Source organism: Pseudochaenichthys georgianus, chromosome 6, assembly GCF_902827115.2.
Source record: "Pseudochaenichthys georgianus chromosome 6, fPseGeo1.2, whole genome shotgun sequence".
Lineage (NCBI taxonomy): Eukaryota > Metazoa > Chordata > Actinopteri > Perciformes > Channichthyidae > Pseudochaenichthys > Pseudochaenichthys georgianus.
The window spans coordinates 8,856,334-9,000,512 of record NC_047508.1 but is presented as its reverse complement, the minus strand read 5'-3'; the positions used below and the strand labels follow the sequence as shown (position 1 = coordinate 9,000,512).

Below are 144,179 nucleotides of genomic sequence, written 5' to 3'. Positions count from 1 at the left end.
TCACTACTTTATTCGAGTGAAAGCTATTTTGTCCACATGAAGATAATAAATAAGCCTTCCCAGATTAACATAAGAAATATTTACAGCTAAAAGATGCTAAGCTACAGGGGCGTATATGTAGCTGACCTTTGACCTCACTGTACACATGGTGGTAGAAGTTGCCAAGAAATAACAACGGATGAATGAAATAAAATTATTGATTAGATTGAAACATTTCTGCTTGAGATTAGATAGTCTTGAAGTGCAAAGATACCAACACTTGGATATGGAATCCTCCGTAAAATAAATGCATGTTTTGCCTCACTTTATGATGCTATAATTCAGAATGAGGACATATTTCTTTATAGGATAAGTGAGGGGATATTCTGGATGTTATTCATTATTAAATCCCATGAAAAGACCAAAACCAAAAATGGATGAATTCTATTAGGACATATAATGCTAATTTCCAGGTTCATATTGTACTGTGACATGTCTCCATGCTTTAATGTTCAAAAAGCTCTTTATTTTTCTCATGCTGCCTGTGCTGCAGCACCTCTTTTCACCCTCTGTCTGAAACCAGAGCCCAGTCTGCTCTGATTGGTTAGCTGGTGGGATCTATTGTGATTGGTCAGTCGATTAGAGAGGTGTCGGAAGTGTCCCAGTCCTCGGGCGGAGTGAGTGGGAGAGAAACGTTCTGACCATTCACGTGCACAGAAACCTAAATAACACACTACAGTGAAGGGAACAACACAACAATCATAATAGGGATCTTTAATAAAAATGATGTCAAAGACTTGAACTGTTGTTCTGAAATATTAAGGACAACAACAAATATTCCACAATGAACATGGCCATAGACATGTCATTTATTTTAAGCCAAATGTACGTTATGCAGTTTACCTGCAGCTGAAAGTAGTTCCAATGCCATATTTACATCTGTTTGAGTAAGATTCAAGATTAGCCTTATTAAATATAAAAATATATTACATATAGTTATTTTTTACCCCTTTTGTAAGATTTACATCTTCAGTAGGAACAAATTCAGCAAAAACAGCGCTGTTAAAAAAACAAAAAGCAGCTGAGCTTGTTACGTTTGAAGGTATATCAGACACCCATACAATGCCGCTTGAATACCATAATAAATAATCTTACAACTGATTTGACCTCTTCTTTGGCAACCCACTCCATCAACAAAGTGGTGCCATTTCATGTATTAATGTCGTCTAAACACGATCTAAAGTATTACTGGTCTTGGTCTTTTAATGGGATTTGTCGGCTATAATAAAAATATGGAATATATTCAGCTTTATTTTTTTAATTCTAAGCGCTGCATGTATTTAGATTTCATATCCAGATATTGTTTACATGTTAAGACTTTCCACTCAGAGTGTACACTGTGGTATCTAGTTCCACAAGTCCTGATGGTGTAAAACTATTCACTTCTTCAAGAGACCCATGAGGACTCCTCTGGTTCCAGCTCGCAGCGGGCTAGCTTCTCGGTGGGGTCACCAGGTTTGGGGTCACCAGGTTTGGGGTCACCAGGTTTGGATGAACCAGAGACAGAAAATATAAGCAGATGTAACCAACATGTTTACATTTCAAATGTGATACGGGCTGCCGGAGGCTTCAGATGGCCAGCTGCAGCTTGGTGAGGTTCCTCTGGTGCATGTTGTGGTGTCGCACCAACTCATCACTCCGGGCGAACTTCTTCTGACAGTTGGGCCACCGACAGTTAAACGGCTTCTCGCCTGATGATGCACAGTATGGAGGAGACAGAGGACGAAGTGGAGAGGAGGGTACACCAAGAGAAAAGGAGGAAGTAGCATTTGGAGAAAGGATGGAAAAACCATGAAAAAAAGGGACAAAGGGAAAAAGCAGAGAAATATTAGAATAATATGGTGATTATAACCTAAAGGAAAGATAAAATGGACTAAATACGTTTAACACTATCTATCTAATAGTATGTTTTAAAATGAATTTACTTGTAATGTTTTGCAATGTATACACATCAAATATTGAGTAAGAAATGGAAAAATAAAAGTTTACGCACTTGTTTTACCTGTATGAGTCCGGGTGTGTGTCTTAAGGTGGTCAGACCGAGAGAACTTTCTCTGACACGTCTCGCATTGGAACGGTTTAACTCCTAAACACGTGTACAGTATGCATGCACACACACACACACACACACACACACACACACACAGACACAGACACAGACACACACGCAGACGCACACGCACACACACACAGACACACGCACGCGCACACACACACACACACACACACACACACACACACACACACACACACACACACACACACACACACACACACACACACAGGGAGATAGAAGAATACAGTAGAGCAGAGGTTTGCAAGAAGCCATTCCACAGTTTGTCCAGCCTTTATAGCAACTGTATCTGAAGGAGTTCAGTGTGGAGTGCAACACTGTAGTGTACACACAATGAAATGTGCATTTCAAGGAACTGCATGGTCCAAAAAATGGCCGTCATGCAAACAGAGAGGAGAGCAAGTGGAGAGAATAAATAGTAAGAAGTGAAAGGGAAACAATGAACTGATCGAACCTGTGTGTCTCCTCTGGTGTCTCTTCAGCTGATCGGAGCGAGAAAACCTCCGCCCACAGTCTGTGAAGTCACACGGGTAGGGCTTCTCCCCTGGACAAAGACCAGAGATACAGACAGTTCTATACATGTCATTTGAAAAGGGCAAGACACTTAAACCTGAGTTGCTCCCGATAGCATGGCCACAATGTCTGCATGTGTGTGAGTGTTAGCTTCCCAGAGCAAGTCCTGCTCTGCATGAATGAGGTGTGAATGGCTGAATGACTTGTAGTATGTAAAGCGCTTTAAGGGTCCAAGACCTAATCAAGCGCTCTCTAAGTGCAGTCCATTTGCCATTAGTCTCATTGAGTGAGTTCTTAGCAATCACACGTTTTTTGACACAAGCTTTGAACATTCACCAGTGGAAGTAGTAAAATGCTAACACATGTCCAGGGTTTAGGACTCATTCCTGCACCACTGCATACTTGTGTAATATGAAATCATTTGTTTATAGAGTATTATTTTGGATCATAAATGATAAGGGACAATAACAATTACATGATGGTAACATATAACATAAATAAACTATGTAATAACCAGTGGCGGACTGGCCATCGGGACGTTCGAGACGAATCCCGATGGCCGGTACCGAAGTGGGCCGGTCGGGTCACTCGGCCCACACCGATCGGGCCACTAGGTCCACCGTTTCCCCGAAGCGAGGCTCGTCCACCGTTGACGGTTTACGTGGGCTGGGCTGGGTGAGATTCCCGGGCTGATCTTTAGTCCCAGTCCGCCCTTGGTAATAACAGTGTATTGATTCATGCATTTAAGACTTATTTAATTACTAATAAGTATTTGTTATTATAACCAAATTATTCTCACACAATGCTTTTTTATGCAATTCTTTTAACAAAGTATTTTGTTCACCATGTGAAACTTTAAAATAGTCATCACAAAAAGGTTAAGAAGTTTAAAAACCAGTTACAACATGTGCAATAAATATCTGGTCCCACTATCTTTATAATGTATATAGATGTTTATCATTAGGTATTTATTAACATATAATTATTATAGTATATAGTATAACAACAAAACACTTTGAAAATAACATAAATTATAGCATTAGTCATAACTAATAAACGATTAACTTAAATATATAATAATACACTTAAATATAAATCCACAGTTGATTATTGATGGTTTTATAAAGTGTTACGCTGGTTCTCTTTGTATTTGATGTAAATTGAATATCTTTAAGACGGGACTCTTTCTGACCAGGTGCTAGCTACAGAGTTGTGTTTTACACCTTTAGAATATCAAAGCAACGCTAAAGGATCTTCATTTTGATAGTTAAATAAACCAATCCCACATCCTAGCGAGTCTTTTCTGGCGAAAGCAGATCAGGAAATTGGGGCCATTGGAGACATCACTTAAACAGTTTTACACAACAGTAAAACCTGAAAGTAGTTATATATGTGTTACATTTCTGTTGCTTGCACCTGTGTGTTTGCGACTGTGCATCTGCAGGTGAGACAGCTTGAAGTATCGTTTGTTGCATCCTGGGTAGGCGCACATGAAGGGACGCTTCTCGCTGCTCTCTGACCGCACGATGGCTGGAGCAATGCTGGGCACCCGCCGCACATCCTGCACACACACACACACACACACACACACACACACACCACACACACACACACACACACACACACCACCACACACACACACACACACACACACACACACACACACACACACACACACACACACACACACACACACACACACACACACACACACACACACACACACCACACCCACACACACACACACACACCACACACACACACGTCATTTAAAGCCAAAGCACTCAAAGTGAAATGAACAAAAGCTTTCCTTGAACGTCGATAATTGACCCAGTAGAATGTCAGAAAACAGGCAATTAAATCTGTCCTGTGTGTAAATAAGAGCGTGTGTCTGGCTCATGGGGATCATTATAATACAATGATCATGTATTCATTATATGGGAATTAGCAGTAAAAATGACCCCAGTCTGACTGCAGCCCAGAGGGAGCTGTTAGTCACTGCCTTTTAAAACCGAGCGAACCCCATCACAGGCTGCTGCAAGAACAATAACAAGAAATAACAAATGTTCTTCTTTTGTCCTCCTTTGGAGGATAGCATCGGCTTTCTTCTTACTTTATTACACTATTCTCCAAATGAGTTGTCATTGTGGTCAAATAATATATTATTAATTAACTACAAATGTGTTTATATTTTCCTTTAATTTTTGTATTGTCCACAAAATTAGTAGTAAAATAAAAATGATTATTATCATATAATTATATAATATAATATCATTATGAAAAAACCTTGATTGCATTTAAAAAAACTAACGGAAAAAAAAATTCTGTCAGAAATAGAATAAATATGTATGAAATATAGACCTGTTTTTGTTTGTAAAGCTTTGGATCTGCACCATAAATATACGTATAAAATACGTTTTTTTCAAACAAACCCTTTCACTTATTATCAATCCAACACGCGAACATTCATCTTTTTCTATTTGTTTGCTAAAGCACCACAGAAAATGACTCTCTCTATTAACACACAGCCAAGCTAACCTAGAAACACAGAACAAGCTAACACTGTTAGTAGGCTACTGGCTTTTCGCGATGATTCCGGTTGATTCAGAGGAATAATTAACATTCACAGCCCTGCGCCGCTGGTAAAGTGGTGAAGAAGTTAGCATGTGAAGTCAGGTAAATCACAATAAAGCAGAGGTTTTCTGTGACAGAGCCTCTAGTCGCTCAAGCTAACAGGTGCTAACAGGCTAAAATTCCTAGCAGTTGAGCTTGCTTAAAATTGCTATTATCAAATAAAAAAGCTTTGAAGGGGTTAGTATGCAACTATCAAACATCTAAAAGGAATTGAAACTCTCATTGTTATGACTAAAATAATTTGAAACATATTCTAAGATTGAACAAACTATTATATATACATATATATATATATATATATATATATACATTTTACTAAATGTATCGATCATATTTTCTATTTCATATGTATTTATTTGTTTATTATTCAACACTTGAGTTTTATATTAAAGTAACTCCCAACATCAAAATGGTAGAATTAGCTCTTATTCAGTCATAAATCAATATTAATGAAAAATTAAATTCCATTGCTGTTATCTGTTTTCCCTTTGACAGTTATTGAGAAATATTTGAATCCCTTTAGGTTTTAATTTGTAGAAAAGCATCACTTTCTAACTTAATATTTTATCTCGCTTATTACCAACTCTTAAACTACTTTAAAGGCATAATAATCAGAATTGTTTATTCTTTTGCACTGAGCCAGATCCCATATGTTGTGTGATTTTGTATTACCATGAGGAAAGAAAGAAAAGGGGCAGGGTGAACGATGAAACAGGGACCCAAAGGAAAGAAAGACAGATCTCAGGAAGCCCTGCTGTGGACAGAGAGCAGGTCTGGAGAGTCTCTGCTCCCTGCAGCTGCTGACAGACAATAATTAAGATCTAATGATTTATTAACATGCTGATCCTCCAATGGAAACGGAATCTGTACCCAGTGTACCTCCATGTGTGTCTGTTTCTCCACTGCTAATGGATTTGTGGAAAAAGATTGCTCTTGGCCTCTGGAGCTGACTTACAAAAGAAAACCTGCATGTGTGTATGCAACGTGTGTGTGTGTGTGTGTGTGTGTGTGTGTGTGTGTGTGTGTGTGTGTGTGTGTGTGTGTTGTGTGTGTGTGTGTGTGTGTGTGTGTGTGTGTGTGTGTGTGTGTTGTGTGTGTGTGTGTGTGTGTGTGTGTGTGTGTGTGTGTGTGTGTGTGTGTGTGTGGGTGTGTGTGTGTGTGTGTGTGTGTGTGTGTGTGTGTGTGTGTGTGTGTGTGTGTGTGTGTGTGGTGTTGGTGTGTGTGTGTGTGTGTGTGTGTGTGTGTGGTGTGTGTGTGTGTGTGTGTGTGTGTGTGTGTGTGTGTGTGTGTGTGTGTGTGTGTGTGCAGGTATTTGTACATCTCTGCTACATAGAGTATTTCCTTCTTCACATGGCCTGGTCATTGCATAAGGCCTCCACCACTCATCTACGTCTTCCAAAAAGATGTTCTTTTTTTCTGTCATCGATGCATTTTTCCTCAAGTCTTTGTTCGGTATCTCTACCAGGGAACCTTTGTGGAATTAAGAGAACAATCTGAAGATAAAAGTCCTTGTGGCCTTACAGTATAATGACCATTCCATATTATAGAGCAGAGGTGGAAGAAGTATCTAGATGCTTTACTTGAATACAAGTACCAATACATTATTGTCAAGACCTCTATTTCAAATCTTACTTAAGTCAAAGTAAAGCATTATCAGCTAAATGTACTTAAAGTATAAAAGGTAAAAGTAATGAAAGTGCAGAAAAATATACTTTATGTGTGTATATCATTATATTTACATGTAATCTTGTGACTTAAAGAGTTAGTTCACTAGGGTTAAAGCTGTTTAACAAATGTAGTGGAGTACAATTACATGTTTTCCCTTTTAAATGTAGTGGAATAGAAGTTTAAAGTAGCATTGAATTGAAATACTCAAGTAAAGTACAAGTAGCTCCGAATTGTAAAAGTACTTGAGTAAATGTACTTGGTTACATCTGGTAAAGAAGAACAAAGCAACACGTAGACGTGATGTATGAGTCCTACCTGTAAGCCCCTGAACACTCCGTGTGTGTGTATGCGGTACTGTGTGCTGCAGCTGTACAACATGGGGGTGTTGGGTTCACTGTCATAGCCTGCTGCATGGCTGCAAGGAAGGGAAATTAGAAAGAAATAAAGTTAAACAACAGTTCCTTTACTTAAACATTAGAACATTGACACAACTCTTACATTGCTTTGCAGCCAAACTAGCAGGTTATGAGACGTAACATATAACAAAATGCAACACCATGATTCAATGCCGTTAATCCATACAATGCAACCCACTGACAGACATATAGAGAATGAATTGCTGTTTTACTGCATCGTGAAGGTATCATTATTCAAACATGTTCACCTTGTCACACAGCCAATAATGCAAACCTCAGAGCAAACATTAGTAGTTAGGGAGAACCAGCTGAAGCCTGTGTGTGTGTGTGTGTGTGTGTGTGTGTGTGTGTGTGTGTGTGTGTGTGTGTGCGTGCGTGCATGCGTGCGTGTGTGTGTGTGTGTGTGTGTGTGAGTGGGCCACTGTTCATGCATGCGTGTGTTAAACAATTGGTGCAAATCAGTTGGCAAATCAGCTGGCACAGGAGGATGTGTTTACATTTAAACTGATATCGAAGAAATGTGTACATTTACTTCATAAAACAATGTAACTATCTGGATGAACGTAGATGCCTGGTCATCTTGGTGCTTTCAAGAGTTGAGAAATCCTGTCTTCAATATTTGGCATGAAAATGATTCCACAAGAGGATTTCCCCCTTGGCATGAATTAAAATGCTTTAACCGTTTATCATGTTATATTTTTAATTTGTTTAACTGTCCATTCCATTACAAATAACACACAACAAAACATTCCTATTAAACTAAACTGTACTTTTGTAGTAATATTATGCAAATGTTAACATGCTAACACCCTTAACTAAGTTGGTGAACATAGTAAACCCGATAGCAGCTAAACAAGTTAGGATTGTCAATATACTGCACTTCAAGGTTGTTAGCATGCTAGCATAGCCTGAAGCTGCATTTACATGATGCGCTGTCGTTGCGTTTCTATCAAGAGAGCGGTGCTACCCGACTCCAAATTGCCCAATGTTCCTATTATTTCAAATTTGAACTAGTAACTGCTGACCTTTCGACGTGCAACCAATCAGATAACAGCTGTATTTAGCAGCGCAAGCTAGCAGAGGAGGTTACCCTAGAAGTGAACTCTTTCCTATTGAGCAACATCAGCCATGTGTAATGTTACCTTTACCATACATAAATGTACTCTAATCTAATAGGCCTACATTTCCTACATTTGAAGTCTTTTTCATAACTGTTGATAATATTTGTTCATAATCAATGAATCATCAAAACAATATAAAGTCTTAGAATTACTTAATTTTGTCCAAAGACATTTAAGTTACAATGATATCAAACTGAAAATCTAAAACAATTAGCAATCCAACTTAAAAAATAGATGTGTTTCTTCATGATCATCCTTACATATGTAGGTACTACAGTAACATGTATGTTGTCAAGTGCTGGCCTCATTTACTTTCCTTCTTTGGTTTGTTTTTCACTGTGGAGGCTAGTGAGAAAAAACAACTTTGACATACTGTATCGGGCAGAACAAAGCCTGCTCTGTGTGACGCAGCTGCCAGTGTTGCCTCTCGTATCTTCTTATGATAACACACAGAGAAACAGAAAGCTCTTGTCTAAATATGAAATGTGTTATATTTCAGTCTGTCTAACCAAACGAGGAGGATGGGAGTTTGCATCCTGTGCTGCTGCAGAGGGAATGTGCGGTACACGGCCGGGCGTCATAAGGTGCTCTTTGTTTCCACACAGGAGGAGAGACGGGACGACTACGCCAGTGATATACACGGTGATAATCAAACTGACCCTTTACTCATGTTATCCATACATATCTTGTGGGACACCTAAGTCAGGGATCATGGTTCTTCTACCAATACATCCTTAGCTCCATCACTATGATTAAAGGAATACTTTGCCCTAAAAATGACCATTTATATAAAAGAACTCGCCCAGGTTTACCTTGAATTCATGAAGAAAAACTTGTTTCTATCGCATGCGTCGGTGAACGAACAATGGGAGTAAAGTATTGATCCATTGAAGTAAATGGGGCCGTCATCAATAGCAAAACTATATCAAAAGATTATTTCACAAAATGTCAAACTCCTGCAGAATATTCCAAGTCCCATTTATCAAATATTCTTACTACCTTTAGTTTTCACTAAAACCTTACTATTTAAAACAATCAAACAAGAAGTAGCCTGTGCAACTCGTGATACAGTTTATGTGGAAGTAAATAGATAGCTTTTCTTAAACGATTAACCATTTATTTAAATTCCTCAAAACTTTTCTAATTGTTGGATTCCCTGTTTACAGTGGAGGCATGCGAGAATATCACGCTTTTATCTCGCATCGAAAATAAAACAGGCTGATTAAAAGATAAACAAACGATCATTTTATGGGTGAAGTATTCGCTAAAGGCCTTATTGATTAAATAAATGTTTCGTAAATGAATGTGAATGTGGCAACACCATTACAACAATGCTTCCAAGAATGTAAACAGGGCATCTAGTATCTATTGGGCAGGTGCTGTTTGGTTCTGTGCAGAGCGTGAACATTGGGAACGGGCCTATCTGCTCTTCCTCTTCGAGCTGTACTCCCCTACACTTCCTTTTCCTCCTCTCCTGCACCTCACCTCGTCGCTCTTTATCTCCCTGTGTTACTGACTCCCTCCTCTTTCTCTTCCTCCCCATCCTTACTCCCTCACACCTCCCCTCCCTCCTCCCCGTAGTGAGTACAAAGGGCCACAGAGAACCAAACAGCATCATAGTCTAAGATGACCAAGGCCACTGAAACATTTCTTATCAGCTGTTAGTCAGAACACTTGAAAACTCAAATTCTTCTCTCCTGTCACTCAGAATTACCTTACATGTCATTTAGAGATACCTTTGGGAGCAACTTCTGGCAAAGGGCACTTTGACATGTCAACTGCAGGGGCTGGGGATTGAACCCCTGACCCACCATTTGCTAGAGGCCCATAAAACCTCTGAGGCAATGTCGCCGAAATAATAGTAAGGCCCAAAAACGCTCTGATACCCCATTTACTGAGCCTCACTAACCACAACACTTGGAACACACACACACACACACACACACACACACACACACACACACACACACACACACACACACACACACACACACACACACACACACACACACACACACACACACACACACACACACACACACACACCACACACACACACACACACACACACACACACACACACACACACACACACCACTTCAGGGGACATTACATGGACTTACATGCATTTCCTGGAGACTTATCCTAACCTTAACCATAACCAACCAACACATGCCTAACCCTAACCCTAACCCTAACCCTAACCCTAAACCTTACCAAGTCTTCACCCTAAAATTAATGATCCCCCCTCATGGGGACCTCCAATTTGTCCCCATAAGGGAGGCGAGTCCCCACACGTGACTGTGTAAACAGATTTAGGTCCCCACAAGTATAGTAATGCTAGGCCACACACGCACACACACGTGCGCACGCACGCACGCGCGCACACACACATTCATGTGTTAAGTGATGATGAATGCATGTTGGCTCGGAGTAGAAGGTATTTGTGAGCCGACACAGCTCTACAGGTCACTATGACATGAAGTACGTGCACTATACGGAATGTTATTAACCCTGTGTGAACAGGAGAGGCCGATACTGCAGTGATAACTGGTCATCAATTATTTTATACTTACAACATGTAGTTGTATAACAGTAACAATTCAATTTAGGCCAAATGGTGTTGCCGGGCTGCAGGTCTGTCCGTCAATACATCCAATACTTTGGTCCACGCTAAGGTATATATATACAAACGTTTGTCTTTCGACCTAAGTAGGGATTCTATTTTTTTTTTAAAGAAATGATGTACTTTCTGTCCCAAGGGAATGGGACATTTACTTTTTAATAGTCCATAGTCTGATGGATGTCGCTTGAATTGACACTAAAAAAAATGCTTTTTCTCATTGTTTTATTTATTTCTTTACAAAAAAAAAACTAGTTCTGCTGAACAAGCCAGGGCTGTTTAGAATGATATTGTCCACCAACCAGGTTATCTACATGCACCAACAACTATGTTTTCATATATGTAAAATTACTAACTACTGCTATTGATGCTCTGTCAAAAACAATCAGCCAATAGATTTACTTTCATTTCATTCTAACCCAGTCTTTATGTTTCCCACCGTCTTATTTAATATAAACTTTGCTGAATATTTAAAAGCTCATAAAGAATGTGTATCCCTTTGTGGCTGTTGCTTTTTAGTTTTCTTCAAAGGAAGAATTATAATGAAAAATGTCAAACAAGCACACACACAGCCCCCCCACCCACACAAACAAACAAACTGTGCCTAAGATACAGTAGACACAAAGAAAGCTACATTCTCCCATAACTGCCACGTTTCATTAAACACAGCAGACTCCACAATCATTTTTCAGACCTGCCATGATTAAACACACACACACACACACACACACACACACACACACACACACACACACACACACACACACACACACACACACACACACACACACACACACACACACACACACACCACACACACACACACACACACACACACACACACACACACACACACACACACACACACACACACACACACACACACACACACACACACACAGCGGTCTGGCTGGGTAGATGTGGTGCCTGGTACCCTGCTCATTACACTGCTATTATTCCACAGTACAGCAGGGGCAAGCAGCCAGCAGAGCACAGAGGAGATTCCTGCTGAAGTATTGTTGGAATGGAGGCTGAGTTAAAAGTAATGATTCATGACATTTTCAAATACATATGTGTCAGATGTTCTTGTCTGTTGCTGATGTGAGGGAACCCATTACTGATTGAGCATACATATATTCAATGAATGCTCTCTGTCCTCAACAGCCAATGGGTGTTACAGGAGGTTCCCCTGGGACCCCCTGATTCACAGGAAGCTTGCAGCAGGAATCATACATTTGGTTAAAAAAAGCCTGACCATTTACCATAAGTAGTGATAGGTGCAAAGGATGAACCAAAAGAGAAGCAACTATGGAAACATAAACACTGAATATCCAAGGGAAAACATATCAGCATGTTAGAAATGCAGTAAATAGACACCACCAATTAAAACAACTAAAATAGATCTAAACATTTTAAATCGATGTCTTACACCAATGGTGGTCAATGTAATAGAATTTGCTAAAATCATCATAAAGATAATGTTAACATGCGGATGTTAAGCAGATAAGATGTTTACGATTTCCCCCTTAGCTTCATCTAGAAACGCGAGCAGCAGGTACGTGATGACCATGACGTAGTTTATTTATAGATTTTTACTTCTGGCAGTTGCATTCACACTTCAAAGTCATAAAAGTGGTGTTAATATGTGGAGATTATCCTGCTGAACAAAATGTGTAAGTATCATGAAAGCGTGTTTGCCAGAGATCTTGTTTTCTGCAATTTTTCAAAATCCAATGGTAAAATCCCCGTTGCCTTTAGTAAAGGGAGCCTTTGCAAAGCTTTCCATAACGTTTTATTGGACAAATGGACATTTTGAGAATTCTGTGGGCTACATGAATGCCTCAACCATTTTTCATTGTGATTAATCTAACAGTTGTCAAGTCATTTGACTAAAACCAACATTTGTCAATTTCTTAATGGCAATAAATAAAACCCCTCAAAGTCAATAGGATTACTTCTCAGGGAACCATGAATATATACAGAAGGTTTTACAGTTCAAATATTTCACTCTGGACCAAAATGACCATACGGAGATCTTGGCATCCTGACAGCAATGCCTAAACTAAAGCATAGGTAAAAACATCATTTAAAACCTCAAAAGCTATATATCTCTATCCCAAACAAAGTCCCCACTATTCTGGATTATACTCTCATTATTTCTTATATGAAACTGTTTCTATCGTACTAACTGGCTTCAATGGAAACTTTTTCAGTTTAGGATAATATGTTAACACAGTATTAAATGTATCGAAATATGTATGTGTGTGTGTGTGTGTGTGTGTGTGTGTGTGTGTGTGTGTGTGTGTGTGTGTGTGTGTGTGTGTGTGTGTGTGTGTGTGTGTGTGTGTGTGTGTGTGTGTGTGTGTGTGTGTGTGTGTGTGTGTGTGTGTGTGTGTGTGTGTGTGTGTGTGTATTAATAAGGCCTCAGCATGTTTTCATTTCATGTTGTTACAGCGGCCAAGCTGACGTCCTGCAGAGTAAATACAGTCCTGGTGGTACCAGGCGGCAAGATTAGACAACTGCCTCTACTCATGTGAGTCTTCCCAGCCATGTGTGTGTGTGTGTGTGTGTGTGTGTGTGTGTGTGTGTGTGTGTGTGTGTGTGTGTGTGTGTGTGTGTGTGTGTGTGTGTGTGTGTGTGTGTGTGTGTGTGTGTGTGTGTGTGTGTGTGTGTGTGTGTGTGTGTGTGTGTGTGTGTGTGTGTGTGTGTGTGTGTGTGTGTGTGTGTGTGTGTGTGTGTGTGTGTGTGTGTGTGTGTGTGTGTGTGTGTGTGTGTATGCTGACGAGAAATCAGTTATGTTTATGACAAAGAATACCCTCTGACTTTCGGGACCGTCTGAAGTATGTCCACCTCATCTCTATCACTTTCTCTCTCTCTCTCTCTCTCTCTCTCTCTCTCTCTCTCTCTCTCTCTCTCTCTCTCACACACATTTTCCATGGGATTCCTTCTGTTCTGCCTTCGTTGGAGAACAGAATGTTAGTAGCTTGTGAAGAATGTTTCATTTGTAAAGCATAATAAAAAGCAAACGGTGTGGAAACATACCTCCTTCAAATGTTTAGTTTGGTGGAAACATACGTATTAAAACCTGTTTATGATTAATAAATATTCTGAAGGGCATGATGTAGCAGTTATGGAGATGTATTTTCATATTCTCCAGGTAAAGTTGTAGTCAAAACCGTTTGCATGGTGAGCATTTCATGTACATGAACAAGCTGGTTGACCATAAGAAAGTTATTATAGCAAAGATATTTGTGCATGCCTCCTTGTCCTTGTTCTCCTATTAATATATATACGGCAGTTAATGCCAAATGGACAATATGTTATTTTTGTTTTTAAATGTGCTTTTGGTTCTGGTGTGTGGGAGAAGCAAGGGATTGAAGGCTTAGGTAGGGTGTGGAGGTGAGTTGGCTGAAAGCAACAGTTTTGATGGGGCAGGAGTAGGAGGACATATTTTGGGGTTATATGTGAATACATATTTAGTATGTGGATTAATATTTAGTATGTGAGGCAAATGAGTTGCTACAGTCTGTTGATGTGAAACCGCACAAAATGAGTAGAAATCCAGAGAAAAAGACATTCCATTCGAAAAACCTCAGGGCATTTTTGACAGGATGATTCTCTGATACATTAAATCAAAAAATATATGTTTCTGTCAGAAGACAGCAATTTGTTGAGAGGATATATTTCTGAAAGGTAGCGCTTAATTTTTTCATTTTCTGCAGTGAATCACAGACTGTTTTTGGACAACTGCTTGATGGGACTCAACTGAAGAATTGTATTAGCCCTAAGCCTTTTTTCTTTCATTTTGAAAAGTAGAGACCTGATTAGAAAATGATTGCATAGCTTATGAGCTATGCAGGATTGTTCTGTATAGTTCAGTCAATGGCGAGCAGAAAATGTCCTAATAAATCAACCCACTTTTCTACAGAGCTTCCTGATATTGATAGTTTACTTCCTTCAGTGGCACCTTGACTTTTGTAGGTATCTGCGTAATAGAAAACGACTTGTCTGTACATAAACAACAACCCAAGTTAGGATTTTTCGATCTCCTCTTCTCATGGCGGAGTTGGCAGAAAAAGAAAGGAAGTGGATATATGGCAGAGAGACCTGGTGAAGGTGGACTCCCTGTTCAACACTGCATCCTGCTACCTTTCACTTACTTACTCCTTGGGAAAAACAACAATGGTTTCTGAAACCCCTTATTGTTACGCTTTGTCTATTACAAAAATAGATATTGGCTGTGCAGGTACAAGGAGTTTGTTCCTAATCCAATCAGTGAGCTCTACTGTGTCTGAATGATAATTAAAGGTGGAGTTTCTGTATAAGTTCACTCAAGGATACTAGCCAATTTGTGTCAGTGTTGTACAACCTTTAGAAATGGAGGTCCCCAAAATGGATGTTCGAGCCAGGTACCCCCACAACACCCTAAAAACAAGAACATGCATGTGTTTTACCTGTTGTATGGGTTCCTCAACAGCAGAGCCTGGCTGCCTGTACAGCTGTCTGAAGGTGCGTGGCATCCATACACAGGAGGAGGAACAGGATACTGCTGCTCAGCTGTGGACACACACACACACACACACACACACACACACACACACACACACACACACACACACACACACACACACACACACACACACACACACACACACACACACACACACACACACACACACACACACACACACACACACACACACACACACACACACACACACACACACACACACACTGTATTATGTGGAAATGAATTTGTACTCCAGTATGCACCCATACAAAACAAAGATGAAAAAAATACCTCCTCAGTCACTCAGAGGAGAAACTTCCTTTTAAACTCTGCCCCTTCTTGCCCTCTCCTGTGTTTCTCCACTTTTCAGGAGTTTTTTTTGTTTACAATTAAAGCCACTGCACTTTACGTTTCTCTCTCTGAGATTCCCCTGCGTCAGAGTAAATGGCTCCCTCGACAATTCTCTACATTCTAAAATCCTCTCAGCTTAGATTCTCCCACTTATCTTTGCCCAAACAAAACATCAGAATTTACCGCGACGGCTTCGTTAAACCAACACATTTCAATATTTACTAAATAACGTTTTGAAGAAGGGATTAAAGGGAAATATGGGTGGATGAAAGAGGGGATGGGAAGAGGAGAAGAGGGAGTTTGTGAGTCAGGATGTGGCTGATTTATACCTCCGACAGACGAGGTCACTGCCGAGACGTCAGGATAAGGGACAAGACACTCCCTAGGTGAGGGCCATGGAGCTGCCATACAAACGCAGCTGTGCTTTAATATACACATAGACGTACACACATAGTCTACTATTTCTCTTATTGAAAGAAACTCTGATGCATTGTATTTATATTTAGGAAATTGACTACTGAAAGATAAGAATGAATAGTCAGGTTATTCTAAAATGTGATCCAGAATGAGAGGGATAATCAGTAGTGAAATGTAACTAGGTACATTTACTTAGGTGTTGTACTTAAATACATATGTACCATGTTATGATACTTTATACTTCTACTCCCCTCTATTTCGGAGGTAAATAACATTACTCCATTACATTTAGTTGACACTCATACTTACTAGTTAGTTTTTACATACAAAACACATGATATAATATGATGCATAATTGAACTACTAATCTACCTAGCATGTTACAAATTATAATATAATTGTTATAGTTATAATACTGCGAAAAAGAGCAATTCTGCATAACAAGTACATTTATACATTTAGCTGATAATACTTGTGTACTTCAACTAAGGTAACATTTTGAATGCTGGAGTTTGACTCGTAATGAAGTCATTTTAGATGGTAGTATTTTTAGCTTTACTTAAGAAAAAGATATAGAAGAAGAAGAAGACATACTTTATTAATCCCTCACAGGCACTTCTTACACAATTTAGAACAAGTTAGAACAGGGTACAGTCAGCATATTTGTAAGACAGTTGCTAAATGTAATGTAATTTGCTTTAGCCTACGTTAATGTCAGTTGGGTTGAGGAGGTAATGCAATTTATAATTGGACATAGTATGTATAGGGCCTTACAAAATGTAGCTACATTGTGTTTGAAATGTACCTGGACATGATTTTTCACATTTGTTTTCAAAAAGGATGATGCTATAGAAATGTGTAGATACATTTTGTTAAAATTGCAACAAAAAAATACACACGCTATCGCTATCATGCTATTACACTTAACTGCAGAGGCTGCTGAAGAAAGAAAGCTACATCAAGTGAAGGCTAGCTGGTGAGAAAGATCCTAACCTCAAACTATTACTCTTTTTTTATTTTCCTTAGCAATGATTTGTAATTGTAAAAATAAAGTTAACTGACATCTTGGTAATGCAGTTTGTTTTTCTATATTACTAAATGGGGCAGGTGCCTGTAAAAAGGCAAACAGCTTAGCAGTGTAGCATTAGCCATTATACAATTACACAATTCAAGTGGGACTCACGCGAACCCCCGTAGTGGTTAAACTACATTTAAACCACACATTAAAATGTATTCGACTGCGATGCATTTATTATATTGATGTTGTATACAGTATTAACAGGCTCCTAGCAACATAATGTTACATTTAATTCCTATTCATTGAAAACCACCATAGAGCCAAAGCTAAAAAATGGTTTTGGTTTCTATACGGTTTCAACTTTCCAAGTGTGTTGGACAGCATCATATGTTTAACTCTCCTAAATGAATCCCACAACAAGTTCAGCTCCCATGCATTGACACTTACCCATAGTGCTTTGCTGTGCTAGAGCATCTTCATGTTTGAAGGAGTGGTTGGAGAACTGCGAGCTGTGGTGTGTCGGAGTGTGGCCGTAATTACCGGCTCCATCGAATGCAACCGCGCTGTAACCTGCGACACAGAAACAAAGAGTCACTGCGTATTCATGTGACTGTTGAATACATTCCATCAGAGATCACACGTTGCTTGGAGCCGATACAAACATTTCTACTTTTCTTACTAGATTATCAGCCACAAGGACAATATGCTGCTGGTCTATATCTAATCTTGCAATGACATTTTGTATTGTATGATTGTGTTTGCTTTAAAAGTGTAAACACCAACTGATGAATACTCTAAGTAGATTTGTTTAGTTGAAAAAATGTGTGTTATTTAATGTTTTTATTAAACAACACACACACACACACACACACACACACACACACACACACACACACACACACACACACACACACACACACACACACACACACACACACACACACACACACACACACACACACACACACACACACACACACACACACACACACACACACACACACACACACACACACACACACACACACACACACACACACACACACACACACACACACACACACACAGAGACTAGAGCTGTGGCTGATATCCCGACCAGCCTGACTCATGACTTAGACTGACCTAAAGGGCACATCACACCCACATCACCCACATACACACACACACACACACACACACACACACACACACACACACACACACACTCACACAGGAACACACACACTCAAACACTATCTCTCACTCTCTCATACATGCTTCATTAATTAAAAAGATGCACTTTCACTCACTTTCCTCAGTTGAGAGGAGAGGGAAAAAACCTCATTAAACATGTCCATTTATCTTCCACTCACCCCTGTCTGACTCCTCTCTCAGTGTGTGTGTGTGTGTGTGTGTGTGTGTGTGTGTGTGTGTGTGTGTGTGTGTGTGTGTGTGTGTGTGTGTGTGTGTGTGTGTGTGTGTGTGTGTGTGTGTGTGTGTGTGTGTGTGTGTGTGTGTGTGTGTGGTGTGTGTGTGTGTGTGTGTGTGTGTGTGTGTGTGCGTGTGTGTGTGTGTGTGTGTGTGTGGCCATGTGTGTGTGGCCGTGTATGTGTTTTTATGTGTGTAGTAGGATACTTTTGTTGCCTTGAAGTCCAGCACTGAATATACTAGACACGTACACATAGACTTAATAGACACGTACACATAGACTTAATAGACACGTACACATAGACTTAATAGACACGTACACATAGACTTAATAGACACGTACACATAGACTTAATAGACACGTACACATAGACTTAATAGACACGTACACATAGACTTAATAGACACGTACACATAGACTTAATAGACACGTACACATAGACTTAATAGACACGTACACATAGACTTAATAGACACGTACACATAGACTTAATAGACACGTACACATAGACTTAATAGACACGTACACATAGACTTAATTGATGAGGTCAATTTGTATTAAAATGGAAAACCCAAGAATTCTTGGGGATTTTTTAAAATCTGAATATACATTTAGTTCAAATATTTGCAAATTAAAAATGTTGGGAAACCACAACTATAAAATACGCATTCCATCCTATTTTCTCGCTGACATTGTGATATTGGTAAATGCTTGTTTTGAACACTTTACCTGTCGTTAATAATTCGAAGACTACATAATTTATATATTATCTTTAAAAACTAGCAGCACTCATGTTAGCAGGTTATCTTTGCTACTATTACTATGAACTTGTAAAAAGTGCTGACCTGTAAAAGCTAGTTTAGTTGTAAAACAAATGTCCAAAAAATAAAAGTATATCAGAAATGTGTTTCGTGATTTTCTTTTGATCCATAAATGGTTTTTTTATTCGTATCGGCAGGCCTCACTTAACAAGAAACGTTTTCTAAATATCTGCATGATAGATGCCCTGATCCCTGTGGGGGGAGGGGGGGTCACAGTGATAGTCTCTGTGACCCTGCACTGCTATCAGACCCCCGTCCTGCTGTTAGTGTTTGTGTGTGCCCGTCCAGCCACAGCGGGGGGCGGGGTGCAGATAAAACAGGTGAGAGGTCGGCTCAGCTCTTTGATTATAATGTTATTCCTAAATGATCTGCTTGATAAGCACGTTATTACTAATTAATCTGGAGGGGAACCACTAACAGATTCATTATCGGACATGGAGAAGAGCCGGGCTGAGCTGAGATCGGCAGGATACTCAGCAGTTAGGATTTTATTATAAAGTATGTATCGTTGATCATATGATCCCCCATTAAGTTGGTTTTTACTCTGTAGCTAAAAATACAAATACTTTTCAAACAGAAAAGGAAAAGCCTATGATGAAAGTGATCCAGGCTTACATTATGGGGACATTTATGAATGAAACTTTATAGCCTCTTTCCCGTTCTATTGAAAACTATTTAAATACATAAAAGCATTTTTTTCTACAAAAATAATGTATGTCTTAATGTCTAAAACAATTGTATCTCTTCAGTAGTGAATAACATATACAACCAATATTTAAAGGAATTGGTATTTTTCAAAAAATGTATTTAAACTTAAATGATTAGTGTATACAAATGTGCAAAACTGTTAAATGTAAGGAAAACATGACTCAAATAGATGAAATGACAAATGATATTAACTCAGCGATGCCTCAACAATCATGTATGTATTCCTTTAACACTGGACAGAAACATTTGAGAAAAAAATCTCGTTTGTCAAACATCACCCGGGCACACATTTTATTAAGATGTTTGAGGTTTATATTAAAAATGAACAGTTAAAATGAAAAGAGATATTTATCCAACATTTGTAATTCCATGAAGTATTTTATTACCTGAGTGTTAGTTAGTATGTACAGCAGCTTCAACAGAGGCACAACGTGCTTGCTGTAGACAAAATGATAAAGTCCCGAGCCTATAATAGTTAGAGTTGTTGTCGGGGTGATAGTGAACATCAATATGTGGATGGAGAACATCAAATATTTGTTATTTACTTTGAAGAATTTTTAAAAAAAAATGTATTTCCAAAATATGAATTTAAATAGCAGATAACCTCTCCAAATGATTTTTCACGACTATGTCAAGTACTAAGTATTCATTCATTAGAAAATACCAAGATAATTGTTATTATCTCATGAAACATGGTGAGTCTAAATCTAAGTTTGTTTAAGGTCAAAATACATTTTTGAATATGATTTAGTTATTGCCAGTTTTTTCTTAACTGTTGTTTTAAATTACCCATTTACTCACACGGCTTTGAGCTGCACAGATGTCTTTGGATTAATTCTGAATACTAAACTAACAATAATTCTTTTTTATTGATGCTTAAATGTACACCACATTCTAAGAAACAAAAATGAAGCATCCATGTCTGTACAACAAGCATGCAATACTCTCCAGTTCTTCAATGAGATTTTCAATTATCTCTTCAAGGGTTTAATAAGGATCTTTTCTTTAATAACATGTATATGTTATTATAGTTTACTTCAAATAGCTTTTATCCTTGTTTTATTTTATAGGCTGATTCTTACACTGTGTCTGACTGTGTTTATGTATGCACCAAATACAGAAGGGCAAATTACTTGTATGTGTTAACCTACTTGGCAATAAACCTGATTCTGATTGTGATTCTGATTGTGATAGTGACAGTACTGGGAACTTAGGGTAAAGGTGAGGCCTCCAGGAAGTGAAGGCCTCACATCTGCCAGTTTAAACCATGTGAAATAATGTTTCATATCTTGTGCAGGTGTAATACGGACACTTCTAGGTTATATGTGACTGAGGGGTTTTGAAATGTCATGTTAGATTCATATCAGCTGATGGTTGATGAGAGTAAGTTAAACCGTGGCATGTCCTGCATTTACATTTGATTTCTAGGAAAAATGAACTTTGTTATCAAAAAAAGTAAAGCTTCAATAAAAGGAGGCAAACTAAAGGATGCAAAAACATGTAGTCCAGGTGATACTTGGAAACTTTTGACATATTTCATTAGCGTCCTTCAAAGTGTCTCGGAAAAAAAGAATGGATGATGATTCTGACACCCAGACAGAAAACACACACACACACACACACACACACACACACACACACACACACACCTGCTGCCTACCTGTCTGGCTGCGGGCCGCCTGCTGTGTGTCCATGCAGTTGGTCAAGTAGGGGGAGTTGCTGAACATCCTGCTGGGGGGCTGGTGGTGATGGGGGGCCGTCACAGATGGAGGTTGGCTGGGGGGGGCTGGTGCCGTTGGAGGGGCCCCGAACGCCCCGTACCTGCAGGCCCCGGTGCCCGTGAATTGCCCGGAGAAGTGCACGGTGAAGGCGCTGAGGCCGCAGTGAGGGTCCGTCTCGTGCAGGTGGGGGTCGGTGGTGGCCCCCCAGCTTGGCTCCTGCTTGATGAAGGAGTGCGGCCCCAGGGAGGAGTGGGGGGCGGCCAGGGAGGAGTACGGGGAGGCTGCTGGGTGGAAGTCCAGGACGGGAGCCCACTGAGGGGCCGTGCTGACAGGCAGGGCCGGGCAGCCGGGGCTGGGGCCCCCCGAGAGGGGGGGCAGCATGGAGGTGAGGTCACGCACGTCTGAACCCATTGTGGTCCAGGGGGCAAAACTAGGACTAAGGTAGGCTATTTTTAAATTTGATCTGCCTCCCTATTTCTACCTGTCTGCCTCCCCCAAATCAGCCTCACCCTCTAAATCCACGAGAGTCTAGGAAATCTTCTTCACACTGCAGGATTCTATTTTAAGTCTGGTTCGGTTTTCACCCATCAGTTGTTTACGACGCCACTCTGGAAGCTCCTTAAGTCCGGCAGAAGTTCATGGCGATGCAGCAAACTCAAAGGAACTTTTTTCGAGGAGGAGGAGGAGGAGGAGGAGAGATGAGGAGGAATACAACTCGATGATCAGTGGTGGTCTTCACTGTTTCCCTCGGCAGAAAAAGAATGTTGGGCTCAGAGAGATGGAGTCCATTGAAGGAGGAGAGAGGCTTCTGCTCAGCGCTTTCTCAGTGAATGGAGAGAGAGGAGTGGAGGAGTGAGGAGGAGTAGCCCTCTTTTCCCTCCACAATCTCAGCCTCTGTGTGTGTGTGTGTGTGTGTGTGTGTGTGTGTGTGTGTGTGTGTGTGTGTGTGTGTGTGTGTGTGTGTGTGTGTGTGTGTGTGTGTGTGTGTGTGTGTGTGTGTGTGTGTGTGTGTGTGTGTGTGTGTGTGTGTGTGTGTGTGTGTGTGTGTGTGTGTGTGTGTGTGTGTGTGTGTGTGTGTGTGTGTGTGTGTGTGTGTGGAGGGTAGGAGGTGGAGTCAGGAGGTGATGAAGGACAGGAGCCCTCTGACTTCATTCACTTACTGTATGCTGAACACACACACCCCACACACACACTCAAACATTTTGCAGGAAATATATTCAAAATCTGAAAAATTATATTTGTCATTGTTTTAGGGTGTTTTGGGTTATGTCGAAAAACTCATCATTGTGATTTTGTTTTATCTCAGCTAATTGAGACAAAAACATCCCATGAACTATGTTGTTTGATTATATGATTAGTTATACATATAGGTTATTGCTGAGAGGCTGATATTTCCCCCAGCCATTTTAGGGGTCATAGGGCTACATATGTTTAATAACATACGATCACATGTGCAATTTTAACACATTTTTAATCGAAAAAATTCGAAGGTTTCGATTCGATAGTATTTTTCAAACCCTACATTTCAGACAGAATTTGGAAAGAAATACAGAAATGAGTCCTGGCCCCGCGCAGGAATATTGTAAGGTAAAATGACGTGAAATACGTAATGTAAAAAAATGGTTGCGGTTTGTACGATATAATGAAACCTGCCAATAAAATTACTTTGTATAATTATTATTGGTTGTATTCTTTTTTATTGTTAGAACCGAAGCGGTCCAATTTAAGTTGTGAGTAGATTCATTGTCGGTCGCTGATCAACGGCCCGCGGGAGGATACATCTTCTGGGGTTAGGCTTCAAGGCCTACGGGTCTACTCGTTGTTTATATTTACATGTTTAATGTTTTGTACTAAACAAAAGCATATAAAAATGCCTTTACAAAAGCCCAGTGACACTGGTGCGTCATTCGTTTAAAACATGATTTAGTGTGGTCTGAAAACTACTTTACAGTCCTCGGCTCGGACCTATTTTGAAGTAAAAGGTAATTTGGTGAAAATTCAATAAATATTTGTTTACTACCCCGCAGTAAAAATAATCTAGATTTATTCAAACGTTTAAATATAAAGTAAACGATAACAAAGTATTAATAATAAAGCTCCGAGTCTTCCTGACACGGTCGGCCGGTTTCCCTCTTAATTCTCTCTCTGTGCTCTGTTCATTTTTCATTATCAATTGCGATGATGAATGTCCATAAAACCCCGTTGAAAAGTCCGTTTCTTCTTCGTGGGGGAGTGTGTGTGTGCCCGTGTGTGTGTGTGTGTGCGTGCGTGCGTGTGTCGGGGTGGATGCCGGGTTAAAAGGAGGATAACGGCTCATTTGATGCAAATATCATATTTTACCCCCAGTGTTGAAGTGGTCGAACCCTAAAAATAACCGATAATAACAACACTAATAAAACTACTAAATTGATTAATACATAAATTAAACTATGCAGCAGTATACATTGCTGAATATGTTACTAATTAAATCCTCTTTTAATTACAAACCAAACGAAACTTTCGCCAATAATTTTGAATGTTTTCTTTCCTAAATAAACACTATAACTATATGAATTTATTATTTATTTTTATAATTAATTATTTGTTGATTTATAACATGTATTTTATGCTCGTTTTATTTGTAACCTTTCTCTTTCAGTCAGTAACTCTTTCTTTCTACCGTCTTGTCTGAGGCTCTGAACCCTGCGCGTGACCCTGCAGCCATAATTTAAGTTGGCCTAAAGACAAAGAGGGGGGGGGAGGATATGAGAGGAGGACATGTGATGAAGCATCTCACACACACTGCAACAGAGAAGCCCACTGACAATATATTGCACTTCACTCTTCAAACGGATTTTCTTAGCAAAATGAAACAGAATGCCTTCATTTGTTTTCCATGAATGTAAAAGTAAGTTTAAAGAGACACCACATTCCTAATCAAATAACAATTATGAAAGACGTCATCAGATGACAATTACCCTGTATAATCAACATCATGTTGTTATACATTTAAAGTTAGAACTTAATAATGTCCCGTCTGATGGACTGCTGCAGTGTGTGTACATTTTAAAATGTTTTGAGAGTAATTGACACAGGCATGATTCAGATTTGTTTTTAAGTTAAGGTTACTGTGACACAGAAGTGTATACTTAACTTGACAAGAGTCAGCTGCTGGACAGAAAAACAATGAGGTAATGTTTGTGATGTCAGAACTCGTCTTTGTCACTTCATACATTCAGGACATCCAAGTGTGGGCAAAGGAGGAGTGGCTGGAGTTTAAGCGAGTGACTTCGCCACCTGTCAATCAAGGCCATTAACTCCCCAAACATACTTGCTTTACATCTTACGAATAAATATTCTTGCACAAAAGAGTTGACCCATAGCTGGGGCGGAAATGTATATATATATATATATATATAAAAAAAAGACTGTAATCATGATCTACATAAAGTGTGTGAGCTAAACTTCCACTGAACCTTCCTTCTATTTAGGGAGACTATAAGCTTTCTCAAATAAATAAACTAACAAACAAAATGTCATACTTCCATCATGTTTCCACATTATTAACATCTGATTAAGGCTGCAGCCCCACGAGGACGAATTCGGCCGTTTGCGTTACTGTTTAGTGTCATATAGACCGTTCGGCCACACGAGGACGACCGAATACAGCACTAAACGACTGAGGAAACAACAACGGGTCCCAAGGTGGATAGAAATTCATACGCCACTCTCTGGGGGTTCAAACGGCTCCGTGTGTGCGCCCTATACGGACATTTTCAGATCACTGATAGTGATTGCGCAATAGCCCCGCCTCTCCGCACCTCTTCTGCTCACCTCCGCTTACCCCGCGCCAGTGCTGAAGTGTTTCGCCACCAACAACAACAACAATGGCGGATCGCAGAGTTGCTATCGTGCTCCGGACGCTATTGACCATGCTACAGTTGTTTGTTCAACATCTACAGCAATAATGATGAGGCAATAGCCCCGCCTCTCCCCACCTCTGCTGCTCACCCCCACGTCAAAGTAAACTGCACCCTGAATTCAGATTATTTATCTTTCTCTCGCGAGTGAAGTCTAATCTGACAGGACGGAGAAACGCAGCTCTGCTCACCTGCAGCTCCTCCCGCTGCAGCAAAACACACACTTCAAGTCAGATCATCACCCTTAGCTATTTTAATTACCTCTCAAACTCCCTAAACTAGTTATAAATATGTTTATTTTTACAGTCGGCCGGGTCACTGATTACTGGATGAGCTGCTGCATGAGACAGACACTGACGCTGTCTGAAGAGAGGGAGGAAAAAGAGAGGCTCCGTGTATTTTATCATTATATTATATAGAGTCGTTATTCATTTGTTTTAAAGCTCAATAAATAACAAAGAAGACCTTTGAACGGCACTTTTATAATTTTGTCCGGAAGATTTCAACTTTAATACACGCTGACTGGCGAAAAACTCTGCCCGGTTCCCTCGGCCCCCACCGCGGAGAATAAACAGAAGGGCAACCATGACAACCATGCTTCTTCGCTGCTTTTGTGGAGGAAGTTACAGCGCCACGTAGAGGCTCCTGCATATGTACTGCAGCTTCTCCAGCGGTTGGAGCTAAACGGAGCGGTCTCGTGTGGGCAGACACTATCCGGATAATTATTGCATGTGGACGGAAGCCGTTTGCGATTGCGTTTGCGTTAATCCTATGCGTTTAGCCGTTTTCGTCCTCGTGGGGCCTAAGATTGAATGTTCTTATTTGATTATCTAATTGTGTCCTCTTCTCCTGCAATGGTTTAATGGCAGAAATATCACCACCATCTTTTCTTATAGCATCCACCTTCTATTTTTTGCATAACAAAAGTGGATTAAAACACAATTTATTTAGCATTCCCCTCAGCCAATAGAGAACCGCAGTGACACGTCCTAAAACCCGGAAGTAAGTTAGCATTTTTAGCACTTCCGGTTCCTTTGTCAAAAAGCAATGCATTTTCTCCATAGGGTTTTGGACAATAGCTCGAAATAAGGTCTGTGGTTGACACAAATTTAAGAGATAAATCACGTTTTGTTCTACGACATTAAATACATCAGCAGTGACCCCACTGGTGATTTTTGAAGAGTTCACGTGTCTGAAAAACGATGGTTGTTACCGAGTGGCTGAATAGGATTACAGAAATTGTCGAGGCCGTTGTACGTCATTACGCCGAACACGTAAACACTCCCATAGATATATATAAACACTAGATGACTCACCCGCGCTGCTGGCCAATGGAGACCGACGTTGCCACTTGGCCGCCATCTTGCTACAGGCAGTGCTCTCATTCATAACATTATGGTTTACTATTTAAATAACCATAGCTTGCTCAATTTTCAACCAATTTTCAAACGGTTTGGTTTTTTATAAACATCAAATATGTAGTTATGATACTGCATACTTATAATCATGGACTTTCATATGAAAATAACATTAATCAGATAAAGCAATAGCTATACACACACACAAGGTATTTATATTAAATATTTGCCGGTGTATATATTTCCATTTATTTTATTGTTAATATTTAAAATAAATTATAAAATTAATTTACATTTATATTTTATATACAACATAAAATGTGCTCACAGACAGGTCAGTTCTGTCTAATTTATCACAATTATTTTTGACATGAGATCTTCATATCATCCTAGTTTTGTATTTAGTTTCTAGATTTGTAAACAAATCCAGAACCTTTGAAATATGTTATTGAAAAAAGACCAAGAATAATATAAACTGTACCATGTGTCCTTTTGTGTCCTTCTGTAGTCCATTTGTGGTTTGTCTTGTCTCACCCCGGCTGATATATCACAAAATCCACTGTTTAAATTGTTCCCTATATTGCCCCTATGCCCCTGTAAGGTGTCCTTGGGTGTTATGAAAGGCGGCCCCCCAACATAAATGTATTATTATTATTAAGAAGAACAACTTGGTGTGTTGTGGAGGGGATGTTGGAAGCAGGAGCAGGTGGGGAGAGATGGGGCTTCAAGGTTTAAGGTTATTTGTTTTAAATGTGTCTTGGAGATAAGGACCAGCTGCACACAATACAATACAGTATAACACAAAACCAATAAGACACACGGTGACACATGGTGACACATGGCACACCAACAATCAATCATCGTCCAGCCTCAGCTTTGGTATTCTTTCACAACCATGTTATGGGTTTATTAGACTGAGCAAACATAAACATATGTGGTGATCCCACGGGTTCTTGTATGCAGACAGCGGCGATTGGAGCATCCGTAGGCTGCACAAAAGTCCGGCATAGTCAGGTACTTCTGTAAACACAAAGCCAGCAAATTCCTGTATCATAATGCAAGATGTTTTTAACAAGCCAAACCACTTGGAAGAAATCATGTGTAACTTAAGTTATGTTGAAAAGAAAGAGCAGTTCTGCCTCTCCCACTGGTGTAAAGTTGCTGGGTCAACTTTGTAATACTAGGTCTCACTCACAGCCTCTTGTTATTAGCCAGCTAATAAATACAACCACATACACAAAGAAAAGCTGCAATTTCAACATGTCCAATCATCCTGTATCATAGCCATGCTAATAATGTTTATAATAAACCAAACCGTTTGTAAATCAGTCAAGATTTCAGCGAGTTAAGATTATTTTTGTGCAGATCACTCACCTTACAACAGCTACCATAACGCGAATCAGAGTAACTGTTGACTGTAGCAAGATGGCGGCCGGCAGCTACGCTGGAAAATCTCCCATGAGCCATCTAGTGTTTATATATATCTATGAACACTCCCGCTAAGTTTGTTTTCCCCTGTGTTCTGCTTGAAAGCAAGTACCTGCCTATCTTTAGTATCTGTATATCTATATCTGACCATTAGAATCTGTATTTTTGAAATTGTCATTTTTAACACCGTAGTTTTACAAATTATAGAACAATTAATTACCAGTGTTTTCCAATTTTACTCAGCAGTTTGTTTCGTTAGCTAAAGCTAGCTAAAGCTAGCGTTACTAGTTAGCTACGCAATGGTTTGTTGCTTTGCTACGGGTTGCAGCCACAGGTCTTTGCATGAAACGTGCTCGTTCTATCGTTTCCCGGTCAATGTTTGTTTTCCAAAGGAGAGTGGATTCGTGCCATGAGGTAAACTGACGTTACATTTTTGTCCATGTCACGGTGAAATTTAAATGCTGGGTAGTGACTGTATCGCCGTTTTAGAGATGGCGCTGCTGAAAATACCGCAACATAAGTAAAGATAATGAATACATCCTATTAAAACCTGTGTGGCTTATATGATAAGTCTAATTAGTACAAGCAGCATAACGTTTCACCATGTAACTAAAGATTGTAGTCAGGGAAATCAGTTTCACATACTGAACTAATAACAAATCACCTCTGGCTGGCAGAGAACTCTCTGCTCCATAGCTTCTCTTGGACGTAAAATCACATGTACATTTTACATTTATATTCAATTTAATATTCCATCCCTCACATACTTTTGTATATATAATAACTTATATTTAGTTTTTCTTGTTATGCTGCTGCAACACAAACATTTCCCAAATTGGGATCAATACAGTAATATCTTAATTAATTAAGAAATATAACTATTATAATTAGTGTAGCAGCTGACACCTATTTTCAATATGGATTAATCTACCTTTATTTCTTTAGTTCAATTTTAATCTATAAAAATGTCAAAATAGTGAAAATGTTCACAAGACAAAGTGCAAGGTTATATCTTTAGATGTTTTTGTTTTAGCCTATGTACTGTATGTCTTAATGCTCTTATTTGTGACGGTGTGACTTCCATGAAACTAATATTTTATATCTTCCCAACAGACGAGCTGACAGGAAGCCTAACACTCTAACAACCACAACATTGCAAAGGCGAGTAAATGTAAATTAAAAACACACAATTTCTTAATTTCTTCTTCTTTCTTGCAGTGAGGTGAAGCTGACCTTGCACTTGGTGCCAGTAAGGATGCTCCTCACGCAGGCTGAATGTTACTCCTTCCTTACTGACACAGAAGCCCTTGATTTGCAATGCTTCACTAATTGTCATTTCCCTGGCTCCGTAGGGACACTTTACCTCCAGACCATCTGGAGATGCCCCCAACAATCCTGATTGGGAGAGCCACAAACCTGACTCATGGACCTGCATCTGGGTTGCAGTTGTGAATGCCCTGACACCCTCCCATTCATTCATAGTCCCGCACTGTACAGACAAAACACCATCAAGGGCCTGTTGTCGCCCTAGCACCCTGGCAATAAGGGAAGCAGTCACACGCTTTGACCTCAGGACAGCTCCAAAGTTGCTGGCAGTCAACCTTCCTTTGCCAGTTTGGGTTGGTTCGCTGACCAGTGTAGCCACCTGAATTCCTCAGACAATGCCATGCTTGCCACAATTGCCTCAGGTCCCTGATGCCCAACAGATTTGATAATTTCAGGAACAGTAACGGCCCGTCCACACTACAGCTTAAAAAAAAGCTTGGAGCTGGGCGTGTCTGAAGCTCGACCAACAACCAATCACATGAATCTCCCGCCCCTGACACACAAGCAGCGGTTTGATTGGCTAGAGCTTGTACTGGCATATGATTTGATTAGCTGACGCTTCTACCGAAAGCTTCAGAAGCTTCAAAAGTTGAACATTGCTCAACTTTTGCAGCCTGAAACGCCAGGAAAGCTCCGCTCTGCTTCCCACAATGCAGTTCGGCGAAAAGTGACGTCACCCCATTCAAAGTGAATGGGCAGACGCGTTGGAAACCGTTTTTGAAGCTGTCGAAGCTGTAGTGTGGACGGGCCGTAAGTGTTTCTCTTCTGGCTCGGGGGAGAGAAGCCAAGAAATTCCTGAGAACCTCCCCCGTCTGTCCCTCAGTCACGATCTTCGGAGGTGGGCTCTCTTGTCAGCAGGTTAAATTAGTTATTGGTTGGAGGAAATAGCTCGTCCACTGAATGCGTACGTTTAGCTGCCTTTGGCTTCTTCCACTGACAGGGGGTGTCAGTGCAGCTGAAATTGTGGATGGTAAAGATGGCTAATGCAGCTGCATGACTGCATTTCCATTCTCCACGTGGGCATTCACATTTTGTGGAGAGAATTCCCTCTTCTCCTGTAGATACCTGTGGTGGTGGGATTGTTTTATTATTTAAAAATATATTTACATTTGTAATGCCTTCCCATTATCCCTTTAATTGTTTATAGCCTATACTGTATGTTTATTTCATGGATATTTCTGTGTTTTCTGGTGTGTAATATTTGTAATAAAGATTTCATGTGACACATCAAATGGATTTGTTGATGGAATTAATGTCACTAATGTGAATAAATTAACTCTAGGTTAACGGTACTCTTGCTATCACTACTCACCGACACTCTATAAACCTTGTCCCTCATGCTAGCCCTGACAACACCGGTAAGCACACCTTCATCTAGGCTGCACTGTTGTACGTCTCCTGACTTGTAGTGGTTCTCTCCTCTATCTACACTCTTCTTGTCATCTTTGTAAAACGATATCAGACTGGTCATTGGCACAGCCATGACTTCTAGTTAAATTCAGTGTGGCTAAAATGAAAAGCTTTCTTAAAATATGCAAGCACGCGGAAGTCAAAGTCAGCTTTATTGTCAAAAATTCTACATGTGTTATACATCCAGAAATATCGTTTCCCACAGTGTGACATGTATACATAAAACAAAAAAAAAAGGGCCTAGATAACCGGGGTATACAGTTTAAAATGTTAATATATTTAAAGTGTTCAAAGTGCAGTTTCAGTGCAAGTCAGTTGAAACGATCTTAAGTTGGCGTGACGTTGAAGTCGTGCGACCCTGCTGCTGTACTAGCTTGTAGTTCGTTTATAGCATAACGTTAGCATTTTGCTTCTGGCGACTAGATTTATGATTCAAAAATGATAAAAGTAGGGTAGACATGTGGAGATTATCCGGCTGAACAAAACGTGATCCCTCTCTTAAATGTGTGTCAACCACAGACCTTATTTCGAGCTATTTTCCAAAATCCTATGGAGTAATTGCATTGGTTTTTTACGAAGGAACCGGAAGAAGTTTACTTCCGGGTTTTAAGACGCGTCACTGCAGTTCTCTATTTGATATATATATACAGTTGTGGTGCTACATTTCAATGGAAACTTGACTGAGACTGAGTTTGAGTTACCTGAGTATCGGCTAGTGGCCGTAGATGAACTACAGCTTACTGCACATTTTACTTAGACAACCTTTTTCCTTTGATGCTAGAAAACAGGGCATGTAAGATTATTTTTATTGTAAATGTTTTTTTAAATAATTGCTTTTTTACATTGGCATGGCAACTGGCCCGGGAAAGGCAAGAGAAAAGTTCTGCTAAAGCGACTGATTTTGTTGGTACATGAACTCTGATTTGCGGTGCGAACGCTGGCAAAGTTCGGCCTTGTTCTGGAAGGTAAAGGACATCGCCTTTCCATTGCATATTTGCTTTCTGTGTAAAAGTATTCATGACAAAACAATGGCTTGTAAAAAATATATTTATGTGCCACATAATTGCACCATCAAAACCAAACCTGGTGTTTTAGGTCCTTTAAGTTTAGGTGTTTGACTCGTGAGAACTGAGCATATTGTTGCTTTAGAGAAAGTTTGTTACCAAACTGAAAATAATTCCATCACTGTTTTCTGGCCTTTGCCCATACTCAGGTCTTGTGCCAATATCATGTTCTCATACTTTGTGTGTGAGTGTGTGTGTGTCTTGTCCTTCTGATCTAAGAGGCCTATTTAAGCCTATCTCTCTGTGACGGATGCTCCTGGTTTTCATAGCTGTTTTGTGGCCGTGGCAACGAACAAACATGCACACACAGAATCACACACCCATAGTACCTGGACAATTCTCAATAACTACTGTACGATAACTGAATAATGTTCTAGTCATGTTTTTCAACAGATGAAATTGGAAAAAACAAACAATGCAAAATAAATCTTGATGAGATGGAAACGCCAGTGGGACAAATGTTTAAATGTCTTCTACTCTGTTTGAGTTTGGGGCACAATCATATTTTTCTGAGCTTATGTGCTTCCCATTTAAGAAAAATGGACATTCAGCAGGCCAAAGATGCTGGCAAGCTGCCACAGTACACACACACACACACACACACACACACACACACACACACACACACACACACACACACACACACACACACACACACACACACACACACACACACACACACACACACACACACACACACACACACACACACACACACACACACACACACACACACACACACACACACACACACCCACACACACACACACACACACACACACACACACACACACACACACACACACACACACACACACACACACACACACACACAGCCTGCAGTTTCAAAGTATCCCAGTTACTGTAAAGTGGGTTTTCCCCCTCTTAACGGAAGTGTCCACTCAGCGCTTTTCTTCCCATCATGCTCTTCCCCTGGAACCAATTACAGGGCTAACACGTCTCAATTTGTTTTACTCACCGTCAGAGGAAGCAGGGCAGGTACAGGTAGATGGCAGCATGCAGTGTGTGTGCGTGTTGTTGTGTACAGTTTGTGCAACCATTCAGGGGGTATTTACTATGTGTGCAAACTGTGTGTGAGTGTGAGTCAAGCAGAGATAGATGGTGACTTCACCATCTGGAAATCTAGTCTGTCTCTCTCTGAGCAAAGAGCTGCTGACCTATAATTCAACTCTTCAACTCCGCAAGGGAACACAGAGAGAAGGGATGAGGAGGAGCACTGTGAAAAGTGCTTGTCATGAAGAGAACAATCAGTGTGTCTACTTTGCTCAGTCATTCACAAGTGTTCTGGAAATAAGAGTTCATGTGCACATATGTATGTATGAACACTTACACAGATGTGCATGTACACACACACAGATGTACTCCCGTACGTGACTGATGATGTTTCCCTCAGAGCCAGAGTGGGTGAATGTATGGAATAAAATAGATGTTGTTTTAATGAAGTGTGAGCCTGTATGAATGACATACTTTTCTCTCTGTACACTATATAGTATAAAACATTCAAATTGATGTGAAATGTGCACATGTATTGGTAAATACAGCATATATCTGCAATGGTAGAAATGAACTAAGTACATTTACTTAAGTTCCAGACTCTGCATCAGGAACAGCAAATGTGTTGTCTCTGTGTCCACTTAACATCAATTCAAACACCATGACACAATTCCATCAGATTAATGATAAAAACCTAGAGGACATTATACAACTTCTTAAATCCTCCTCCTGCTGCCTTGATATTATTCCAACAGGATTTTTCAAAGATGTTTTGCCTTGCATGGCCTCAGATCTACTTCATATAGTAAACACATCTCTTCACTCAGGTATTTTTCCACAGGCCCTATAAACTGCAGTCATTAAACCGCTCTTAAAAAAGAATAATCTAGATGCTTCAGTAATGAACAATTACAGGCCCATATCAAACCTCCCATTTCTAGGTTAAAATCATTGAAAAAGTTGTTTTTCAACAGTTAAGTAATTTCTCGCATTTAAATAACTGTTTCGATGTGTTCCAGTCAGGCTTTCGTCCAAACCACAGCACTGAGACTGCTCTTGTAAAGGTCTTAAATGACATCCACTTAAACACAGACAGTGGCAGAACTTCAGTGTTAGTATTATTAGATCTCAGTGCTGCATTTGACACTGTTGACCACAGCATATTACTAGACCGACTGGAAAACTGGGTGGGACTTTCGGAAACAGTTCTAAATTGGTTTGAATCCTACTTAAAGGACAGAAACAACTTTGTTTCTATAGGTAAATACACATCTGAGTTGACAAATATGACATGTGGGGTTCCTCAAGGCTCCATCTTGGGGCCTCTTTTCTTTAACATCTACACACTACCACTGGCTCAGATAATGAAAAACAACAAAATAAGTTACCATAGCTATGCAGATGACACACAAATTTACGTAACAATTTCACCAGGAGACTATGCTCCAATTCAAACACTGAGTAAGTGCATTGAACAAATCAATGACTGGATGTGTCAGAACTTTCTCCAATTAAACAAAGATACAACTGAGGTAATGGTTTTTGGAGCCAAGGCAGAACGTATAAAAGTTAGCGCTGAGCTTCAGCCTGCAATGTTCAAAACAACAGATAAAGCCAGAAATCTAGGTGTAGTCATGGACTCTGACCTGAGTTTCAACAGTCACATTAAAACAGTTACTCAATCAGCCTACTATCACCTAAAGAACATATCTAGGATTAAAAGACTAATGTCACAGCAAGATTTGGAAAAACTTGTCCATGCTTTTATCTTCAGTAGACTCGACTACTGCAATGGTGTCTTCACAGGTCTCACTAAAAAATCTATTAGAAAGCTGCAGCTGATTCAGAACGCCGCTGCTCGAGTCCTCACTAACACTAAGAAAGTGGATCACATCACTCCTGTTCTGAAGTCTTTACACTGGCTTCCTGTGTGTCAAAGAATACATTTCTAAATACTGCTGCTGGTTTATAAAGCTTTGAATGGTTTAGGCCCAAAATACATTTCTGATCTACTGCTAAATGATGAACCATCCAGATCTCTCAGGTCTTCAGGGACTGGTCAGCTTTCTGTCCCCAGAGTCAGAACTAAACATGGAGAAGCAGCGTTCAGTTATTATGCTCCAAACATCTGGAACAAACTCCCAGAAACCTGCAGGTCCGCTACAACTCTGACTACTTTTAAATCCAGGCTGAAGACTTTTCTTTTTGTCGCTGCTTTTAATTGAACTATTCATATCTTAGACTGCACTGTAACTTTTATCCATGTACTTTTTCTTTTAATGTTTATCCATGTATTTTTTCTTTTAATGTTTATTTTATTAGCTTTTCTTTTTAATCACTGATTTTAAATGCCATTTTCTTAATGTCTTTCATTTTTTGTAAAGCACTTTGAATTGCCTTGTGTTGAAAAGTGCTATATAAATAAACTTGCCTTGCCTTGCGGACAGTTTTGAGGGTCTTGTACTTTACTTGATTATTTATCATTTGTGCCACTTAATACTTCTATTCCACTACATTTTCGGGATAATATTGTACTTTTTAAACCACAACATCTTTTTGACAGCCTTAGTTACTAGTTACTATGCAGGATCATATAATAATCAAACAATATAAATCAGCCAATAAATGATGATGTATTATTTTGGATTAAGATACCTGACAGTATAGAAATGTATTAAAAATTAGCTCCACCTTTTTTATACAATATTTGCAAAATGGTAGAACGTAAGTAGTTTTGAATGCCAATACGTTTGTACTTTTTGTAAGATTTTGAATGCAGGACTTACTGTCTACTTGTAACAAAGTATTTGTACAAATTAGTAACCCTTTTTAACCTTTTTTTGTTTACTTTTACGTAATTAAAAAATGCAGGTATGTTTTCCACAACTGATGATCCGTGACTCTGAAATGCCTTAGTCGATTAATTCCTCCAGTCTGAATGACAATGGCGATGACTTATCTTACTTTGTAAAGGCCCTGACACACCAACCCGATTTTGGGAGTCAGAGGCCGTCAGAGGCTGTCGGGCATTCGCGGCGCCGTAGTCAGGTTGGTGTGTCCCGCACCGTCGACCGTGACACGCCTTATTTGGACTGCCAGACCCGATGCATGGCCGATTCAACATGTTGAATCGGCCATGCATCGGGTCTGGCAGTCGGACCAAATAATCACTCTGATTGGCTGTTCAGCTAGCAAATCAGTGCATGAGAAGCGAAGCGGAAGTGAGGTCGTAAACAAACGATTTAAGAAGGCACACACAGACTGCTATTCATTTTCATCTCATCATGGCGATCTGGAATGATGCAAACGAAGACCTGCTCATCACCTTGATCCAGGAGAGGCCAGCTCTGTATGATATTACGGAGAAAAGATACTCTTCTTCTTCTCTGTCTTCCGGTTGTTGCCTCTTTTGAATGACGAATACACACTACCGCCGCCTGCTGGTAAGGAGAGTTATTGCCACTCACGCACTGAAGTCGGTGCGGTGTGTTCCCGTGCGACACATGGCCAAAACGCAGGAGAACACGGCCAGGCAACAGCCGACTTCAGCGTCGGCTAGTCCTCTGGTGACTGCTTGGTGTGTCAGGGCCTTTAGACCGCTGACTGATTCTACTGACAGCATCACTCTGCATTACAAACACAAAACACTCAGAAAAGCCACCATACAAAATGTTCTTTACATTAAAACTTATATATCATTTACTTTTTTCTTCTCTATCCATATTTACTTCGAATTGACTGACATCATAACTTCCAATATCTGCTCCACCCAAAGCTTTTGAATCCGCAGTTACACAAGAAGTGAAATGTTTGAACTTCCATAGATTTAGAGTGGTGCAGGAATGGTGCTGAAAACTGGAAACGAGTTAGAAATTGAGCGTTTCTGGTTCCCTTGTCCAAAAATTAACGTTCTTTAGAAGATGTCTTTGGTAAGATGCCTGAAATACAGTCTAGGGTTAAGATGGGCTGAATAGATGTTCACATTTAGTTCTACTAAATAAAATATAACAGTAAATACCCAAGATTCATAAAAGCAGCGGTTGCTAAAACGTGACTAAATGAGTTTACTTCAACACTAACCAAACTAATATTAGCCGCCTTTAGCTTAGTAGTGGTGACTTGAAGACATGTGACTGTGATGTAGTTTGTTTATAGCCAAATGTTAGCTTTTTGCTAGATTTTCTGCTTAAAAAATTATAAAATTGGTGTTATTATTTGGAGATTATCCTCGTTAACAAAAGTGTAAAAGTTGGTTGTTCGCCAATTGTTTTTATGCAATGTTCCCAAATCCAATGGAAACAATCCCATTGTTCGTTGTCGAGGGAACCCTTGCCATGATAACTTCAGAGTCGGCCAAAAGAATGACTTAATCACAGCACCACTCTTTTTAGGTTCAGCAATAGTGGACTTTTTTCACGACAGGATTTGATGAAATAGCAGGAAAACTAAAATGTGGCATGCTGATTGGGCTCTTAAATAAAAAAAGCCATGGTTAATGTTACTGTTATATACTAGCCTGAATACAATGAGAATTCTTCAGTAACTTAAAACTAAAATGTGTGTTAGTTCACCCAAATACAAAACCTGAGATGCTACTGTATGTATTTGAAGTGCTCTTTACAATCCAAGGGCAAAGGCTCTCCCATATTCAACACAGCATGTACTGTTGGTGTAGCAGATAGCGTGCTAACAATCTCCCTGCCGCTCCAGCGGGGTTGACAGTTGAACACAAAGACGAGTTTGTGTCTTTTGTCCTGATAAATGCACTCTGATCCATCATGATAAGCCGTGTGATCTCTGATAGGACTCAGGCTGAGAAATAAGCCAGCAGTGCGGAGACACACAGACACACAGACGTAAAGAAACACAATCTCACACACTTCTACTCTCCATATTAACATGGCTGCCTTTGTCCCAGAGGAGCACTAAGGCATCTGACTAGTCGACCAATCTGGTTTGAAGATTGATGGCCCCCTCGGCCAATGGAACACATTCCGGCTGAATGAACAACAAATTATCTTCAAATGAAAACTGCACTACCTTACCCCCAGTGCTTTGTCTAGAAACAGTGACCCGGGAAATACTTTGTTTTTCCAAACGCAGCGGAGTCATGTAGGGGTGGAACCTTTTTAAACTATGGACTGACACTAGGCCTCTGCTCTTTCCACCTCTCTGTCTACTTCCACACATGCAGACAGAAATAATCCTATATTAAAAACAGTTTTATAATTGTTCTATTGTAGAAGTAGCATTAGGTTTTGTAAATGCCATATGCAAAATATGCTTCTTTCTTTAATAGTGAAAAGTAAATATTTACCCAAATATACTCTTGAGTAAAACATGTTAGCTATGTATACTTCAACTCTTTTACATTATGGAGGAAATATTTTACTTTTTACTGCACAAAAACTATTAGATGTACTAGTTACAATGCAGGTATGATATGTATCATACTGTTGTGTCTTTATATGTGTGAAGCCTGTGTGAAGGAGAACAACTTTTCTTTTAACATTCTTGAACCTAGTTCTATTTTTGACAATATATTTGATTACACAAACAAAGAATAGATAATAGTTATTTTTGGTCCAGCGTTCATCTTAAGGTCTAGCACAAGTAAGAGTGAAACTTAAAGACATGTTTTAACAGACTACAAGTCTCACAAAGACACCAAATGTAACTTCCACAAAGTACCGTTAGCATTTGGATATCAGAAGAAAGAGCAGCCCCACAGATGAGAAAACGCTCACGTTGTTTTATGTCTTCATTCTCAGAGGAGAGAGGGAAATTGGAAATTGTCCAAAAGCAGGGTGTCAACAGGGGGGGGGGGGTATGAAAGAAAGATGAGCTACCGGTGTTACGAAACTCAATCAGCAACGATTTTTGGAGTGGGTTGAACATTTTGCGTATTAAAGTTGGCTCAAAATGTGAAACACTCCCTGGGTTTGATGTCTCAGGGATAAGAGGTGCAGAGTGAGGATACGGGGAGGTTATGGACTGGGCAAACAAAGAAAACGCAGGTCAACGACAAGAAAGCAATTCTGAAAACTGTTGAGTCCGAATCCAAAGTTGGTATCAACCTTTTTTGACGCTTTCAGACATTTCTTCTCACCGACAATGATTAATGATGGTTGTGAGTGAACTAAGTGCAGCTGCTCTGACCTTCAACCTCTGAACAATGTTTCCTTTGGTCAATATTGGTCTCAAATTCACAACCCTCAGAGGAGAGAGACACTCCCTGCATACACAGGTGGTGATCTGGATTCCACCAGACTCTATCTCTGAACATGTTTGAGTAAACACCAGCCACATTGCAATTAATATAAAGGGAGCACCAAAGGCTCATTCTTAGTCAGCGGATATTGGACTACATCCAGGAGAGAGAGAGATTCAGAGAGTGGTACTACCAGCTGCAGCCTCAGCTATTCATACTGTACACACTGGTGTTCAGACAACCTTGAATCCACACACACACACACACACACACACACACACACACACACACACACACACACACACACACACACACACACACACACACACACACACACACACACACACACACACACACACACACACACACACACACACACACACACACACACACACACACACACACACACACACACACACACACACACTTCCTTGATTAAGATTAAAACAATTGTCTCTTTTTTTGCTGAATAATATTTTTTTCAGATCAGATACCTGTCATACGAAGAAAAGCACAGGTATTCCTGATAACGTTAAAAATGTAACATTTCTATTTAATTATTTCGGTAAGCCAGTTTTTCCTGTTGAGACAAATCAAGTAGTTAGCCAAGAATGCTGCTGCTGAAAACTATTTTGTGGAAAGCTCCAAAGCAAAAAGCTGAAAGACACAAAAAGCTGCAGAAAACTAAAGAGAAATGCATTTTCTTGTCTCAATGCCCAAAAAGAGAAAAACTATTTCCGATTGCAAGCTTTCATAGAATGAGTAATTAGTAAAACAAAGTCTTTAACTTCTTTATTCCACTAGAAATCAACATTTTAAATCATCTTGCCTTTTTGCCAAGGCAGATGGGAAAGAGAGGACAGAGGGAGAGGTAGAAATATACAGAGACACAGATGTTGGCTTGCTATCAGCTTAAACTGGCTGTGTAAAGTAAGTTATGTTCTGGCTGTTGCACACAAGTCTTCAAAGATACTATCTCTGTCTCTGAGTGGACGGCTGAAGGAGGAACTTCTAAATCAGAATGTATATTTAATTTTTACTCCAATGCTTGAGCAACAAATCAAAGCGCTCTCCTTAATATCCGGCCAAATCCTCTGACACAATCTGAAGATGCAGACGAGTTCATATACATCTGAAAATAGATCCAAACATTTGACTCTGATGACTTTGATTTAACTCACAGTATTAACAGCATGAGAAGATCTGGCAATTAATCAGTCTTTTGTAAAATGCTTTGTTAACTACAGCCTTATGTTGGTCTTCAACATACCTTCCATCAATTAAAAGAAGAATTTAGCCTTTAGAAACCTTATCCTCATTTAACTCCTAGTGTTTGTACCATCAATGTACATGTATTCAAACTGTGGGAACACTCGGTTGTTTGTTATCTGTCGTAGTTCTTTATTTATCTACAGAGATCGGGCCTCAGAATAGACCGGAAACTATTCTTTTACCGTTCTGTTTTAATTTCACAATAAAGTTAGTAGTAATAATTTGTTTTGATATTATTGTTTTTTATTAACTACTAGACGACTGGGTCATGTTAAGACCATCTTTTCTGTGTTGCTGTGGGGTTTTTCCATCGCTTTTGGGTTACAAATATCAAAACAATAACAGAATATATCCGCTTTCATTTTGGTAAAGCACTTTTGAATGTGTTATATTTGATGAAAACATTTAAATATTAAGAGTATATGCAAAATAGTGGGAAAGTAGGTCAATTATATCAATATAGAATAGAAAATATCAAGAAGATACTAAACTAATAAGGCTTTATTTAAACTTTAAAGAATACTTTAGGTTAAGGTCTTCTTTTAAATAAGGAAAAAACTTAGGGGGTATCTATCTACAGATAAATATTAAGCCTGGCAAAGTACTTAACGTCTAATATGGTTTGTTTTGGAACTTGACAATCAACTTTCCTGCAATGTTAACTATGTTGAAGCACTTATTTTAACTGATATTATACATATGGATTATACTCTTATGTAGATAGTATAAGAAATGTGCAGGATTTGACAGTTTAATGGTGGAGGTACACACATATTAATAGATGTCTTGTAATGCGCTGTTGAGGAACCTGTGACCCAAGTTTTTAATTCATTGCATAACTACACCGTAGTTGTGTATGATATGTCAATAAACCTTAGAAAATCTTGAAAGGAAATAGCCATTATATACAGTTTTTAATGAACGATTAGAGAATAACGAGTAATGAATATGCTTTATAGGGATTTGCAGATACATGTTTAGTCTTCTCAAGCACCAACTATCAAATATCTCTCCTGATTGTTGGCACTTGATAATCACCTTCCCTGAATTTTACTCAGGTGTAACTAAAGTCTGCTTTAAGGGTTGTTTATATTTCACATAATTAATCAGAATCTGTAAAGTAACTAAAATAAATGTAGTGGAGTAAAAATACCAGGTTAACCTTAAAGGCCCTGTCACACTGTCCCGAAATTGACACCCGATGGACACACGATAAAGGAAATGTTCAAATTCGGCTCTGATCGCAGCAACATCGGGCCATTCGTGAGGGCATCTAAGCCATCGTATGACCGCCGGTGGAGTTTCTCAGGCTCCGGCAGCAACTTCGTGAGTGGCAACTTCGTAAGGCACTCGTGAGGGCATCTTGTCAAATCGTGTCATCTTCGTGTTATCATCGGTGCATTCGCCCTCACTCTGATCGGGGCGAATGCCCGATGGCACCGATGATAACAAGATGCCCTCACGATGGCCTTACGAAGGGCAAAATTGACACACGAATTCAACACGAAAATGAACCTTCGCAAGGTCCTTCGGCAATTTTTTGACATGCCAAAGATTTTGCCACCGCTCACGAAGTTGCTGCCGGAGCCTGAGAAACTCACCAGCGATCATACGATGGCTTAAGATGCTCTCACGAATGGCCCGATGTTGCTACGATCAGAGCCGAATTTGAACATTTCCTTTATCGTGTGTCCATCAGGTTGTTTTATTGCACAACAAAATCATGTAAATATATTATGTAAATAAGCCAATTTGTGTTACTGTGAAACTAAAAAGGATATAATATATTATTTTGAAGGACAGTTGACAGGAAATGGTTGTTGTTATGGAAACAACATTACGGAGAAAACGTAATATTTTCTACATATAAAGACGGAGAAAGTAAAGAACAAAGTCTGAAGATATCAGTACAGTATCATAGTACTGTAACATAATTGTTTTTGGTACTTTCGTTGCAGTTGTATGTCTTAAATGTAATGTAAATGTTGCCTTCGTGTGGTTCGGGGCATCTTCGTGCGAAATTCACAATTCCATATTCGTGTGTCCATCGGGTGTCAACTTCGGGACAGTGTGACAGGGCCTTAAAGAAAGCCCTCAGGATTATAAAAGACCCCCATCACCCCAGCCACAAACTGTTCTGTCTGCTGCCGTCTGGCACAACAGCCGCATTCTAGGAGAGGATGTGGCTGTTGTGGAGGACTACAAGTACCTGGGAGTGCACTTATGGGCTGAACTGGAGGATCAACACTGACGCTGTGTACAAGAAGGGGATGAGCAGACTCTATGTTCTGAGGAAGCTGAGATCCTTCCACGTGTGCAGCAAGATGCTGGAGATCTTCTAGTCTGTTGTGGCCAGTGCACTCTTCTTTGCTGCGGTCTGCTGGGGGGGCAGCATCAGAGCCGGTGACACCAGCAGGATCAATAAACCGATCAGGAAAGCTGGGTCTCTCATCGGCATCAAGCTGGACCCCTTTGAAGCTGTGGTGGAGAGGAGGACACTGAACAGGCTGTTGTCCATGATGGATAACCCCACCCATCCTCTCCACCTGCAGCTGGACAGTCAACAGAGCTCCTTCTCCAACAGACTGCTGCAGCTCCGCTGTCACAAGGACCGATACAGGAACACATTCCTGCCCACTGCAATAACTCTGTACAATAAATCACCTCTGGCAGGAAGAGAACTCTCTGCTCCATAGTTTCTCTAATACAACCTCGCTGTACATTGTACACATATAATCTGTTCAATATTTAATATTCCATATGTCATATATTTTTGAATATATATATTTGCATATATAATATCGACATGTATATTTTCTGTTTTCTTTTTTTTCTATTCTTGTTTATTTGTAGTTTTGTTTTATTGTAAAATGCCTTGTCTTTTATGCTGCTGCAACAAAAATCTTATCTTATCTTACATCCGGACTAAAACCACCAGACTCAGGGACAGTTTCATCCCACAGGCCATAAGACTATTAAACACCTGAACTTTGAAATAACATCCATAGCATTCATCTGGCTGCTACTTAGAAATGATTTGTCTAATATATCATATATTCCAATCCCTTGTATAGACTCTTATTGCACTATTGCACTTTTTACTATTTTTCTTTTTGTATTGACTTGCACTATTGTTTCTGTTTATCTGTTTTATTGTGTTGCACTGTTGGAGGAGCCTGTGGCCTAAGGGGGGAGGGGGGGGGGCGGTAGGACATGTTCGATTCCTGTTTTGAATTGTGTGCCGTCGATGGGTTTCATTCCATTTCAAAATGCTGTTTGTCGCTCAGCGTAAACTTCGCGCACTGCCACTCCAACATCCAATCACAGAGCTTGAGGACAAATCATGGGGTTTGTCAAGCAAAGCACATGGTGTAGTCCCAAACGATAGCTGAGGATTCTGGGTAGTGTAGTGTCTTCTGCCATCCTAAACTCTGAACAAATATTTGTTTCTCCGATGTACACAATTTAAAAACCAATCAATGTTGTGTAATCAACAAGGATAATCTGGTGTTTTTGAGTTGGAGTAGTGCAGATAGCACTGTAAAATCAATCGACAGTAAAGAGTATACTTACTTCCGGGTGTAAAATCCTCCGTTATCCAATGGGAATGGACGCTCACATTGCTCTTTGCGTCTGTAATACAATAAAGGGGACAGGATCGAATAGGAATATAATGTTCTTTTAAAAAACGTTAACTAAAGGGAACAATCTATTGGACACAGCTGAAGCTCTGGCCTTCCTTAAAAACTAACTAATCTAATAAAAATCACAGTTGTATTACACACAATGCACTGTTTTTTGAGAACAAAAAATCGTAACTAATGCAACATAATACATTCTGACGAAAAATTAAAATTATTATGAATACAAATAAAATAAAAGAAGCCTCCCGTGAGTTACTACAAGCTATAAAGTAGATTTAAAAACGTTTTATAGAATAAAAGCTCGCTGCAGGACGTTGTAGAAATGCGTGTGTGCACCACGACAAAGGAGCCTCATTCACTTTACATTGGGGTTGTTTGCGTGGTGCCGACACGTACATGTAGCAGAGTTTGTGAGTCCACCACGCATTGTGGTGTTAAGGAGTCGTGGTGGAGTCACGCATTTTGGTGAGACCAGGTTGGTTCAGAGGAAGTGCAGAAGTTTAGAGGAAAACATTTCAAAACTGTTTTCATATAAACACACACAACCAGGATTGACTCCTGTCTGATAAGGACAGTGGTAAAACAATGGTTATAAAAAGGAAGAATAAACAGCGAGATTCGGCCTTCAGCCAACACTTGACCCATCCTTCCAGGCACTCATAACTCATGTCTGTGTCCTAAACCTAAACAAAAAAGGAATACATCCAATCTAACCAGATCAAAGTGATTTCAAGTTCTCTGGATCTGACATGTTAAAGATAAAAGAATCTAGACAAAGACAACATCTAACAAAGTGTGGACAGTAAAAGTACAAGACACAGCCAAAGCAGGGCTGAAGGCAGGGTGGTGGTGGAGAAGGTTGAGGCTGTTGCAGTCTGTAGAGGTTGCCATAATAACCTCTGACTTACACACAATTAAACTGGAGATGAATTAGCTACAAGTTCCATTTACTGGTTACTATGATGTCAAACATCACCAGTCTGGCACTTCTGTACTTACATGTGCAATGTTGAGTGCATAAGTGTATCTCAATGCAAAGCATGGCAGAATGCGAGCACTATGAATACCTGGGTGTTGCACTCATAACGTTAACAAAATCAGTCTGGAACGCTGTATACTTCTCGCACTCAAGGATGGATGGTCATTTTGGCTACATAACGGAAGTTTCCGGACTAGCCACGATTGCCGTTTCTCCGGTCAAAACAGCACTATACAAATAAAATGCATACACATGTTTTTTTTTTTCTTTTTAATAAACAATCCACCATACTGGTGTCAAACGAAGCCATTGCTAATGTTAAAGGGTTAACTAAGCAGTTTGTACTTACGTTAATGTTGCTGGCTAACTAGCTAGCAATCTAGTGCGATCGTTACTTCCTGTGGTGAGGGCACGGCGGACGTGTGTTCGCTCGCCACAAGGTCAAAATGCACCCACTGTGTAGTGTTCATAGCGTACAACATGCCAGTGCACTAAGAAGAGGCTCTGAGTTGAGAGAAATCAGCATGACTAGGCACGGAAACATAAAAGCACATTTCACAAAATATTTATTTAATATTTGTTGGTCTCAGGACACCTCACAACACTGAGGCAAGTAGTGCTAATCTTGACATACAATAATGCAACAAATCATGTATATTTCCTGCCAACATATACAGAAACGTACACGTACACACGTATACTGTATGCAGTACACATGATAATGATGCAAGGCCATTCAAAGGGCACTTCATGTAGGAAGCCAAATAAGTCTGTTTCCTCCTGACCTTCCACAGCGGACTAACTACTTGGCTCTCAGGCTCCAATGATCTAACATCACCTCCATCTTCATCTTGTCCTTGTCACCTGCTCATAATGAGCCGGAGTCAGTCAGCCAACCGGCACAATAAAGAAGCTAACAGGGAGTCAGAGCGCTCAGAGGACCCTGCTGGCAGCAAAACTGAGAAAAACACTGAAACAGATATCAGACAGAGGAAGGACTGCACATGTGCGTGTGTTGGGTTCACCGGCTGGTCAATTGAAAGTGTTTCAGAAAAAAAAGCTACATTCTTGGCTTGTCCTCACATAAAAGAGGGGAATCTCTAAGTATTCTCCTAAAGCAGTGAACCCGTGTCCTTTCCTCTGCTGCCTTAGTATTTATTTAAAAAATGAATGCTGTTTCAGTTATTCTGATTAATTTAAACAACTGCCGTTTTTTAAACCTTTAACTTACTATCGTCCGGTGTAGTTTTCAGCCTAGGTTACGTTTGCTGCTATAAACGCTCCTTTATATGTATTATATACATGAAAAGAAAGCTAGTCGAAAAGAGATAGATACAAAAAGAGATTGGAGCCCCCCAAAGGATTGGTATCGCTGCACCCTCTTGCCTCTCCTCCCTCTGGTAAATACCAGCAGGCTGGTGCAACGCGGCATCCTGTGCCCCTGGCCAACACGGACATACAGCCCAGAGCTTTGTTTCTTCAAGGTTCTCTTAAAGAAGGTGCAAGATAAGAAGCTGAGCATCAAATGATAACATATAGAAAGCACGATATGTACCCCAATATTACCTGTATACCATTTCTTGAACACATTTCAGGTAGCATGGTTTCATGGTGCCGTGCCAGACAAACACCCCCTGCACTCAGACCATCCATATTAGCTACATGGTCTACCATCATCAACCCTATGTGTGTGTGTGTGTGTGTGTGTGTGTGTGTGTGTGTGTGTGTGTGTGTGTGTGTGTGTGTGTGTGTGTGTGTGTGTGTGTGTGTGTGTGTGTGTGTGTGTGTGTGTGTGTGTGTGTGTGTGTGTGTGTGTGTGTGTGTGTGTGTGTGTGTGTGTGTGTGTGTGTGTGTGTGTGTGTGTGTGTGTGTGTGTGTGTGTGTGTGTGTGTGTTGCTTTACAGTACATGTGTGTAGACTTGCTACGTCTCAATTCAGCTGCTTCCCTTAGTTAACTACATGTGATGCACTGTGGACACATTATGGAATTGTGACCGGGTAGTGTTGTCTAAAATCAAACACTGCAACAGCTGCTGCGCCCTAACCGAAAGTGGTGATCACAGTTAGCTAGCTAGCTAGCAACGATTGTTTGCAGCATCAAATCATTACAGATTGCTCAATTAATCCTATTAAATTAAACATGGCTACACTTCAAGACCAGCCGAGTGGTCCGTGGAGCCCACATGAAAGCTTTAATATAGGGCTGTGATTATCCAAGCAATTGCAATCACAGCTGGTTGCCTAACTTGTGTTAAGAAGCCAGGAGGGCGGTGTTCTATGCTTAACTTGCACCATCGGGGTGTCCTCTGCATTCTGCAATACATCAAATTGAAACGCAGTATGCTCCCAAAACAGCAAAGGTAAGTACCTGATTTGAGACACGCTAATATATTAGTTTCTATCAGAGCATGTGTGTCTGTTAAAGCTGGGGTAAGGACGTAGCTCAGTCAGAGGGAACGCTTAGCGCTTAACCCTATGATAAAGTACCAGACACATTCCAGCACTTTAATAACAAATGGGCTGACAGGGAATGATGGTGGTGAGGTAGGGGCTCAGTATTAAGGGGTAATAATAGCAATTGTGGTTTGATGATATAGTCGCATGTATTTCATGCTGTGACAAAGCTTTAAAAATGTGACGCCACAATACATTTGTACTTAAAATCAGATACAATAATTGTCTTAGTTAAGCACAGGACAAATACCCAAACTGTGCAGCCCAGCAGGAGGTTGTTCTACTTTCTTGACAGTATATCTCTATCTTCTGTCTGTTTTCTTTCCATCAGGACTCCCATGCAAATCTCAACCCCCTATTTCTAGTTCCACATGTTGCTCTTGGAGGACGGCCCAACTTCACTTCCGACATGAAGAACCACACGAAAAAACAAACATGGTTGGTCTTTATCAGAGAGACGGAGGGAGAGATGACCACAGTGGCAGTGGGCAGGAGCTCCGCTGATCTGAATCCGATGACCTTTAACCTCATTTTTTCCCACCATCTGACAGGTCATTAAGGGCTAGACTGAACGCCATCAATCAACAACTAACAGATTACCATCAACTCTCATTATTAACTCCCTCTAAATAGTTATCTGAAAGCAAAAACACTTTATCCATCATTTTATCAATTACTTATCAAAAGACTATTATCAGGAAAAAAGCAGCAGTTACATGACAGCAGTCAACCTTGCGACCTTTATCTACCCCTCTGAAACGTTTGTTGTACTGAAGGGAAGTCTGCTTAAAATTCACAAATTATTTACAAAGAGTTCAAGTTACATAGATGAATAGCTGTCCGTGTGCTAAAAGAGGAACATAGTTATCTACAATGGAAAATGTTTTTGAAAGAAACATTAAGATAGGAAAAACTCTCAAACAAAAAGAAAGACAAGACAGGAAGTGAGTAAATCAAAGTGCTGACCTCTATGTATCAGTGAATCAGCCATTGGAGCCGTTTCTAAAAATGACTGGTTCGGAGTATGTGAATGTGAAGCCTCAAAATAGAAACGTTAACCTTGGCTTTAAAACACTAAAACAATACCTGTAGACAGTTTCAACAACAAAAGCAGTACAGGCCATGCACACAGCTGCATATTCCATTTCGAACAAGTCTGGGGGAGGACATGTACATTTCTGATAAATGACACCAACTTTAGTATGTCAGAATTGTGTTCCCATTCTCTGTTAATGTTGGTGAGGGTCGAAGAGTTCGCATGTTTTGGTGTAACTGCTCTCGTGGCACCCTTTTACTAAATATGCATTGTTGTGGTGGGTAATATGCAACCATGACAACCAACCAGGTTTAAGGCAACAATTGAATGAAAAATAACTTCAGTTAGCATCCACATCATTCAAAACATTCTAATTACATATTAAGAAATTGTTCTTACCGTTTGAAAAGTAGTAGTTTTTAGACAGGCACCTGTACATCCAAGTGAAGGTCGAATATGACACTGCTGTTTTTAATATGTCAAGCAATACAATAAGCACAGCAGTGCACACCGACAGGCGGATAACGACTTGGTTTATCATAAAAGGCAATATGCAAAACCTTTGTCTCAAAGGCAAATCAAATGGCTTTGCATTTCACTAAGGGTGCATTGTGCCCCAAAGCGTTTAAAACCCTCGGACAGGCCTTGAAACATGGAGCATGAATGCGGACATGTGGTTATTGACAGGACAGGACACAGTGCTGAAGGCGGGACCTTGTTAAGTCCTTTAAAGGTTTCTCTGACTTCACATTGGGACTTGACTTTGGGCTTCTTAGTATTGACCATAGCTTTGACCTGGGGCCATGACATGTAACATGTTGGTCTTGATTTGGGGCTTGGCGGTCTTGACTTTAGAATCATAGACACAATTAGAAAAACCATAGCTGTGTCCCAGCTGTTGGGTTTGGAAACGCCAAGTGTAGCCACATGATAGTTGGCTTTTGTTCAATTGTAAACATTTTGTGTTTTTGAAGATGAATAATTAAGCGTAATATAATGAGTCCCCTTCTAGATGTGTCTAGATGAATCCGTCCTGACTAATGTTGGACAGCCCTTCCATGTTATGTCGCACCCCGCATTTTGACTAGAAATACATGAAGTTTTTCAAATATAACCATTCAGATACAATTGAGTCTCCCTTACTAATATGATTTTACAGATGGTGTCAATGTGAGGATAAGCTAACAGTGTCCTCACTAAATCCAACTTTATTGGATTCTACTCAAAACGCAATGTCACAATCAACAGACCAGTACTTGGTTCCAATTAGACTGAGACAGATTTGATATAAACACCGTCTCATATGACCTATTTTCCTGTCATTTCCATATTTATATCTTTGACCTTGTTCAAACTGAAACTTTGGCAAGGAAGGTAGCCTCCAGTGAGATCTTAAAATGTCCATCTTGGCTTTTCTCGTTTTGTTCTTTTATTTGCTCTTTATCTCCTGGGTGTTGCACCTCAAGCATACCAGGGATCATCCAGAACAAGTCTCCCAGTTGGGAAGGCCTTTTCTGGGTAAAAAGGCGAAGTGTCTCTAGACAGACTAGGTCCATGGAAGAGCACAGAGACCATTGTCTGAAGAGAGTGGTACATTGCACTGGCTCTTCTAATGGAATCATAATAGAGAAGGACATTAATATATGTCCCCACTGCTTTACTTTCAAAACAAACAGAACCTGAGATGTGTCTGAGCGTTTAATGGGCCAGTCACTGGGATTACTTCTCCATTTTTAATCATGACTGCTATCACTTTCTGCTCTCCTGCCTCCTTTATTGTACATGCAGCACTGAAATGGAACCCGGGTTAGATTTTCTGCGAATGTACAGCATCAGTAACCCCATGTGTACTTTGCATTAGCACCACATGACTGGTCAGATGGTAATCAGAGTACAAGCACATAAAAGTCAGGTTTAATGGCACCAAAACCACCACCAGAAATGGTCAAGTGACTAGATCAAGACCAAAAATAAAAACATAAAGGGGGGGGGGGACATTTTCTCCATGATCAATTATCTGGATTTCTGTGGAGGGGACTGACCACCGCTTTGCGTAGCATGACGTGCATGGTTACAGTTGTGGTACAGAGCTAAACAGCTACAGTCAGACTCTTTGTTTCTCCATTGAAGGCAGGGAGTCCAAAAGAGCTTTGTCTACAAGCACATTAAAGTCCCTTTGAAAGAGTTGCTATGTGGGAACCGTACCTGTGTTGTATTCAAACTAGCTACAAGAGACTCTCCTACTATGAGTGGGGGAGTACCAGTAAGACGTATTTCTGTTTACAATGATGTTTTAGGCCTAATTTTACTGCTCAACCGTTCTAACTATCTAGGTAAGCTAAATATAGCAGTTATTTTGGCCATCGATAGATGTCTGGCCGTCGATGAGCGTCCTGTCGCCCTACACAGATTGGTGTGTCCCGCACGTCGTGTCTTTTTGGCCGTGCCGACACCCTCCGGTAGGCTGTCGGCAAAAGGCGGTCGGCAAAAGAAATCACTCTGATTGGCTGTTCAGCTTAGCGAATCAGTGCATAAGAAGCGAAACGGAAGTGAGGGGCCCAAACAAACTATTAAGAAGGCAAATCTGAGATTTCATTTAAAGGTGGGGTATGTAATTTATTTTAGAAACACTTTTTGTTATATTCCATGGAATGCTCTTAACATCCCGATAGCAATGAATATATTAAATACTTTGACAATAAACACATACAAAAATGTCATCTGTGGAAGCCGTAGTGCTGTAAAAAGCACGACCAATCATCTGAGCCGGCCCGGCTAAAATAACTGGATGTCTACCTGCCTGTCAGCCTTCCATCTGTGCACAAACTTATCTCGTGCCCTCATTGGTTATGTGCGCGTTCGTGTGTGTTGGAGGAGGGGCTCCGTAAGGAAGTGGTTGATTTTTTCCGGTTGTTAAATTCTAGCGCACTCGAGCTGGTTTCTCCAAAAGCCCCATGCAGCTTCTCGCTGTAGAGTGAAAATGGAAGGCACACGCTATTTGTTGTTTGTTTATATCACGCAGTCTGTTCTTCTTCTCTTGGTTATCACGCAGTCTGTCTTCCGGTTGTTGCCTTTTTTGAATGACGAATACACAGTACCGCCGCCTGCTGGTAAGGAGAGTTATTGCCACTCACGCATGTGCAGTTCGTACCTGCTACTTGGCCGTCGGCTGAAGTCTTTGCGGTGTGTTCCAGTGCGACTGTTGGCCAAGACGCAAGAGACGTGAGGCGACACAACAGTCGGGTCCGTCGGGACGTGTTCTTTGGTGTCAGCTTGTTGTGAACTGTGAAGGTAGCAGTGCGTGAACAAATGATAAAACTCTTTAAGAAAAAGGGCAAGTTCCTGCGTTTCACTTGCTACTTGCTGAAAGTGAAGAGGGTTAACCCCAAAGTAAGCTACAACTCAGAAGAAGTCACTTGATGCTATGTTTTAATTAAATCCAGCTACATGAAATCTATCTGAGACTCCTGCTTAGGATGTCAGTTTTTAAATAAATAGGCATCTGGATTTTAGTCATGATTATACAAAAATCGCTAGTTACATTGTACACTGGGTTTATTGTTTCAGCCTCACAGTTCCCTTATTTTTTAAACAAAATCCAAGAAAACAAGGTCAAACACAGAAGCTGTTATCTACGAGTTCAGGCTACGGTTCCACATCAAAACAAGAAGAACAAAACAGTGTTGTCACGGACCAAAATACCTTCAATCTCTAACATTTCAAGGCCGGTAACTCAATACATTTGTAGCATAATGGAGCTCGGCAGGTCGTTCTTGGTCTATGATTTAGGATGCGCGTCTGAATGTGTGTGTGTGAGGCTGAGACAGTCAGGCTCTTATTGCTAGAGCATTTTAAAAACTAACAAAAAAATGCTAAAATGACCTGTCTTCACAGGTCTCACTAAAGGATCTATTAGAAAGCTGCAGCTGATTCAGAACGCCGCTGCTCGAGTCCTCACTAACACTAAGAAAGTGGATCACATCACTCCTGTTCTGAAGTCTTTACACTGGCTTCCTGTGTGTCAAAGAATACATTTCTAAATACTGCTTCTGGTTTATAAAGCACTGAATGGTTTAGGCCCAAAATACATTTCTGACCTCCTGCTAAACTATGAACCATCCAGATCTCTCAGGTCTTCAGGGACTGGTCAGCTTTCTGTCCCCAGAGTCAGAACTAAACATGGAGAAGCAGCGTTCAGTTATTATGCTCCAAACATCTGGAACAAACTCCCAGAAACCTGCAGGTCCGCTGCAACTCTGACTACTTTTAAATCCAGACTGAAGACTTTTCTTTTTGCCGCTGCTTTTAATTGAACTATTCATATCTTAAACTGCACTGTAACTTTTATCCATGTATTTTTCCTTAATGTTTATTTTATTAGCTTTTCTTTTTTAATGCTTAATGTCTTCTTTTTTTTTTTTTTTTGTAAAGCACTTTGAATTGCCTTGCGTTGAAAAGTGCTATATAAATAAACTTGCCTTGCCTAAACTGACGGTTATTTAAACTAAGAAAGAAACTGAGAAACAGAGAGAAAGGGTAGAGCAAGAGAGAAAAAGAGGCAGAGATCATGCTTGTGACAGGTTTATAGGATCCCCTGGAGTGAAAAAGAGTTCTCCATCATACTGACCGCAAGCAACCCGCTGAGGGAGGGGCTCACACACCAACACCTCCTGGAGTCTGTATGTGTGTGTCAGGGTCTGTGTGACCCAACCTAGGGCCCTACTCCATCAATAACGAAATGGCTTAATCCACACACACACACACACACACACACACACACACACACACACACACACACACACACACACACACACACACACACACACACACACACACACACACACACACACACACACACACACACACACACACACACACACACACACACACACACACACACACACACACACACACACACACACACACACACACACACACACACACACACACACCTCTGTAGATATATAGGCATCAGTGACAGTGTTGGTCTGTGGGAGGACCAAGTACCCATGAGAAGTTAAAGCCTTCCCAGGAAATCAGAAACGTATGTCTGCTGCCACGGTGGTCCTCCGTGGAGGATAACTCAGTCACAACACTCGATCCTCTATCTCTCATTTCAGTCTAAATGCATCTTTACCTCTCTGTGGCCCATCCTTTCTCTGCCTGTGTCTGACACAAGGGCTCACAAAGATGTTATTTATGGCACAGACCGCTACTCTACTCACATTAGGTCACAGAGCCCTTTTAGGTCATATTTTCTCCAAGGACTAATAGAGCCAGATTGCATCTTTTGACTTAGGTTTCTAGGAATTCAGAATCAGAGACAGACCAATTAAGGGTTAGGATTAATGTTGTTGATATCATGGTGAGATAATTGGTGGGAGATAACATGTTGTAAATGGTTGTTAGCACTAAAATAAAAGCCTTTTTTTTAAAACTTCAATGTGAACATGTTGCTTACTTTGGTGCCTTTAATGGTAGGCATGTTAAGAACTATTTACATTACATGTAATTTAGCTCATGCTTTCATTTAAACTGACATACATACACTTAGGTAGACATGCCTTCGGGAGCAATGTGGGGGTGAGTGGTCATCGCCAAAGGAAAGTTCAATATGTTGACTGCACGGGGTGGCGATCTAACTGCTGACCCACCTATTGCTAGACGTTTAATGACTTGGGCCCCTTAGCCAAAGCCACAAATTAGCATCTGGCTCAAACTTGTTCTATCTCTTGCCATCATAAAACCCTCTGGACACATCAGCTTCTTTATTGTGAAGACCTTATCAGGTTTTCTATTTTCAGTAATGCTTAAAGCTTTTGTGCTAATAATCAATGCATGCGTTTCTTTGGGGTAAGTATACGGCCCAAGTGGTCCAATTCAAGCAATTTGCATTTGTGAATAACACAAGGCAAAAAGCTAAATAACTGGATGGCCTACCTGCCTGTCAGCCTTCCATCTCGTGCACAAACTTATCTCGTGCCCTCATTGGTCATGTTGGAGGAGGGACTCTGGAAGGAAGTCTGAAGGAAAGGGCAGATTTTTTTTGGCTCCGTACTTTCAAATTCTACCGCACTCCTCGAGCTGGTTTCCCCATTCTTACCCTCCTTTAAATACAAAGTAATTTGAGTAGTAGAGCGGTATTTTTCGCTGACTTAAAATGTAATTTAGTAGAATTTCTTTATATTGGAAATGTCTTCGATAGTCTATCTCACATCCCTTTCTCTTTGATTTCTTCATTTTTCTTATTTAATAGCATGAGCAGTTTGCGGTATAGGTAAACATGGGGGAACACCCATTCTCCCCCATTACCCATCTACTTCCTTGTATTTGTAGTTATCAAAGAAATGGCATTGTTTATTATATTTACATGAAGGCAAAACTGTGCAGTATGCATGTCATATATTACTATAGAGAGACAAGAGCAATTGAGAAGCCTTGCCCACTTACAGGACCACTGGCTTGTATCACCCTTCTTCCCCCCTTCTTTTGCTGTATTTGTTTTCTTTCTGTCTCTTATATCTCTTTATCTTCCCACAATGCTCTCTTTCTCTTTCACTGCTTCTCTGATCTCTCAATACGCAGACATGAAGATAATTCATAACTTGCAGAGTTTGATAAATGCTTAAAAAGGGAGATGTGGCTGAACAATGAGGCCTGGGCTTATTTAAGAGCCTATAAATGATGTGGAGGGCAACCTTTGAACTCTGCTGACCTTTGACAGCAAGTCAAGTTTTGGAGATTATCTTCTCTGCGGGTGAAAGACGAGCGGACTGTGTGTGTGTGTGTGTGTGTGTGTGTGTGTGTGTGTGTGTGTGTGTGTGTGTGTGTGTGTGTGTGTGTGTGTGTGTGTGTGTGTGTGTGTGTGTGTGTGTGTGTGCCTGTGAGCCTATGAGCCTATAGGTACAAGTGATTCACAGCTGAGGACACACTCCGAGAGACTAGTGCAGTCTACGAAAAGGTGAAGCCTGTTATTTATCAGCGTCATGAGGTTTCACTGCAGTAAAAATGTGCAGAGATAGAGACCACAGAAGACAAATGGTACAAACCTGAAAAATGCTGTGTGGAGAAAACAGTAAAGCACTGATAGGATTTTGTTTATGTCTGTTGTTTTTTCTTTTCTTTTAATTGATGAGTGCAGACGGGAAAGGGGCAGCTCACTGATTTACAGTGATTAACCGTACACATATCCCATAGCTGATGGGAGATTCGGTTTAATAGTCATATAACTGTTACATTTTGTTTTTCTGCTTAAGGATTACAGAAAAACTTCTTATAAATACTGGCCCAATTTTCATGAAACTCCATTGAAGGATGTAGCATAGGCCATGAAAAAACCCATCGCATTTTGGAACGGATATAAGTCACGGGGCAGATTCGCTTATTAGGTTTTCGTTATGCAGTTAGGATATTGTTTGGTATAATAGGAAAAATGTATTCAAATTGAAAAACAACAACTTGGAAACCGCTTTCAACAAAACATCTTAAAGGTTGCATATTATGCAAAACACACATTTTGATGTCTTTTATAGATACATATGTTACCCCGGTGTGTAAGGAGACTCACAAAGGGTCAGAAAATAAAACCCTCTCCCTCCTTACATGCATCTCTAAAAACGGGGGTACTTCGGAGCTGATCCAGATTTGCTGCGATCATGCAGACATTAACTGCGGTCTCGGTCTCCACTTGGGAAAACTTGGTCAAGCCAGCCCGCACGTGATATTGTGGTGCGCGAATATCATATGCATTATGGTAGAGTCCTGGCAGCACTGCCTCTGTGTTTAGATGAGAATAAAACAAAAACTGTCCAGTATCAAAGACTCATCTCACTCCAGGGTGATAGCAGGACACCCCATCTATCCATCCATCCATCCATCTTCTACCGCTTATCCGTGGTCGGGTCGCGGGGGTAGCAGTTCCAGCAGAGAGCCCCAAACTTTCTTTTCCCTGGCGACATCAACCAGCTCTGACTGGGGGATCCCAAGGCGCTCCCAGGCCAGCGAAGAGATATAATCCCTCCACCTGGTCCTAGGTCTACCCCTTGGTCTCTTCCCAGCTGGACGTGCCTGGAACACCTCCCTAGGGAGGCGCCCAGGTGGCATCCTAACTAGGTGCCCGAACCACCTCAACTGGCTCCTTTCGACGCGAAGGAGGAGCGGCTCAACTCCGAGTCCCTCCCTGATGACCGAACTTCTCACCTTATCCCTAAGGGAGACACCAGCCACCCTGCGGATAAAACCCATCTCGGCCGCTTGTATCCGCGATCTCGTTCTTTCGGTCATGACCCATCCTTCATGACCATAGGTGAGGGTAGGAACGAAAATGGCCCGGGAGACAGAGAGCTTTGCCTTCTGGCTCAGCTCCCTTTTCGTCACAACGGTGCGGTAAAGCGACTGCAGTACCGCTCCCGCTGCTCCGATTCTCCGGCCCATCTCACGCTCCATTGTTCCCTCACTCAAGACCCCGAGATACTTGAACTCCTTCACTTGGGGTAAGGACTCATTCCCTACTTGGAGTGGACAGTCCATCGGTTTCCTGCTGAGAACCATGGCCTCAGATTTGGAGGTGCTGATCCTCATCCCAGCCGCTTCACACTCGGTTGCGAACCGATCCAGTGAGTGCTGAAGGTCGCAGACCGATGAAGCCATTAGAACCACATCATCTGCAAAAAGCAGTGGTGCAATCCTTAGTCCACCGAACTGCAGACCCCCTCCCCCACGACTACGCCTCGAAATCAGATCCATGTATATTACAAACAGGATTGGGGACAAAGCGCAGCCCTGGCGGAGGCCAACCCTCACCGGAAATGGGTCCGACTTACTGCCGAGGACCCGGACACACCTCCCACAGTAACTCCCTGGGAACCCGGTCATACGCCTTCTCCAAGTCTACAAAACACATGTAGACCGGATAAGCGTACTCCCAGGCCCCCTCCAGGATCCTTGCGAGAGTAAAAAGCTGATCCGTCGTTCCACGACCAGGACGGAATCCGCATTGTTCCTCCTCAATCTGAGGTTCGACAATCGGCCTGACCCTCCTTTCGAGTACCTTGGAGTAAACTTTCCCGGGGAGGCTGAGTAGTGTGATGCCTCTGTAATTGGCACACACCCTCTGATCCCCCTTTTTAAAAAGGGGAACCACCACCCCGGTCTGCCACTCCTTCGGTACTGTTTCCGACTTCCACGCAAAGTTGATGAGACGTGTCAACCATGACAGTCCCTCAACACCCAGAGCCTTCAGCATTTCCGGGCGGATCTCATCCACCCCCGGGGCTTTGCCACTGTGGAGTTGTTTGACGACCTCAGTGACCTCCCCCCGGGAGATTGGTGTTGATCCCCGTCATACTCCAGCTCTGCCTCTAACATAGAGGGCGGAGTTGTCGGGTTCAAGAGTTCCTCAAAGTGTTCCTTCCAACGCCCTAACACTCCATCAGTTGAGGTCAACAACGTCCCATCCTTACTGTACACAGCTTGGATGGTTCCCTGCTTCCCCCTCCTGAGGTGTCGGACAGTTTTCCAGAACAACTTTGGTGCCGCCCGAAAGTCCTTCTCCATGTCTTCTCCGAACTTCTCCCACACCCGCTGCTTTGCCTCGGCCACGGGTGAGGCTGCTGCCCTTCGGGCCTGTCAGTACCTTGCAACTGCCTCGGGAGTCCCCCGGGATAACAAATCCCTGAAGGCCTCCTTCTTCAGTCGGACGGCTTCCCTGACCACCGGTGTCCACCAGGAGGTTCAAGGGTTACCGCCCCTTGAGGCACCTAGGACCTTGAGACCACAGCTCCCCGCCGCAGCTTCGGCAATAGAGGCTTTGAACACCGACCACTCTGGTTCAATGTCCCCAACCTCCACAGGAATGCCCGAAAAGCTCCGCCGGAGGTGTGAGTTGAAGGCCTCCTGAACTTGGGCCTCCTCCAGACGTTCCCAGTTCACCCGAACTACACGTTTGGGCTTACCAGGTCTATCCAGAGGCTTCCCCCGCCACTCGACCCAACTCACCACCAGATGGTGATCAGTTGACAACTCCGCCCCTCTCTTTACCCGAGTGTCCAAAACATATGGCCTCAGGTCCGATGATACGATAACGAAATCGATCATGGACCTTCTGCCTAGGGTGCTCTGGTACCACGTACACTTATGAGCATCCTTATGTTCGAACATGGTGTTTGTTATGGCCAATCCATGACTAGCACAGAAGTCCAGTAACAAACCACCACTCCGGTTCAGATCAGGGGGGCCGTTCCTCCCAATCACGCCCCTCCAAGTGTCTCCATCATTGCCCACATGTGCGCTGAAGTCTCCCAGCAAGATTATAGAGTCCCCTTCAGGAGCCCCATACAGGACTCTTTCCAGGGTCTCCAAGAAGGCCGTATACTCTGAACTGCTGTTGGGTGCATAAGCACACACAACAGTCAGAGTTTTCCCCCCCATAACCTGCAGGCGTAGGGAGGCGACCCTCTCGTCCACTGGGGTAAACTCCAACAACGAAGCACCTAACCGGGGACTTGTGAGTATCCCCACACCCGCCCAGCGCCTCACACCTTGAGCAACTCCGGAGAAGAATAGAGTCCAACCCCTATCCAGAAGTAAGGTTCCAGAGCCGACGCTGTGCGTAGAGGTGAGCCCAACCAGATCCAACTGGTAATGCTCCACCTCCCGCACAAGCTCCGGCTCCTTCCCCCCCAGAGAGGTGACGTTCCACGTCCCCAAAGCCAGCTTCTGTCGCCCGGGTCTGGTCCGTCGAGACCCTCCGCTTTCACTGCCACCCTTCTGGCAGCGCACCCGATCTAGTCACTCAGAAAAAATCAGGACATTCTGATGTAGAGTTTCAAAATAAAAGACCTTTGAAGTCTCATATATGAGCTATCATCCCTGTATCATCAACTGTACATCAGAATGTCCTGAATGTTTTATTCTCATCTAAACACAGAGGCAGTGTTTCCAGGATTCTACCTTAATGCATAGGATATTCGCGCACCGCAATATCACGTGCGGGCTGGCTTGATCGCAGTAAGACATTACTAAAATGTCGGCTGGCTTTACATTGACCTCCTGGCAACGTTCCGCCCATGGCCCAACCTATCGTCCCCATATAAACTGGGCTAGTTGAATCCCCACCTGCAGCTGTGTGTATTCAGCAGGATGTGTACAAGAGGGATTTATAGTAAAGTTGTTATATATATAATACATATAATGGAACTGTTCTAGTGGTAAACACTGAAGAAAGAACAGGTATGTGCTGTATCAGAGACAACGCGCAACGTGTTCTGAAAGTAATATGGTCTGTGTTTACATTAGCAAGCATCGCTAACACTCAGAGCTAACACTGTACTGGAGAGAGTATGTGTAAAGAAGCCGGATATAAAAAGGTACTGTTCTTGTGGTAATCCCGCGAGAGAGAAAGCGTTTGTGCTCCATACTGTTTCAGAAATAATGCTTCATGTGGTTTAGAACATAATATGGCTGAGTTTCCGCTGGTAGACAGCCTTCTCTTCACAGAACAGGGGCGTGGCTAGCAGCAGCAGCAGCTCGGTAACATTTAAAGGGCCAGACCCTGAATCAGCACTTCAGGTCTGAAATAGAGGGGTATGAGGCATGCTACAATGGGTGATCTGTTTGGTATTTTGAGCAAAACACTAAAGAGACATGTTTTATATAGATATGGCCCTATAATATATTGTTCGAATATAGCATAATAGTTGAGCTTTAAGGTGCGTTAACATTGGACGCAGAGTTAATTTGTTGTGTGCCGCTATTACATTTAAAGTTAATGCAAAGACATTGATCGATGCAAATTTGTGCTGAAAAAGGTTAACGACACCAATTCCGCGGCAAATTAAGTAACTGACGCAAGGTGAAAACTTGCTTCGAGGACAGTGCATACACAATTACAGTAGTATCCATATTCATTCTTTGCCTTTTTTTTGTCAATGTTTTATTTTCTCAGATATAATTTAGTGAAGATTCTTTGGTAAATCAGTGTGAATTAGACTCCACTTAAAACAAAAATGTATCCTCAACCCTTATATATGCTTCCAATTGATTAGGTCATACATAAATAAACAGAAACCAAAGGTTGACAGAATGGTGACAACTATATATTATATACACATACACATACTTTGTAGTATAAGAAGATAATTAAGAATGTGAAAACACGGTTGAATTGTCCTTCAAGACTGTCATTTTGACTTGTAACCTATAAATGGAAATTAAGAGATTGGTCTCTTACAGCTAAAAAGGCATCTATCCAAAATCCATGTCTTTCGAGAGGAAATTGCAATTAAATATAAATGTTAATGTGATTCAAATTAGAAGAGTAACAATGCAGAGAAAATACAAAAAAAGAAGCTTAATTTAACAGTGTAAGGTAATAGGCGCTCTCCCCATAATAATCTGCTCATTTAAGTATTTTTACAGGGCCAGAGGAGCAGCTGCACTTCTTCACTTTAAGACTGCAGAGTACACTCAGAGTGCCAGGATTGCACTCAGCCTCTGTCTCTGAAGACATCTACTGCACCGTTTAATACGATTCCCCGGTCAGATTTACTGTGATGGCTTTTGAGCCAAAGAGGTATAATATGACAAAACATAGCCCCATAACCCCGGAATATTCAACAATGTTTAGTGGTGAGACCCATTTAGCTTGAGGATTGGCAAATATATTGCTTTCCTCCCTACTCATGTACAGAATTTCAATAAAACGGGGCAGTAAATCAGGCTTGAATTCAAACTTGCGACATCTCCTGCATCGTATAGGCCTCTGTATTTGAGCTGGGGCAGGGAGGAATGTGTGAGTGTGTGTGCGTTCATGTATGGTCTATTACTGCATGTCTGTGTCGTCATTTGACTTTTATCAACCTTTTAGATGAAATCAAGTTGGACACATACTGTACATACCAGTCAAAAGTTTGGACACACCTTCTCATTCAAAGTTTTTTATTTATTCAAATGTTTTCTACTTTGTAGATTTATCAAAACTATAAAAGAACACATATGGAATTATCTAGTGAACAAAAAAGTGTTACAAAATCCAGAATATGATTTATACTGCAGAATGCTGTGGTAGCCATGCTGGTTAAGTGTGCCTTGAATTCTGAATTATTCACCAACAGTGTCACCAGCAAGGTCCCCCCCCCACACCCTCTCACTTCCTCCTCCATGCTTCACGGTGGGAACCACACATGCAGAAACCATCCGCTCACCTTCTCTGCGTCTCACACAGTCACGGCGGTTGAAACCTAAAATCTCAGATTTGGACTCATCAGACCAAAGTACAGATTTCCACTGTCTAATGTCCAATCCTTGCGTTTCTTGGCCCAAACAATTCTCTTCTTCGTGTTGTTCATCCTCAGTAGTGGATCTTTGCAGCAGTTGGACCATGAAGGCCTGCTTCACGCAGTCTCCTCTGAACAGTGGATGTTGAGAATGTCTGCTCCTTGAGCTCTGTGATCATCTATGTGGGCTCTAATCTGAGGTGCTTTAACTTGCCGTTCCTGAGGCTGGTAACTCTTCTGTATTTATCCTCTGCAGCAGAGGTAACTCTTGCTCTTCCTTTACTCATGAGAGCCAGTTTCGTCATAGCGTTCGATGGTTTTTGCGACTGCACTTGAGGATAAATTCAAAGTTCTTGACATTTTCCGGATCGACTGGCCTTCATTTCTTAAAGTGATGATGGACGGTCGTTTCTCTTCACTGAGTTGAGTGGTTCTTGCTATAATATGGATTACAACAGTAGTCAAATAGGGCTTTCCACTGTGCACTAACCCTACCTCTGCACAACACGACTGATGGTCTCAAACACATTAAGAAGGCAAGTCATTCCACAAATGGACTCTTGACAAGGCACACGTGTTCATAGAAAACCATTCCAGGTGACGACCTCATGAAGCTGACTGAGTTTTTTGTTAACTAGATAATTCCATATGTGTTCTTTCACAGTGTTGATGTCTTCAGTATTAATCTACAAAGTAGAACACAATTAAAATAAACAAAAACCATTGAATGAGAAGGTGTGTCCAAACGTTTGCCTGGTGGCTGGTTAGGCCCATTCATTCCTAAAAGATAGCTCAGTGGCACGGACTCTTGGGTACCAAAATACTGGGATCATCAAGTTGATTTACATCATTTAAAAATTCGTTTTCCCAATGTAAATAAATTGGAAACAGTCTTTTTGGGCCCAAATTATGTCAAATACTGTTAGTTTGGCAACTAAAAAACAAAGTGCTTCAATGCCTGGCTCACTTCCTGGGGATTGGGAAAGACGACTTCTGTTGTTTTGCAGAAAAACAGCAGGTGATATAGAATTACAAAATGTAATTGTCTCATGTCTAAAGTTTTGTTCCCATTGTGCCCACCTCTGAAGGGTTATTTTTACATCAAGTAACACACACAGACAGTGTTCTGGGGGACACGTTGATGGAATGTGAATGTCAGCGGTCTCTTTATTTACTCTCCATATAACACACTGAGCAGTAATTAACAGCAGGTATACTCCCCAGCCGGAGGGTAATTGACTGTGTCAAAGCGCCAACACTTCATAACCCAGGCTGTGTGTATGTGTGTGTGTAAGAGAGAAACTGTATGTGAAAGAGAAACCAAATGTGTATGTGTTTGTGTGTGAGTGTATTGAAATGAACTCCTTTATATTCTACACCTCCCCCGCCTCTCCTCCCTTCCTCCCAATAAGGATAAGGGTCACCAGTGGTGGGCAGAGCCACTCAAACGCTCCAGATTTCTTTATGAGCGCATTAACATTCAGGCGTATTCATTATCAGTAAGTGTAGTAAGATGGACCAAGCAGAGACCTTGTGCCATCAAAACGTGGACTGTTAATTTCAGGACGTGAGCAGAATGTTCTCAGGGGGATCGGAAGTCTCTTTTCTTCAACTCAACAGGGTCAGCTGTGGATCTTTACGTATACATTCACGTTACAGAAAGTGACGGAAAAATGTCCTTTTCATGAACCTGACCTACAGAAGGAATTTGATAATGTACAAAAACAAAAATAAATGTTTCAGTTTCTATTAAAAAAACATAGTTTGACCTAGCTAATATAAAAGTGTTACAACTCACTTACGAACTTTGCACTTTTTCTTGCTATTCACATGCTTAATTGACATTGTCAAAGCTATCATGAACAAACTCATAGTATACCCTGGAACACTCAGATAAAACAAACAAAAAATCTAATTAATTATATAAATAAAATATAAATACAATTAATAAATTAGAATGGCATCTGTGTTGTTGATCTGTAATATTACAGTGTTACGTTGAGTTGTTTGTCCTTCTCGGTCCATGCACTACGCATGCAACCAATAAGATATTTTTCTGGGTCTCTGGGAAGAATATCCTTCAACCAGGGTATTCTATATCCTAGAATACCCTGGCCCTTACACTGAATGAGAGCGTACGTTTGGATTGACAGTTTGATCAACCAATCATATATTGATTTGTAGCCATTGGGCGTATTCTTTCAGAGTTTCCCTCGGTTCCAGGGTACTCTACATGTAGCTCTAGAGTCTAGATAGAAGGCCCGTTAGTTCACTGGCTCGAGACAGAGGATCTAGATAAATGCGACTTAGCAATTCATTTGAAGTTTTATTGGTTTTCTATGTTGAAATGGCAACAGGTGAAGATGATGTTGTTGCGGAATTGTTGTTAGGACCCTTTTCAAGACAACCATTCAGTGAAAAGATGGACATTATAAATAAAGTCAGTCAGAAAGCAAAGTGACTGCCTCCGTGACGTCTGTCTGACTAGAACACCCGAATTTCAAATCCGGGGGGGGGGGGGGGGGGGGGGGTGTCCACAGAAGGTCCAGTTGTGATTGATAGACACGGTTCGCCGCTGTAGTATAGTATGGCGAAAATATCACTAAAGTCAGAGTATACTATGTCAGAAAAGTAATAGTATCGATTGTCAAAACATTAAAAAAACTCATATCATAGTTTGTTTATAAAATGTGTAATATAGTCGAAAACATTATGAAAAACGTGTAGTAAGTTGAGTAAATGATGTCAAAAATGACTGAAAAAAAGTCATAGTATGTCGAAAACGTCGTGAAAAAAGTCAGTTTAGTTTGTCTAAAATGACATAAAGTCATAGTATATTATGTCGAAAAACTCAGTATTCTAAAAATGTCATTTATGTCATAAATAGTAATTGAATAGTATGTCAGTAAAACATGTGATTTCAATGGCTGAAGATCATTGAGGTTTCCATATGTGAATAGACCAGTGTACAGAATAACCGTCCAAATCTCTCTCTGGAAAAACTTGAATTGTATTGTCACTCTGTTGATGATCCAAGCATTCCTCCAGGGAACATTCAAAAGCCTATTTATCTACTACAGCTCATAATACTGTATGCAGCAGTCAGTGTTCAGCTGCTTCATGCTCACATGGGGCCATCTGCTCTTCTAGGGAACATAAAGTTAACGATAGGCTTGTTGAGATGTGTTAATTAGACTGTACATTTGCTAATTGATTTTGTTGATTAGGTTTAGAGGGGACGGGTGCTAATTGTTATCTCTTAATGTATGTTAATGGGTGTTACAATATGCTGTTACCTTAGTTGTAATTTCCCCAACAACAGCAGCACCATGTTGGTTGACACAACATGGTGTCAACCAAAGGTGCCAACACAATTAGAGCTCCTCTGAGACACGTAACCCTGATTGGCCATGATGCTAATGAATGCTAATTAGTATGGTGACAGTTAAAGGCCTCTAATTGACAGCAGTGCTTGGCCTTCATTGTTTATTTATCTGGCTTGATTCCACTCAACAAAATGTAACATTTACCGTTTTGTTCCTTCAATAAATGTTGCTATAAAAAGGACAGAGTGCTGTTTGTAGGGTTTGTTGAGCCAAGTGTTGTCTCTCTGGTCATTGAGGCATCAGAAGGCTGGCTGTACGGTCCTTTGTGATCAAAATGTCATTTCAAAAAGGTGGACATAACAGGGTTAGATCCAAATTCCTTCCTAAGAGATCATATAGTGGTCTGACATCTTTTAATGTAGAGTATTTGGAGAACTGATACAACAAGCTAAAAATTACAAGTAAACCCAAATGTCAACCATCCTGCAGGTCTCCCTTGAAAGAGAGATCCATGATCTCAATGGGACCACCTGGTTAAATAAAGGTTTGAAATGAAATGAAACGTTTTATTCTTGAGTATTTCAGTATTGATTTATACATACACAACTGTATGTAAAGATAACATCTTTAGATCTAGCAATATAAATATTTAAACATTCAGAGGACTAATAACTCCCCTGTTCTCTTATTTTGTCATAACAGTAATATGAACAGGCAATGATTGACGCCCAAACAATACCAGTCGTACATTTTCTAACAGCAAAGGCTCTTATCACGTTAACAAATACGTGCAACATAGGAGCTTTGTAGAAACACTAGTATCCCTCAACAGAAGAGTGTATTTTTGGTTTAGTTGTCAGTTTTCCGTCTTTTGGGCAGACGAAGCCTCTCTGTGTTGAGGAACTGTTCGATTTTGGAGATCTGGGTTCTGAACGATGCCTGTTGGTCTTCCCTTTCCTGGGAGCAGGACAGGTCCCCGTCCTTGCTGGGACCTGCAGCTGAGGTGGGAGCTCTGCTACACCTGGTGTAAGAAAAAGAGATCACTAGGTGGCTTTGGTATGCAACTATAATATGACTCCTAATAGGCCTTTCTCACGGAGGAGATTTGGACTTGTCACAGTATGAACAGCACATGTGTAAATGTTGAATTTAATGAAGGTTACTCCGATGTCAGGGTCCTGGTATTGCGCTTGCTGGCTCACTTGTCTCTAGGGTTGGGTACCGAGAACCGGTTCCAGTTCGGAACCGGTTCCAACATTTCGATTCCAACGGCAAACCGATCTTTTTCATATGGGTGTTTAGAGTTGTACCCCCTAGATCTAGTCTCTAGTAATTCTGCTTAAAGTGCACCAGATTGAAGCATTTTACTTTAAAATGTTCAAATATCTCTTCCCGGTATGCCTGAGAAGACAGATATGCTTGTTTTTTTCTCAACAAGAACCGTTTTTAAATGGGGGGGGGGGGGTTTCCTTTAAAAGTTGGATTGTTGTAGCTTCAGTGGTTCTCAGGTTAAAGTTACATAGCAGTGAATATAAACAGACTGATTAATGTGAATATTACTGTAAACTAACCTGTGTAAAAGTTTCTCGAATAAATGTAATTTTTTTGGTGGAAGAAGCATGTATCATTTTTTTACCCTGCCCCTCAAAGAATCGGAATCGAGAACCGTTAAGAACCGGAATCGAAAAGTAGAATCGGAATCAGAATTGTGGAAATTCAAACGATACCCAACCCTACTTGTCTCTCTTGAATAGAGTAGGGATGGCTATCATAACGATTTTATCGATACCATGCTGCTTATCAATACCAATATGTATCCATAATCTCTAAACCAGGGGAGATTCCCAGTCGATCACGAGATGTGTCTAGACAACAATATTCTGTTTTATCGTTAATGTCCTATAACATAACCTTCCTGTGCCAGAATAATGCACTTGAACGCATCAAAGCTTTGTGATTGGCGTGACCCCATGTGTCAGGGCGTGGCTGGTGGGCAGTGGGCACTAGTTCGCTGACGTTGTCCGTGGCAACAGGAGTGACAGTCCGCACACACGCAAGACCACAATTATGGCAGAATCAAAAAATCCCAAAATATATAATTTTCACTCCGAGTGAGAGGATGATTATTTTTGTATCTATTCCAATGCAAAGTCCATCTGTCTCATCTACAATGCGAGCGTGGCTTTATCGAAGAAGGGTAATTTAGGAGCGGCATTTCAAAACAGTGCACAAACGCTACGAGACGGAATTCCCTCCTATTCTGCCCTACGCTCCAAAAGGGGAGGGGCCTGAAAGGACAGCTAAATGCACAGCAGTCCATTTTCACCAGGCCCAACAACAAGAGCAAGGCTGCCACCATAGCATCTTATCGTGTCAGTCACGTTCTTGCGAAACACATGAAGTCTTTCAAAGACGGCGAAGTTGTGAAAGAAGCATTCCTGGAGGCTGCCGACGCGCTTTTGGGGGACAGTAAAAATAACAGAAGCATTTCAACAGGTTTTTGATATAATAAAAACTCAAGTTAGATACCGTTATTAATCAGCTGTACGTTTTAGTTTGTTTGAACTTATTCATTATAATTATTGTACAAAATGGTATAAGAATGCAAATTTAAATTGATTATAGTCCATTATCAATAGGGTTGGGTACCGAGAACCGGTTCCGGTTCGGAACCGGTTCCAACATTTCGATTCCAACGGCATCATTTAGAGATGTGAATTTCGGTTCCGCTTTTCGATGCCTGAGGAAATGTTTCTCGCCGCTCTCCGTAGCCTACTGCATGACTGCAGCGGGGCGGGAAATGTAGCGTTGTACCTACACTTCCTACAGTGTAACCTGAGACCAGGGCCGGCCCGTTGCACTGGCGTTATAGATGTTCGCCTAGGGCGCCAGATCTGTGGAGGCGCTGCGCTGACAGCTCTGGGAGGAAAACAATTTGTTTTGACCGTTGGTGCTCATCCTAATTTTTGGCCTTGATGTAACAACATTCATAATTAAGTAACACCCTTTTCATCCCGGTTACAATTTTCATTCGCCCTGTACGATGGGCGCTGTAAGTGATGAAAATGGGGGATGTTGGCTTATCTGGCAACCGCAGCTCACAGCCAAAGTGCGAGTGAGCGAGGGAGAAAGGGAGGGCGCTGTTGTTATTAGCATCTGGTGCTAGCTGCTCGAACGGAAGAAGAAGATGTTTCTACAATGATGTGGAGGGGGAGTCCTCTCCAGTCAGACTGAGAGGCTAATAACTTCAGCTCAGTGAGGTAAAGGACTCTGAGTGTTTAGATAGTTCACTTTAGTCTAAGTTATCTCAGTGGGTCTCAAACGTTTTGATCACAATTTATGTAAACACATATTTCCAAGGCACTCTTTTATAATTATTGGGATAAAACAGGTTTGAAATCATTCCAATGTATACTATAGGACAGTAAACCAGACATATCGTTTTAAACTGGAGAGATAAAAAAATATGCATAAATAAAATAGTAAAATAAGATATGAATGAACAACAAAAGTAAAATGCGTTACATGTAGGCTATTTGTTATTTAATTATTAAAATGTAAACCGATCTTTTTCATATGGGTGTTTAGAGTTGTACCCCCTAGATCTAGTCTCTAGTAATTCTGCTTAAAGTGCACCAGATTGAAGCATTTTACTTTAAAATGTTCAAACATTTCTTCCCGGTATGCCTGAGAAGGCAGATATGCTTGTTTTTCTCAAAAATAACTGTTCTTTAAATGTTGGACTGTTGAACTGTAGCTTCAGTGGTTCTCAGGTTACAGTTACATAGCAGTGAATATAAACAGACTGATTCATGTGAATATTACTGTAAACTAACCTGTGTAAAAGTTTCTCGAATAAATGTAATTTTTTTGGTGGAAGAAGCATGTATCATTTTTTTTACCCTGCCCCTCAAAGAATCGGAATCGAGAACCGTTAAGAACCGGAATCGAAAAGTAGAATCGGAATCGGAATCGTGGAAATTCAAACGATACCCAACCCTAATTATCAATTCAGGTTAAGAAACTAGTGTTGCTTGCATCCTATTTAAAAAAAGGCATTTCCTTTTATACTCTACTAAAATGCAACAAAAAAAGGGTTTGATTCTATTAATGTTGTCTTGTTTATTGCACGTTGGCAGCAGATTCCTGAGTAGCTTCAGATCTGAGTTGTCTTATTAGTAGGCCTAATTTATACTTTTGTAGCAACACTATTTTTATATAATGGCAAAGAAAGGGTTCAGCGTCTTTTCTTTTTTCCCTGTGTCATATGTGGCAGCACTGTTCAATGTTTCTTGAAAACATTACCCACTGTAGTGACGTGTGAATAAACTCCAACACTGTTGTGTAACTTCAGTTAAATACTTGTATGTGTGCAGATTAGAAAGAGGTAAGATAAAGGATCTGCAGTATTTTATGAAGTATTAATTGTACAAAGGTCAGTTTTATACAAGTAGAAGTGTGTATTTACCTGGCAGTACTCTATCAGTAATGGCTACGCCTCTCTATTTGAACTGGTAGATCTCGGCAGGCTGGCAACTTTAAAAGTAGCTCTCGGTTCAAAAAAGGTTGGGCACCCCTGCTCTAAACTATAGAACATAACAAGTGAAAAACTATAAACTTAAAAAGATTGAAGTTAGGCCAACTTACCCAGCAAGTAGTTAGTGATTAACGCAATGCTAGCTATTGGCTATTGAACATACTTGAATCCACCATCGTGAAGGGCTGTAATTCTTTTAGTAAAAACTTGCGACAGCTCTGTGACTCTTCGCCGTCTCTACCCGTGCCATTTGGAGATGGGAGACTGCACTAAACATGTAGGTGTGACGCTAACGTTAGCAGCCACTTTGTTCAAGCAGTCAAACAGGCTGTACTTCTTTGAGCAGAGCGTTCCTAACCATCCAACGTAGCCTAACACAAACACCTGTGGCACTGTTTGTCCAGCAGCTTATCAATATTTCAGTACCGGCCAATCACGGTTCTTGACCCATTCCTAAAGTGGAGCCATCGTTAGGGTTTTTGGTAGCACCTGTGCTTTTCTTCTATGACAAGCAAACATTTGAGCTGTGGGGGCCTATAACCAGGGGTGCACGTCACTTTCTCAGTGAGGTACTCAGATGAGTACCAGCAGTCAGTGGTTGGTACTCTAACTTCTGGCCCCACATAAAGTTATGTGATAAAGCCCTCTGTGTCGCGAACGCCGCCGCCGGGGGTTGTGCTAGTGGAGTACTTCGGGAATGTCGTTGACGAGATGGGGGATGGTGAGCGTGCCGTGAACGTTGTGATCAGCTGATTTTGCGCAGTTCTACAGTGTGTGCGCGGGGTGCACAGGGGAGTCTCCCTCTGCAGCTGGTTGGCGTAGTTTTGGCACAATTCCGTTGTACAGACCGATGTTAACAGCAGCCCCGTCTGTGCACACGGAGACCGACTCTGGAAAAGCTTCACAAGTACGTCGGTACGCAAAGGCGCTTAGTGACACAAGTGACGGTACGCATTTCAGATTTTTGCCACGCATGCGTACCTGGGTACCAGTTATGTGCACCACTGCCTATAACAATGCACTCAACATGAACAATAAGGAAATCACCTTTATATCATGATGAAATAATGAGTAAAAACCAACATTTGGAACTTATTTGTAAAAATATCATATATCTTTTAACTAGCGTGGGACATGGATGTTAGACATAAAGACTGCCCCCGTGTTTTGTCTCACTCGGTTATTCACTCTCCCTGGGTAGGGTCAGTAGCTGAATTTGCAACCTTTTTGGAGGACTATTTAAATCTTATAAATAATTTACACTGATGACTTTATGACAATGTAAAGTTATAGATTCAAATTTTAAAGAGAGGTTCCACTGCAAAATCCAAATCGAAACTCGATAGCAATTCTGGTCCTCTTTATGTATGAGAAATGGACTTACCCTGGGGTGTTCTGCCATGACAGTCTGCTGACTGCTGCAGAAGTGTTGACTGGAAATGAAGTAGTGGACAGAGAAGCTCTGCTCCCCTACAGTATGTAAAAATGACACCAAGAAGGGCAAATACTGAAGTTCTAGAGCTCAAACACAAGCTGTGAACTTCTATGGAAAAGGAATTCATTCTTTCTCAAATCTCCAGTGACAGCTCCATTTTCTTAGTAAAAAGGACATTAGCCAATAAACAAATGTGGGGCAGACAATAACCAGTGGCAATTGATAAGAAACAGTATCCAGCCCAGAGAATGTATCCAGGCGCAGACTGAACTCTGCGTGACGTTCCCAGCGTTCAGTCTGCAGAAAGTAAAGGCTTTGGCTCTTGCTACAATTTGTAAAACCAGTTTTTTTTCTCATTCTCGAGGCTCTTTCCACTCCATCTCTCTCAATTGCCAGCACCTGGATCTTATAAAGCACAGAGTGACGGTTTGCGGTGATGGTGACAAAAGAGGCAATGAGAGCGATTGAGAGCAAAACAGCGAGCAAGAGGACGGAGAAAGTGAGTGAGTGAGAGATGGATGATGAAGTGAGAGAGGAAGAGAAAGAGTGAGGACATGGATAAAGACTGAGTAAGTGAGAGAGGAGAGGTACCCGGGCGTCATTAGGTCCATGTTCTTCCACAGGTCATTCATTCTGTCTGTCTGGCTATCAACGGGACGTTTTCGAGTTCAGGGTACATCAGCGACCTCCTTTCACTCATCGCCGGACATTTGTCAAAGCTTTATACATCTATTATCTCTTACTGTACATGTTGCCTTTGTGTGCTAGCTCATTCTGAGTTCTTTGCACCACAACAATGTTGAAAAAGCTTTACGTCTACTTTCTAAATATGTCAGGTTGATATAACAGACATATGCATTAAGCTCTAGCATCCATTTCCCGTGGGGTCCACTCAGACACATTTTATAAAATGATGAAGCTTAGAATCTGTGGAAACGAAATGACCTCAAACTAATTATTTGATAGAGCAATATCTCATGTGTTTCTATGTGAACCACATAATGTGGCCGTTTCCTGCTGCTCAGCATCAAGGTATAATTGTGTATCACTGTGATGTAATATACTTGAAATCATATGGTCTACATAGCTATATATTGGGATTATATATATATATATATATATGTCCACTCATACATCATATGAAGGTAAATTGTCTCAATATTATTTGTGTGAACAGATCGATAATCCATGTATAAAGCTGTAATCTGTACATTTTCAATAGCCTTCCACAAATGCAAAAAAAAGTGAATTAGATCATATACTGTACATAAAACCAGCAAACACACACAAAAACTCATTGAGTCATATTTACACAATTTAAAGAATATGTGTTAATTGCCTTTGGTTTGAAACACAAAACAAAAACAGCAGTCACTATACTCTTACTATAAATGTGGAAACTAAGATGTCAGCAGGCCATCCAAAAGTGTCCGAATGTGTAAAATGCACCTGTGTAAAATGCAAATCAACAAGTGTAGAATACACTTATAATATTCATATTATAAAATATTCAGAAATGCTTTTTATTCAAATCAATTTTCACATATTTCCTTTTTTAATTGTTGAATGCGTTTGTATTTGTTTTGAGTTTCCAAATGTGTTAGCATTTGTGGAAGGTGCTTTACATTAACAGATTACACATTTACACAGAATGATGATCTGTTCAAAGAAATATTATGAGAAAAATCCACATCAATACAAATGAAAATATATATAATACATATAGTAGGGGTATGTTTTTATCGGTGCTGTAAAAAGAGGCCCGATAATGCTACTTGGGGTTTTCCCATTGCTGTAGTGTGTAACATAGGTTTTTGTACATGTAACAAGTGTTTTGCAAAGGCTAAAAACCCTGTGTTCCTTCCAGAGGGAGTTGCTCCCACCCTGCCTGAAGCACCTCCATTGGACTCTTTTGTCTACTTATGTAACATAGTGACATCACTATGTAACACTGGCGCTTCTATTGGCTAGTGCTCAACACACATTGTACGCGATCGGCTAACTCAGGGGTCGGCAACCGTCCTCTGCTCTGGCTCCCTTGAGCTTAGACAAAAATAAGAAAAAAATAAAATAAAAGTATTTGTAGGACTATTTATATTTTGTTGCACGGTTGAAAATGTTTCGCATCTTGTATTTTGAGGTGGTACTGTGACACGGTTTTAATTGGTCAACTAAAATATGCGTCACATCCTGCTACGGTCCCGCGCTAGCGCCTTTTCTTGCAGGCGAATAACCAGACCCCCGGCTCGATGAGCGAACTATGGATAAATCAAAGAAAAGTATCTGAGGAACACAGAGGGTTTAATTCGGCGTGGTTAGAGTTATATGCTTTCAGCTTACCGGTGTGTTTGATATGTGGAGAGAAGTGGTCAAGGTGCTGCAGCCTTTACGTATCGGAGGAACAACACGGGAGAGGAAGACAGCTGACGATCTTCAGTCATAATTCAATCAGTTAACTCTTTTTAGGGTGCAGCTATATGTTTTATTTATTTCAATCAAAGTGGGCCCATTTTAATTATATTCATTTTCTTCAAATGTGCAGAGGACTCCCCGAGTGCTGTGTTGATTTATTAGTAGGCCTGTGTATTTTTTTGTATTCTCCTTATAAGAGTTCTTTGTTTATGATTAGAGGTAAACAGTTTTCAATCATGTAATAAATAATAAATGCAAAACAACTGTAGTTTTGTCTATGATGTAACAATATATACAACTTTATAAGCTATCAAATATATTTTGCGGCTCCAGACAAAAGAAATTGGTGGAAAAGGGGGCAAAATGGCTCTTTTGGTCAAAAAGGTTGCAGACCCCTGGGCTAACCAATCAGAGCAGACTGGGCTCTGGTTTCAGACAAAGGGTGAAAAGAGGTGCTGCAGCACAGGCAGTAGGAGACAGATAAAGAGCTTTTTGAACATTAGAGCATGGAGACATGTCACAGTGGAGACACTAAAAGGAGCATAATGTCCCCTTTAACGTCTACTTCCTGCAATAATACTGGGATCAGATTCAAGCAGAAGCCGGTTTCCGTAGATTGCTGATTTTTGATTATCATTCTTTAAGTGTGTGACGAAAGAACAGCTTGTTACTTCATAATCTGTTCTGTAACTGACCATATTTGCCGTCTCTTTGCAGGTCTCTCCGGAATCTTTCCGCTCTCCCTGCGGTTGTCTCTGTGTGGACGGTGCCGTCCCAGAGACACTGGAGGCATTCAACAGATCCGACGCCCTGCTGATCACTAAGGGGACTAGGAAGAATGAGGTGAGAAGGCAAGGACGGCAAGAGGGTAAGAATGAGTGATTATTGGTGATGGTATGAAGTACAGATGCACACTGAGAGGTTACAAGTGGAGCGGTACTACTTGGCGAGATGCTGTATTTTTGAATGTAGCACAAATGCAACCCATCACCTTTGGTGCGCTTGCTTTTGAGAAACAAGGGTCTGAGTCCACTGGAACCACTTGTACTCTGCTCAGACATAGGAGACCCCTGAATAGAAACACACATATTTGATATGGAGCAAAAAAGCCACCATAAAAATACCAATTATATAGTGTATCCATTATTAATAGTAGTATCCATTAATAGAGTGGTGCAGTTATGAGTAAAGAAAATCAATAAGGATTTTCAAACATCCTGGGTCTATCGTCTCCAACTCAACTTCTTTTTGAATGAGCTTTTGGTTAATTGCCTGGAATAAGCTCTCTGGTTAGCACACGCTGAAGAGCTTTTCACATGTTGTCCTAGAAGATAAAGTACATCAGTATAATGTAATACCCCACTGGTAAATGTTTGAGTGGCTAAATGAGAGTACTTAGCATCATGACGCTGCCGTTAGCTTAGCGCTGATGACATGCAGCAATGTGGTGTTAATATGTAGATCCTATCCTACTGGACAAAGTGTGTATGAATTAAAAATCACAATAGCTTTATGTCAATGCGATGCAACTTGTTAGGACAGTCTACCAAAATGCGCTTCCGCTGCACCTATGGTTTTGTGTCACCTTACAAGTCAACCAGATAGGATAAACTACTTATTTTAAACATTAATTGAAAAATAAATACACTGTAACACTACACAAATACAGCACAAGTATTAAAGTATTGCTCTGTACAGTTTGTAAAGCTGTAAAAACTAAAGTTAAATTCCGTATACAACAACCAATCCTTTTATCCACAACCAATCCCAATCTCACTTAAAGGCCACCAAATGGTAATTCTAGCATTTTCTTTTTGTAATACCTGAGCAGACGGATGTAAGGTGGAGGCTTCTGAATGTTTTCTCTTAGCACCGGCCCAGTCCAAGGACGACCTGTAAGTCCTATTGCTGGGCAGAGACAACTCTGAAGTACCCTCATGCAGCATTTCATTAGCATGTATGCTGCTATTGCCCGGCAATGCATCACTTCCATGACTTTGATGGACGCACAGCTTCAAATCAGTTTCACTTGTAGTCATCTTTGCATCTCCTGCATCTTCTATTTTGTCATCTTTCCGTTGCTCCCGACAGCAAAGAGTCTCAACCTGAGATTCAAGGTCAACAGCTTCCATTGTGATATCAGCACAGGCGTCCTTCAAAGTAGATGTTTCCAGAGGATCCTGGGGAGCCTCAATGTTATCAAGTGTCTCAGCATTTGACTGGTCTTCCTTCTTTTTACATGCATTTGAATCACCACCATCATCATCATCATCATCATCACCATTGGCTACAGGAGACTTCAGCGGGACATTCTGCTCTGAGACGTCCTGACTTTGAGGTACTGCTTGTTGTTCAACCTCTGTTGTCACCAACACACCTTCTTCCCTCACAGGAGTGTCACCAACTTCATCTGTTAGCTTCATGTTTCTCGTGATGTCAGAAGCCGGGTTACTCGCTTGTGTCGTAGCTTGCTCCGACTCTTGAATACTGACAGTACCATCCAACTGAGCAGCCAATGGTACAGAAAGATCAGTGGGTTTATTGGCTGATGATATCTCAGATATTTTCTCAGAACCTGGATTGGGACTTGACGGACGAGCAAGTGACTCCGCAAAGGTCTGGACCTCATCATGACCGAGACGTTGCACTTGTTGATTTACGTTTGTCTCAAGATCGAGACTTTGGTGCTCATCAGAACAGACCAAATGTCCTTCTTTCCTGGTCTCAGATTCTTTCTTCACATGGCTGCAGTCAGCATCCTTCTCACTGAGTGTCTGAGGAAGGCTGTGAGAGCAGTCTGAGGGCTCACAGTCAGTCAGAGGTGGCTCAGCGTCCATGGAGTCAACAGCCTGCTGTGTGTTGCTCTTCTCGATAGTCGTATCAGTCGTCGCCTGGACCCGTATCTGGGGTTCTGCTGCGTGCAGCCCTGTCTTTGCTCTCTCCTCTGCTCCACATGTCTCTCCTCCCTCTGCTGTATCTTCTGTTTCTGTTTCAGGCTGTTTGGGGTCCCCTGCTTCTTCTGTTGAGAACAGGCTATCTTCTCTTCCGTCATCTGTTGTTTGGGCCACGAGCGTTCCTCTCTTTTCTCCTTGGACTTCTTCTCTATTACACTGCTCTTCCTCGTTTCTTTCCCCCTCTTCAATCTGCGAGTCCACAGAAACATCAATAGACCTGTGGACAAGGCTCGATTCAGCAACTACTGTTGAAAAAAAACATTTTGAACAGTTGGTCAAATTGTACCAGTCATTAAATGCCATAGCTTCAAGAATAAGAGTAATAGATTGGCTATTACTTTAGGAATTAGTCCTCAAACCAGGACATGAGTTAAAACAATGTCAGGTCCCTTGTCTCAAAGTAAAACATATGTTTAAACATGTTTTTAGTTGGATACCCATGCATGTGGTTTTAGAGGTTTTCACGTTGCATTCTACGAGATAAAATATGTCAGGCAATACCCCACTGGTGAATGTCTGAAGCTTCTATGCATCTTAAAAATTGTGATGCTAACTTTCGGATCCTACAAAAATGTCCTCACTTTACCACTTTAGCTTTGTGCTTTAAAACATTTCCCATGATGCATGTTGGCACCACTCAGAATATGGCTGTCTTGTTTTCCTTGAACAAGCCGCTTGTGTGATCTTAGTGAAATGCTGTGTTGATTACTATGAAGCAAGTTATCTGTGTATGTTTATCTACTGTATGTTTGTATGTCGCTGGCTGACCTCCAGCTGCTCCAGTGGTGACTATCTCTGTCGCAGCTCCACTGTCCTCCAGACAGTCTGGGGATCTGGTCTGAGTGGAGGCCAAGTGCTGCACGCTGCCAGAGCTAAGCTCTGCGCTGGGGATGGGTTCATTAAGAGTTTCCTCTCCTCTGATTCCCTTCACTAAAGTGGAGAAGACCTCTGGAGAATCACTGTGGCTCGGACTGATGTCTCTCATCTGGGTATAGAAACATAAAAAGGCAGGTGTTGAAGCTAAACAAGTGCTTTTATTTCACCTATTAACACAACCCCATCAGAGGTGTGGTGAATGGATGTGGGGGAGTTTTGTTGATGTTGTTAAGTGTTTTTGTTATCAACCACACGTGTTGGATGTTCAATTACATTTGCTTGTATTCACACGTGTTACAGTCGGTGCCACCGCACACAGGTGCACAGATCACTAAGCAACTCATTTCAGAAGTCAGTCATATGAACCAGCGTCTGACAGTACTGACATACATGTGTCACAAGTTCATATCACAACAACACAGTTTGTTTTGTCTTTGTCACAGACATATTTAAAAGATGTACTTTTTTTTAAACATAACTTTATATGAACAATAGCCCCTTCTCTATTGGCCTTTATTTTTGATTGCTTAATTTATTCGTTTACATTTTTTTTTATTAGTACTGCATTTATTAATTGTGTCCATTTGCGTTTGCGGAATGGAGCGGGTACACAGCTTCCATGTGTGCAGATTATTTTAACCTCCAACTTAAATTGAATATCCTTTTTTTGTTTGTCTTATGTTGTGTGCCAGATTGTTAAGGCGCTTGGAGCCTCATCATGTGTAGGTAGAGTGCTATGCAATAAAGCCTTATTATTCATTATTGTTTTTCTAATTATAAGAATATTGTATTTATCCCGAGGCTAAATTAAGTTGTTACAGATGCAACATTCTAGAATAAAATGAATGAATATTAATATAAACATAATAATGAATAATTTAATTATGATGAATTATGTGTTGTACCTCCAATTCCTCTCTGCGCTGAGCCTGCACTGAAGCCTGTGAGGACAGCTCAGTGTTCTTCTGATGAAGCTTGTCGTTGGCCTCTTTCACAGCTTGAAGTTCCTGCTGCTCACTCCTGATGCGACCCAGAAACATGGCCTTCTGTTGGATGCAGAAGCACAGAGACAGATTTAAAAGGGACAAGATTTCTCTTTCAAGATGTTTCAGTAAAGCAAACAACAATAAATCACTTCCATTTTTCTTTTTTGGCATTATAATCTACCTTGTGAAAATATTTGTGTGTCATATAAAAATGTCAACATCACACTGCTTCTCCCACACGTTTCCTTCTACCTCTTTGTCCCAGCTGTTCTGTGAAGCCGTGTAGCTCTCCATCAGTCGGGCCGCCTTGTCTTCCAGGGCCTTGCTTTTCTCCCGCATCGCCCGGTGCTCCTGCTTATGGGCCTGCAGTAAAATTAATCACCCATAGGATTTGTAATGCAATACTAAATTTGTATGTGTTTATTTAACGTGAACAGAAGGTCTTAAACAGAGCAGGGATAGAGAAAGGACCTTTTGCCAATACAAATCAGTTGGATTGTGTCATTTTAATAATGATTTTAATAAATGAATGAATAGGTGAATTAAAAACGAGAGAACAGAGAGAAGAAAAGAGAACAATAAAGTGTAAAGCCATAAATGGGGTAAACAAACGAACTATCATTCAGTTGCGGAGGGGACCGTATTCACTTATGTATATGTGTTGATATCCAACAGCACATTCATCACATTGATGGGAAGAAACTATGGCCGTTATTTATTTCTGTCCTTGACTTCATAATCATTTAAATAGACCCTGAAAAAGCCCTTGTGAGGCCAATACACGGATCGACCTGTAAAAATACACCACATTCTCTATCATAAAAATACATGTTGACTTAGTTCTTTTAAGGCATCAAACTGAACAACAATTAAAAGGGCCCTATTATGCTAATTCCAGGTTCATATTTGTATTTTGTGTCTCCACTGTGACATGTCTCCATGCTTTAATGTTCAAAAAGCTCTTTATTGTTCTCATACTGCCTGCTGCAGCACCTCTTTTCACCCTCTGGGTGTTTCTCAATGTCAAGGAAGGCTGCTCCAGAGCCACTATTTCAAGGATGATACGTCATCGAGTCCTGCCGAAGGACTGTTCCAATGTCCAGGCTCCTTGGAATTCTACCAAGCCCGGCGTCCTTCACAGTGAGAAATGTCGAGGCTGCACATGTGTATCCTCCGCGGTCTTAAAATCCCCACAATGCTTTGCGCATGTACCAATTTCCAAATCTTTGGTGGAATTCGCGCTCCATTTAAGGCGGGGCCTCGCATATGACGCACACCTGTAACCTGTAGCCTGTAGCCTGTTAGCCTGTTCCACCATTCTTCGTTTTCCGAGACTAGGAAGGATTCTTGCCTCGCTTCTGAACAAAGTGACTCGGAAGACATGTCCTAGCAAGGAAGCGTCCTCGACATTGAGAAACACCCTCTGTCTAAAACCAGAGCCCAGTCTGCTCTGATTGGTTAGCTGGCCGGCTCTGTTGTGATTCATCAATCGCTAAGATATATTCTGCCCCTTAACAAATCATGACGTGATGTGTCGGATCTCTAGCCAATAGTAACACGACTGTCACAAATTGATGTCACTATATTACAGAAGTAAACAAAGGAGTCCAATGGAGGTGTTTTAGGCAGGGGGGGGGGGGGGGGGGGGGGGAGATGGCCAGTTCTATAGATACCCAATAGAACTTTTTTTTTATTTCTAATGTGGATATGTATATATTTTATTATTAGTAAACATCCTGCTGTAACAATTTCCCAATTTGGAATCCATAAAGTACATCTAATCTAATCTTATTAAAAAGTACTTTTAGTATGAACAGCAGTAGCATGTGAGCTACACATCTGTACTGATGTTTATGGGAACAATATGAACAGTTATGAGTAGAGGATGAAAGTGTGTGACCTGCTGCTGCTCTCTCTGCGTCTTCATCTCCAGATCCACTCTGCTGACCGTCTGCGTCTGACACAGCAGCAGCTGCTGGGCATGCTGCATGGCCCTCATCACTTCCTATACAAACACACACACATACATAATGAAGTCATGCAACATGACACTTCATCAACCAATGAAGCGTGCTTCTAGCTTATTTTCACTTCCTCCAGTGAAAGAAAAAACCCTTTTAATTGTATTTGAACAGAAATGAATCCTCCGAGATGACCACACACACACACACACACACACACACACACACACACACACACACACACACACACACACACACACCACACACACACACACACACACACACACACACACACACACACACACACACACACACACACACACACACACACACACACACACACACACACACACACACACACACACACACACACACACACACACACACACACACACACACACACACACACACACACACACACACACACACACACGTGTAGAAAAAGCATCAGGTTTTGTCTCTCGTGTTGTACCTGCTTTTCGGCTCTCACGGCTTCATTTTCCTCTCTTAGTTTCTTGTTCATTTCAGTTTCCTAAACAGAAATACAGAATAATAATGAAAGACTTATAGCTTACCTGCTAAGTGTGATTATTGATCAGTATCATATTGCTTTGAGGCTATTATGATCCTTCTCACTGATTGTTACCATGTTGAGCTTCTGCTGCAGCTGCTGGACACGCTGCTCTCTGCCTGTAGGACTGTGGGCCTGGTCATGTCTCACGGAAGACATCTTGGCCTTGATCAGCTTGTTACTGACCTCCTCCACCTCCTGAGAAAGCACCATGCATGAACACATGATATAAGTAGAGAATAATCCAAGTTGATTACTTTCTGTGAATACATTTGTATTTCTTACAGAACCATGGAACTGTAATGGATTGAATACAGTATTACAGTATTGACTATGGATGCAGTTAAACAATGCTAAATCATTCAGCATTCTTTTCCACATACCTTTTTTAGTGACACAATGGTTGCCTCTTGTTTTTCACATGCAGTTGTCATTTTCTTATTTACTTGCATTGCCTCGTCGACTGTTCGAAGTACACAAGGTGAGACACCTTCATTAATACATGCTATGTGACACAACTGCATTAGTCTTACATTCATGTGTGAGAGTGACACGCATGTAGGGAGATACGAAGAGATTCAGAAAAGCAACAATAACTTATATATTCACCTATACTGAATATTTTCAATGTGGTGGTCCTTAAGCATTTCAGTAAATGTGTAATGTAATGTTTCATGTAATACTTTCAGTTTTAAATTAAAGATGACTGAGGCGAAATGAGCTAACAGTATAGCTACATTTACATTAACAGAGATAGTGAATTTGAAATGGAAATAGAATTTGAGATAAGTGTGTTTGAAAACAGGCAATATAGATGTTACACTGTACTGCAACGTTGTGAGCTTCCAACAGAGCCGGCCAGCTAACCAATCAGACAGAGGGTGCAGCACAGGCAGTATGAGAAAACACTAAAGCATGGAGACATGTCACAGGAGAGGCGCCAATTACAAATATGAACCTGAAAATTAGCATAAAAATGCCCCTTTAAAAGTAAAAATGTTTCTCCTTTAAACGGTGACAGTGCAGAGTATTATTTTCTCTTTGACTGAATGGGCAAGACATGTGATTTGAGCAGCTTTGAACATGAAAAGCTTGATTTTGAGACTACAAAGTCTACATTTAAACAATAAATAGTGATAAAGACTAAATATTCCAATCACTGGATGTCCACTCAACAAAGCAACATGCTATTTGTCAAAAGGTCATATCAGAACGCACAAAGCACCTGGGCTACAGCAACTCTTGGCAACTCACTTCACAACAGGGTGCATATGTGTTGTCAACCGTGTGAATCCATGCAGCCATGTCAACAGGCTGCTCGTATTGTTGTTGTGGGAATGCGTTATGGGCTCAAATAAAGCCCCATGGTAGCAACTGGGCGAGGTCTAACACTACACATTGGAGCTGACCTGGGAGGTCTTTCCATAGCCAGTTTTCTCTGTATGAAATATCCTGGAGGAGCATTTAAAGAAACTTGACAGTGACCTCTCCTCATTACCCAGATTTGTATTTGGGATGAAGTGAAAGTGGATATTTGCAGTAATTATTGAACTTCAAAACATTCTGCACAGGCCGAGTCACTCTATTCTGTCAAATCAGCAGGGACTAACATCTCTGAGTTGTTTCCAGCACCTTGGTACATTTATACCCTAAAGGATCCATGCTGATATCGGAGCTAAATAGGGCATCTAATAAAGTGAACACTTGGCTTCCAGGCTTTCAGCATAGTAGAATGTGTACCCCATCATCCATCAGCATATATACACCTTTCTGTTTACATATCCATCCCTACATCCCTACATCCTTTAATTACCATTGTGCTCCAGTTCCTCGTGGGCCTGCTTGACCACGGCACACTGCCTGGACAGGGCACTGAAACGCTTCTCCACCTCTCCCAGCTGGTTCAGGTGGCTGTCCTTTGACCGGGTCTGCAGGGCTAGTTTCACCTCCTGTGGAATAGGTATAGGTCAAACAGACAAGTGCCCCCTACAGTATGTATAAGAACAAGACCTGAGCACAGATGCAATGCGAAAAAGAAACAATCCTCAACAAGGATAAATTGTGAAAATGTTTCTTATTAAAAAGGACCTGTGTGTATGATTAGTGTGGTTTAATTGTCAGAAACTGGATATTATATTCATAACTATGTTTTTATTAATGTAAAATCACTTAAAACTTAGAATACTTGTAGATTGTAATACTTGTTACAATCTACAACCTGATCACGACTGAAGCACGGAGTTTGGTTTGGTTACGAGTTCAGCTCCTAAGTAGCTAGCTTTGAGAACTTTCGCTTGTTTTATGTCATAACAGTTTGGGAGTTTGTTTACGCAGGCAAACAAAATAGCCCATGTTCTTGTTTTGAAGTGATGGGTGTTTTGTCTGGAGATGACGTTTCAGCTTGCCTGGGACCATGGTACTGTTGGATTTTATTTGCAGCAACTAAATAAGATTGTTTTGGACCGATTAAGTGAAATTAGCCCATTTCCAAGGGCACACGTGACGATCTCTCACAGCAAAGTGGTTGAAAATCAATGGGCTAACCTGATCAGAATCCAAAAATCATCAGCTACAAGATATTCTGCTCATTGATCCAACAATCCCATATTTGTGTAAACATTCAATCAAGGTTCCACAAATGTATTAAACTGAATGAGACTGGTTTGTGTACAAGTGTATTAGAGCATTTTGTGTGTGTGTGTGTGTGTGTGTGTGTGTGTGTGTGTGTGTGTGTGTGTGTGTGTGTGTGTGTGTGTGTGTGTGTGTGTGTGTGTTTCACATGTGTATTAGAGCATTTCATATGTGTGTGTGTGAGTGCGTTTCACATGTGTATTAGAGCATTTCATATGTGTGTTTGTGAGTACGTTTCACATGTGTATAATATATGAGTGAGATTCATGTGTGTGTGAGTGCGTTTCATATGTGTGTGTGTGAACGGTATTTCTGAATAATGTCCAGTACGGCCCCTCGTACTTTTTGCGCGTTTTCCTAAAGCCCTGCCAACAATTTGGTTCACCACGGTAGCCACACGCCTGGTCCCGGCTCACTCAAAGGAATGGAGAGGGAAAATAACTCTGGATTTGGCTTTTAGTAAATGTCACAACTTGTAATGATTTAATGATGGCTATTCAAGTTATTGTACAGGGTAGTTGAAAAAAAAAAATTGTACTCTGAAATTAGAAAAAGGAACTATGTAAATCAGTCAATGGGAAAACAGTATTCTTGGTCCCAATGACGTGACTGACCTGGAGTTGTAGTAACACCAATTAGCCACAACGCAAAGGTGCTTTAACTTCCTACCTTCCCGTCACATACCTCCTTGTAAGACCCAGAATTGTCATTTCCAAACCCTGTTATTTATATGAATTAAACAAACACAAAACAACATGTAAATAAGTGATCTTCACTGGTAGGCTGATTTGCTGCTGGCTCTAGGTCTGGGAAAAGCCAATCATGAGGAGAAAAAGCATTTTGAACCTTTTCATTAATGAAAAGAGTTATCCTTTAAAAAATAGGAATGTTTCATAAAGGTTACAAAGTTTTAAGCCAGGCACAAAATCCGAGGAGGCCAAAAGCAGTTACACATTTTGTCAGATTAGTATCCTCTTCCTGTCACTGTTTTTGTTACCGAGAGGATCGTGGTTTAAAGGTCCCATGACGTGCTTTTCCGGTTATTACCCGTCCCCTTGTGTGTTATGTAGCTTTTTATGCATGTGGTGTCAAACTCAAGGCCCGGGGGCCAAATCCGGCCCGTGACTTCCTTTTCTGTGGCCCCACAAGAGCTTGCAAAGAATATTATATGTTTATTATACGGTTACATGATGATTTACGGAAGCACGTTGCCCATAAACTACATGTCCCACAATGCATCTCAAATCTTTTTTTTTTTTAAATGTCACTTCTGTTTTTGACTTTTTTCCAGAATTTGCGTTTTCTTTTTAAATCATTTTGTGCGCACTGAAGAGACTTGCAATTGTTTGCCCCAGACTTCTTCTTTCAGACGTAGTTAATTATGAAGTTATTACTTATTATTGACACCCCTGATGTAAACGGTCTGCAAAGTCACAAACCCTCAAAGTACATCCTGTAGCGAGTAAAACTCTAACACAGAAAAGACCTGTCTGCTGCCCCAAAACGGAGATTTTTCTTTTTCCATTTTTTTCTTCCGGGAACCAAGTGACGTAACGACGACCCAATGGACCTATTGGTCCAAATGGACCAATCCACGGAGCCGTTACGTTACATCCGCGGACACACTCAATCTTTTCTCAGCTACAGCTCCGCGGATTTCTCAGCCTGAGACGGCAGGACGCGGCGAGGCTGCGGGTGTGTGTGTGTGTGTGTGTGTGTGTGTGTGTGTGTGTGTGTGTGTGTGTGTGTGTGTGTGTGTGTGTGTGTGTGTGTGTGTGTGTGTGTGTGTGTGTGTGTGTGTGTGTGTGTGTGTGTGCTCGGACTGCTTTCACTGGGTCTCGCTGTCAGACCACACAAAGGTTCGCATTAGGCTCACAAATGCGAGAGTGGAAAAACTGGTTGGCATCCGGGCAAACCTAAGGCTCTCTGAGCCCGACACAGAGCCATCCTCAACCAGGCTGGGCAGTGACACTGCAGAGGAAGACTCAGAGTGTGATGTTGAAGAGGCCCAGGAAGAGCCCATTGGCTGAAAGGGTTTAGCAAAAATGCAGAGGATTGCTTGAAGGAAGATTTGCATGTTTAAATGGGACTTTTTGGAGGGAGTAATATTTAACTCAAAATTCCTGTTTTCGTTCTTCAATGAAACAAATAATTGTTCAATAAAATAATTAAAACTTGTTCTGTTCTACTTAAAAAAAATCTGTTGAAATGTCATGTTTTTTTGTTTACTTCCCCAGCTTAACTTCCCATGGAAAATGTGCAACCCTAAACATAACCAATAACCTACCATAGCCAATAACAAATAAATGTAACTATCTTATTTTAGCTAGTTAACATTTATTTATGCATATTTTTGTATCCCTCCAACTTTAAACGATATTTTTGGTTTACTGTCCTGTAGTATACATTGGAATGGTTTCAAACCTGTTTTTATTTATCCTAATAATGATAAAGGAGTGCCTTTGAAATATGTGTTTACATAATTTAGGAAAATTAGGATGAGCGCCAATGGTCAAAAATGTTTTTTCCCCTCCCAGAGCTACCAGCGCAGCGCCCCCCAGATCTGGCATGGGAGCCTGCCTGCAGACCTCCACTCTCAGGACAGTTCCGGTGCAGACCTCCACTCTCAGGACACCTCCACTGTCAGTACAGGAAGTGACGATTCTGACGCGTTTTTTTCCCGCCCACCGAAGGACTCGTTTGATAGAAGATTTCAAATCATAATGGAGACTCATCACGGAGGTGATGAGTCCGACCACCGTGCACTTTGGGTCGGCCTTGGTCAAGCCCTTTTGACCCCCCCAGCCTGTTTCTCGTAAAAGTTTTTCGCTCAAATAACACCATGGAGGAATGTAACGGGAGTTGACAGGGGACTCTGCCCTCCTCACGAGTGCCTATTTTCGGACACTTTTTTTCACTTTTCCCCGGTTTTATTATTTTTTTGGCTATTTCACCCGGTTTCGCCCGGTCTCGGGTGTCCCCCCACGGCCTGTGTCCAGCCCCCCCCCCCCACACTCATCCATGTATTAACGGATTTTGAACCTCCCCACCTCCGCCGCGGTGCACCCAGCAAACACGGTTGTTTCTCGAACCTTCCACTGTTGTCTAGCGGGTGTAACTAAAATACAAGATGTCGTATTTATATATATAAATAAATATATTTATCTATATAGATATATCTATATAGATAATAAGTGTCAGTGCTATTTTATGTTGTATTAGCGTGCATTTCATGTTTGGAAAGTGGTGCTGTACTGAGAGTAAACAATACAAGGTGTCCCTATTTGTATATATATCTATATATACTTTATTTATATAATAAGTGTCAGTACTATTTTATTTTGTATTTGCGTGCATTTCCTGTTCGGAAAGTGGCGCTGCGGCTGTACTGATAGTAGCCTAACTACAATACAAGGTGTCCGTATATATCTATATATATATACATATGTAATAAGTGTCACGATCCGATTTTATTTTGTATTTGCATGCATTTCCTGTTTGGAAAGTGGCACTGTACTGATAGTGGTGATTTTATTTTGGAATTCTTAGCGTGCACTTCCTGTACTGACAGTGGAGGTGTCCTGAGAGTGGAGGTCTGCACCGGAACTGTCCTGAGAGTGGAGGTCTGCAGGCAGACCCCTCTCAGATCTGGCACCCTAGGTGACCGCCTATGTCGCCTAGGCTAAAAATCGGCCCTGCCTAGTACATACAGTGGCAATGTCTCAAGATTTAGCAAAAATACACCTTTATTGAACATACAGTAACACAAATACTACAAATCCACATAACAAACAATCAAAAATGAAAAAGGGTCGCCAATTATTATTATTTTTAATAAAAAAAGTTTTAAAAAATATATTTATTTATTTTTTGGGTACCTGGCTGGCGCCCCCTAGCAGCGGCGCGCATATTTCAGCAGCGGCGCTGCGCCACCACTATGTGTATATAGGGGAAACACTGCTCTTTCTGTGGGATGACCTCAGCACATGCCTCAGAGCGCTTTATCGCTCCTCACACTGCTGTTATAGTTTGATTGTGTGTATCAAGCTGAGCGGATTCTTTTCTTCACTTTCCCCCCTCACTCACTCCCTTCACTCTCATTCTCGCCCCCTCCTCTACACCGGCTCACATCGCCTCCCTCTCACTCCGCCGTTATATGAAGAAGGTTAAACCGAGCGAGGCCCAGATATAAAACATTTTAATAGAGATATCTTCTGTGCTGTGCTGGCAGTTCAAAGTGTCACACACTCCCTATCCGTTACTTCTGATGAGCTCTTCCCTCAGAACCCATCCCTCCTTAGCACCGTTCCCTCATCCTCCTCTTTCATATTGCTCACTCCCACCCCTCCTCTATCAACAATTTGTATGAGTAACAAAAAAAGTACTTACCAATTCACTGGATTTCTTCTCCAAGTTGTACTTCAGTAACTGCGAAAGAGAAGAAGAAGAAAATCAAGATGAAGGATTTCATCTCAGATGAGCCGAGCATTGTGGCTTACTCTGAGTGAATGTGTTTAACCCAGAGTTGTTCAACCTTTTGAGCTGTGGTACAAAAAAAAAAATCCTGCAGCACACAAATAAGTGAAACAGTTACTATATGACACATTGAAGCCCAATAAGTATTTTTTATGTCTTGTAACTGCACTGTTGAGGAACCTGCGATCTAAGTTTTTCAAACATTATATAATTACAATGTAGTTTGTCTGGAGATGACGTTTCAGCTTGCCTGGGACCATGGTACTGTTGGATTTTATTTGCAGCAACTAAATAAGATTGTTTTGGACCGATTAAGTGAAATTGGACCATTTCCAAGGGCACACGTGACGATCTCTCACAGCAAAGTGGTTGAAAATCAATGGGTTAACCTGATACAAGATATTCTCGCTCATTGATCCAACAATCCCATATTTGTGTAAACATTCAATCAAGGTTCCACAAATGTATTAAACTGAATGAGACTGGTTTGTCAGCTGCTGAATCCAAGGTCAATAAAGAATTAGAAATTCAGGTTTTAAGCATCGACAATAGGAACTAAAGGGTTTATGGGGCGGGGGGGGGTAACATATCTACAAAATGTAGTTTGAAAAAAACTAACCTTGTGATTGTTTTATATAATATTAATATACTGTGTATGGAACAGGTATTAATCGTACACAATTGCATGTTTTAACTTTTGATTAATGTATTTATCCTATTTGTATGTATAATTACCAATCTCAGACCAAGCAAAGCTTTGATGCAAGACTGAAAATCACCACATCTTAACATTAGAGAATCTGGAATCAGAGAACATTTGGCAGTTATTTGTTTGGAAGACACTTTTGTCTTCCAAACAAAGAAGGCAAAAGAATAACTTTGGTCTTAGTTACAAAAGTTATTCTTTTGTAACTAAGACAAAAAGTTAAGAATTCACTTAGCCTTATTGGGGAGATGATACTAAAAAGGGGCCGCTGGTTGAATTTGAATCTGCGTTCGTCACGAAAGGGACATGGGCCGCAGACTAACACAGAGCTACACGGTGATTCAACAGGACTAGAACATATTGTCTCAAAATAAATTGTAACCTTTAAATAAGGTGCCGTTATCAGATGTTCGGGAGCATTTAAACAACCAAGATTATATAAACCAGCATCAGTGGCGTTCATGTTCTCACCTTTTTAGTGGATTCATGGGAAGGAGCAAATTAAAATGAAGATTCTTTTTTTTTTCATTAAACAAAATGAATTGAAAAAAATGCCTTCATAATATGCATATGCAGCCAGCGATGTAGGGGGGCAATTTCGGTTTTGCAAATGGTTTAGAAGGGGTTAGTTCGAGAAGAAAAATCCCAGTAAATGACCAAATGATAACCTTCAATGTGTACTCTTAATTATTAATAAAAGCTGAACTATGAAAAATATTTCTGTTTTATTTCAAGAATCTAGGGGAAAATTGGGTTTTGTGACGGTTAGTCCATTTTTGAATAATATAAAATAAAATATGAAAAACATTTCTGTATAGAAACATAGTATAAAGTATGAATGTGCAATAAAAAGATAAAACTAAATACAATAAAGATATATGTAACCCATAACTACAGTACATACTATGGATGTTCACAAGCCATCTGATTTATTGAGATTAAATTACACTGTTATGATGAATTATTCAGATTTAATTAAGGATTAATTGAACCATGATGTTCCAATGGAGCTCACAATTGTAATTTAGCAATCGTCAAGGTATGGCAATTAAATCACTTCAATCCCGACCGCCGCTGATGTGTGTTAAATTAAAGGAGTCCACCAGACCGTGTCACAGGAATGAACACCGGGCCCCGCTTTATCCCAACACCACTCTCAGTGTCTCCCAGATAGAATATCAAAAACAGTCTCTATTGTCTCTGTGAGGCGGCCGGGCTGTTAAAGTGCAGCGGAGCGAGGGGGGGGCTGTAGATCACCTCTGGGTGTCAGGCCTGAAGACCACCCCTCTGGGAGCCAGACTGAGTGAGGCGTGCTCTAAAGCCCATTAACTCGGTTTGGGCTTTCTTTATGTACTTATGTCTTTGAACAGTTTACATTTAAAATCAGTTATTTTCAGATTTTAGGGTAAAGAACAACAAATAAAACCTTAAAGATGGGGTAGGTAAGTTTGAGAAACCAGCTCGAGATACACTTTTTGTTATATTCCATGGAATGCTCTTAACATCTCGATAGCAATGAATATCTTAAGTGCTTTGACAAAAAATCCATAAAAAAATGTCATCTGTGGAAGCTAGGGATGCTCCGATCGAGATCGGCCGATACTCACTCTCTACCGATCGGTGCTCTCTAAACATGCCGATCGTGAGAGCCGATCGCATGACGTAAAATACATGACACTTTTCTCTGTGTGCGGCAAAACAAGCTCGCCAAAATGGCTTCACCGGTCTGGCATTATTTTAAGGTGTCCGAAAAAGACAGTAAAATAGCGGTATGCAACGTGTGTGTGAAGCAGAAATCCTGCAGCTCCGCCCGCTGTGAGGGACCGGTGAGCGGAGCAACACACCAGAGTTAGACCTAACACACTTAGCTATTGTATCTACCTCTGGAACAAGCTAAACTAGTCATTATAAATATATGTATTCTTCACTGTCGGGTCACTCATTACTGGATCAGTGAGCTACATGAGATACTGACAGGCTGTCAGGAGAGGGAGAGAGAGGGAGAGGGAGAGAGGAAAAGAGAGCGCTTCCGCTCATTTCTCCCGTGTTATTCTCCAAAGTGAATGTAAACTTGAATAATGTACATCATTTCAATGTAATAATTAAGTTGATTGTTGTTTGTGGAAGCTCCAGTGAATGAGCCCCATTAACTGAGTTTAAACATCACTTTAAATGGAAGATTTAAAGTGATGTCTGTAGTCTCACTCTCAGCTGAATGAGGCTCCTTCTTAAAAAGGTGGAGGGTGTAAATAGAGCGGCAAGATTTGAGACGGAGGACCCTTTCAACAGGACCTGTCTTAACTTTCCGTAGCAATAGTTTAGAGTCAGCATCTCTTTAATCTTAATGTCCATGAGCTGCTTGGTTTTTGCAAAAGAATGTGATAAAAAGAAAAAATGGTCAGTCAAATTAACAATTGTTTAACGAGACACTGGTATGATCCAAGTACAAAAACAAATAAATACAATGTAACCTTGAAGTTGTTCACAACTCAAAGACAAAATAAAATGTATTTCGTAGTTTGCTATATGTTTGCACAGAACTATTTACACATTAGTTCCATGGACAGCTGGTTAATCAGGACTGATGCAGACTCGCAGGTGAAAGTTAATAAACTCTAATCCACACTACTTGGTTTTGAGGGGCCCCTAAGGTGCTGGACTCTCCATGAGAACACGCAAGCAGAGTGGAAGTGAGAAGGGATTTGGGCCTGAGACAAGAGGCAGCGTATGTTTCACATCCCATTACCTGTAGCGTCTTCAGCTCGTCCTTCAGGTTGTTAATCTCCTTGTCTTTTATCTCAGCACTGACCTGGTATTTACCCTGAAATGTTATATTATTATCGTCAGTGTCAAAAAACAATAAATACCCAAGCACAGCCCTAGAGAATCTACCCCACGGGCCAAGAAGAGATGTGCAGCTGAGATGAGCGGATTCACTACTCCACTGAAAACATTAACTAAATCAAATGCTCTGAATATCTCATTGACGTTTTGGGAATAAGATCTTCATACCTTCTCCTCCACTGTGTTTCTGATTTTGGCCTGAAGCTTGAGGACATAAAAGAAGGAATTGTTCAGGAAGTACTGTCTTTGTAGATATAAAAGCTGTAAACAAATAGTGGAATCATACCTTTTTCTTCACATTGAGGATTGACTCCGTGTGTTGGTTGGCCACTGTTTCAATCTGACGTTGGAGGGATTCCTGTCATACAGGAAAAGACTAAACCAATCAAAGTAATTGACGATGAACAAAGTTTAAATTCTGGATAACTTGCACGATAAGAGCCTGATCTTTTGTGAATGTCCACCTATGGAGGTTTTGAATCTCAGATATTAGAGTTGTAAAACTAGCTTTACCTTCTCCCACTCCAGCTCCTGCTTCTCCAGCACCAGCTTACTGATCTGATCCTCGAAGCGAGTCTCTGCATCCTGAACAATGGGAAGGCATCATTACTAAGAAAATGTAATCACGTGATTAATCTAAAGTTTCACAATACTATTATTTACTAGTATTTAGGGGGAAATAAATCAAAAACACATATGGTGTTGTAAAAGAGAAATGCATGCCAAACTGGTAAGAGAAACAAGGGTTATTACATTATTAATACATCTCAGGTTAGTTGTTTTGGTCTATTGACAAATCCATTCCGCCCGATGCCAGTAGTATTGAAACTGTCGGCAAGTGCTGCTCTCAATGTTGAAAGCCGCTGACATTTTGTTGCGCAACCAATCAGATAAGAGCTGTATGAAGCGATGCAAGCTAGCAGGGAATGCAACCATAGCAACAAAACTACCTAGATGTTTTTACTGCCCAACCTCTAGGTGAGCAATTAACAAATCATGTAACATGGAAATGCAGCTTGAGAATGACATCTGTTCCTACTGTATAGCGGTGACCGTGTCTCTTCCACTTCTGTGCAACTTTAAGAAACTGGAGCATGGCTCGTCAAAATGCCTTTCCTCCGTCTTCACCACACGTAAAGCGCACGAGTGCAGTTGCCATTCGTCATAGATTTGGTATGCCATTACATCAAGGTGGTGATGGCTGCTTACCGTCTTGTGATTCATGGCAACAATGTGCGCAGGAATTACGGGACGAAGTTGGAGTTACACTTAGTCATGTGATTAATTTGTATTCATTTTTTTTTAACACATTAGGGGTACCAGATGAATTGCGACCGCTAACGTGTTTATTTTTGAAAGCTCTAGTCATATAACAGCTTCATAATCCTAGGAGCAATCACACATAATCATTTTTATAAAGGATTCATTCACAACCAGTCAGTCAACAGACAACCCGGAGAAAAGGAAATAAGACGTTAAATGTATGTGTATACCATTTAGTCATGTTATTAATCGCTGCCAACTTCAACACTCTGTATAATATGACTTTACACATAAATAATGTTTTCACTTCCTGTTTCCCGATTACTCTTATATATTTTCTTACTTTATATAATGATGCTACTTAGTTTTGTTTCCATGGATGTGTACTTATTTGATGTGTTTACCTCTTTATTTAATATGATAGTCTACTTATGCAATTTGCCTTTTGATCTGCACAGTCCCCTTTGTTGTGAGATTATAAATTGTACCCACTGTTGAACAAATATAAGATTTGTCATTTAAAATGTAGATGGGAGAAACACCTTCTAAGCAGGCATGGTACAGACTGAAATCGGATGACTCTCTGGAGTTGAGCCAGAACTGCAAACTGCATTAAGTTCCCCTGAATCATTCCACCGTATCTTTTATTGAAGCACATGGTGAAAAGGGAACATTAGAGGGGAGGCGATATTTGTGGAAAGCCATCCCTATCCTCCCTCTTCTCTGGGAGAAGGCAGGTAAAAGTCAATTGCTCTCTATATCCACAGGACTGTTTTATGTGCATGTGGGAGCTGGTTAACTCGCTGAGTTTATTTTATAAGTTCCAATTAAACTATGCTACCAGCACTTTAAAAAAAAAAAGGAGTGCACAGGAGATAAAGCTGTTATTGTTCCACTGAGGAATCCTCACTGTGTCTATACGTGTTGAAGAAAACACTAGAAAGCCTTATTAAGCAGAGGTCAATCTAAATAGGCAACTGCAGATCAACTAAGGGCACTTAGGATTTATATTTAGCTAAAAAGTTACTTATAATATTTGATTTAACTAATTATTTGAAAATGCATAATTGTTAACATCATATATTTGCCATAGATTTGATCCCTTTACTGGTTTACTGCGGTTCTGAATGGATGCTTTTTACTAGGCATTAAAAAAGAAAAAAACAAGTATCTGGCCATAGAAATGGTTTAATAGTCTAGTTACTCTAGTTGGACAACTTATACAAAGTTATCCTTAAGTTTTTCATTAGGGTTACAGCTAAACCCATATTTTAAACCTTTCAATGCTTTTTTTCCAGTTTCAAAATGTAAAAGAGCAGATAGGAGTTCTATTAAGCAAATGCTCAGGTTCATATTTGTATTTTGCTGCGACATGTCTCCATGCTTTAATGTTCATGTTCATACTGCCTGTGCTGCAGCACCTCTTTTCACCCTCTGTCTGAAACCAGAGCCCAGTCTGCTCTGATTGGTTAGCTGGTCGGCTCTGTTGTGATTGGTCAATTACTTAAAAATGTCCCACCCCTTAGACTATCACGTGCAATGTGTAGGAGCGCTAGCCAGTAGAAGCGTGGGTGTTACAAAGTGATGTCACTATGTTACGGAAGAAAACAAAGGAGTCCAATGCAGGCGTTTCAGGCAGGGGGGGGAGTGTGGGAGAGAAACTCCCTCAGAAGGGAAATTGGCTCTGGAGGGAAAACTAGCCTTTTCAGACCGTTTACATGCACACAAACCTTTAGAACACAGGAAGGAGCAGAATGGGGCCTCTTTTAACAAACATAGTGTGATATTTTATTGATAAATTCCTTCCATTATGCATGTTATTGTGATCCGTCACAATTTCGTCTTGTGTAAATAAGACAGATGTTATACACAAAAAATCTTTATTAGCATCAAATTTTAAATCTCTAATTTAAACCTTTTTTTCAGTGTCATAAAATGTTCCGATTTTATTAAATTCCTTCTGTTAGAATATGTCTTAATTCATATCTCACTTTGAATAATTAGAATGTATTCTATAAAAGTCATATGTATAGGCAACATCCAAGTGCTTTGCCATTTGGGGTTAAGTCTACCAGTAAACACATTCTTAGAAACAAAAGCAGTGGGTTGTCTTGTATTCAAAAAAGAAAACAAACCCATTGGAATTTGACCTGCTCAGGAATGTCCGGCACCAACATCGCATCCTTCTCAACCTCTCCACCCCATGAACGCCACAGATACAAAGTACTTGGTAGCAGCATTGCCCGAGGAGGAACACTGATAACTGATAACATGTTACGCTCGTGTCCCAGTTGACAAGACTATAACAATAAAAACTAAATGGGAACAAACGACTAACATCCCATTTGGCTGGCTTCACCTTTAAGCACACTCGCACTGTGTTGTTAGGTTGAAAGCACTTGCTGGAGGGTAGGAAGCATTACTATTTATTTTAGTTATTTTTACAAACAAATGTTCTTGCTACTCATTGGTCAGGAGTCAAATGGCTTATTTGACCCCTATCTCAACACATAGTGCGTCAGATCTAGCTGACTCTTACGGCCAATAAGGGGCAGATGGCTTCCCGAAGAGGTACAGAGGAAGCTGGAGCACAATCGGCCATTGTTGTTGTTGTCGGTGTCAGCTGTGAGGGGTTTCCCACGTCATGACGCAAACGATGACGCAATGACGCAGCACCAGTCGGACTCTGGGCGGTGTGAAAAGAGCCTCCGCTAAACCGAAGAACCGGTTCTGAACCTGAAAAGCTCTAGCACGGAGCTTGAACCGGAGTTGCGTTGGTGTGAATGAGGTATTAGTTCTACTCGGTAAATAGTGCTGTGATGCAGAGGAAGTATATTGACACTTCTCTACACTTGAACTGTACTCAGGCTGAATAATTAAAGCATGGATGTATACACATAATTCGCTACAGTGTTGGAGGTGGGGTCCTGTTTATTCCTAGGAAATGTGCTGAGTGGCGCTTAAAGCCTAAATGTATTTAAATTGGTTTCCAGGCTTGAATTTCTTGTTGCAATATAAAAGCATGTTGGATTTTTTTTTTTTTTAGTTTTCCAAAAGGGTTTTCTCACAACTCTGGTCTGTAACTTTGAAACTTCGGACCTGATGGTCAGCAGAAAACTTAAGCAAGTGTAGAAAAGTAGATACCTCATTAGCCACTGCTGTATGTTACTGCTATTTGTCTGTGTGTCCGTTTTGTTTAGGTTGATATTTTAAAAATATATAAAGCTTTTAAAAATCAATTTCTATTAAAAGTAAATGTTAATTTGATTGACAAGTATCGCTAAACAATTTTTACGGGTACATTTAGGTTTCTCAAAATGCAAATAAAAGAAGGAGGAACATCTGTTTTTGTCGGACTGGTCAAAACAATTGAAAACGGGCCACACACATGCGCAACTCTAATTCAAAGGATAGAAGCGACAAGGGTGGAGAATCACTGCTCGAGTGACATTGAAAGACCAAGACATTTTTTGATTGTGTCTTCAAAATAATAGTACTTGAAATGTACTGTTGGAGGTACAATATTGCATACATCTAAAAAGACACACACTGACTGAGTAATTGCTACTTTACCCTCCGAATATGCAGCTCCTCCACAGCTTCAAGTAGATGGGTTTTAAACCCCAACAAATGTAGTGAGATGGTGCCTCCACTTTCTGTCTGACAGCGAGCATTAGACAGGGACAGTTCCTGCCCCAACATCGGTCCTCTTACCTACACAGAAGAAAATGTATGCTTTTAATTTAGCAATTCAAATACTTAATTAGCACTTAGTTTGACAATATTAGAATACAAAACCAGACTACATGCCGAGGCTGTAAGACAAACATTTTCAAAGTAATTTCTTCCTGCATACAATATAAAAAAAAAGAGCGTGCTTTTTAAAACAAAGAGCAAATCATTATACAGTAAATATTCCATGTTCTGTTTTTTAGAAATAAACCTAGACAAAACCCCAAAATTGTTTATATCAAATGTTTTTAAGTTTAAATGTAATATTTAAATAAATAAACAAATCAGCTGATGGATGTTCTTTGTTTTGTCCTCTACTGTCAGTAGTAGAAACTTGCAGTGGTGTGGGGGGGGAGTGTCCCGGAGTCAGTACTGAGATCCATGGAGTTGTTAGAAGGCAGCCCAAGGTCCCAGTCGTCCTCTGCTGCCTGTTAATCAAGAAAAAAAAACTATTTTGTTGAAAAAGGTTAATAGAATTGGCTGTTTAATAAGCGGTGACACTCTGCTTTTCCCCTCACACGCTTTCTAATTACCACCTCATATGCAATTTTTACTGCTAAATGATTTTATCATAAATAATAGGCAAGAACATTAAACCCTTGTAATGTTTCTCAATCACTACAATCTAACCTAATGGCTTTGGAATGACCATAAGGGGTTTTTTTCTTCCTTTGTTTTACACCACTTCCATTGCAGTGAGAAGATAACACCTTGATAAGCCATCGAAGTTCAAATGAACCAGCCCATTGACACTAAATAGGGGTCAGAGCAATAACACTGAATGGACAAATTGCACTGTCGATGCTTTTTAAATTATCTAGGTTATTTCATTTGACCTGGAGATGGTCTTCTGCAACTGTCTGTGTCACCTCAACATTACCAAGAAACTGAGTGACACACACACTGCATACACGCTTAGAGGAAATATGACTATTTAAGTGGGAGGTCTCCACTAGCCACTGATCTCTTAATAGAACGGACCTTTTCCCCCCATTTAACCTGAGCTGGTATCAATCACATTGGAGAATTAAATGATCCCTGCTTGAATTGGCTACTATCATAAAATGACAGTGTGACCCCAGGCTGAGGAGGGAGGGGACGTGAAACGTGTGTTAGTGTGTCAAAGCGAATGTGTGTCTTATGTGCACACTGTGAATGTGTATGACTGGGAGGGAGGGAGAAGACCACATTGTCTTTATTTGCTTCTGCTGTGATTCAGTTGAGCAGGTATTAACCACCATATCCAAGCCACGAAAAGACAAATTAAAAGAACTGCAAGCCATTAAATGGGAATATTTCTATCAAGCAACATAATGTCTGTATTACCTTTGGGTTGAGTGATGTTAGTTACTGTTCTGTAATGCCCTAAAGAGAAGAAACAAAAGCCCTGAGAGTGTAATACAAGCATTCACATTACAAATAACAGCAATACAATAGCTAAAGTACTTCAATACTGGTGTAAAAGTGTAATAAAACAGGAGGTGGGAGATATGTCATCATGTCACAGTAGAGAAAGCCCCAGTGACACACAAAACAAATAATGGCTGAATTTCATTTAGCTGCTATAGTTTTAGGGTCCTTTTGTGCATGCTAGCTCAGTGTACCATAGTCAAGGCTTACTTATGGTACAATTGAATCTTTATGTTATTAGGTTAATACACCTGTGCTTTCCCACTGGAGTCTTAACCACAGAAGGTTATTGACCATTTGTTTATAAAGTAAACACTCCATTCGCTGAATATATTGCAAATACAGGCAAATGAGCAAGCTTATAATAAATGCTTACTTTTCCATTAAAATTAGGTATATTCAGAGGTGGAAGAAGTACTCAGATTATTTACTTAAGCAAAGGTAGTAATACTACAGTGTAAAAATACTCAGTTACAAGTGAAAGTTCAGCATACAAAATGTACTCAACTAAAAGTAAACAAGTATTAGCACCTTAATGTTGTACTTAAGTACAGTTTTTGAGTAAATGTTCTCAGTTACATTACAGCACTGGGTATATTACTGTATTTTGACTGAAAAATACCTGTAAACTGTTTACTAACCCCTATTTTAGTTAGAATATATTGAAGTCCAAATAAATGTAGGATATTGTTCAAATTAATTAATCAACCAAATTATGCTGACATTTAAGTAAAGTAAATAACATTGCCGTTTTCTATTGTAATTACCACCAGACTTAAACATTAGACCAAACCAAAAGCTAACTCTGTGCTAGCTAAATACAACAACATATTAGCTATCCTTAGCCTGCAGGTTGCTAACATAAACCAAACGATAAGTAAATTCATTTTAGGATATTTTTGTTACAAAATATCTTCATTTCTCTAGGGGTTTATATGTGTAATGGTTTTAACGGAATATTCTGGTAAATGTTGAATTGTTAATGTTGCTACATTACCTTTAATAGTTAGCCAAACTAGCGAACAAGGGGAAGGCCTGACGAGTTGTTTTCAAAGAGCGCTCTCGGGCCTTATCATCAGGAGAAGCCAAGAGTAAACTGCCTTTGAGGCACAGTTTTAGCAGAAGAGTGTTATTCAAAAGAACTAATTAGGTGGTTAAAATAATGACAAACATGTTAGGAAAAATTCGAATATCTACATCTTTAAAAAAGAAAACGTTTTAACTGATTTAAAATTGTGCATACAATTTTTTTTTAAAGTGGGAAAAGGGAAGTTTTTATGAATGCAGTGCTCTTCAAATGTACGGCAACGATAATTGTTGTCATAGGTTAAGTGATTTATTTGCCAAGTTTATTTTCGCTGTTGGTCATTTAAACGATATATTTTTACCATATGCGTACACCGGCTACCAGCCGTAAAGTGACACCAGCAGCCTCGAGGCGAAAAAATGTGTGAAAAACTTGATTTACAATACCTGCCTAAAACACAGATGATAATGCTAACACTTGTATGCACTCCTCGAGTAGGTCACATATTGGCTATTTATTTGCATTGTTAATTTACTTATCAAAATATACGTATTTGTTGGATTTAATAATTCAAGGGACAATAAAAACCTATACATAGGCTACTCAATCAATTGGGGCAGCATCGGCATTTACTGACTGAGTCAGAACTGTTTTGACTTCCTATTCCCATTTTCCATTCAATCGTTTTTTGAGACTTTTTTTAAACATGTATTTGAAGACAAGTCAACACAGTGGACATAGCAATATGTATAAACAGACCGTAACGGCTATAAAACAAACCTGGAATAAAACGATCAGGCAGCAAGCACTGCACAGTCCTGTGTGAGAGAGGCCACTGTGATTTAGCCATTGGCGCCATCTAGCGATATACTTATAATTGCACCGTTACTGAAGTGGCCTCTGCGATGGACGTGCTCTGTTTCACCTGGTGGTCTACACACCTGTTATCAAAGTAGGAAGTGCGTTTCCCACTGCTGTTCCATCGTCTGGCAGACATGTCTTCAATTAAAGAAAGAGCCGCCGCGTTAAACCTGGCAGACAAGTTGTGTGTGCGTCCTCAAGGTGAGTAAATCAAACGCATTTCAACGACGTGTTGAGACTTCTGCAGCTAATGGAGGCCTGCTCTTCATGCACCTGATTATTATCAAAAGCAACTAGGATACACTAAACAAAACACACTAAATCTTCCCTCAAATTGTAATCCCCACCTATTAACAAACAACCCTTACCCTGCTGACTTTGGTTAGTTAGAATGTCTGTCTTTGCATTCCTCCACTAGCCTGTCCTCTTCTCCATGCTTTTGATCTCACAAATGATCCTGTGACCTTGTTTATCTGTTAGGCTAAGTGTGATTTACGCTGGGTCCCCACCACTTTTAATATGGCTGACTTACTTTTTCAAAGTATAATTTGTAAATAAATCAAAACACTTGCATAAAGGTTTATTTGCACAGTAAGGAAACATAAAATGCAATGTTAATATTGACTTAATTAATATGTATCGTCATAAAGAATCCTCCACCAAAAATGATACATGTGCTGATCATTAACTTCTTTGGGACACTTTTGGATAGTTTCTTGTTTTTTCCTGATCGTGTAATTATCTACTCTGTCCTCATTCCAATCCACCAATAACACTTCTTAAAATTGTATACAGTACCAGTCAAAAGTTTGGACACCTTCTCATTCATGTTTTCTGTTTATTTAAATGTTTGACTACTTTTCAGATTAATACTGAATACATCAAAACTATGAAAGAACACATGTGGAATTATCTAGTTAACAAAAAAGTGTTAAAAAATCCTGAATATGATTTTTATTTTAGATTCTTCAAAGTAGCCCCCGTTTGCCTTGATGACAGCTTTGCACACTCTTGGCTTCTCTCAGTCAGCTTCATGAGGTCGTCACCTGGAATGGTTTTCTATGAACACGTGTGCCTTGTCAAGAGTCCATTTGTGGAATGACTTGCCTTCTTAATGTGTTTGAGACCATCAGTCGTGTTGTGCAGAGGTAGGGTTAGTGCACAGTGGAAAGCCCTATTTGACTACTGTTGTAATCCATATTATAGCAAGAACCACTCAACTCAGTGAAGAGAAACGACCGTCCATCATCACTTTAAGAAATGAAGGCCAGTCGATCCGGAACTTTGCTGGTGACACTGTTGGTGAATAATTCAGAATTCAAGGCACACTTAACCAGCATGGCTACCACAGCATTCTGCGGTAGCCAGCAACATATAAATCATATTCTGGATTTTTTTTTTTAACACTTTTTTGTTCACTAGATAATTCCACATGTGTTCTTTTATAGTTTTGATGTCTTCAGTATAAATCTACAATGTAGAATATTTTTAAATAAATAAAACACTTTTTGTCCAAACCTTTGACTGGTAGTGTGTCAAAGAAACATTTTAAATCTTGGACCCCCTTTGTCCCCACCAATTGCACACAGTGTAATCTGTACACATCCACTGCTTTGACTGTCTTCCTCCTAGCTCCTGGTGTGGCCAATAAACCGGTCCAGTCTTCCTCCATGTGGAGCAGCCTCCTCTCCCACCTCAGGTCCTCTGTGACAGTGACGCGTCGACGAGTCCACCTCAAGTCTCACAGCGACTGCTTCCTGGGCTCAGAGGCTGTGGATGTGCTGACAGAACACATCAGCTGTGGGAAAGCCTTTGAGGGTGTGTGTGTGTGGATTTGAAATGTGTCTATTCCCTTCTACATTAAATCATTGGGAATTTTCTTTTGAGGGTTTTAATTTGACTTGAGAGAATTTTCTATTTATTGATAGACCAACACCATGCATTTCCCCTTTCTGCTTGGTTCATTCCAGGTGCTGATGTAACACGGGACAAAGTGGTGTGTGTGTGCCAGGCTCTGTTGGACTGTAATGTGTTTGAGGCAGTGGCTACCAAAGTGTTTGGCAAAGACAAGAAGCAGGATGTGTTTCAGGACAGGAAGAGTTCGCTTTACAGGTAATTAATAAACAAACAAACAAAACATGTTTTTCTGGCAGTCACAATGTTTATATTCAGGTTTTTGTGAATGTTGACATGCTGCCATTCTACACACAGGTTTGCAGGTATGTGTTCCCCTTCGGTGGATGAGTTGGAAAAAGGAGTGCTTGTGAAGGGGATCCAAAGACTGTTCTGCAGTGCTCCTACAGACAGGTACTAAATCATTTTATGTTCATAGCAAACATTACATACACAGTTACCTGTTTACTAGTGGCATAACTACATTTAAAAAAACCTCAGATAATGCAGTCCGTTGCCACGTCAGAAATATCTACAGCCTCCAAAATGGTTGAATTCTAACCTGTCTAGTCTGTCTATTGAATAATTAAAAGCAGTTGTGAATTAATCCTGATTTATTAGAAAAGTCACCGAAATACATAAATGTGGAATTTTGAGATAAGTCTCAACAAAAAAAAAATGGATTTATGAAATGCAAGTCCCTTGAAATAAATACATTTAGAATTATAAAATAAAACTCCCCTGTTCTAAATAAATAAATGTGGATTTATGAAATGCAAGCCCCTTGGAAGTAATACATCTGGACTTAGGTCCCCTAAAGATTTTTGGGGGGAAATGAAAAAAAACAATATATAATCAAATCAATGTGTATTTAAAAGTTCCTTGAAATAAATGAATCTGGAATTATGAAAAAAGCACCCTGAAAAGAAAATGTGGGTACATGAAATAATAGTCAACTATTTATTTGGTTAGTGTTTGTTATTTGATCAATATTGTCTCGTTAACACATTATTTGAGGATTCATTTCATTTGCATATTTATTTATTTAATATTATAAAATGAAATGGCTCTGTTTTGCGTTCCAGGCAGGAGGAGCAGACATGTCCCTCTGGTCCGCGTGTTCAGTTTTCAACACCTGTCAAATGCACCCAGACGTTCCTACAGGCAGAGCAGCACCTCTTTCCTGCGGCTGGCAGCCTGTCTCTGGGCCCTCAGGTGGACAGCCTGACTCCCTGCAGACTGCCCAACCACACCGCTCTACCACAGTCAGGTGAGACATTCATTTCACCATTTGACCATTTCATCCTGCTCATTTAACATAACTATCACTACAGACAATATTTGAATGTCCATATGTTCTGTAATTAAGTTCCATATGTAATGGAGACTGGTGCAAAAAGGAGTCGTTAAACTCTAAAAGGTATATTTTAATTGTCTTTTTTGTATCTCTTCCTCTCCCCAGTGGTGGACGAGATCTGGCAGGAGCAGACTCTGCTCAGGCTGTTAAACCTGGTGGAGCTCCCCTGCTGGAGGGGGTGCTACAGTGGTGCCAGACCCCCGCCCCCCCCTCTCCATCCAACCTGCTGCCTCGCAGTAACCCCAACCTGATCTACAGCAGCAACCACCTGGCCCGGCAGATCCTCAGGGCCTTCAGGGACTCTCAGTACGCTCCAAATATCTTGCTGCTTAAAACCTATTGGCTCTAAATAGTGCGCAATACTATGGCAGCTTGTGACAGATGTGTTTGCATATTTAAATGATCCATTCCTCTGTAACGGCCTCCTCAAGTGGTGTCTATATAGACACATGTTATTGTTATCAGATGTATTAGATTAACATTAAGACTCCATTCCATTTGTTTTTTAAAAGATTCAGAACGATACAAGATGGTGTCAATCTTGTGAATTCTAATTTCCTTTAAATATAGTGTATAAAACCATAAAGGGGCGTAGTAGTTTAACTGACTACATATACCCAAGTATAGTAAGATTTTAGTTAGTGTATTATACTTACTGAACGGTTTAACATTTGTTACTTAAAATATATTTTTGATAAAAATACATTTTGTGCTTTTACATACGCAAGATTTGAAATGTAGCGCTCTTATTTGTAAAAATTAGGGCTGCATGAATTGACTTATTGCAATTATTTTTGACTGATGAGACATATGAATCGCAATATTAGAGGCAACGATCATTTATGAAACATTGTTCGCATTACCATTGAAACGTATATATGTGTTAGGATTTGTTTAAGTCTGCAGAATACCCTTCTTTAGCACCACAATACTTCATTCAGAATGATTTTTTTTTTACATATTTAGCCTTTTCCAAATATTGCCCTTACATTAATTGAGTTCTAAATATCTGTTGATTGTTCTGTGCTCCTCCTGACCTCAGGGTGGACGAGTGGCTCTGTGCAGCTCTGGACTGTCTGGACTTCCTCCCTGACCAGCCGGTGGTGGAGCTGAGCCGGGAGCTGCCTCTCTGCGAGCCTCAACATCAGGACAGCAGTGAACACGGTGGCATGGGCTTGGATGAGAATCAGTAAAGAGTGGTGCAGGAATTAGTCTTAAACCTGAAATCAGTTTGCATTTGACCACTTCCGATTCACGCCTTGAATACGGTCCATGGTTAACACAAGCTGAAAATACGTTTATGTTTGGTTCTATGACATAAAATATGTCAGTAAATACTGATCTTCTGCAATATTCCAAAATCCAATGCAGAAATTCCATTGTTTGTTATCACTGCACCACTCTATACGACAATAGCAAAGCAAGTATCTGGTTTCTCAAATATATCGTGTACAATGTGTCGGAGCGCCAGGAAAATGCATTTCTGGAGGGAACTTTGGGATTTTAGCCTTTGCAGACCATTTACATGCGCAGACATCTGTCCCCAAAAAGCATAACAGGGCCTCTTAGATAAGTTTTTCTCATGTTTTAATACTGTGCTTCAGGTTTGTGTTGACAGCACGTTACTGCTTCTGTTAACAAGATGCATGTCAATGTGTGTATTCTGTCTCCAGTGCATTGTCTGAGTCTCTGTGTTTCCTCCCCAGGCAGCAGCCGTGATGAGCAGCCTCGCCTCTCCCTGAGCGGTGTGGCTCAGTGTAAGCTGCTGCTGTACGGGACCCTGGTGAAACACTACAGCCACACAGACAGACCCCCCCTGATGCCCCCACACATGACTGACATCTACACAGCCATCACCGACCTGCTGGGTAAGAACTGACTCAGAATCCCAGAAAAAGGCGTAATGTGGACACGGGCCCTATGCAACTTATCTTCATGCAAAATGCACTTTTAGATGTATTTTATACATATGTGTCCCCGGTGCTAGGGAACTCACAAAGTGTTAGAAAACAGAATCCTCTCTCTTTTCCTCCGTACCCAAATCTCTAAAAACGGGGCTACAACGGAGCTGATCCAGATTTGTGTCAGATATGACGTAATATCGGAAATGTGGGCTGGCTTTACACCCACGGCCCTATCAGAGAGTTGCTATCAGAAACAATGCCTGACTGTTTTGGACGTTAAATCGCCACTGCTAACACTCAGAGCTAACCTGTAGTGTGCGTAAAAAAGCAGGAAATAAAAAAAGGAACTCACCTTGTGGTATAACCGGCAAGAGAAAAAGCCTTTGAGCGCCATACTGTTTCAGAAATAATCCTTGATGTGGTTTGGAACATGATATGGTGTTTAATCACTGCAGAATTTAACTGCATCTGCCGGTAGAATTCTGAGCAGACATTAGCTCCCCCTCCTTTTTTTTCCTTTTTCAAGCTAAGGACCCAAAATCAGCGTTTCTCTAGCGGGGCTGAAACAGAGGGATATGAGGCATGTCTGAAATGCATGATCTAGTTTGGTATTTTGAGCAAAACACATCATCGACATGTTTTTATATATTTTTATTTATCTGAGACTCATAATATATGCCTAAAAATAGCATGATAGGTGACCTTTAAATGTTAATAATTGTACATCTCTTACATGTTGTGTCTCTTGCCTCCCAGTGAATGCTAAACTGAACATGGCTCTGGAGGCTCTGCAGCTGTGTCTGAAGCTGCTGCCCCCCGGCTGCAGAGACCAGCTGCGCAAGGTGCTCACATTTATGGCCCTGGCAGCTGACCCGCAGGGGATCAAACTGGACAAGGAGGTGAGAAGAAGGCACTGTATGTTATGTTGGATAATGTATTTTTAAAATGTGCATTAATATTTGTCTCCAAATAGAAAATCATCCCCATAGTACAGCTTCTCCACTTAAGTGAAGTAGGTGGCAGTTTTAAAATGAGGGTTTGTTTTCAAATCTATACACCTTTTTTGTTTTGTTTTTCTGTGAAGCTGTTCAATATGGGTCGGTTTGTGACCCCATTTTCTTTAGCCGCACAACTAATTTTAGAATCAGACCAAATGTCAGCTTTCTGTTGTCATGTTCCGCGCATTGTAGGCTGCAGGGTATGTCACATATGTTGGTTGTCGGTTGAAGGAGAGCAACAAACAATTTCCCCAATCGTTAACAAAATTAGCGCTGAACAATTGATCATAATGTTATAGATATCTACTCGTGCAGGGGTTCTCAAACTTTTTGTTTATGCGGACCACTATTTATTATCAACAGTGGCGACTGGTCATTAGGGGGAGAGCCCCACCTAGTGTCAGCAGAAAGTATTAAAATAATGATTACAACAAAATGCAAAAAATAAATTTAAATATATATAAAATATATTTTAAGATCATGTTTAATCATCTGATTCGTCTGTACATTGCTGTTTTAGTCTGTGTTCTTCTAATTAGTGTCTACAGTGTGTGCCTATTGAGCTGTTTAGAGCACATGTCAAACTCAAGGCCCGGGGGCCAAATCAGGCCCGGGTTGGATTTAATTTCGGCCCGCAGGATAATTTCTAAATACTATTAGATCTGGCCCGCCGGTATATTGCACGCACACCTTCACTCCATCCTGAGGGTCTCCTCCGCTCAGAGCCTGAGCCCAAACATTGATGACCTTGCACCCAAGATGAGATGCCAAGTATCTGCTTGAGCTAGCATCTCAGAGCAGCACACTGAGTTTACATGGATGTTTGGTTTTTTCTTAGAGGGGAATAGTTTTTTTGAAGCTGTTGTTGGCCTGTGGGAAAATGTAATCATAAGAAATGACTCCGTAAAAGCTGCAGATAGAGCCATAAGAAATTAATGCAACTGATTAATTAATGTTTAATGTTGTTTTTATAGGCACTAATTTAAGCTTTGTTAGTTCCAGTTTTAATATGTGCAAAAAGTTTATTTCAATAAGTTTAGCTATAAACATTGAACCAGTCCGGGCCTCGACTAGTGCCGATTTTTTAATTTTGGCCCACTGTGTATTTGAGTTTGACACCCCTGGTTTAGAGCCATGTGGGACAAAACCCGATCATGCCCCTCCCTCTTACTGTCCAAGTGAACGGTGACTATAAAAACTACACTGCGCATGCTCAGAGTATTTTCCTATTTAAAGGGATAGTGGAAATCCGCGAATTTTGGGTTTAACTTATGTATTTTTATTAAAAATAAGCATAATAAACCTTTTTTTTTTTATTTCATGCGCCTAGTTTCATTTTATTTTCAATTTTACTGCTCCCGACCACGCCCTCTCAATGAAAGGAAATACTTCGGGAATCTTCGGGTGATGACGAAAACAAAGGAAGACGGGCACAAACATTGGACGAGGCACGAGTATTTTATTATGTTTTCTGGCTGATTTAATGCATCATTAGCCTGTACCATTGTGTACAACGCCATTTATTGCCTGTCGATTAGGCGACCGGAGGCCTCGTCATCCGATAATCCGGTACACAGTGTCGAATGTGTACACTACAGTCATCATATAGACATGATAGACTAACAGTACTGTGAGTACAGCCTACACTTGACAGGCAGCCTGGCTAGCCTAGGATTAGGACCATACTACGTCAAAAGACCGATTGGCTCTAGCTGTATATCATGCTAGTATACAATTCATTTAAATGTATTCATGTAATTAATGCCCATAAGGCTGTTACATATACAATAATAAATGTGACAAGATAATTTATGTGAACCTGACCCTGGTATGTTATGAAATGTACCCAACATGCAGTCATCCTCGGGCATAGCCATAGGCCTACAGTGCATGCATGCCAACTTTTGCAATATATAATATAGCGCCTAGCGTGAGCTATGCTTAGGGACCTACCAGTCAAGATTATTTGTGCGTTGGGGTGCATCATCTGGCGCCTGGTCCTGGTCATCCTCGCCATTGCCCATGCCGTGAACTAACTCCATCACCTCGGGCTCGAACAAATAAGGACGTAATGGTCCATCGTCTGGCTCAATATTCTCACCATCGTCGCTTACTGAACCGGATTCAGATTCAGTTCCTAAAACTACATTTTCGCAGGAAAGCCGAGAGGATGTTTCTGACTCGCTATCATCACTGGATACCTCGTACAATCCTTCTTCTTTGTCTGGTATATTTGCCCTTCCACGTTCATTCTGCATAGACGCCATGGTTTGTTATCGTTTCGTCTTCCTGAGTTTTCCTCACTTCCGGTTTGGCTGAATCGATCATTTTGTTTCTAAAAAAGTTCGGGGAAGCTGCAATAAAGTGCTTCTAACATGCGTAAGGCAATTATTATATTTTTTTAATCAGGTGTGATTGTTTTGGTACGTAATTATGCTTGTATATAAGTTAAAACGAAACTATTTGGGGTTCAATTTCCACTATCCCTTTAATGTGTGTGGCAAAAGAAATAATGACCATAGGGGCATAGAGCTGCCATCCCCACCATACGTCATCTCACATCATTCAGAGCTGATTGGCTGTAAGTACGTGTGCCGCGAAAAGTGTGGTGTGTGAAGAGCAGGTGAAGAGGAGGAGAGAGACGCGTCCTAAAACCAGGAAGTAAGCTGCGCATGGCTTCCCTCGACCTAAAAGCAATGAGATTTCTCCATAGGATTTTAGAGGCTAGCTCAAAATAAGATCTGTGGGAAACGTAGCTGTTAGATAAATGCACGTTTTGTTCAGCCGGATAATATCCACATGTCTACCCTACTTTTATCATTTCTAATCATAAATCCATCATTTAGATTTATGATAAACTTTTGAAACTACAAGAAGATAAGGAGGACATTTACAAAAAAGTAATAGAGATTTTTGTCCAGAAGGATAGGCAAATGGACTTCATCTTCATGTCAAGGTAAGACCACAATTTTATTGAAAATGGGATCTTACTAAGAGAGAACAATTCAATATTTAAATGATAAAATTACATTTTTTGGGTATCCTTCTGTTGAACTGTCTGTTTAAAATTAATCGAAGCATCAGACTAAAGAGGCTTTTGAAAATAATATTATATTTTGATTATGGTCAAAATATAATATTTGTAAACCTGAAGAGTCAGTGCCAGAGCCTCACCAGCCATGAAACTCACTGCAGAAGCTTATATATAGACATCTACGTTTTGTGTGCCCCACCACTTTGGTACATATAGAAACGCCACTGATTATCAAGGATTTTCGCGGACCACCTCATATGCAAACCGTAAAAATAAGTACATATATAAACGTAGTGTTAAAACGCCGATATTTTTTTAGAGACAATCAAAAGTAAATTGAAGCCTATCTGATACTGTTGTCGCACGTGTGACCGGTGTCTGTCTGCGTTGTGTATGTTTCTCAAAGAGGACGGCGGACAACTTATTTTTTTCTTTTGGTCCTTGACCATATATTCAAATCTGTAGCATACAATCATAGAACACAACAGCTGCATCAGCGAACATGAACTGCAGCTCCAGCTCTTTCAACATCCCATATTGGAGGAAAGAGACGCATAACACAACGTTTACAATATCAAAGGATTTGCGTAAAAAAATAGTTGTTTGGGTCTTTAGTTAGATTTTAAATAAACAAAATCTTGGCTTTCGGAATATGAAACTTTTATTTCCAAAATCACACGATAAATACATTTTTGAAGCTTGTAGGGAAGATGACGGGCACCTCTCACTCGTGCTCTGCTCTTCCGCACTGCCGCTCCCCCTCCCTCCCACTGACATTATGAATGTAAGGCTATAGTAATCAGCAGGGGTGCCGCCAGGGATTTTGGGGCCCATGAAAAGACCCCCCCCCCCGCGGTGGTTTTGAAATGCTCCCGATTTCTGAGGTCTCAAGGTTGGCAAGTATGCTCATGGACCACACCCACCTTTTATTTCGAAAAACTGGGTGACGTACTGTCGCCCTTTAGTCCCTCTCTCTTGTCTTTCTCTCCTGTCCTTTCTTTTTTGAAAGCCTGACTTTGTTAGTCGTTGAGACATGGCACACACATAAGTAAGTACTAGCATCCCTCCTCCTCACATGCTCTCACTCTCTGATAGAAAGTGTCGGTGCAGCACCGCGGTTGGAGGCAGGACCAAACCATTACATGTAAATAGAAGGGGGTGTACAGAGGCTTTGGGTAATTAACTTTTGACAGAAAACAAGTTAAATGAATCATACGTTTAGTGAGTACATTATCAATATAACGTTCTATTAATGTTAATTATTGATGAATGATGAAAGGTTACTTAAACAATCTTTTTCTTAATGTTCTAAAATAGGGCCCTTAGAATCACAAAGTACACAAACAATCCTGATATCATTAGAAAGCTAGAAATCTCCTCTTTCCAACAGTGTATACAACTCAACATATGTCTTCAGGGGTCAATGCGACTGATTTCGATAGAGCGAGTCAAATATGAGGTGGTCCCCAAAACTCCTTGATAATAAAAAGTGGATTTTATTTAGCTTTTTTTCCACGGACTGCAGTACTCTCGGTCCGGACCAGAGTTTGAGAACCGCTGTACTAGTGCATTATTCAAACCGCACCACAATGTTCATTAAATGCTAAATATCTGTTAACAATTTGAATCAAGTACTGCGGAGCTGCAGATATATCTCGGCCGACAAAAAACGTGTTTTACAGACTTAAAAAAACACATTTGTTTGATACAGTTCCTCTAAAAGGAAACATAATTATTTATTATTGATGAGAAAAATTATGGCAATTGTACTGTAAGAATTAAACTGTATATCCCTCCCATATCGTGACCATAGTTTCAGTCGAAATTATCCCAATTAGTTATTGTTTTCCAATTCCCCTATGATCTATTCAGTTAAACAAAGCTAGCTTATCTCCCATTCTAACGGCACAATAGACAAGTCCACGTCCTTATGGCCACCTGTGAGTCCATACCTTTTTTATTTTGGGAAGTTTTTAGCACACGTGTTGCACAGACGATTTTATGCTTTATGACGAACCGTACTGATATCATTTTTAAGACTTTCAAAACAAAATTCAACATGTCTCGGATAATTGTCAATTGCCAGTGCATACCTAGCTTATTTGACTAAAGATGTGCGGTTGATTGTCAAGATGGAGAACAGACAGGCGGTGAAGAGGTCTTTCTTCAGGGCGATGCTCCACAGCAGGGTTCTATCTAAGGACAAAGAGGACCTGATGATGGTGTTCATGCTCAGCAACATTAAGGAGATGTTCAAGGTAAGGAATGTCTGCATATATTCTATTTCTCCTCTGTTTAGGGTGAATATGCACTGTGTAATGCAATTGAAAAAATCCCCCAACTAAATAAAAAAAATTGTTTTTAACAGTACTTTTAGTTGATAATTCAACAATGCAACACATTTTGTTTCAAAAAATACATTTGTGTGATTCCAAGCCTGTCTATACACAAATGTACTATGAATCATATATTTCATAAATCTAATTTACTGCTCACTTCAACAGAACAGTTATACAGTTTTTAGAAAGAGTAGTGAACGAGTGAAAAATGAAGTGATTTTGGTCACTTAAGAGTGTACACAGCTATGCTAGTTGCTAAGAAGATCTGTGATGCTATGCACTTAAAAGCTAAATGCTAACATGCTCACAATGACTATTCTATCATGCTAATAAAGCAGGTATACTTTTGACCATGTTAACCATTTGAGATAGCATTCTCAAAACTGAAAGGCATCATAATATAATTCAGTTATGAGATTTCAGTTAAAGCTATATAACAAGCATTCCTAAAAAAAGTCGATTAAATAGCATATGTTGTGATAGCTTGACCTCATATATATTGTGTTGCAAGAAATGACCGTCTCAGACATTCACTGAATAGGATAAGTGGGAATTGAAAAGACTTCTACAACTCAAGTTCAAGAAAATACTTTTTGAAGTGTTATTTAATCGACAAACCAATCTCTGCCATTATATAAGTTGACGTTAAGACTTTCCTCTCCACTCTCCAGATACCAGGGGCTCTGCACAAAGTAGTGAGTGAGAAGCTGGCCGGCCTCGTACAGGGGGAGCAGCCTGATGTGAACGGTAAGGCTGTTCATGAGGGTCAATCCAACGGCAATCCAACACAAAAATATACAGTCCGTCACTGTTTCCTCAAGCACCTGTCACCCCAGGTCCGGTTCTGTTTATGTACTCTCCACCGCTGCCCCCACCCTCTGGAACTCACTCCCACAACAAATTAGATTGTACTGACGTCCCCACCTTCAAAACACTGACCAAAACTCACCTTTTTAGACTGGCTTTTAACGTGTGATTGATGACATGTCCTTGTCACAAATGTGGTTTTATTGCTCGATTTTAATAAGACTTCTTATCTTATCTTATTTGTTCTTACCGCTGTAAAGCGCCTTTGAGCATTTGATACAGCGCTTGATAAATAATATGTATTATTATTATTAGGTTAAAGGGGACCTATCATGCAAAATGCACTTAGTCGTTACTAAAAAAAAGTAATATATTACATATTACTTTTTAAAAAAAGTAATATATTACACTACTTCGTTACTCTCTACATAAAGTAACTCGTTACTTTACTCGTTACTTTACTCGCAGGACCGGCCCGCCCCTCCCTGCAGGCAGATCACGCAGACTGCTAAAGTTTCAAATGTTCTCTTTAGTTCAGTTTCCATTGTCGCATAAGACTGATCCAGATCCTGAATGTTTTCCTATCTGACCGTGGCTGTCCTCTGTCTCCTGCTATCTGTATATTTTGCGCAGTCTATCTCTGCTCACGCTGTTGCGTCGGCGTGTTCTCCTGCGTGTTGGCCATGTGTTGCACTGGAACCAGACACCGCAAAGACTTCAGCCGAGCACGTACGAACTGCGCATGCGTGAGTGGCAATGACTCTCCTTACCAGCAGGCGGCGGTAGTGTGTATTCGTCATTCAAAACAGGCAACAACCGGAAAACAGAGAAGAAGAACAGACTACGTGATATACACAAACAACAAATAGCGTGTGCGTTAGCTCCACCTTAGCATGTGTTCTTTGCAGGTGTTTGTTGAGGTTTGATTATGACTGATTTTAGAAAGTAACAAAGTAACGCGTGTCGGGGCAATGTTAGTAACTGTAGTGTGATTACTGAATTATAAAAGTAGCGCGTTACACTACTCCTACCGGCAAAAGTAATATTATTACAGTAACGCGTTACACCCAACTCTGGTCCCCGGTGTGTCAGGGAACTCACCAAGTGTCAGAAAACACAACCCTCTCTCTTTTCCTCCGTACCCAAATCTCTAAAAACGGGGCTGCAACGTAACTGATACGGATTTGAAAATAGTCTGACGTCAGTGACGAGGAGCTCCGCCTATATGGGCAACTCTCCACCTATCAGGGGAATGAGAGGTTGCGTGGCATGGTAACGGCATGGTAACATGACGCTCGTAACTCGGCCCCCTCCTCTGCAGGGGGGCGTGGTCTGCTGCAGCGCATGCAAAGACAGGGTGGAGGAGAGGAAAATAGAGCGAAATGAGGCATGGCTAAAATGCATGATCTGTTTGGTATTTTGAAAAAAAAAACGTATAAATATACATTTTTTTTTATAGGTATGGCCCTACAATATATTGTTCAAATGTAGCATGATAGGTCTCCTTTAAATTGTTCATTAAACATAATTTAAGAACTCACAGACATATGCATATTGCACTTTGGCGTATTTCTATTTTACAACCATTAAACCTTGAAGGAAATATTCCCTGCAGCAGCTAACTGTAAAGTAAAGTGTCCACTTCCAAAATTCACTGTTTCTATTTTAGTAAAAAACTAAAGAAATGTTCAACATTCTTATAGGGACTCACTGAACAGAAGTGGGGATTATTGACAGTAAATGGTGAAATGTAGTGTAACACTAACTCATACTTATTAAAGAGTCATAGATTTAGACAACTTTCTCATAAATGTGAGTGTCCCTGCAGACCTGCAGAGTATCCAAGTGTTGTACAGCTCATTTTTTGGGTTTTACATTCCATAACCTTTATTTGTTTTGGTTCACTCTTTCTGCTCTTATCAATCTCAAATAAGGTATAATGCTTTACAAAGTACAGAGATGGAGGAGACCAAAAGAGAGTTTAAAGAAAACTGAATATAGACATGCATTTGACAGTTGGCCAGAAAATGCAATTGATGATACCTGCTGGAGTTGCAAGTCGGCATTTGCCTGCTAACACATTTCCCTTAAAAGCAACGTTGTATTGCCTCTAAGTTGCTAAAACTACTAATTGAGTGCAATGTGGCACTTTTAATCAAAGCGCCTTCCTTCTTAACACTTCTCCGTCTCCATCCTTCAGGTTTTACGTTCTGTCAGCAGGTCTCCACTGACTCAAAGGAGATCACCAACCAGGCCCTGTGGACTCTGCTGAACAGCATCCACCAGGACCCCAAGGTCTCTGCCAAGGAGAAAAAGCGCCTACTCGGACAGTTTTATCAAGCGCACCCTGATATATTTAACAAGTACTTTGGTGAATCTGCTGTTAATGTGCTTTAGTTTTGTGAAGACAATTACACGGGCACATAGTCTTTATCTCTGTCTTCTAGTCAGTTTCACCAGGAGCTAGTTATTACCATCTTTGGTCCTTTTCTTTCCTCCCAAGCTAGCTGACTTAACTATGTGAGACTTACAAAAGATCTTATGGGAGAGGGCAAAGATACTTCCAGCATACAATTGCTTGTATATGTGTGTATTTGCTTTGTTATTGACAAAATAAATAAAGTGTTGATAAGTGTTTGTCTTGCATATAACAAGTGTTTCTGTGATTAAGCTTATTTGTTTCATTGGGTGTGTAAGGGTAATACAAATAGAATAGAATCAATGAGAGATAGTCCATCAGAAAAAAGAGTTATGTTAAGTATTCCGTTTTTTCTGGTGTGTGTCGAGACGAAAGTCAATATTGAAAGAAATAATATCTGTGAAAAACGGACAGATAAATAATTATGTGTATGCCTTATTGTGTGAGAGTGCTGTTGCGCAATCGGCGGCTTTTACGCAGCGTGGTTTGTGTGCGCTCCGTTTTGTTAGGGTATATTCTTCGACAGCGCAAATGGTGTTCAGTGAGGTTTTCTGGGTTGCTTGGTTTCAAGTATGAATTATTATTATAAATAATGCAATGAGGCATACAACATGTTTGTGATTTTGTTTGCATGTGTGCTAACTTTTGTTTGTCCTCTGTGTTTGAAGGTTTTCAACCTGATGATGATCTGATGAAAAGTGTCTTATAAATAACTGCTGAGCAGAAAATAAAGACAAAAAGAAAGAATCTGAGTTGTCCAAGCGTCCTCTGTTGCCCTCCAGCCTCTCAAGTTCGGGCTAAATCACTATATACATGCCAAAACCCTGAAGAACTTGACAGTGGGTGTATGTCATTTGGTTAAAGTAGCTCACATCGGTAACAACCAGATGTAACTTTGTGTATTGCACATATCCTTTAATATCAAATTGATTCTTGTAGTAATTACCATTCGGAACTTGTGGCTTATATGCCATACATGCACTTTTTAAGTCTACAGAGAAATAACTATTTTTAGTGGATTTTAAGGACCACCACTGTCTGTATTGCATTTTCACAAGTATAACACTTACTGTATGGCCCTTTTTTGTGATGTCCTTCATCTTCTTCATACAGACATAGTAACAGTTGTCAGTGTATTACTGTGGAAACATAGTGTTGAGAGTAATGTGTTTTCAACTTTTTTGTTTGTGTTTTTAGCTGGCAAATACATGACATACACGTTTTATAGTCAAAGATAGATGTTTTCTATTTTCTTACAACTTCTATAGTGCAATAAGGTAAACATTTGTGTTTTATTGGGGGATTATAATAAAGTATGAATATGTTGTATTTGAAAGAAATGTTGTCAAACATTTCAATTGTCTTCTAGGTCAATACTTTATGAATACAACATATAACACATACATAAATTGTATTATTGAATAATAAAATCCTAACTCAGTGTTTATTTGGGTGGGCTAGTGGGCTGGGCTGTTACATCAAATTAGCCCCGCCCAAAACAGGAAGTGTTGCTCGGTTAGCTTAGCGGCGACCCTACGCATGTAAAAAGAGAACAGGGTGCGACTTCTGTAAGCTTGAGTTTCTTTCTTTTAAACAAAACGTTCCTTCTGTTGAAGACGGTGGCTGGCAGTGCTGAAGTTGTGAAACCATTGGTCAGTGATAATTTCCCTATTGTCGGCCGGGTTATGAAGGATTAGCTGTGTCATAAGGAGGTTTTGTTGTTGTTGACTAAAGCTAGCGGTACAGAAATTGAGCTAACACATCTCTTTGCTCTTTCATTTTTCCCGCCGACTACAAGGTTAGTAACGTTTCTGCAGAAAGCCACAGCGCTGTTAGCTCTTATTCTGTTTACCTCTGCCGCATTCACCACCTGCGCGTCGCACTGGCACACTGACTTAAAGGTGATGTCATCGTGCATGGATGACAATAAAAACAAACCTGCATCTCCAGCTCCTATTTGGACTGTAATATGAAATCCCAGCATATTACAAATGCCGTTCACTGATGTAGCAAGGCGGCATCTCTAGAAAAATCACAGTTACTGTGTGTGTGCTGCAATCTCCTTAAATAACTGCTGATTGGATACTTGAACTGCATCTGATTTATTGCAGAGCATGCAAAAGGAGAATGACCAAGTTGGAGGAGACAAGGAGTCGAAAGAGGAGAGGACGCAGCATGCTACTGAGGGGACAGGGAGCAAGAGGATCCGGGAAAATACTCCGAGCCCACAAAGAGTGAACACTCCCCAAGGTGAGAAACAGGATGGTTTACTGCAGCTACACAGAGAAACAGCCATGAGTCCAAATGGATCATGTATTTCTAATCCAACATCAGTTTTATTGGACTAGAAACATTCCAAGAGAAAGTGAACTCGGATTAAAAATAATAAGGATGTACATATGTGAGAATATTTGCTCATTCATATATTATCAGGGCGACTAGCATCCTGGATAAATAATTGATGTTGGACAGCTGTGGCCCAGGAAGCTACTTTTGCAGGTGGTCTCAGTTCTTTTGACCTGGATGTTCAGGATAAAGCTTTCCAGTTCTTGACCTCAGTTGACTTCAATCTGCTACCTACCAAATTTTCCACAGTTATTGACAAACATCTGGCACTCAACGGGAAATTAAACAACAACAAACATTAATGTTCTCGTAAAAAAATACTACCCTCTACGGTGGCCCTGAAGTGCAAGACACCATAGCATTTCACAAAACGCCACAGCATTTCACAAAACGGACGGAAAGGGTATTCCTTTAGGGCAGGGGTGGGGAACCTTTTTCCTCTCAAGGGCCATTTACATTTTTTCAACATCCTCCGAGGGCCGTACAAATTATTGACCTCTGCTTAAAAAAACTAAAATCACAGCCCATTTATTTCTTCTTTCTTTCATGCTGTGCAAAGAAAAAGCAACCTCTTAATCCAGATATTTTACCATGACTCACGTATGCATGCACATGCACGGTTGTGGCATGACCACCAAAACAGAAAGATATGGACACAAATGTGCAAATGTATTTAGTTTCCTATCCATGTGGACATGATTTAAGTGGGGGGGGACCTAACCTCCTCCCGGGAAGATTTTTTTTTAAATGTTGAAGTTAAAAGCATCAATCTGGTGCACTTTGAGAGCAACATTAAGAGATCTATGGATAATCTCTCAACACCCATACAGTATGAAACAGAACTGTAAGCATATTTACTTTTTCTTCATGGATATTTTACAAATCACTCCCCTTTCAAACTGTATTCTTGTTTATTAATAACAACTTTTTTTTACTGTCATATAGTACTGTATTTGATACCTGTTTACTTTATTCTCTTATTTTTTTATAACTATGATGATCATATAAAGATGTGCCTTTACCTCACTGGTTGTAGAAAAAGCTTCTTATATTCGTTAGCATAGCTAGCTAACCAGATGCTAATAACAACAAAGCTATTTACTGTATGATCAGTATGACAGATGAGCAGACCACTGGGCTTTCAACTAAAGACACAGCCACGCACAAACTGCGGCATGTGTACGGCTCCTTATCTGAAGTGCCGGAGCGGTGTTCTGGTGCTCTCCGTCAGAACTACACCCCTGTCAGACGAGACATATACCACGTGATGACACGTTAGGCTCGTGTTGTGTTCATGGACCCTGACCTTGGCCAGGAAAAACAGGCACTCGCTTGTTTAATTTTTTTTGCGGTCTAGATTTCTAGATTTCTTTTCTTTTTTGCGTGTGTTTATAAATTACCTCGAGGGCCGTACCAAATTGTCTCGCGGGCCGTATACGGCCCGGGGGCCGGAGGTTCCCCACCCCTGCTTTAGGGAGAACACTTCTTGTTTGTGATTGGACAGAGCAGCCAGAGAAGCACTGCTGTGATTGGTTGTTTTTGCTGCCAGTCAAGAAATTACGCTTCGTGATTGGCCCAACACATCAGCCGTTAGCTGTTAGCACACACTCAGAGATCACAGCTCCTCATATCTGTTCAGAAACTGGACAAAAGTTAAACATGTACAAACCACAGACTGTCTATGTCATGGCGAATACAGTCGCTGCTTTATTTATGTCTGTATGACGTTGTTGTGAGTGTGGACGGAGCAGCGACAGGTTAGTTTAGCCTGATGGATCCGATTCCGATTTACATGGAGATACGGCCCGCCCCCTCTCCAGCGTCTTGTTTGAATGACAGGAGTAAACACAGAATTAATGCTTTATTAACTCATGGTTTTTAAGGGGCTTATCTCCATGTAAATACTATGGTAGACCACCCAATATTCGCATCGCTCTAATCGCTCGAGTTTCACCGCGGCAGTCAGCTGTGTTTGCTCCTGTCATTCAAACAAGAGGAGCTGGAGAGGGGGCGGGGCGTATCTCCGTGTAAATCTTATGGGAGATGCCAACTATAACAAAATGCACATATTTGACCGTGATTTAATTGTAATACACGTTTCAAAGTGATGCAGAATTAACTACATACTGATAACGGTTAGTAAAAACCATGAATTAACGCTTTGACAAGTCTGCAAACAAGACGGCAGGCGAAAAGCTTTTAAGATGGGTGCTTTCTGAATGGAATCGGATCCATCAGGCTAAACTAACCTGTAGCTGCTCCGTCCACACTCACAACAACGTCAAACAGACATAAATAAAGCTGCGACTGTATTCGCCATGACACAGACAGTCTGTGGTTTGTACATGTTTAACTTTTGTCCAGTTTCTGAACAGATATGAGGAGCTGTGAGCTCCGAGTGTGTGCTAACGGCTGATGTGTTGGGACCATACGTTGTGGGACCATAGGGTTGGGACATATTTGGGTGTTGACCAATCACGAAGCGTCATTTCTTGACTGGCAGCAAAAACAACCAATCACAGCAGTGCTTCTCTGGCTGGCTCTGTCCAATCACAAACAAGAAGTGTTCTCCTTAAAGGAATACCCTTTCCGTCCAATGTGAAATGCTGTAGTGTTTTCTGAAACGCTGTGGTGTTTTCTGAAATGCTGTTGTGTCTTGTACTTCAGGGCCACCGTCACCCTCATCACGAGGCTGATTGCCTTTCTTAGCTGTTAACCCAGATCCTTAAAGGACTAAGAACATACTTATAATTTGTAACCTGATAAAAAGTGCTTATACGTTACGTTATAATATGTTATATATCTTAATATATATCAAATGTATTGAACTGGTGATCACGGTTTGAACAGATGACAGCTATAGGCCTACAGCTTTCATGCTTAAAACATAACTTGGTTTTCTGATGGATTTGGACATAAACGCGAGTGAAGTCTAACCGGACGCGAGAGAGAGATCAGCACCTGCAGCTCTGCCCGCTGTGACGGCCCGTCTACACAGCGGCGTGCGTTGAAGCTTGCCGGCGGGCGTGTCTGAAACTCGACCAACAACCAATCACATGAATCTCCCGCCCCTGACACACAAGCAGCGGTTAGATTGGCTAGAGCTTGTACTGGCATATGATTCGATTGGCTGACGCTTCTGCCGAGGCTTCAAAAGTTGAACATTGCTCAACTTTTGCAGCGAGCCACGCCAGCAAAGCTCCGCGTCGCTTCCCACAATGCAGTTCGGCGAAAAGTGCCGTCCCCCCATTCAAAGTGAATGGTGAAGCTTTCAACACACGCCGCTGTGTGGACGGGCCGCGAGGGACCGGTGAGCGGAGCAAAACACACCTTTAGACCTAACACATTTAGCTATGGCACTGTCGTATACATTGCATTATTCCATTTGATCATATGTTATCAACTTAGGCATCACTCCCAAAAACAAAAAAAATATATTCATAACTCATTCGAATACCTGAATCATTTCGAATATTAGATTAATCGTTCCCATCCCTAGTACATAGCACATCCTCTAAAAAGTCAATCCCTGACTACTAGGACTCATTTATTCAGCTAGGGCTATCAACTTTATAGCCCTAATAAGGGCGATCAATATAAAGGTTTTCCCACAAGTATATTCAGAACTTTGCATTTCGGACTGTTTAATTATCTCGGTTATAAATTGGATTATCGTTGACACCCAGAGATAAAACATTCACCATTTTATGGATGGATACTTTAGCAGCAGCATTTTGACAGTCAATCTACAAGAATTACACAGTTACTTAAAAATCGAATCGAATAGAATATAAATAAAATATAGATAAACATAAACAAATGTACATTTCAAAACATTATCAACATATTCTCAGTAAGAAATAAATGTATTCAGAGTATCTAAACACTATGAAATATCCAGAATAAGTAAGAATTCTCTCTAATATACCAATCTACTTAACACCATTAAACACATGAAATACATAAAACATTTGTACAGTAGCTTGCCATTAGGAGTAATGTATATCCTGTGAGGTAACGTGTCTGATGTACGTCTGTTTTTACACTATCCGCTTCAAAATAAGAGTAAATGCACCATGTTTTCTTATTAGTTCAACTGCAGTTTGTTGGCGGTATGACGGTATTATTGTTTTGGGAAATTACCCTCTGATGTGTTATGTTGTTAAATCATTAAAAGATGGATTTCCCTCACAGCCAGCCCCCCCAAGTTTGTGTCTGTGGAGGAGCTGATGGAGACGGCCAAAGGAGTCTCCAACATGGTTCTGGCCCATGAAATAATTGTCAACAGCGATTTCCAAGTCAAACCTGCAGCGCCTCCTGAGGGGAGGTGAGAGTTGAGTCAAGTAGAGTCACTGATTTGAAAGGCCCTGTTATTGAGTTACTCCTCTCTTGCTTCATAAGCAGGGAAAGTATATTTACTCAGTACTATACCTCAGTCAAATGTTAAGGGACTTCAGTATGTTCATTTTATGGTACAAAATACTTCTAGTACATTTTGGAGGCAACCTGTTAACTATATACTCCACTTATTTTAAGTTATATGCAGGTTCATATTATTAAAATAAATAAATAAAACAACTAATGACTTAAGCCTGTTACAGCAGCTGCAAATGTCCCCTCTGTGGGACTAATAAAGGTATTCTGATCCCGATTCTGAAGATGGACATTGGGCTATTATTAATTTAGATAACTTTTAAAAAAAAAAGATTATATATTTTTTAAATAATAATAAAAGTAATTAAAGTGGGCTCCACCTCTTATGAGCATCACATTTAAATGATATTCACATTATTGGACCAGTAACTATATTCCAGTAAAATTATATATACTATTCTGAGACCTTTTTTTAGGGGTATATGGAATGCCACAATGCATGACCTGTTTGGGATTTCAGCCAAACACTTCAGAGACATGTTTTGTATATATCTGAGACCGATCATATATTATTGAAAAGGAGTATAATACGTGACCTTTTAAGTAGAACATCTGAGTATGTCTTCCACCACTGTTTTTGTAGTAACAACCTCTGCTGTGCCCCTGTACAGTTTGGAGCACAAAGTGAAAGAGATAATGCACAAAGCATTCTGGGAGTGTTTGGAAGCCCAGTTGACGGACGAGCCACAGACGTACGGACATTTAATCAAACTGCTGGCGGAGATCAAAGAGGTGAGGCAGATGTTGTTTGTTTTATTCCTGGAAATAAAAACGTCCCCGATGACTCCAAAGCTCTGAAAATGTGTTCCTATTTGAACTCTTCAGATATGATCCCGCAGCTGTTTATTGAGAAGGTCGTGGTTTATAAAAAGAACTAATTGTGATTCATTAACTGTTAATGATATTGGAGGGATTGGTCATTTTATTTATAATTATCATTCGTGATATAATAAATTATTACGGTGTGATACTTCTTTTTTTAAAGAGGATCTGTACCAAACAATTATGTTTTGTTAAATCTGAATAATATAGTTTATCAGAAACATTTCAATAATCCCAGGGGGAAATTGGTTTTCGTGAAAGTTGTTCCAATATAGAATCAATCAATTAAGTGCCTCTCCTGTGACATGTCTCCATATTTTAATGTTCAAAAGCTCTTTATGTTTCTCATACTGCCTGTGCTGCAGCACCTCTTTTCACCCTCTGTCTGAAACCAGAGCCCAGTCTGCTCTGATTGGTTAGCTGGCCTGCTCTGTCTAGAGATGTTCCACCCCTTAGCCTGTCACGTACAATGTGTTTGAGCACTGGCCAATAGAAGGGGTGTTGGTGGTAGAGAAACTCCCTCTGGAGAGAACTTTGGGATTGTGGCCTATGTAGAACATCTACATGCACTAAAACCTATATAAGACACTAGTAAGTGCAAGTGGCGAGTGAGTGAATATATTTTGATTCAATACAATTTCCAATGATTGTGCAGCACTACATGCCATACCAATATAGAATATCTGTCCCTAATACCAATTACTCTGTCTTTCCTTTCCACTGACAACAATCATCATCTATTTCCCTCCTCATATAGACTTTACTCTCATTCGTGATGCCGTTGAACGTCCGTCTGCACACCCAGATCGAGGAAGTTTTGGATCTGCCTCTAATCCAGCAGCAGGCTGAGAAAGGAGTGGTGGACATTGGTCAGCTGTCCCAGTTCATTGTCATGATGATGGGCTCGCAGTGTGCCCCATGCAGAGATGAGGACATCAGAAAGCTAAAGGAGATCACAGAAATTGTGCCTCTGCTCAAGTAAGCCAAGTATTATTAGTCCTGCATGCTCCAGGGACCAGTTTATTTTAAGATTAGGTGACATTTAATTCCAGTCCATTACAGTGCAGAAGTCAGCTTGAGCTGGGCCAACGTTATCATAGAGGATGATAAGAGATGAGCTAGCAGGCTCACAAACCCAATAGAGTGGTTCAGGGATGACGTATTTTTGAGGGTCGACAGGGAGGTTAGCATTGCAAGGGCTCCTACGACAAAAAGAAATGGAATTTTTCCATTGGATTATTTCAGAAAATGATCAACATATTTTCAACCACTTTTAATAGTAGTTGAAGAGTAAATGCAATTGCCAGAATGAAAAAGCTAACGTTAGGCAATTTACATTACATTTAGCTGACGCTTTTATCCAAAGCGACTTACAATAAGTGCGTTCGACCAGGAAGACACAACCTTGAAGAAAACAGAATCATATAAGTACATCAGGTTTCATAGAGCCAAACATTTCAAGTGCTACTCAACTGGCTATAGATAAGCCAGTCCTTTATTAGTATATAAGTGCTCTGTTAGCAGTTCTTTGTTAGTAATTCTATCGCTCGAAGTGGAGTCGAAAGAGATGAGTTTTCAGTCTGCGCCGGAAGGTGTGTAAGCTTTCTGCTGTCCTGATGTCATTCCACCATTTTGGAGCCAGGATAGCAAACCCACGTGTTTTTGCTGATGGGAACTTGGGTCCCCCTCGCAGCGAGGGTGCAGCGAGTCGTTTGGCTGATGCAGAGCGAAGTGCACGCGCTGGGGTGTACAGTTTAACCATGTCCTGGATGTAGGAAGGGCCAGATCCATTCGCAGCATGGTACGCAAGTACCAGTGTCTTGAAGTGGATTCTAGCAGTTACTGGAAGCCAGTGAAGGGAGCGGAGGAGCGCGGTGTGGGAACATTTAGGAAGGTTGAAGACCAGACGAGCCGCTGCATTCTGGATGAGCTGCAGAGGTCGGATGGTACATGCAGGTAGCCCAGCCAGGAGGGAGTTGCAGTAGTCTAGGCGTGAGGTGACAAGAGTCTGGGCCAGAACCTGCGTCGCTTTCTGTGTCAGCTGGGGACGTATCTTCCTGATGTTGTAAAGCGTGTATCTGCAGCAACGGGTTGTAGCAGCGATGTTTGCAGTGAAGGACAGGTTGTTATCTAGGGTCACACCCAGATTCCTTGCAGTCTGAGTCGGGAAACAACAGAGGTGCCGATGTTGATTGTCAGGTCAAGAGTGGGACAATCTTTTCCCGGAAGAAAAAGCAGTTCAGTCTTGTCTTGTCAAGGTTTAGCTTGAGGTGATGAGCAGACATCCACTGAGAGATGTCAGCTAGACAAGCAGAGATGCGTGCGACGACCTGGGTCTCTGAGCGGGGTAAGGACAGAATTAATTGGGTGTCGTCAGCGTAGCAGTGGTATGAAAAACCATGCGGGCTAATGACTGATCCGAGCGAGTTTGTGTACAGGAAGAAGAGGAGGGGACCAAGAACAGAGCCCTGAGGGACCCCTGTAGTTAATTGACAAGGGTCGGACTCGGACCCTCTCCAAGTAACCCTGTAGGTGCGGTCTTTGAGGTATGAGGTGAGGAGGGAAAGTGCAGAGCCTGAAACTCCAAGTTCTTGGAGAGTGCGAAGGAGGATCTGATGGTTCACCGTGTCGAATGCAGCAGACAGGTCCAAAAGGATGATGACAGAGAGGGAGGCTGCTTTAGCCGTGTGCAGTTCCTCAGTGACAGCAAGGAGGGCAGTTTCTGTGGAGTGACCTGCCTTGAAACCAGACTGGTGCGGATCCAGAAGGTTGTTCCGATGGAGATAACAGGAGAGTTGTTTAAAGACAGCGCGTTCAAGTGTTTTAGACAGGAACGGGAGGAGAGAGACAGGCCTGTAGTTTATAACATCTGATGGGTTGAGAGTGGGTTTCTTTAGGAGAGGGTTTACTCTTGCCTCCTTGAGACTGTTTGGAAAGTGACCAGAAGTTAGAGAAGTGTTGATGAAATGGGTGAGAAACGGTAGAATATCAGGAGCGATAGTCTGAAGGAGGTATGAAGGGATAGGGTCCAGAGGACAGGTGGTAGGGCGGGCAGAGGTAATGAGGGTAAGAACCTCACTTGGAGAGAGAGGGGAAAAGGAGGTTAGTGTGCCGGTTGAAGGTGGCTCAGGTGATCCGGCGGTGAGTAGAAGTGAGTCAGAAAAAGAAGAGCGAATATCATCAACCTTTTTTTCAAAGTGGTTAACAAAGTCGCTTGACAGAAGGGAGGAGGGGGAAGGGGCTTTGGGGGGGGTCCAAGAGGGTGGAGAAGATGGAAAATAGTTTTTTGGGATTGGAATAGGAAGATTGGATCTTATCTTGAAAGAAAGCGCTTTTTGCCTGAGAGATCGAAGCAGAGAAAGAGGAGAGGAGAGCCTGATAGGTTAGGAGGTCGTCATGGTGTTTGGATTTCCACCGTTTCCGCTCTGCTGCCCGAAGGACGGTTCTATTAGCACGCAGTGCGTCATTTAGCCAGGGAGCAGGAGGGGACTGACGAGCCTGCCGAGATGTGAGGGGACAGAGAGAGTCCAGAGAGGATGAGAGAGAAGAGAGGAGAGTTTCTGCAGCAGAGTTTGGAGGCAGGAGTTGGAACGAGTCAGAGGAAGGGAGGGCTGAGAGCACCGAGGAGGCAAAGGTAGAGGGGGAGAGGGAACGGAGGTTACGGCGGACAAGTGCAGGATGCGAAGAGATTAGTTTGTTATGTTTGGAAAGGGGTAGAGAGAATGAAATGAAGAAGTGATCGGATGTGTGGAGCGGGTTTACAGAGAGGTTAGAAGTAGAGCAGTTCCTTGAGAATATGAGATCGAGGACATTGCCAGCTTTATGAGTGGGTGGGGATGGAGACAGTGAGAAAGCAAAGGCGGTTAACAGAGATGTTAGTTCATCTATCTTCCCTGTCTGGAGGTTGAAGTCTCCGAGAAGTACAGCGGGAGGGCCAGTTTCAGGGATGTGTGAGAGGAGATTATCCAATTCCTCCAAGAAGTCCCCCAAGGCGCCTGGTGGACGGTAGAGAACAACAATGGTTCATTGTATAGGATGGGTTACTGTGATGGCATGGAATTCAAAGGTGGAAGGAGTGAAGTTAGGTAGCTTGAAGAGGGAAAAGCTCCATTTGGGAGAGAGCAGGAGACCAGTGCCACCTCCTCTGCCAGTGGGTCTGGGTGTATGGGAGAAGGAATATGCTGTGGAGAGAGCTGCTGGGGTGGATGTGTTGAATGGAGTAATCCACGTCTCAGTGAGAGCAAGGAAATCCAGGGTCTGCAGGGAGGCGGAGCCAGAGATGAAGTCAGCTTTAGGAACAGCTGACTGGCAGTTCCACAGGCCGCCTGAAACTAGATGTTGGATGTCAGTGGAGCACGTGGGATAGACGAGAGCAGGCCGGTTATAGCGATTAGGAGATACACGGGGCCAGTGATAATTGCGAGAGGACACATGAACAGGAATGGAGAAAATACACATGATTTTAGCATGAGGGGCTAGAAAAGTAAAGAAAAGAAAATAAGACACCAGCAATACTTAGCTCAATCAGAGTAGGATTTGCCTCCTCTTTGCCACCGTTGTGACTCCCGCAGGACTCCAATGTCTTTGTCTGTCTGATGCTGAAGCTAACGCTCCAGGAAAGAGCTACCTAAAATGGACGCCTGATTGCTGAGTTCTCACAGCTGTGGTGCGACGCCCCTCTAATTAGTTAACTCTCTACAGCTGATGGGCGACAGCAGAGAGGCCCTGTCTATATTGTAATGCAGGCTTGAGTGCCTACTGAGACCTGTGTAACAGGTTCACGTGAGCAGATCTGAGATTTAAAATCTCTCAAAAGCGCCGTTTTAGCTACAATAACTACAGAACAATTATACAGAGTAGAATAAATGAAATAGAGAAGTCTAATTAAACAATAATATAACTTACAGTGGTTGCTGCGTCAATAGGTATTGTCGTCACCCGGTCTAAACTAACTACATCGCGGTTGCCTGACTTCACGACAACACCATAATAGCGGTTAATGTTTGCTGTTATGATGTTTAATAGTCCCATTTAGTCACTTGTTAGCAATCGCCTTTTTTGACACGGAAAAACATTTTTATTCAGTATTTTCTAACGTATATTATGTCTTAAAGGTCTCCTATCATGCACAATGCACTTTTTTATGTCTTTTACACTTAAATATGTGTCCCCGGTGTGTCAGGGAACTCACAAAGTGTCAGAAAACAAAACATCCTTTACCTCCGTACCCACATCTCTAAAAACTGGGCTACAACGGAGCTGATCCAGATTTGCATCCGATATGACGTAATATCGGAAATGTGTGCTGGCTTTACGCCCACGGCCCTATCAGAAACGTTGCTATCAGAAAGAATGCGCGACGTGTTTTGGACGTAATATGGTCTTTGTTTACATTAGCAAGCATCGCTAACACTCAGAGCTAACCTGTTCTGGAGAGAGTATGTGTAAAGAAGCAGGAAATAAAAAAAGGAACTCACCTTGTGATAAACCCGCAAGAGAAAAAGCATTTGAGCGTCATACTGTTTCAGATAGAATCCTTGATGTGGTTTGGAACATGGTGTTTAATCAGGGCAGCATTTAACTGAGAATCTCGTAGAATTCTGAGCAGGCACAAGCTCCCCCTCCTCTTTTTTTCAAGCTAAACACATCATAGATATGTTTTTGATATAGTGTAATATTCCTGAGACCCATAATATATGCCATTATATATAAAACATTGACTTGGAGACAAGGGAACTGGATGTGCTAGAATGCTAACTCATTTCCAGATGTAGGACTCATTCCTTAACCAATCTATGCACAATTTAATGAATAAGAATAACAATATGAACCCCAGCCAAGTTGGACATGGAATTTCAAACCTCTTTGGTATTTTTTTTATTTCATAACATACAGTGATCTGTTTTCTGTCTCTGTCTTCCTCTGTCCTCTCCCCTCCTAGGGCAATATTCTCTGTGATGGACCTGATGAAGGTGGACATGGCCAACTTTGCCCTGACCAGCCTCCGGCCTCATCTGATGCAGCAATCTGTTGAGTACGAGAGGAGCAAGTTCCAGGAGTTTGTGGAGAAACAGCCCAGTAAGGAATCTCTCTTTCATTAGATTAGTCATTTTATTCCAAATATTTAGCTAAAGGATGTGTTTTACCATTTAAAAAAACAAAACACATTTCGTCTGCAATCATTTCATCAATCCATAACTTACATTTATACAACCACAATAACAAAAAAATCGATTTTGCTTCTATAGTGATGGAGTTATAAAATATGACATAAGACATCCAATCTCAATTGAAAACTTGAAAAAATATATATAGATGTTTGGAACAGAACTACACATTTTTGTGTTGCGATGCTTGTTTAGCGTAAAAAAAGTACAGAATTAACGTATTTATTTATATTTGAACCTAAGGAAAGACACACAGCAAGTGAAATATCTTTAGTTCATGTGGTGTCCCCTAAAGCTTAATGACTGGAAGTCTTATAAAGGAATCTGGAAACAAGTAGATTCAGTTAAAGGTAGGGTAGGTAATTTTGGAGAAACCAGCTCGAGTGCTAGAATCTGAAAGTACACAACTGGAAAAAATCTGCCTCTTCCTTCAGACTTCCTTACAAAGCCCCTCCTCCAACACACACGAACGCGCACATGACCAATGAGGGCACGAGATAAGTTTGTGCCCAGATGGAAGGCTGACAGGCAGGTAGGCCATCCAGTTATTTTAGCCGGGCCGGCTCAGATGATTGGTCGTGCTTTTACAGTACTACGGCTTCCACAGATGACATTTTTATGGATTTTTTGTCAAAGCACTTAAGATATTAATTGCTATCGGGATGTTAAGAGCATTCCATGGAATATAACAAAAAGTGTTTCAGAAATAAATTAGATACCCCACCTTTAAGTTTAATGCTTAAAATGCCCCAAAAAAAATCACAACATCTTTTATACTCAAAGAGCATTCCATGATAATAAATCATATCTCATTTGATGCTATGTTTGTCTTGTTAACATGTACTACAGCTCGTCTGCTTTGACATAGGTCATACAATATTTGCATGATGCTTGTTCTTCCAAATATTAGTACAGCATGCGGGCTGAGAAATGTGTGATCTCGATTGTGAGGGCGGCAGTGGTTCAGTCTGTATGGGATTGGACTTTGGTCCGAAGTGTCCAACCCATTTCACCGCCTGGGCCACTGCCGAAGTGCCCTTGAGCAAGGCACCTAACCCCCAACTGCCTCCGCTCTGACCTCTCAACTGCATGTGCATGTGTGCATATAACTGTGTTTATTTTTATATCTATGTGCATGTTGTAAAAAGTGTGTACTGTATGTACCTGTATTTAAAAAAAACACATGTGCGTGTATGACAGAATGGAAACAGAATCTTCTTCTTCTTCTTGGATGGATATTGCATATATTTGTGTGGGAAAACAGGGATCAGCTGTATCTAGTAAAGCTAAAAATGAAATGCTCTGTTCTTTAGATGCCTTAGACTTCACTGAGAAGTGGCTTGAGGACACAGTGAGAAGCCTGAGAGAGACGGACGGTTCTACTGCTGCCTCCTCTGACCCCCCCGCCCCCCTCTCTGCTGTTAATGTTCATAATAAAGCCTATATACGCCTGCTGAAGTGGGACCATGCCTCAGACCCCTTCCCAGAGGTGAGCATGAAGTCTGTCATGTCTCCCTCCTGGTTGTATAGAGGTGTGATACATGAACCTGTGTTCCTGTTGTTCTCCTCTCCACAGACAATTTTGATGGATCAGGTCCGGTTCCAGGAGATGTATCTGGAGGCAGAGCGGCTAGTTCTGCTCTCCTCTGTGCTCCTCATCATCTACACCACCACCGGGGAGGCTATCTCAGGCCTGCCAGGGCTGATGGACACTCTCAAAAACACTGTCAGTGCCCTGCTGGCCGACATGAACACACCGTGAGTACCAGCGCTTTAAATGTCACGCATAAATGCAATAAAACTAAGTTGGACAACTTTGTTGGTGAGTATCAGGCAAAATGATCTTATGATAAGTTAAGACAATATTTAGATTATTTACAAATTGGATTGCATGAAATAACATATTAATATTCACCAAACTGTTTCCCTCTATCCTACCAATGTGTTTTGCCTATAGAATCGGCTTTTATCGAACTTGCTACTAGTCAACGATAAACAAAGTATGTTCAACATGAACATACTTTGATAAGAATTGAGCTAAAGCTAAATAGTCAGATAGCTAACCAAAAGCAGTTAGTAAACTGCTTAAATATCACATACTGCTAAAACTGCTAATGTTTTTAACTGACTAAAATGTGCCGTCCCAGCAAGTAAAACCAAACGGATGAAGTTACAGCAACCAAGTTGTTGTTCTCACCTGTTGCACAATAAATACAGCTCTAAATAAATATCTGTGATAATCAAGCCCAACATTTCCACACAATGCTAATCAATCCCATCTCCAGCAGGGCAAACTCTGTATTTCGCAGTGTACTCGAGTGCTGGGGTCTGTGGTGACTTCCCTGCGCTAGCTTACAGTGATGCATTCAACTTCAACTAGCCCAAGCTAAAAGGAGGCAGGATGGGGGGGAGAGACATTAGTGGAGTAGCAGCAGCTAGGGACATGGCTGAAGCTTTGACGTACAATTAAAAAAAATCGCCCATTTTGTCGTTTCTAGAGTTGATGCCCAATATATAAAAAATAAACTGCAAACTAAACTACATTTTACAACCGAAATCTCTTGTATTGCACATGCGTTGATAACTACAACCATCTACCTATTTCCATATATCTATTTATGGCAACAAGAAAAGAAGATTTTGGGATGTGTAAAACCAAAACACAACTGTGTTCGCTCCCTGAGCTCCATTTCCTTTCACCTATAATGACCTCCACCGAGTATAAAAAAATAATATTGCATGATATAGCTAAACAAAATAATATTATGTTTCAAAACTAAAAACCTACCTTTTTATATTATGGCCACTGGAAAAAAAGGGACATTTGGACAGGTAAAAATGAACATTAAATGCATCATGCTCAACATGGACATTGTTGATGTAATTCCTCTCACTGCCACAAGGAGGAGACAATGCTAACACCAGTTTAACAGGTTGTGTTTCGGTACTTAACACTAGAACCGCCAGAGGTCGCTGTATACCTAAAACCGCCAACGGGTCAAATTTACCCGCTATTGATTTTCAAGGTACAATGTTATTTTATTTATCATGTAGAACAGTGAGTTTTGATCGCTCAGGGATGAAACTTATACCAATAGAATCTGTGGACTCTCAGCTTTTCATATGATATCGTTTGTGCAGATAGCATGAAGTATAAAATATCACTACCAGTGCTGATTTAAACGCTTGGTGTTAGACTTGTGTTTTGTTTTGGTACAAATCTCTCCATCTCTCTCTCTATCTATCTATAACTATCTATCTCTCTATCTATAACTATCTCTCCATCTCTATCTATCTATAACTATCGATCTATCTATAACTATCTATCTATCCCTCTCTCTATCTATCTCTCTATCTATAAGGAACCGCAGTAGACAAAAGGCGTTGCTATAGCAACACATCATGTTTACGCTGCATTTTCTATAAGGTAAATATTACCCGCTGGCGGATATGGGTTTAATTTTTTCAATCTGACTTCATATTGACCATTTTTAACAACAGAGGGTGCTACATAACACACTTTCAGGAAAAGTCACGGACTGGGAGACTGAAGGGAGAAAAAAAGTTACATACAATCAAAAACCAACTGCGGGTAAAATTGACCCGTTGGCGGTTCTAGTGTTAAATGACATCCTATTTATTTACCCCCCCCCCCCTAAGGTCTTTCAATGCAGAGGAGGCGTTGGCGACTATCGGGGAGAGAATGTGCTTGGAGCTGAGTAAGTGTCTGAGTCAGCACGGCTACTCTCCATACGCTCCTGACCGGAAGAGCATTCTGATGGGACAGATCTCTGCCACCATCCTGCCCGGCAACACCATCCGCAAGCTCATGGGTAAGAGCAGGGACTCACGGGTTCAATTGGGATTTGTTATGTTTATCTGTATCAAATATAATAATTAACATCAAAAAGTAGACAGTAACACAAAGTAATATGAAATAGTTACCTTCAAGTGGAATAAATGTACATCTTAAAATATTATCCTAACTTTTCAATTACTTTTCAAAGTGCCAGTTTAAATGATAATTTCCTCGCAATCTTAGTAAAAAGCATCTACAGTAAATGTTTATACACTGAATTAGGGATGGGAACGATTAATCGAATATTCTAAATTATTCAGGTATTCGAATAATTATTCAGGTTTTCGAATATGAGTTATTCATATTTTTATAAATTATCTTTTTTTATTTTTTTTTGGGAGGGATGCCTAAGTTGATTACATATTCTCAAATTGAATAATTCATGTGACAGTGCCATAGCTAAATGTGTTGGGTGACGTCTCAAGGTGTGTTTTGCTCCGCTCACCGGTCCCTCACAGCGGGCAGAGCTGCAGGTGCTGATCTCTCTCTCTCTCGCGTCCGGTTAGACTTCACTCGTGTTATCCATCAGATCTAGCTAGTTCTAGCCAATGACATGGCTGCTGCCCCTCCCTACACGCAGATCACGCAGACTCAAACCTCATCTTAGGTCCAAATGTGGCGCAAATGAGCTCCGCAGCCGTTGCGAGGTTCCGGCACTAACAGTTCATGAGCGTGCTCCCCCGCCCCGTCAACACTCGCGACACATGAGTGGCCAGCCTAAACAACAATAAGCGCTGCTTGGCAACCGTGTGTGGCGGCAAAGTACATAGACATTTTGACAGGAGAGATTTCGTTTTGCCTGTATTCAACATATTTTAACATAGTCCGGTAATTATTTACACTCTAAGAAGAGTCCTACACAACAGACATGGCGTCAAAAAGGAGTAATGTGTGGAAATATTTCGACCAGGTTAGTGAGTGCGGTCTAGAGGTCAAACTATGCCAAATTAAACTTATAACATGCTATACCCGCAACCTCCGTTCCAGCTGAGAGGGTCTTCTCTACAGCCTATAGCTGTCAAACTGTGATCACCAGTTCAAATTCGACTTGGTTTCTATACTTATTTGAACATGAAAAAAAAAATTGGAATATTTTTTTTTTACCCAATTTTTTTATATATAGGATATGTACATTTCGGTTAACCGGTTTTTGAGGGTTCGAATATTCGAATATACATTTCTTTCAAATTCCCATCCCTAATTCTGACATGACATTTGGTGTATATGAAGGATCAAAAGCCAGCATCAAGCATGAACCCACAAAGCATGGTGAACGAGAGTTGCTCTGTTTCAAGGGCTCCTTTTGCCAAGACCGCCATAGACAAAGAATGCAGGTTTTTTTCTTCATTTGAACACTAACAGTTACAAAAGAAAATACATGGTGCATGTGCGGGGGTTACAATGTACATGTTGGTGACAGATCCCCTCTCCTCTCTGTTCCCCTCAGAGTCTCGTGTTCAGAACTATCTCCTGGCTTCCCTGGACTCCAATCAACATAACGCCCCCCCTCCTCTCCCAGGAGGCCTTGCTCCGGTCAGCAAGGAGGTGAAGGAGCTCGCTGTGCGCTTTAGTCGCCTCGTCAACTTCAACAAGCTGGTCTTCTCCCCATTCTACCAAAAGATTTTCAGTAAAGTCCTTGCGTCAGAGGAGAGTCCCGGCGCAGAGACGTAGGGTGGAAGTGGAAAGCACCGTGTCGTTTTTCACTTTCCCCTCCCTAGTTAAAGATTAAGTTCAGTATTATCAACATGTGTTATCCAAGCTAATACAAAACCTGTGTTTTAGAATTAATACTAAAACTATACTTAGTGTTAAAGTAGTAGAACAAAAATTCAGTTTAAATTCTGAGCCGTCTCAGAGCAGGACCCTTATTGGCCAACAGTTCTCGGAGTGAAACACACTATAGTTCTGCGTTAAGGCCTAGAAATATTCTATTAATGTTCTTGGCATGTTCTTGGCATGTTCTTACCAATGTCTTTATTTCTTTATTGGAGCTCTAGAGATGTCTCAACCTGTCAGGAGTTTTAAGGAAATGCGGTTCAGGCAGAGGCGTGCAGGCACATTCCATGAAAGGAGAGAAGCCTTGATGAAAATTATACGATTTTAAAGAGGTCCTATTATGCTTTTTGGAGTTTCCCTGTACCTTTATTGTGTTGTATAGGTTTTTGTGTGGATGTAAATGGTTTGCTAAGAGGAGTCTCTCCCACACACTCTTCCCCCCCCCCTGCCTGAATCTAAATAACAAGTTGTTGTTTAACTTGAGGGAGTATTTCTAAACGTGGGAGCATTGACATTTTGGTGTCTCTTCTGGTTGCTATAAGCCTCACTGTGTGAGTCATCATCTAAGTAGCAAGTAAGGGAATCATTATATATCCCAAAAATATTGAACTGTTCCTTATAAACTACCATTTTGACTGAACTGAATTTTGTTTTTTTGATTTATTTAGATTTGAGAGCGACATTTTTATTTGACTGTATGTTTGTACATCTCCAAAAGAATGTTCACATTTATGTTAGGGTACACACGTTTTAAAAGGATGCATTTGTAAGGGGAATAGCATTGAACCTAAAACAGAACTATTGTGCGTATCTCCTGAAAACTCATAACTATTGTGGAGCTCTCCTACTGTAAATACTGGCAGGGATAGAGTCATTTCCTGCTTTAAGAATGTTCATAAAGCGTTCTTACTCTGAAGACAGTAGCGGCAAATATGCATCATTTATACATGTTTGTCTGGGACTGGTACACTCAGACAATCATAAATACTGTACAAACCATAGCCAAGTATTCAGTCAGTTTTCAAACTTCTGACACAGTTGAACTGATGAAACACACACACACAGGCGACTGCATGCTGTCTTTCACACTGCAATTGAAGGGAAATAGAGAGGATACATACACTACACCAGTGGTTCTCAACTGGTCAGGCCTCGGGACCCACTTTTTCCTTTGTCAATAAATCGCGACACGAAATGTGAACCACTCAAATCTATTCAACAAAAACTCGTGCTGTAATATATACGCTTTTCAGCATATATAATACATTATTAATTAAAGTGAAGTACAGTGCATATATCCCTTCACATAACTAAAGTATGCTTTTAAAAAAGGTTTAATGAGATGATGGAATCAAAGCTGAACTTTATAACATAAAAAGGCACACATGCTGAAAACCCAACCGCAGGAGATTTTTAGAAATACTAACATATAAACTACGCATTCTGGTACACTCTGAGAAGAAAATAAATAAATCTATTACTACCCGAAATATTTATAATATTGTATGCCATTGTTTGTTTTTCACTTTGTTCCGACAGCTGAACTTGCTGCTCCTCACAGAGAGAAGAGTAAAGAGGAGATTGTGGGTAAGGGTAGATAGCTCCCATTGTTCTGTGACCTGTCAATCATCAAACCGGGGGTCATATTTCATTATGTGTTCATTTTTATCTGAAGTTGTACCCATGGATGTATAAAGAATAGTTCTACCGCAAAGTTATTCTCCGTGGGGACTTCCGGAAAAAATCTTGATTCTGATTGGCCAGAAGACTCAAAAAAATATCAGCAAAGATGTTTTATTGAGAAGATGATCACTACGTGACAGAAGTTTTCAAAACCGTTTATGGTCTCCGGTACAAAGTTTATGTATATCAAATGGTCCGAAAATGCAGCCTGCTTGCAGATCTGAAGGCTACTGGCTCATCAGGAATCACATCTAAAATGCCTCACAGGACTGGAGTATGAAGTATCAAAATGTGACCAAAATAACACGATGCCCTCTTAAAATGAAAAGGCAACAAAAGGGGTCCTCTTGGAGTAAGAGTCTGTAAAAAACGTCCTACATATAGTGTTTTTTTGTATCAAAAAGGCTTTAAAGACTTCTTCTATCTACTGTATGTGCACAATGTCAGTCCTACACATATTAATTAAAAGTATAGTGACTATGATAAATTGATAAGGACTCAAGGGAAACCAGACTCTTAAACTGTCTTTATTGTTTTGAATTATTTGCACTAATTTATACTATTTATGAGATGTTTTTACTTTTGACAAACACTTAGCTTTCCATAATGTTTACTCACTCAACCTTCTTACAGAATACTGACAGTGTTATCTTCCCTCCTCCAGGCAGAATGACGTTGCCTATTCCCCAAATAATTACAACATTTACTGCTCACTGCAATTACACTGATACTTGTCTCTCAATATTCATCCAACATGCAAATAAAGCATTGTTTATCCCACACAGATGACTCATTGCTTTTCTCCTTCAGCTTGTCTTTGGTGTATATTTGTTCCTGGCTTGAATCGAACTACCCTATGGACTGAATGGCACCATGAAACACTCCTTTTTTGAAAATAAGTGAACAGATAATATAACAGTAATTACTTTTTAAGTTTGTATGATGAAGCCACTTCACATTGTTATACAGCTTTTTGGCTAAAAACCATTTGAATATAATGTGTTAATAACAAAAAAACAATCATTATTTTTCCTGTTTAACCTGTTTTCATGTAGTTTACATATAAGACACTAGGTGGAGCCAGAACTCGAATTTAAGCTAATATGACATGTTTTGTTATTATTTTAGATTCTAGTGTTTTCTAATAACTAGAAGCAGAGTAAACAATACTTGAATAGCAGACCTTAACCAGAAAAAGCTGAATTATTCATTTTACTTTACAACTTCACATTTATGAATTACTTAAAGTGTTCGATATCTTATCAGAATTAGGTTGATTGCCTAGGTTTACATACAAAAGGAATTTCTTTGGTGTATAATGGTGCATACATAAGCAGTAAGAGGAATTTGATGGTGAAAAAGGAGGAAATATGGAACTATTATACAACTATATTGAAAAGGATTATAAAATGTGTATGTGCATGTGTTCAACAAGAACCATGTTAAAGAAACAATTGCAACAACATGACGAGACGGGATGATTAAGGAGTATAGCAATCAGTACCAAATGCACTTTTAAATAACAGCTAAAGGGGTTACTGTCTCCTGGATGCTAGGTGTTTATTTTAAAAGGATATTAATTTTAAATATAATCCCAAATAACAAGATTAAAAAATAACGCATTTTATCTATGTTTTGTATTTGTTTGGGGCAGAATATCTGTCACTTTAAAGCAGGGGTGGGGAACCTCCGGCCTCCGGGCCGTATACGGCCCGCGAGACCATTTGGTACGCCCCTCGAGGTAATTTATAAACACACGCAAAAAAGAAAAGAAATCTAGACCGCAGAATAATTAAACAAGCGAGTGCCTGTTTTTCCTGGCCAAGGTCAGGGTCCTTGAACACAACACGAGCCTAACGTGTCATCACGTGGTATGTGTCTCGTCTGACAGGGGTGTAGTTCTAACAGAGAGCACCAGAACGCGGCTCCGGGCCGGGACTTCACAAATTGCAGTAACCATAAGGAGCCATACACATGCCGCAGTTTTTGCGTGACTGTGTCTTTAGTTGACAGCCCAGTGGCGATCTGCTCATCTGTCATACTGATCAATGATCATACAGTCAATACCTTTGTTGTTATTAGCATCTGGTTAGCTAGCTATGCTAACGAATATAAGAAGCTTTTTCTCCAACCAGTGAGGTAAAGGCAACTATATGACCATTATAGTTATCAAAAAACAAGAGAATAAAGTAAACGGGTATAAAATACTATATGACAGTAAAAAAAAGTTATTATTAAACAAGAATACAGTTTAAAAGGGGAGTGATTTGTAAAATATCCATAAAGAAAAAAATCTGCTTACAGTTCTGTTTCATGTGGGTGTTGAGAGGTATCCATAGATCTATTAATTTTACTCTCAAAATGCACCAGATTGATGCTTTTAACTTCAACATTCAAAACAAATCTTCCTGGTGGTGCATGCCCCCAAACCCCCCTAGATGAGGTTAGATCCCCCCCCCCCCCCCCACTTACATCATGTCCACATGGATATGAAACTAAATACATTTGCACACATCTTGTGTCCATATATTTCTGTTTTGGTGGTCATGCCACGGTGCATGCATGCGCGGGTCATGGTCAAATATCTGGATTAAGAGGTTGCTTTTTCTTTGCACAGCATGAAAGAAAGGTGAAATCAATGGGCTGTGATTTTAGTTTTTTAAGCAGACGTTGATTTCAATAATTTGTATGGCCCTCGAAGGATGTTGTAAAAATTGAAATGGCCCTTGAGAGGAAAAAGGTTCCCCACCCCTGCTTTAAAGACTATGGCAACTCTCGGCAGAGGTGGACGGTCAAACTCTTTACTAATGTAGAAGTACAGTAGAAATACTACAGTCCTAAAATACTCCATCACATAGTAATGGATTCAATTGTAAGTACAAGTACACGAATTACAATCATAATACACTTACATTTAACTTAAAGGTGTGGTATGTCATTTTGGAGAAACCAGCTCGAGTGCGCTAGAATCTGAAAGTAGCCAATGTCGTGGTAAGCGTAAAGTAATACAGACGGTTTTAGAGCACGGTGGTTACTTTATTCAGGCTTGTACTTTCCATGTCATTTCGTAGAAGCATGACCCGTCGTGTCCACATCCGGTCTCATACATCCTGTTAGCTCTATCACAATAAAAGCATAACAGCTAACACCACATCTCCCTTTCTTAAGAAAACAGAACAGACTGTCACATTTATATACTGTGACTCAGAACATGCAAAATCAGGTGATAAACTGAAAACTCTGCAAGAACCTCAGAACATGTCATCACACTTCTTTCTGCACAATCACATAGCTATTTACTCAAAAATAGAACATTGCACTCTTAAGGCTTCTCATGAAAAACAACAAAAAACAACCACTGAGTCAGGCAATATCTTTGTGAGCATAAGTGATCTAAACATCAAAACACAAAATTATTCAACATTCTTCCCTTTTCACATCGTCTTTTTTTTTCTTTTTCACATTCATTTGTCCCCCCCTCCAGTTCACAAGTCCAGTCTGTGAGGTTTTACCACCACTCTGCCATACCTAGTGGTAGGGCCGTGTGTGTGTGTGTGTACGGACAGGTGTGTGTCCCTTGGGAGTCTGTGTTGGTGACTCAGGGCGTTCTGGAGAACCCAGTGTAGGCACACCTGGTTGGGGTGGTGTGCTGGGTGTTGGAGTGTGAGGTGTGTGTGGTACAGTCTTTGGGAAAGGGACAAGATGGTGTCTGTTCCGCCTGATGGTGCCTGAAGGCCCGTCCACTATGTAGGAACGTGGAGCTGAGTGCAACGAAACCACTGTGCCTTGAGACTTTGTATCTGTAATCCACACTGGCTGACCTGGTGTGAGCTGGCTTAGATCTCTCACACGGTGTCTTTTGCTGAAATTTGCAGTGTCCTTCACCCTCCTCTCTCTTTCTTTAGCTGCCACAACAGTGCTGTCTGGAAGCTCTGGGGTGAGTAGAGAGGGATGCTGGGGCACTGGAGTGCGCAGTCTCCTGCCCACGAGGAGCTGGGCAGGACTGTAGCCATTAGCGAGTGGTGTAGCTCTATAGGCCAACAGAGCCAGATACGGATCCTTAGCTTTCTTTAGCAGCTGTTTCACAGTCTGAACGTGACGTTCCGCCTCCCCGTTACTCTGAGCGAACCTAGGGCGACTAGTGACATGTTTGAACCCGTAGGCTACTGCAAAGTCCTTGAACTGTTGACTGGAGTACTGGGGGCCATTGTCACTAAAAAAATGCTCTGGGACCCCATGTCTAGAGAATATTGATTTGAGATGCACAATAACATCCTGAGATCGTGTGGGAGTTAGTTTGGCAATCTCTACATACCTAGAGTAGTAGTCCACTACTAGTAGGTAGTTATCCTGGTTGAGTGTGAATAAATCAGATCCTACTTTTTGCCATGGTCTCTCTGGGAGCTCACTGGACATTAATGGCTCCACAGGATTGCCACGCTTTAGTTGGCCGCTCAAGCCAGGCCACCATACCGTCTCTCTGGCCCGCTCTCTGCACCTGGTCATCCCCTGATGTCCCTCGTGTAGTGCATCGAGGACAGTGTTGCGCATCGCTGTGGGAATGACTAGTCTGGAGCCCATGAGCAGGAGTCCATTATGTACAGTAAGTACAGCTCTATCAGGCCAGTAAGCTTTAACTGGACCTGTGAGCTGGCTGCGGTCAGGCCATCCTCTCTGACAGTGTGACATGACCTCCGAGCAAACACTGTCCTCCTGCAGTCGCTCTCTCAGCTGTGCCATGTATGTTGAGCTGGCGGGCATGCTATTGATGATTTCATCCACATAGATGTTTGTGTCTTCCATTAAGTCGTTGTCTGTCAGTTTTGAACTTGAGTTTTGACTGACAGGTGAGCGTGAGAGAGTGTCGGCTGTAAACAGCTCTTTGCCAGGTGTGTGTGAGATTGTGTAACCATACCTCTGAGTCTGAGTCGAAACCGCTGGATCCTGGGAGGAAGCTCAGTGAGTGCCTGGTGACCTAGCAGGCTGACAAGTGGCTTGTGGTCAGTTTCCATGGCAAAATGTCTCCCAATTAGGAAGTCTCTAAAACGCTCGCACCCCCATGTCAATCCTAGCGCCTGCTTCTCCACCTGGGCGTACCTCTGTTCTGTCTCTGTCATAGAGCGCGATGCGTACGCGACTGGTTTCCACTGCTCTCCCTCCTTCTGTAGGAGGACCGCACCCAGTCCGTAGGCAGAGGCCTCCGCAGACAGTTTCAGCTCTTTGTTGGGGTCGTAAAGTGTCAGCACTGGAGGTGATGTGAGATCATTTTTCAGCTGGTCAAAGGCTTTCTGTTGTGCACAGCCCCAGACCCACTGATACTTCTTTGAGAGAAGGTCTCTCAGCGGCTTGTCCTTTTCGGCTAGACCTGGAATGTATTTTCCCAGCTGGTTTAACATTCCCAGGAAACTGCGAAGCTCTCCTGTGTTGGACGGCTCTCTCATGGACATGACAGCCTTCACTTTGTCTGGGTCTGGCTGCTCACCGTCAGCTGACAGAATATGACCTAGGAACTTGACTTCACGTTTGCTGAGCTCACACTTCTCCATGTTTAGTGTGACCCCGGCGTCTTGGAGCTTGTTGAGGACAGTGTGTAGTCTGATGTCGTGCTGCTGTTGATCTCTCCCCCAGATGAGGACATCATCCATGTGACATACAACCCCCTGCAGCCCGTCGATAATCATTGACATGCGCCGCTGAAAATGTTCTGGGGCTGACGCTATGCCGAAGGGCAGTCTGTTAAAGTGAAAGCGCCCAAAGGGAGTTATGAACGTTGTGTACAGTGACGACTCGGGGGACAATGGAATCTGCCAAAATCCTCTGTTGGCATCTAACTTGATGAAGATCTGGGCTCCTGCCAGAGATCCAATTGTCTGCTCAACTGAAGGCATTATGTATTTCTCTCTGCGAACTGCTTCGTTGAGGCGGGTGAGGTCGACGCAGATGCGCACTGAGCCAGTCTTTGTAAGCACCGGAACCATGCCCGAACACCAGTCGGTCGGCTCCTCAACTCTGGAGATGACCCCAATGTCCTCTTTCACTTTGTGGAGTAGAGGGATGGGGACCCGTCTAGGCGTGGCCAGGGAATAGGGAATAGCGTCTGGCCTGAGTTTAATAGTGTATGGCTGCTGCATCATACCTAAACCCTGACACAACTTTGAGTAGGACTCTTCCATCTCTGACTTCTCTATGCTGTCTGCTCTGTAGACTAGTTTAAGCTTTACACTTGCTGGTCTGCTTAACAAGGCTACGCTTAAGTCATTGACAACGTAAACATCCTCCTGTATCACCTGCTCTCCTTTGCATAGTGACTCTCTGTATCTGCCTAAAACAGATAGAAGCATGCGACCTGGGCCAAATAGTGGTCTGTCAGGCTTAGCTAACTGTGTGTTGCTCTCAGCAATGGCATAGTCGGTCTGGGCTGGAATAATTGAGACATCAGCTCCTGTGTCTATCTTAATCAAATCAGCATACCATGGGTCTAAACCTGCATCTACTGAGCCTAGGAACAAGGGAGTGTCATCATCATCATAGCAACTTTCTGTTTCTACAGCATGTACTGCTTTGGTAGATTTACATACTTTACCCACGTTCTGACACCATGTCGTGGTAAGCGTAAAGTAATATAGACGGTTTTAGAGCATGGTGGTTACTTTATTCAGGCTTGTACTTTCCATGTCATTTCGTAGAAGCATGACCCGTCGTGTCCACATCCGGTCTCATACATCCTGTTAGCTCTATCACAATAAAAGCATAACAGCTAACACCACAGCCAACACAACCGGAAAAAATCTGCCTCTTCCTTCAGACTTCCTCACAGAGCCCCTCCTCCAACACACACGAACGCGCACATGACCAATGAGGGCACGAGATAAGTTTGTGCACAGATGGAAGGCTGACAGGCAGGTAGGCCATCCAGTTACTTTAGCCGGGCCGGCTCAGATGATTGGTCGTACTTTTTACAGTACTACGGCTTCCACAGATGACATTTTTTTATGGATTTTTTGTCAAAGCACTTCAGATATTCATTGCTATCGGGATGTTAAGAGCATTCCATGGAATATAACAAAAAGTGTATCTCGAGCCGGTTTCTCAAACTTACCTACCCCACCTTTAAGAGCATTCCATAGAATATAACAAAAAGTGTTTGTTAAATAAATTACATACCCCGCATTTAAGTACCAAAAGTAGCCTACATGTATTCACTAGTATAATTGCTCTTTTCACAGTATTGTATTATTATAGAATCATAAATTATCCTGTTGTTATGTTCTAACAAATATGTACGAGCATTTTAATGTAGTAGTTTGTAAACATGAAGCCATTCTTAGATACTTTATAAAATACTGGGTAGATTGGTAGTTCAGTATTGCGTTATATCATATAACCATATATTTTATAGATTTTGTTATTGTAGTGCAGTAAAAAGTACAATCAATATGTGCCTCTGATGTGTAATGAGTGCAAGTATACAGTATCATAAAATAGTAATACTCAAATAAATGATGTGAAAAAACAAAATGTGTGTATGTCACTTTAAACAATGCTCCTGCACATTTATTCAATAAATTGCATGTTTGTCCAAATTTGGTAACATGGCTTGTGCTTTTGATACATGTCATGATATGATTTGAGTCTGGACCACAGTGTAGTGAAACAGATGAGATAAGGAATTTGTTCTTCACTGATGGTGCAGTGAAAGGCCTTCCCTGCATTCGACCCAGACAGAGAGCAGTTACATGCGAGACCTAGATACCAACTGCAGATCTAAAGATAGGTTCTAAGTACTGTCAACACAACATGCTACGCTTCCCCTTTAATACATGACCAGAGACCCATAAACAACCAGTTTCCCTGTGCTTTTCTGACCCCCACACCAGCTTTTACTGTGTGCAAGACTCTTTATTTGATAGAAAACTCAAAGG

General features: G+C 40.8%; 3 protein-coding genes and 1 pseudogene across 11 annotated transcripts in view; 2 read left to right on the top strand and 2 right to left on the bottom strand.

The window, feature by feature from the left end:
- The window catches only part of wt1a (WT1 transcription factor a), a 23,261-nt gene extending 621 nt beyond the window's left edge, over positions 1-22,640 (bottom strand). Inside the window, exons 1-9 of one of the 4 annotated variants that reach the window (XM_034085520.2) lie at positions 21,982-22,640; positions 17,832-17,954; positions 16,279-16,350; positions 15,543-15,645; positions 7,244-7,343; positions 4,043-4,187; positions 2,568-2,657; positions 2,033-2,125; positions 1-1,730 (exon numbers count right to left, since the gene is read on the bottom strand). The exon at positions 1-1,730 is cut by the window's left edge and continues 621 nt beyond it. In XM_034085520.2, the coding sequence (XP_033941411.1) occupies positions 1,609-1,730; positions 2,033-2,125; positions 2,568-2,657; positions 4,043-4,187; positions 7,244-7,343; positions 15,543-15,645; positions 16,279-16,350; positions 17,832-17,954; positions 21,982-22,453 (1,320 nt within the window). In that variant the 5' untranslated portion in view covers positions 22,454-22,640 and the 3' untranslated portion in view covers positions 1-1,608. The remainder of the gene's footprint in view (positions 1,731-2,032; positions 2,126-2,567; positions 2,658-4,042; positions 4,188-7,243; positions 7,344-15,542; positions 15,646-16,278; positions 16,351-17,831; positions 17,955-21,981) is intronic. The other 3 variants (XM_034085522.2, XM_034085523.2, XM_034085524.2) reach the window with 3 other exon arrangements.
- A 43,714-nt stretch (positions 22,641-66,354) lies between these two features.
- On the bottom strand, positions 66,355-100,546 carry ccdc73 (coiled-coil domain containing 73). Of its 4 annotated transcripts, XM_034084309.1 has the most exons (23): positions 100,339-100,387; positions 99,529-99,631; positions 98,448-98,486; positions 97,460-97,549; positions 96,963-97,103; positions 92,640-92,711; positions 92,413-92,484; positions 92,295-92,330; positions 92,029-92,103; positions 88,490-88,528; positions 83,283-83,418; positions 81,853-81,932; positions 81,545-81,667; positions 81,371-81,430; positions 80,838-80,942; positions 79,190-79,300; positions 78,857-78,997; positions 77,844-78,060; positions 75,945-77,320; positions 75,113-75,191; positions 74,817-74,950; positions 71,659-71,744; positions 66,355-66,758 (listed from the first exon to the last, which is right to left on the bottom strand). In XM_034084309.1, exons 4-23 carry the CDS (start codon positions 97,502-97,504, stop codon positions 66,587-66,589), a joined length of 3,300 nt encoding a protein of 1,099 aa, XP_033940200.1. In that variant the 5' UTR covers positions 97,505-97,549; positions 98,448-98,486; positions 99,529-99,631; positions 100,339-100,387; the 3' UTR covers positions 66,355-66,586. The 4 variants fall into 4 exon arrangements, with proteins under 4 accessions (XP_033940200.1, XP_033940201.1, XP_033940202.1 ...); XM_034084310.1 differs by lacking the exons at positions 99,529-99,631; positions 100,339-100,387 and adding an exon at positions 100,500-100,546; XM_034084311.2 differs by lacking the exon at positions 99,529-99,631 and having other exon boundaries at positions 100,339-100,372.
- Positions 100,385-115,873, top strand: LOC117447566 (DEP domain-containing protein 7-like; annotated as a pseudogene).
- Positions 115,874-116,671: 798 nt separating this feature from the next.
- Positions 116,672-135,219, top strand: tcp11l1 (t-complex 11, testis-specific-like 1). 3 transcript variants are annotated; one of them, XM_034085334.1, is made up of 10 exons: positions 116,672-116,822; positions 117,282-117,420; positions 121,711-121,843; positions 122,562-122,682; positions 123,530-123,750; positions 128,714-128,850; positions 130,253-130,428; positions 130,516-130,697; positions 132,600-132,772; positions 134,246-135,219. In XM_034085334.1, exons 2-10 carry the CDS (start codon positions 117,285-117,287, stop codon positions 134,467-134,469), a joined length of 1,503 nt encoding a protein of 500 aa, XP_033941225.1. In that variant the 5' UTR covers positions 116,672-116,822; positions 117,282-117,284; the 3' UTR covers positions 134,470-135,219. The 3 variants fall into 3 exon arrangements, with proteins under 3 accessions (XP_033941225.1, XP_033941224.1, XP_033941227.1); XM_034085333.1 differs by having other exon boundaries at positions 116,672-116,968; XM_034085336.1 differs by lacking the exon at positions 116,672-116,822 and having other exon boundaries at positions 117,334-117,420; positions 121,694-121,843.
- The last annotated feature ends 8,960 nt before the right edge of the window (positions 135,220-144,179 follow it).

What these genes read in the sequence shown, in the direction of transcription:
- ccdc73 (XM_034084310.1), bottom strand. Translation starts at nt 97,504, where the DNA reads ATGGATCTCAGTACTGACTCCGGGACACTCCCCCCCCACACCACT. An exon ending in AGGAGCTGCATATTCGGAGG is followed by an intron (nt 92,712 to 96,962) that starts GTAAAGTAGCAA and finishes CCCATTGTTCAG; the next exon opens with GATGCAGAGACTCGCTTCGA. An exon ending in TGCAGCAGAAGCTCAACATG is followed by an intron (nt 81,431 to 81,544) that starts GTAACAATCAGT and finishes ATTTCTGTTTAG; the next exon opens with GAAACTGAAATGAACAAGAA.
- tcp11l1 (XM_034085334.1), top strand. Translation starts at nt 117,285, where the DNA reads ATGCAAAAGGAGAATGACCAAGTTGGAGGAGACAAGGAGTCGAAAGAG. An exon ending in CCTCAGACCCCTTCCCAGAG is followed by an intron (nt 130,429 to 130,515) that starts GTGAGCATGAAG and finishes TCCTCTCCACAG; the next exon opens with ACAATTTTGATGGATCAGGT. An exon ending in CTGGCCGACATGAACACACC is followed by an intron (nt 130,698 to 132,599) that starts GTGAGTACCAGC and finishes CCCCCCCCTAAG; the next exon opens with GTCTTTCAATGCAGAGGAGG.